Here is a 144,179-nt window from a genome sequence, read left to right as displayed (position 1 = left end):
CACGTATTATTCGGTGGACTAAATAGTGGGTTGACAAACAAAGCCAAACAGGTAGCTTGGAGTGTGTCGCCGCTGCAGTGAACGAGGTGGAGCAGCAAGACAGAACTGTGGCTGATGTGAAAAAGAAATGGTCTGACCTTAAACTGCAAGGGAAAAAAATAAATAGCCATACATAACCAGCAGGAAAATCACTTACGTCAAGTCTACACTTTGCGTAGAGATAAGAACATTTCCACGTCAAAGTAAGGTTTAATAAATAACTACTTATGCGTGGTTTTCTGCGTAAGTCATACTTAAGATCAAAATTGATCATAAGTCCGTTTTACAAATGAGGCCCCAGGACAGGACTGAGTTGTCAGGCCCCAGCCTTTACTCAAATGGGCATTGAGGGCTCAGAAGATGAAGGACCACATCTACCAGGTTGTATGCCATTTTTACAGACCCAAACATCCAACATGCACACATTGTAGGAAATGTATCCATGTTTATAATATAATGTGAGTATAATAATATAGCAATTAAAAGAAAGTGTACCATCAACATCAAGTGTGTTTGGAACATGAGCCTTTTTGCTTTGCCTTGTTATATGTTATGTGGTTACATTTTTCTAGAATGACCCGTTCACACTTCAAAAAGATTGATCGATCCCAAGATCCATTACTTTGTTCTGCCAAAATTGCATTAAAGGTGTGCAAAGGTAATGGGGTCAATGAGAAATCCATAATCTTTCTCATGCTTATTTGAATTGCGAAGATGTAATACGAGAGTGAAATATTTTCTTTTCTATTTTAAAGAATATCAGTCATCAATGGTGTTACATTAAGATATCCCAAAGTGCCATGTAGCCTACAGATATAGGATCTTAATTTGAGCCAGTTTGCAACAGCAGGAAAATAATTCAGCAGCAAAAGGAAATGTGAATTATTATGTGGATTATAATGAATGGACATATTTTGTAAGGGCTGATACATTTTTCGTTAGGGCAAATCAAGTCTGACATTTAAATGGAAATTACAAACTTTAGAAGCCTTTTTAAACTTTGAATACACTACAAGTTTGCATTTTCATGCTGGGCAGTAAAATTCTCAGTAACAAAAAAGGGATCAAATTAAGATCCTACATCTATCTGTATGTTACTGGGTCAACTTTTTAGTTGCATATCAAAGTTGTTCCATATACTATGGTTGTTGCTGGTATAATTCGTATTTTAACCACTAAAATCATACAGTTACACTCAAAAGAGGAAAAGTAAAATGCAATATTTGAGTATGAGCCAAATCTCCTGAGCTATGAAATGTGTTACACGTGCTTTGGTGTGTGAGTAACAGCTAGCATTAAAGCTCTTTCCCTCCAAGCAATAACTTTGGAATTGTAGACATAGTTGGATGTTGAATGCTCTATGAATTTCAATCATTGCTCCATCTGCAAGTACATATTTTCTACTATCTTATGTACTGTATGTCTGGAATAGAAATGTCATATGAATGGCAGTGGTATTTTGGTGTAATCAGCGTGAAGGGCTGTCCATTTTCTAAAGTTTCCATTTGAAGGTTCTTAAAGGGACTTTCACTCTAAAAGAAAAAGACAGCGCAGTAAAAAAATGCACAATTTACAATGGGGTCGTGAATCGTCTGCTATTAGCGTTTCACTGAGGAATGAGAGGGGATAGAGAAAGATGGCAATAGATGTGCAAAGTGATTCATTCATCAATGTATGTCTGTGAATGAATGTCTTCCTATACTCACAGACTGCCACACATACTTTCTACATAGTGCACCTGCTCAGTATGATTCAAGGAGTTGAGGCCAGAGGAAACCAAGGGTTGCAACATATACTGCAAAATATAGGCTACTGCAGTAGGAACAGATTTAACCAAACTCCATGACATCTCAATTGATACAACTGCTTCTTAGGCACCCTATCAACAGGTATCTGCCAAAATAAAGGAAACACTTGAGTAAATAAGGGATACAAAGTATATTGAAAGCAAGTGTTTCCTGTCAGGTGCGTCGTAGAAAGTGGACCAAGGCGCATCGGGTATCGTGCTCATCTTCTTTTATTTATATAAGTGAACACTTAAACAAAATAAATCGACGTCAACCAACAGTTCCGTAAGGACACAAGGACTATACGAAAAACAACTACCCACAAAAACCATGAAGAAAAACCCCTACTTAAATATGATCTCTAATCAGAGGCAACGAGATTCAGCTGCCTCCAATTAGAGATCAACCCAAAATACACAACATAGAAATATAAGAACTAGAATAAACACATGGAAACAGATAACATAGAACATAAACCAAAAACACCGAAACACACAAAACAAACACCCCCTGCCACGCCCTGACCAAACTACAATAACAAATAACCCCTTTTACTGGTCAGGACGTGACATTTCCACACAGGTGTGGTTCCTAAGTTAATTAAGCAATTAACATCTCATTATGCTTAGGGTCATGTATAGAAATGCCCGGTTTCCCATTATTAAGGCTACCATGGCTAGAAGAAGAGATCTCAGTGACTTTGAAAGAGGGGTCTCAAAGAAGCATTGTGAGTTTAAAGTGTAAGTGTGTGTGTGTGTGTGTGTGTGTGTGTGTGTGTGTGTGTGTGTGTGTGTGTGTGTGTACATGTGCGTGTGCACGTGTGTGTGTGCGTCTCAGTCACTAGTTCTAATCCCAATTGAACACTTATGTGAGATTCTGGACCGCCACCTGAGACAGCGTTTTACACCACCATCAACAAAACACCAAACGATGGAATGTCTCATGGAAGAATGGTGTCGCATCCCTCCAATAGAGTTCCAGACACTTGTTGAATCTATGCAAGGCACATTGAAGCTATTGTGGTGGCCCTATGTTTCGTCAGTTACCTGTACATACTGGCCAAACACACTGGAACTCAAGAGTTAAGGTATGTTACAGTTCAGCAAAAGGGATCTGCACAGGCCACACATCAGGGTGATGGGTTCGGATTTCTAACCTTTAAATATTGTTACTCATCGATTATACTAGAGACATGAGGAGTGCCATACTCTGGTTTATACACCAGAAGTTAATGGGTATCTGTAGGAAGAATGTATATTGTGGGGTCAAGGAAGGTTGGGTATGAGCCAGGGGGCTTTGGGAGGTGCTGAGTAGAGGAGAGGCAATCACATGTTGCAGTCACTGATAATGGTAGAGAGCTGTGGAGTAGTGAGAAAGGGGGTAGAGGTCAGGTCACTTTAAGGAGAAGGAACAGTTTGTTGCCCCGTATCACTTAACTTCCTGCCTAGTAATAAAGATGTAATCTTTAGAGAGAAGGAGGAGACTCCACCCAAATTTAGGTGTATATATATACTGCTCAAAAAAATAAAGGGAACACTTAAACAACACATCCTAGATCTGAATGAAAGAAATAATCTTATTAAATACTTTATTCTTTACATAGTTGAATGTGCTGACAACAAAATCACACAAAAATAATCAATGGAAATCCAATTGATCAACCCATGGAGGTCTGGATTTGGAGTCCCACTCAAAATTAAAGTGGAAAACCACAGTACAGGCTGATCCAACTTTGATGTAATGTCCTTAAAACAAGTCAAAATGAGGCTCAGTAGTGTGTGTGGCCTCCACGTGCCTGTATGACCTCCCTACAACGCCTGGGCATGCTCCTGATGAGGTGGCGGATGGTCTCCAGAGGGATCTCCTACCAGACCTGGACTAAAGCATCCGCCAACTCCTGGACAGTTTGTGGTGCAACGTGGCGTCGGTGGATGGAGCGAGACATGATGTCCCAGATGTGCTCAATTGGATTCAGGTCTGGGGAACGGGCGGGCCAGTCCATAGCATCAATGCCTTCCTCTTGCAGGAACTGCTGACACACTCCAGCCACATGAGGTCTAGCATTGTCTTGCATTAGGAGGAACCCAGGGCCAACCGCACCAGCATATGATCACACAAGGGGTCTGAGGATCTCATCTCGGTACCTAATGGCAGTCAGGCTACCTCTGGCGAGCACATGGAGGGCTGTGCGGCCCCCCAAAGAAATGCCACCCCACACCATGACTGACCCACCACCAAACCGGTTATGCTGGAGGATGTTGCAGGCAGCAGAACGTTCTCCACGGCATCTCCAGACTCTGTCACGTCTGTCACGTGCTCAGTGTGAACCTGCTTTCATCTGTGAAGAGCACAGGGCGCCAGTGGCGAATTTGACAATCTTGGTGTTCTCTGGCAAATGCCAAACGTCCTGCACGGTGTTGGGCTGTAAGCACAACCCCCACCTGTGGACGTCGGGCCCTCATACCACCCTCATGGAGTCTGTTTCTGACCGTTTGAGCAGACACATGCACATTTGTGGCCTGCTGGAGGTCATTTTGTAGGGCTCTGGCAGTGCTTCTCCTGCTCCTCCTTGCACAAAGGCGGAGGTAGCGGTCCTGCTGCTGGGTTGTTGCCCTCCTACGGCCTCCTCCACATCTCCTGATGTACTGGCCTGTCTCCTGGTAGCGCCTCCATGCTCTGGACACTACGCTGACAGACACAGCAAACCTTCTTGCCACAGCTCGCACTGATGTGCCATCCTGGATGAGCTGCACTACCTGAGCCACTTGTGTGGGTTGTAGACTCCGTCTCATGCTACCACTAGAGTGAAAGCACCGCCAGCATTCAAAAGTGACCAAAACATCAGCCAGGAAGCATAGGAACTGAGAAGTGGTCTGTGGTCCCCACCTGCAGAACCACTCCTTTATTGGGGGTGTCTTGCTAATTGCCTATAATTTCCACCTGTTGTCTATTCCATTTGCACAACAGCATGTGAAATGTATTGTCAATCAGTGTTGCTTCCTAAGTGGACAGTTTGATTTCACAGAAGTGTGATTGACTTGGAGTTACATTGTGTTGTTTAAGTGTTCCCTTTATTCTTTTGAGCAGTGTATATTTGTCTAACTTGTTCTAACTTGTTTAGCCTTTTTGAAGCTCAGCAGATAACGGGAACAAATCATTTCAGTTCAGAATTGTATGTTCCTTCATGTGTCACAGCTACAGTATGATAATAGAACAGAACCATTCTAGACATTTATGAATCATAAAAGCCGCTTTTTCCTCACTTGAAGATCAATATTGTTTTTTTCTCACTTTGCTGTCTTGGATGCAGTAATTAATTACTAAAATCAAAGGCGCGTATTTGCAACAAACACACATACATTTTTTTTTTAATGTGAGGGCTTTGAAGTTAAATGAATCAGACATCTCCATTATCCTCCACAGTGCTGTTTTTAAAATCACACACATCTCAAACAGAAACCTTACTGTAAATACTTGCTGCTGAGCAGCACACATCACATGACATTCTAGGACCTGCTAAACAGTGAAACAAACCTATCCACACTGACAATGAAGATGAATAACACGTTGTAATTTCAAAAGAATGAGCTATTCAATTTATGAACACCCAAGTCATTATACAGTCAAGAAGATTCCGTAAAAAAGCTTCAATGTTAGTATGAGCTGTGGTAAAAAAAAAATATTTAATGCTGGGTTTTTCAAGTTCTCTTTCCCTCTCTTCAGAGCTTGATATCCGAAGTACATAACCAGTAGCTTGTGCAAGTTTAATATCTCACTCTCATTAAATTCTTTAAAATCATTCAATTTTACTGAACTGAGGAAGTTTTGAAGTCATACAATGTTCCATTGAAAGGTTTAGGATAAGTAGTTTACCCTTTTGTTGGTCCACAAGGTTGTAGTAATTATATGTTTCCACCAGGGACCGTTATTATTCAAATTTGACTGCCATGAAAAATTGCTTCTAATCCACTCTTGAACTGAATGCAAAATGTAGCAGATATGAATAAGTGCTCTTCAGATCAACTATTCTCAGCTCTCCAGTGACCACCTCTCTTCCAAATACACCAGAAGGTCAACAGGAAAATAAACACGAGCTCGTATTGGAAGTCTTTTGAAATGTTTTGTTTTTGAAGAGGATGTTCAACTACAATATCTAGCTCTAGCTCTGTACCTAAAGCCAAAGCTGAACAATAAAACATGTTCTTACACTTCAGTTTTTCTGTATTTGCTGTCTAAAGGTTCATAACTCAATAGACGAGGTGGGCCATCATCCACTTATACTCTTGGTGAGTGTCATCCAGAAACTTTCTTGCTCTTAACACCTTTTCACTATGATTGAGCTCCTCTTCTTCAGTCTGCAAGTGTCCCTAAATAAATCTGAGAGTTTTTTTCACAAAGTCATCACTCTGTCTTAATGCTACAACAGAGATTATGTTTTGAGGACGTTTTAAAGCTTTCACCGTAAACATTTGTCAATGATCCCTTTTCCCTTTAAAAAAAATGTATATGTTTGATCTTTCCTTTATCAAAAGAATCCACACTATATGACCTAAAAATAAGTCAATAAAGGCTCATCAGCAAAAGGCTCAAAATGTAACTCTACTTTAAGGTAAATCTTTGTATGGTATACCCCTTAAAGGTTTTGTAAAGGGTACAAAGATTGTTGAATAGTTTCTAAACTGTTTAGCCTAATCATTGGTTTATAGATGGTTTTATGAATCAGTAACGTGCAGGACTAAAATAGCATAGTTGCATATTTGCGAGCTACATTTTGCAGAGATCTCCGCATTTAGATGAGGGAAATGAAACCATGATGCTTTACCACCAGTGATAGTTCCTTAGTCTAATCAGATTGGAAACCATTTCATAGATGGATTTGGGTGTAGTTTACAATGAAAGTTAGTCATTTGAGTTAACTTCTCACGGATATAAATGGTGTTCAATGGCACAGTGGAGTCCCCCAGCTGCCCAAGCATTTACTCCATCACAGATCTCTCCGAAACATTTCTGATTATTTGGGTGTGAATACCATCATAAACCTGTTCTTATTCCTAAGTCTCTGCTTTTTTGTCTGCACTTTCTTATTATGTAAGGATTTGCCATCTGACTAGCATTTCAAAAGGATATACAAAGACCCAACTAATTAGGAATAGATGGCTGAGTTCTAATACAATGGGGGATGAAAGAACCTTGCTAGCCAATGCCTCTGTGTACAAATCCTTTTAACCCTGAGAGCAAAAGGACATATAGCAGCATTAGTGAAGAAATGAGGTCGTAGACCCTTGGAATGGGAAACGCTGTTCATATTCAGAAGATGGGTGGTGGTGAAATAAGAAGGGTGTGTCACAATACTCCCCCAGTCACATCAATGAACACAGATTAGCTCAATGGGCTGGTGGGCACTTTGTTTGAACCTGGCATTGTAAAGCTAAGCCTTTTCTTTTTGCCTCAAAAGATGTTGGATCAGTCAATGCCTACAACCCAAGTCCCTTCAAAGTTCCACTGAGGTAGTTTGATCACCAGAAGCTGCTAGATTATACTCCCAGATTGGAAACACTATAGCACAGCAATAGCACGGCCTCTTTTCAATTTCAACAGAAATGTGTAAAATCTCCATTGCTGTCTCACACTGTAAGATGGCTGAACCCTGCCCCCCTGGAGAAAGGGATAACAGTTTTTTATTTGACTGTCAGACAATGGAAAGTATGGAAATGCTCAGTGTTGAAAATTGCTTTTTACAATGGAGACTAATTTCATCATGTCATACAACAGCTTTGTTTAAGCCATTAGCACCTGGGTCAGATGAGGTAGCCTGAAATCAATCATGCTGTATTTTAATACTGCATGCTATTTATGATGGCTGGATTTAGTTCAACTAATGGTTATAAATGAATTGCTGAATTGCTCGGGACTCCCGAGTGGTGCAGCGATCTAAGACACTGCATCTCAACGCTTGAGGTGTCACTACAGACACCCTGGTTCGAATCCAGGCTGTATCACAACTGGCCGTGATTGGGAGTCCCATAGGGCGGCGCACAATTGGCCCAGCATCGTCCGGGTTTGGCCGTCATTGTAAATAAGAATTTGTTCTGAACTGACTTGCCTAGTTAAATAAAGAATAAATAAAATAAAACTCCATTGTTCCTTAGCTGGTCACAGATCATCTCCCTAGTTTCAATTAAATTCTGCAATGGGGAAAGAGTATTAAAAGGACAGAAATAAAATGTGTTTGTCTGATACTGTAAATTGGAGATTGTTGTCCTGATTCAGCTGATTACAACCATAAGGAGAGTTGGAGTAGGGTTGCACCAAAAGTGTGAACACCCAGTAGCTCTCCAAGAGTATAATCACCTCAGGTATGTATGAATGTGGAATGTGACCCACAGGTCATCAAAGTGTGATTAGAACCCCAATGCATTATTTTGTGAGAACATCGAAGCACAGAATTTTCAAATACATTTAATACAGTATCTCGTTTTTGTTTGCAAATGTAATTCCACCTAAGCTCATTGTAGAGACACCAGCTTAATTTCAGTGCAGACTAGACAAGAATAATAATGGAAGTACTGTGGAGGAATAATCACTAGGGCTTTGCATATAGTGGATTACCACGATGGCTACACTAGTACATTGGGATATTGATAGAAAATGTATCACAATTCTCCAAGGGACTGTTTTGTTGGTGCTGGTTGAGGACAAAAGGTTATTTCTGAGGTTATCATATTAGAGTTGGATACTGTCCATCTTCGAAATGTATTTTTCTCCAAAATCTGTAGCATTTCACATTCTAATTGGAACTGTAATCAGCGTAAAGGCATGGCAAGAAAACTGTAATTGACAAAGAATGCTTGTTAGAGTGAATTTGAATAGCAAAATGTGAGTGAAGCATCATGTTATGGACATTAATCCACAGTTCGTAAACTGTTTAATTTGTGACAAAATTGCCTCCATGCTCTGTTTTGTTGTTCAGTAAATTACCTTGAGTCAGCCGTGTAATGAATTAAACCAAATAAGGGCAGCCTTAACCTTTAAAATGTATTTTTTACTACAAGGAAACTGATGAAATTTGGAAGAGATTGATTATCTACTCTGGACATGAATCATTGTTATCAACCCATGTATGAAATAGGGTGCTCAGAAATCTATTTGGGCACCGATAATTGGCAAGAAACAAATATTAGTGCAAAATGGGCAGAGAATAAACTATGAACAGCAAGCTAGAGGAAGGAGAACGAGATTTGTTGAGGAAGGAGAAGTCGTGTTGAATGCAAACTATGGCCCTTTTTCAATTGAAGATGAATGTGTTTAGTTGCAAATGCTTGTCGTGGGTGGAGAAAAACAACAAAGTGAATTGTTCAAGCACAACCCATTCACCTAGGGAACACTGTGTCCTTGCATTCCATTGTACAGTAAGGACTTTGTGAATGCACTCTGTCTACGAATCCTTTACTCACTGGTATTCAAAGGAGGATTTTGAAGTGTTCAACCCCTCAAGTGCTTTATCTGACAAAGTAGTTGAACCAGCAATGTTTAAGTTAGAATACATCTGAACTCCTCTCACTATTATAAATTCTAAATTTAACAGGTTAAAAACTGGATAGCAATTTTTGTTGTACTGTATATGGTCCATACAATATATTTATCATTTTGGGAGTGCAATTGAATTAAATGCAAATAGCACAGATGCTTCCGTTCTGCTTTCGCCTCTCAAACTGATACCGCGTCAGTCACAGATGAGTTCATCGAACAAAACAAGTCATTGTTTTGAGAAGCATACAGTTTCATTGTGCATCAAGATACAGTATAGAACACAATCATATCCATCTTATGTATTGTTTATTTGTGGAGGTGATGACCCAGTCATCACAGATGTTCCAGAGGATGGCAAATGGCTACGATGTTCCACATGAATCCACCTTGATCATTTTTTTTCTTCTTCAAAGCAAGACAACAACATCACACGACTGAATATCGGCAATAATTCTGAAAACTACACACACTTGACATGGTAAAAGGCTTCTATTCGACTGCACCAAAAAACAATATTTGCATATCATGTTTGAGTAGATGGCAGACTATCTCATTAGTTTGAACAACGCGTCATAATTCTATGATGAGACCGAGTTGATTGTAACGTTCTAATTAAACTTGTGGAGCATGACCATATAATAAATGACTTCAGTCCATTTGTCTGAGACATTGCATTAAGGTAGAGGGGGTGGAACCTGAATGCAGATGTACCTCACCGTGAGGAGGGTGAAAAACCCTGGTGATTACCACTAACTGCCTGTAGTGAAGATCGAGGACTTTCTTTCAGTGAAAGGGAGCTTTGACTCTTCACAATGAATCAATGTTGTGTGGCCCCACTCTGAAGTCCTTCCCCACATAAGTCCCTCTTTCTAACTATATCTTACATCTTTGTTGTTATCCACAAGGGTGGGCTTAGCATGATTAAATAGATGTGAACAAAATAAATGATGAAGAGGAAACAGGGTTACTGGATCTCCAAATCCTAGAGATAATATATATTGCCTCCTCTAGGCCTCTAGATACGCAGCTGCTCCAGGTTTCAAGCTGTTTTACCAAGATGGCCACTGGCAAATACCAACTGATAAGGTCTAGTCTCTTATCTCAGCTTTAGATAATACATCTGATTAACCAGAAATTTATCCAAATCCACATCTGCTACCAAGGGGCTGTTTATATGAAGGATATTCAGCTGAGGAACTAAGTGATTGAGATCACTAACATGTCTTTTCATGCCTGTAGATTTCCATGGTCAACATGGCCTAGCTGGTGTTGCGTAGCAACATCAGTCATCAAGGAGCACACAGCACAGTTGTGAACATGACCAATCCTGAATTGCAGATGTGTGTCTGGTGTTTTGTCAGTATAGATAAATAAGTGATTATTTGTTACAGTACAGTATATGTTAATATATATCTAGTGTTGTTGAGGTATTTAGTTATATTTATGAGAACAATGGTTGAAGTAGTTGTCCTAGTTGTGATTAAATATAGCACATTGGCGTTTTTCCTCCAATTTGACACAAGAGTAAGGTTTGCATCTGTTCCTTTCCATAGTCTAGAATAGTGTCTAAGGAACAAGTCAGATAGGAGTCATTTATATTCAGGTCACAGTTAGGTGGATGATGTAATAATCCAGTTATTGATTGGGAACACATCTGTAGAGGAGCCTTTATCTGTACCCAAATTGGGTGCTAGGCCTCTGATGAGTTTCACCCTAGCCAGAGCTGTGACAACCTGGTGCCAATGGGAGAGGGTTCCTTACTGCAATCCATACAGATGGTGGCTTACTTCACCCCGATGCCCCACAATGAGTTACTGGATCACCTGTGGGATAGCTTTGACCAGGGCATGGGCTCCTATTCTGGATCACAATTCCCACCTGGATCATCTATGCTAGATGTGTTGCTCCATATCTCCATCAGGTTATACACACTACAATTTCATAAAGTAATGCATCTACATTGTACAATACACTCTGTAAATCATTCCGTCTCGTCCTGGTTACAGAAAACATCTCATAAAAGTGATTTGAATTAATAGCTATTGTATACTCCTGCACATACCAACAATATTTACCCAAAGAAGAATGATGATATGAATTTATTTGTTTTTCCGAATCAAACCTTCGACTGACTTCTCATGATTTTACAAATGGAAGGGAATTTTCCACATATGATTCTTGTTCCTTATTGATAGAAACTTACTCATGCACTGTAGTAGAATTAGAAAAATCTACGGTTTTCTGCTCTGGGACTGAACGGTGCAGCCTGGGACACCAAACACTGACCCTTCTCACCCATACCTCCTCTTCAACCACTTTACTGGTACTCTGTTGTCAAGCCACATTCTGTAGAGTGCATAGGCTACATACAAAAAGCTAAGGGGCTGGTTAAGATATAGAAAAGGCAACAAAGTGCCTGAAACTTACTGGAGAGATAGGTTTAAGTGAACTATAGTTCACCATTTTTTCATGATCTGCACACATTTTTTCCATCTGCATCTACTCACTCTGCTTTTGAGCACCGATTCACAACAAACCCAAGCAACCATTTGAGTTGGCAATACTCTATAAAGACCAGAGAGAGTCCCTTTGACAGACGTGACTACGTCTTACTTGACGTGATTAGTCTTACTCTTTAACTACCATGTGATGCACCACTACTTCTTTAATGGATCAGGAGAGGATATCAGACCATTTTGATTGGATGACTGAGCGATCCGATCCTGTCTACTGCGCTGCCTGTACTCTCTCTGCACCATCACCACCACTACCTCAGGGTGTGATTAGATGTCATTGTGGATAAGAGTACTTCCTGACTGCGTCATGTGCTTGAGCACTTGAGTAAACAGTAGCGCTCTGACAGTGGGGTCTGATTTCCCCTCTCTCCATTGTCAACACATCCTCATGGTAACCTGTAGGCTGTAGTGGTCTCTCACAGACAGTGCTAGCCGATTGTTTTCTAGAAAAGTGTAAGAGTCAAAGATGACCACCATGATGGCTTTGTCCAAACGTTTAGTTTGTTGGCTAGTTGGATTATCATGCACCAACGATAGAGTGTGAGTATGAGAGGGGTAAGGATACCATTTTGATATATTCGAACAAGGACTGCATTGTTCATGAAAATGCAACACCACTGTAACAGGACAGGATAGAGATGCAGGTGTCAGACATCCACAGCTAAAGCTAAGGTTGGGTTATTTTAGTTTCACACACATAGACAGGTACAGATAATGTATCATATTGCCTGTCGTTGAACCACAAACCTTTGATATAATTGAAAAAGGAGAATGCTGTATCTGTCTTAAAGTTGAAGGAAATAATAGAACTCTTGTTTTAATTAACCTAATTATGAGTGGTAATTTTTAAACGGCCATATAGAAATTAGGTTACAATTGGGACTGTTAGCCTCCACTTTAGAGAGTCAAGTCCACAGCAGTAATATGCAAATGATGATATATAGTGGTTTAAAATAAGATGTCTTATCTTTAGGTTAAATATATATACATCACATAGGTTAATGAATACTATTCCAAGATAATCCTGCACATTTTAATCAAGAGATTCAGGTAGCCTGGGACATTGAAAATGTTCACATAAATATGCAATTGTATTTTACATGAGTCTTTAATAAATATATGAATTAATGGCCTTATTCAATAAACTCCCATTATTTGAGCCATATGATATTTAAGTGATAATGCCCGAGAAGCCGGTGTTTGGAGGATATATTTGCACAGTCTAACAACACCTGCTTCTCAGGCATAATCACTTTTATACAACGGGTTACCAACATATTCAAATAAAAAATTCCATATTTTCATAAAAAATGTTTTTTTAAATTAATTTATTCATGCTATTTCATTCTTCCAAAAGATATAGGCTTGCTGCACAAGCTGGTTGGTCGTTCGTTCTATCGGTTTGGTTGTCAGAGATGCGACCCAGTCGTTCAGTCTTTTTGCTCTGTATCTATGGATGCAACCCTGTCTTTTTTTCCCCGAAATGTTCCATTGCCACATTGGCTGGCAACATTCTTTTTCCTTGCTTACTAGCTAGCCAACGACGGCTAATTTACAGTCACATCAAACATTGCAGCTAGAATAACAGCAAAGTAGCTACATTTGCATTTGTTTAAACTGTTTTCTAGTGACATTTATTTGGATACATCCATACCAATGAGCTAATGAGGCACAATTTCACCTCATAGAAAATGTGCTCACTTGTCAGGATACTGTTGTTCAGAGGAGCTAGCCAACACAGCTACAGTAACACAATCACTTCAAACAGAAGCTGGAAAGACTGCAAACTAACTGCCCTTCATTTAGTTTAACATTTTTTCAATTGACATTTTTTTGTATGTAACCATAAAAATGATGCCAGCTGATTCATGATTTCGGCTGGCTGAGAAACGTTCAGTAAGGTTTATACAAATCTCCGCTGTTGAAAAATGAAGTGCTAGTCTAAAAGAAATGTGAGATAATGTCTAGATGCTTTTTATAGTGCAGATCAAGTTTATAAATTAGCTGGTTGGGCTGATGAGACAGTGGATTGCGCAGTGAGATGGAACAGAGTAAATAGGCATTTTAACAACATAGATTTAGCTGTTGGTAACTTGTAGAATAGACGCCGGGTGGAATGTGGTTTTAACCAATCAGCATTCAGGATTAGACCCACCTGTTGTTTAATAAGAGATAATCAGTGAGGGGCTATGCGTTCTATGGAAAATAATGAACGACGCGTTGCATTGTTTTCCAGAGAACGCATATAGCCCCGAGTTGATTATACCTTTTATACCATGGCTGTAATTGAACACATTTGCCACTAGAAATGTGTTAATTTGCCGGTAGAAATGTGCTCAACATCCACTGAAGTAGCTAGCTAGCAAGTTTACTAGATAGCTACAGTAACCAAACCATGGTAACCAAACAAACAGACTTGATAGTTTAGCTAACCAAACCATCAGTCCTAGCTTGGCATTATGAAAACAACAATGCCAATAATGTTTTCAATTTGACTTTTGCTTACAAAAGCAGCTCGTTATAGGGAAATAATGCACGCTCTAGAATGCCCTTCAAGCTAATCAGAAACAAATATTCACCAATGCCAAGGTACAATTTAAATTATCTCACATTTCAGAGCAGACTTACAAACAAAATTCTCTATTACGTTAGAGTATGTTTTTTTTTTGTATTGCCGTAATGGCATTACTTTTCTATAGCCAGGTAGAGTCTACTGTAAGGCACTGTTAAGCAAAAAGGTACAGTATGTAGGGTCTACTGTGAGGAATTAATCACAAAGTTTTTAATGAGATACAGTATGTAATGAAACTCTTGAGTTAACGCCAAAACATCTTATTGTGTACACCTGTATCATAAACTCAACAATGCCTTATTAGCTAATACACCCAAATCTAGTGAAATCAGATATAAGGAACAAGCTCCACTACATCAGCATGCACAGTGAACCTACTTATTAAGAGTTGAAAAGATATATGTTTTAATTAGCTATACCTCTAGTGAGTTAAGCCTGAGAGACAAAAAAAAAGAAGTAAAATGTTAATCAAAGTGGCAAAAGAATCCTAATTGTTTTCCTACAGGCTCTCCTGTGTAGGTACTAAAATAATTCTCTGAAGCTTTTTTTTATACTAATCTTACATACTAGGTATTAGGTTGGCCTACTTACGTGCTCCCTTGTCAATTGCTGCCACATATAATAGCTGTACCTGCTAGTTTCCGAATGTGCATGCTTACATGGAGCTGAGCAGAAAGTACTTCAAATATATGTCAGACAAACTCTCCAACACATTGCAAGACAAACTTGATAAAATAACAACATCAAGAAATACTTTTCCAACTTTCTGATGCCTCAAGTGTTCTTTTTTAGTAATACCAATATCCATGTATTCTAAAGGCCCACGGGGCAGTAATCAATAACTTTGATGGAAACAAGTGGAGATAATCAATAACTACATGCAGTGCATAGTTTGATCCCATTTTTACCTTAAAAACTAAGCTAGGCAGGTAACTGAAAGTAGCACAACAGTTAACACATTTATCCTGAATATTTAATTAGATTAGGGCAGCTGGTAGCCTAGTGATTAAGAGTGTTGGGCCAGTAACTGAAAGGTTGCTTGTTCAAATCCCTCAACTGACTAGGTGAAAAATGTATCAATGTGCCCTTGGACAAGGCACTTTAACCTAATTGGTCCTGTAAGTTGCTCTGGATAAGAGTTGCTGAAATGTACTTTGAATAGTTTGTATTTTATAAAAAGTCAGTAGGATTAAGGCAGCAATGCCGGCATGAACACTATCTGCTCTTTCAAGAGTCCCAGGTGTTTGGTATGAAACTGGGAAAGGAGACAAACTGTTGAAGCAAAATATGGATTTATTCCCATTTCCTATTTGGGTGAGGGGCATGGACCAGAAAAGCAATATGACCCTGAAGATTTGTTAGGATCCTGGTGTGAATTATGGAAGCTAAGCTATTGCTAGTTTCCTCTGACGTCCCATAAATCACCAGGCATGTCCAGCTTTTATTTTTTTTTCCTCCCACATTTTCCTGCAGTAACTTTTACAGTACACACCAAAGTTCGACATTTTGAGGTGAAGACCAATACCTGCACGTCAACTGTTGTAGACCACAAAAGTGATGGCATACTTTAAAGTCAATCTGCATGCTTAGAAGCTGAAATTGTGGTATTTTCAAAAAGGTATTATTTGATTTCATTGACATACCAAGACGAGACAATTGTTTAACAAGTGGCATAAGAAGGGACATTACTTAACTATTTTGGTTGGAGGATGCAATTACTGGTAATTTAAAAAAAATAAGCAATTAATCTTCCTGCGACCGGTGTGGTGATGTAGATTGTTTGTAGACAACTGGAACATTTTAGCCATACAGTAGCATAACCCAGCTACAGACAGAAGTGACTTTATGTAGCAGGTTGGGAGAACTAACGCCGCGGATAAGGGGAATTAACGCAGCAGATTAGGATAATTAAAGTAGCAGGTTAGGAGAATGTTGTTAAGGTTAAGAAAAGGAATAGGGTTGTCAACAACTGTTATCCCCAATGCGACAACGGCATGCATACAGTATGAAATGTCACATGCAAAAGAGGGCTAGCATAGCTGGAAGCTAACAACAGCACAGTAGGCCTAATGCTTCGATTACACCGACAGCGTCATTGCATTTTGGTACACCAGAATTACATTCCTTTCCAATGAAACGCTGCGTTTGCCTTGCAGCATTGCGTTGCAGAGGCAGTTGCAGTGCATTCGGTGTGGTGCATAAATTGGATTAAGGCTTTGACCACACCGACAGCGTCACTGTGCAAAATAGTACGCAGCATCATCTGGATATGTATGCAACAAAAGTTCAACATTCACCTTCTGCTACCATTTCTGTCAAGCCGTCTACGCATACATTTTGATGCATACGTTCGATAAATCCAGCCATTCATTGGAAATTAATGTAATTCTGGTGTACCAAAATACAATGACGCTGTTGGTGTGTTCGAACCATTAAGCATAGCAACACTGTCACAGTATCCACAGAAAATGGTGCCCCTCCTCGGCTGGGCGGCGCTCGGCGGTCGTTTTCGCCGGTCTGGCGGTCGTTTTCGCCGGTCCGGTAACCTGGAGTACATCCGGGCAGCGAGGAGACTGAATCCTCGTCAAGCCAGGTGGGCTATGTTCTTTACTAGGTTCCAGTTCACCCTTTCATACATTCCGGGGTCTCGGAACCGGAAGGCCGACGCACTGTCGCGTCTCTATGACACCGAGGAGAGGATCATCGATCCCGCTCCCATACTCCCTGCGTCCTGTCTAGTGGCGCCGGTAGTATGGGAGGTGGATGCGGACATCGAGCGGGCGGTTCAGTCAGAACCCATTCCGCCTCAATGTCCCGCGGGTCTGAGGTTCGTTCCGCTTGGTGTTCGCGATCGCCTGATCCGATGGGCCCACACTTTACCCTCCTCGGGTCATCCTGGGGTGGAACGGACAGTGCGAGGCCTGAAAGGGAAGTACTGGTGGCCCACCTTGGCTGAGGATGTAAGACACTATGTCTCTTCCTGTTCGGTGTGCGCCCAGTGCAAGGCTCCTAGGCACCTGCCTCGAGGGAAACTACAGCCCCTCCCCATTCCACAGCGACCTTGGTCTCACCTCTTGGTGGATTTCCTAACGGATCTCCCGCCATCTCAGGGGAACACGACGATCCTGGTTGTTGTGGATCCGTTCTCGAAGTCCTGCCGTCTGCTCCCGTTGCCCGGTCAGCCTACGGCCCTACAGACCACAGAGGCCCTATTCACCCATGTCTTCTGGCACTACGGGGTGCCCGAGGACATCGTATCTGATCGGGGTCCCCAGTTCACCTCCAGAGTGTGGAGGTCGTTTATGGAGAGGCTGGGGGTCTCGGTCAGCCTGACCTTGGGTTTCCACCCCGAGAGTAATGTGCAGGTAGAACGCATCAACCAGGATGTGGGCAGGTTTCTGCGGTCATATTGCCAGGACCGGCCAGGGGAGTGGTCGAGGTTCGTGCCATGGGCAGAGATGGCCCAAAACTCTCAACGCCACTCCTCCACTAACTTGTCACCTTTTCAAGTTGTATTAGGTTATCAGCCGGTCCTGGTGCCTTGGCAGCAGAGCAAGACGGAGGCTCCTGCGGTGGAGGAATGGGTACAGCGCTCTCAGGAGACCTGGAGGGCTGTCCAGGAGTGCCTGAAGTGGGCTATCGGGCGACAGAAGGAGAGCGCTGACCGCCGCCGCAGTGAGGCTCCCGTATACAATCCAGGGGATAGAGTCTGGCTCTCGACCCGGGACCTGCCCCTCCGCCTGCCCTGCCGGAAGCTGGGTCTGCGATTTGTGGGGCCGTTCAAAGTCCTGAGGAGAATAAACGAGGTGTGTTATAGGTTACAACTCCCTTCATATTATCGCATTAACCCCTCGTTTCATGTGTCTCTCCTCAGGCCGGTGGTAGCTGGTCCACTGCAGGACGCTGAGGTGCGGGAGGTCCCTCCGCCCCCCCCTGGACATCGGGGGGGCCCCGGCGTACACAGTCCGGGCCATCCTGGACTCCCGACGTCGGGTAGGGGGCCTGCAGTACCTCGTGGACTGGGAGGGGTACGGCCCGGAGGAGAGGTGCTGGGTTCCGGTGGAGGACATTTTGGATCCCACTATGCTCCAGGAGTTCCATCGTCTCCGTCCGGACCGGCGCCTCGCCCTCCGGGTCGTCCCCGAGGCCGGCGTTGGCGCGCTGCGGGAGCCGCGCGTCAGGGTAGGGGTACTGTCACAGTATCCACAGAAAATGGTGCCCCTCCTCGGCTGGGCGGCGCTCGGCGGTCGTCGTCGCCGGTCTACTAGCTGCCACCGATCTGTGTTTCTGTGTTCATTGTGTTTTGTCTGTCTAGGTCCGCACCTGTTGTCATTTCTGTCATTAGTGGGGGGGGTATTTAGTTTGTTCCTTTGGGGTTGTGTGTTGTGCGGGATTGTTTGTTTGTCAGCGGGTTTACGCTGTGGCCGTGTCTTCTCTATCGTTTTTATATAGGAGGATTTATTTTCTCGCCGGGCTGCGCCCCGTGCGTGATTTTCCCTTTGTGGATTACGTGTTTCCCTTTTGGGTATTGTGCACTCCCAGTGCCTTTTGATCACCTAGTGTTTGGGTGTGAATAAACTTCGAGCTACTGGACGATATCTCTTGCATTTGACTCTACTCCTTCCTCCTGCCCTAAGTACCCGTGACAAACACACCTTAACCTAAACGTCCCTTGTCTGAAACGAATGTTCAATAAAATATTTGAACTTACTTTGCCAATTGTCCGTGGGTCAAAATGATTATTAATCAACTGACTTCAAAACGCAGGTCTCTGTGTGTGGCAATCAAGACTTGTTTGCTCGTGACCTAAGGCACGTGTACAAGACGGAAGTGCATGCACGCGATGCATACATACTAACCAAAGCATTGCAGGTGTTTACATGGTTTTGCGCATGTACCAGGTGATAGAAATTTTAACAGCAGTATCGGCGCTCTAAAAAGTCAGGTAAATCATACTTTCCTGAAGATATTTTGTCTCAAATGTCGAGCCACTGAAGGACCAACCACACAGACAACCGGTAGAGTAAGTTTGAATGTAATTTTATTCAACAGAGAGGGTTGAAGGGCTGGCCTTTTAAAGGCAGTCAAAAATGTGATTTCCTGTTTATGATATTTCCACACTTTGAGGTCAAAATGACACTCTGAAAATTATGATAATTACATTTTAGTGTAAGAGCTTTTTTAAAAAAAAAAAAAAAGAAAACGCCTGGAATTTCTGCCTTTTCAAGTGGGCTGGAGTTTTTGGCCCACAGCATGACATCACAATCTGATCTGAGTATTCTGACTAATGAACAGTCATCTTTTGTTTTTGCATATGTATCCTCCTACTTTAAAGGGTAAGCGGGGTAGGCTCTCTAGAGTCTAGACTCTAGAGGATCCTATCCGCCAATCAGGGCTGTGCACGAAAATATATTAACATGTGTATGAACATGCCCTCACCATCAGTCTGAGCATTTCAATGGCAAAAGGAGGCTGGGGGAAATAAATGATCATACATATTTTTTGTTACTTTCAAGAAATAAACACACACATTGATTTATTATGCATATGCATAATAATATGCATGAAAAAATACAATTAAAAAGACTGCATGTGGGCTTTAATATCTTCGGAAAATTCTCAATTGGGCAAAAGTTTAAGTTATATGCAGTACAGCTACAGGTAAAAGTGGCATTACGTAGCATGTTAGGAGAACTAGCGTTTTAGGTTAGGAGAATTAACGCATCCGGTTAGGCGAATTAACGTAACAGGTTAGAAGAATTAGGAAAAGGGTTAGGGCTAGCTAAAATGCTACAGTTGTCCCCGACCCGACTCTAACTAGCCACAACCTTCCTCTCCTCGACCCCTCCATTGTGGTCTCCTACAAGACCCAGAAAATGATAAATGGTCACCATATGTAGGAGCGAGAGAAGACCATGCACACGTTTAAAAACGATACTCTACTTCCATTTTATCTTTAAAATCCGGCACAGCCAGCTACATTTCTTTTAACCACTTTACAGATATATTTTGTAAATGTGCCTGAGAAGGAGAGAATAATTTCATACAAGAGCGTTGGTTTCCACATTTTTCCTCTCCTTTGCCTCCTCTCCTCGATTACCTTCAACCTTTTTCAAAAGGAGAAGAGGACACGAGGAGTTGAGCAAAACCAATTGAGAATCTCCCTATGTCATGGCCTATGTCATTCAGAAAATGTTGTTTTAACCATAATATCTGCCCCAATATGGCCTAATTTGGGGGGGAACGGTATAGCTACATGTCATATTTATACACTTTTATCAAATATTTGCCAGCTTTCATTCTCTAGTCTGTTGTGGTTGCTTAAAGTTAAAGTCATTTGCTGCACTAGTCGGCGGCCATGTCCCCCTCCCCTCTAACTGCGAGGTATTATGTTGAAAAGTATTCTGCTGAATGTACAGAGGGGTTTCACACAAAACCATCGTGATTGTGGCACCATGTAATGGCATGGAACACCAAATCAACACAGCGAAGAAAATAATAAAGAGAGACAAAAAAAACAATCAGCTGACAGTCAGTGTTATGTTCCAAGTCTGAGGTTACTCAGCTACGGTACACTGCATAATTATCTGTGAGCAATTACACACAGACTGAGTAATTTGCCTTGGTCAGGTTTCATGTTGCTGTCATGTTGGTTGTGCATAATTTATTACTCTGATCTGCAGCCAGGGACAACTATAAAGATGAGACAAACAGGTTGCATTTGTAGTCTGTAAAACAAGGAGTCCTTCGCCGTCTTGTCTACAATCTCCACATATGACTGGATATAAATTGTAAATTATGGGACTGCACAGAGGGCTGTCCCCTGACCCCTGCAGTACAGAGTTAGAAGTTGTCTCTAATTCCCCAAACTCAGTGGTTCTTGACACATATTTGCATGTTTCAAACACACAATGACATACTGTACTGACAAAGAGGGGTGTTTTCACATTCACCTCCACTGCTTTCAATTGAGAATTTACACACGCAGAGGCACGCACGCACACCCCACAAACAACACGTGTAGCCACAAAACAAGATAATTAAATGTGTCAGTGATGGCTAATTTCCAAACTCCCTTTCTCTCCCATTCCTCCAGCCTCAGGTGGTGTTTGGGACCAACACTTAATGTCTGCAGCACCAGTGTCAGAAAGGAATTATTGATTCATGGTTCCTGAGGAAGAATCTGACACTTTTGTATGGATTCCAGAGATAAGAGACAACCCTGCAGCCTGCTGGAGTGCATCATCTCCTCCTTCTCTGGCTTGTGGAGGAGTGAGAGAGGTCAAAGCAGCCGCCCAATCCCTGAGAGAGGAATTAGAGAGGCCCTCCGGGGCCTTGAGGTTGCAGGATAATCACCTCAGTGGCTTGGCTAATGGAAAGAGAGTTCAGCTAGGGGCTCTCCTCAGCCTAGAGAGATGGGAGAGTTGGCAGACTGTTGGCAGGGCCACCCACAGACCTGTCACAGGTAACGGTGAATAAGACCAGCTGCCTACTCTGCCCTCCTCACATCCATACACTCTGACACCTGATCCATACACCTCTCTCTCATACATCAAATGAAGCTTATGGGCCCCATGGTGATATCTATATTTATCCAGAAATATACGTACATATTATGCTTAACAGTAGCTGTATCTACCTGTAATGTCAGGTAATCTTGGTATAGCATGCTGACCTGTAGTCTTTCTTCTAAACGTGTTATTTCTCAGGTCCAACAGCATTGCATCCTGAACAGATATGGGACGTTACTCTTCGGATTTAAACAGGGTTGACGTCCTGAAACACTGAGGACACACTGTCATCTGCATTTTAAAAAACAAGCGTTAATCAGTCTCTTTCGTGAAAGGCTAACACATTATCAGGATAATAAACACAAGAAAGTGATTGACATTCATCCGAGGGCCAGAAGTACACAAATTGTAATTTCATTGAAGATATTGTCGATCAGTTAACCAGGGATGCTGTCTCATGCCGCTTGTACATTTCAGATTACTCTCATGTTATCATCCACTCTGACAAGATGACTGTGGTTAAGGCTTAAAGGAAACATGACAAAAGCAATATCACCCTGATTAAATTTGCTCTGCTGCTGTCTTCATTCTGGATACAGCTTGATATGCTGGCCTTGTTTTTGCTCTAAAAAGAAAATGGGTAAAAGGTAATCTTGCACACTTAAAGGTGCAATATGCAGATATCGCTCTGCCAATAGTTTTCCTAAATTCAGTTTATGTGACAAAACAAGCAGTCATTGAGTAGAGAATCATTGTACCATCTAAACCGCTGTGAAATATTTTTTTACATAACCATAAATATTGTATTTTAAGCTGGTGTACAAAGCTAAAATAAAATGCACAAAAACAAAACTTAAGAGCGGGAAGCATAGAAATAGCGCACATTGAACAAATCTTCTTAGAGCTTCTTAGACCTGTCGTCAAAGAGAATGACAGATATTTAACTCAGGTCGTCCAAAAAGTTACATATTGTGGCTTTAAGATTATAATGCAAAGCCCAATGGCAATGATAACACTGGGGAAATATATATATCCCAAACAACCATGATATTGAAGTACACACCTTAGAGTTTATAACTACAGTAATTCCAAGGTCAAAAGGCTCACACAGTGCTTTTCTCACTCACTTTAGCAAGGTCCCTGTTAGAGTAACTGAGTGTTTCTCAGTGTGTTGCCCCTCCATCAGAGGCTGATTCCCAGACTCCCGCCAGACTCAGGTAGGGGAGCAGTAGGAGTTTGAGACTCAGCTAGGGGCGGGGTCAGGGGTTTTAGAGGAGGTTGAGTTTCTGTTTACCTCCAGTTACCTCCCAGGGGAAATTGGTTGTAAGCCTCATTCAGGTGGAAGGAAGTAACATTTTATTCCCACTCTCTTTGCCATTGTTTTGTAACACTAGATATGCAGAGGCAGTCATTTTGACTGCATATGAATTTAAAAGGGAAGTATCTCTGCCATTTTTAAAGTCATGCCCCCTCTGTCCTTGACCTTTCCTAAATAAGTATATTCAAGACACATACAGTACCAGTCAAAAGTTTGGACACACCTACTCATTCAAGGGTTTTTCTTTATTTGTACTATTTTTGTCACGTCCTGACCCTGGTATGAGGTCATTTTTCCCTAGTAGATTGGTCAGGGCGTGACAGGGGGGTGTTTCGTCTATGTGTTTTGGGTTTTCTGTTTTCTATGTGGGTTGTCTAGAGTTTCATTCTATGTTGTCATTTTCTATGTTGTGGCCAGGTATGGTTTCCAATCAGAGGCAGCTGTCTATCGTTGTCTCTGATTGGAAGCCATACTTAGGCAGCCTGTTTTTCATGGGGTTATGTGGGTGGTTGTTTCCGTTTAGTCTAGAGTACCTGACGGGACTGTTGTTGGTCGTTTTCTTGTTTTGTTGTTGAAGTGTTTTCATAAAAAAATCAAAGAATGTGCACTATACACGCTGCGCCTTGGTCTCCATTCAACGACCCCTATGACAGAACCACCCACCGTAAAAGGACCAAGCAGCGTGAAAAGAGGTACCTGGAGTCATGGACGTGGGAAGAAATCCTGGAGCCAGGCTGGGGAGTATTGTCGCCTGAAGGAGGAATTCGAAGAAGCCAAGAGGGAGCGACGGTATTATGAGGCACTGTATCCTCCAGTAGGGGAGGCAAAGAGGCAGCCCACCATTTTTTTTTTTTGGGGGGGGGGGGCATATGGGGAGTTTGGAGAGGTCAGGGGGGAGTCCTGATCTAACTTCCCGGGCATTTCGGAGAGAGCCATGGAGTAAACCGGAGCCAGTTGGGGAGTCAAGCGCGGAGCACAACGCTAGAGGTATTGGCGGAAAGGGCAAGGCGGAGCAGGCGCGCAGAGGGGCGAGCAATACAGTATGGAGTGATGTGCACTAGGGCGCCCATACGCACTCACAGTCCGGTGCGGTCGATACAAGCTCCTCAACGTTGCCATGCGAGAGTTGGCCGGCAGCCAGGAAAAAGTGCGCCGGCTCAACGTATCTGGCCTCCAGTGCGGCTCTTCGGCCCAGGATACCCTATGCCTGCTCCACGCACAGTACCCCGCATTCCCCAGCACAGCCCAGTTCGTCCTGTGCCAGCGCTCTGCCCTTGCCGGGCTAGAGTCAGCATCGAGCCAGGACAGGTTGTGCTAGCCGCAAGCACCAGACCTCCAGTAAACCTCCATGGCCCAGTACTTCCGGTGCCCGCTACGCGCACTCTCCCTCCAGTGCGCACCCATAACCCGGTATGGCCGCTGCCTGCTGTGAGCACTCGGCCCTTAGTGCTTCTCCCCAGTCCGGTGAGACCGATTCCTGCTCCACGTAAAAAGCCTCCAGTGATAATCGATGGTCCGACGCCTGTAAGGATGATCCAGGGCACTAAGCCTCTAGTGATGATCCATGGCCCGGAGCCTGTAGGGACATTCCATGGCACGCAGCCTGAAGAAGTAATCCATGGCCCAGAACCTGAGGGAAGAATCATTGGCAAGAAGCCTGGAGGGATTCTAAATGGTCCGGAGCTTGTAAGGATAAATCATGGCACGATACCTGTCGGAATAATCCATGGCTCGGCACCTGTAGTGAGAATCCAAGGTAAGAAGCCTCCAGTGATGATCCTTGGCGCGGAACCTATAGAAATGATCCATGGCATGGAGTCAGCAGCAACGGTCATTAGTCCGGAACCGATTATGACGCCTCCGGCAACGCTGTTCCGTCTGGAGCCTCCAGCAACACTTCTCAGTTCAGAGCCTTCAGCAACGCTCCCCAGCCTGGGGCCTCCAGCGACGCTCCCCAGGCCGGGACCTCCAGCAATGCTCCTCAGCCCGGGGCCTCCAGCGACGCTTCCCAGTCCAAGGCCTTCAGCGGAGGTTTGCAGCCCAGAGCCTTCAGCGGCGGTCTGCAGCCCAGTGATTCCGGTAAGGATCTACAGTCCGATTCCTCCAATAATGATCCACAGGCCTATGTAACAGAAGCGGAGGGATCTGCGGGCGGAATGGAGGTTACACCCTGAGCCAGAGTCACCTCCGTTGCTGGAGGATCGGGAGAAGAGGAAGGTTCTGGGTGGAGCACATATGCCGCCATAGACTGTTGTCACCCTCCTTGCCCTCCCTTTGTGTTTGGGGTTGTTGTTGTTGGGTTTTTTGGTTTGGGTGCAGTCGGAGTCTGCACCTTTGGGGGGGGGGGGGGTACTGTCACGTCCTGACCCTGGTATGAGGTCATTTTTCCCTAGTAGATTGGTCAGGGCGTGAGGTAACTCTGAGTCTTCCTTTCCTGTGGCAGTCCTCATGAGGGCCAGTTTCATCATAGCGCTTGATGGTTTTTGTGACTGCTCTTGAAGAAACTTTCAAAGTCCTTGACAGGATTGACTGACCTTCATGTCTTAATGTAATGATGGACTGTCATTTCTCTTTGCTTATTTGAGCTGTTCTTGCCATAATATGGACTTGGTCTTTTACCAAATAGGGTTATCTTCTGTACACCACCCCTGCCTTGTCACAACACAACTGAAATTCCACAAATGAACTTTTAACAAGGCACACCTGTTATTTGAAATGCATTCCAGGTGACTACCTCATGAAGCTGGTTGAGAGAATGCCAAGTGTGCAAATCTGTCATCAAGGCAAAGGGTGGCTAATTTGAAGAATCTCAAATATATAATATATTTTGATTTGTTTAACACTTTTTTTGGTTACTATATGATTCCATATGTGTTTTTCCCTAGTTTTGATGTCTTCACTATTATTCTACAATGTAGAAAATAGTAAAAATAATGAAAAACCCTTGAATGATTAGGTGTGTCCAAACTTTTTACTGGTACTGTAGTTCAGCGCTGGAACACGGTAATTAACTACAATGACCATAACTAGTCAAATGATTTTGTCTGACAACTATACAGCATGCTTAATAAGCAGATTAGCCTAGCTAAATAGCATGACTAAAGGAATGAAAAATAATAAGTAATCATATAAAAAATAAGTAACATAAGCACTGAAAATGTGTATTATTTCATAGTCATTTACTATTTTTTATTGATGTATACCTAATGTGGATGTATACCTAAGGAGACAATTGAATATTTTTTATGTTTTGGCATTTGAATGTTCACTATTTTTGGCTTTGGAATTATCAATAAAAAGCTCTAAAATCATTTTAATGTCATTATTTCATAATGCATTTAATGTTTAAAAATAATTATCTGAACCGAAATCACAAACCAGAAATGTTTTAATATAATCTAACCGAAACCGAACCGACCTCAAACAGTATTAATCAAAGCAAAATATAATTTCCAAGAATAACCGCTGTTCCATGTGCTCCACACATGGTAATGAAATTGCTAGTGTTCTTTGAAAAAAAAAGTGTCTTCTAATGTTACCCCAGACCTTCATAAACACAAACAAATGATTATTTGTGTTACACAGTGCTTTCAGAAAGTATTCACACCCCTTGACTTTTTACACATTTTGTTATGTTACAAAGTGGGATAAACATTTATTTAATTGTCCTTTTTTGTCATCAATCTACGAAAAATTATAACATTTGTAAAACAAATATAGAAAATATAACACTCATATATTTTGATTTAATATGTTTTCAACCTCCTGAGTTAATACATGTTAGAAACACCTTTGACAGCAATTAGTCTTTCTGGATTTGTTTCTAAGAGCTTTGCACATCTGGACATTCCAATATTTGCAGATTATTATAAAAAAAAATCTTTAAGCTCTTTCAAGTTGGTTGTTTCACATTGTTTGACAGCCATTTTCAAGTCTTGCCATATATTTTCAAGACGATTTAAGTCAAAACTGTAACTAGGCCACTCAGAGACATTCTATATTGTCTTGGTAAGCAACTCCAGTGTATATTTGGCCTTGTGTTTTAGGTTATTGTCCTACTGACACTGTCTCCCAGTGTCTGTTGGAAAGCAGACAGAACCAGGTTTTCCTCTAGGATTTTGCCTTTGCTTAGCTCTAATCCATTTATTTTTATCATAAAAAACTACCTCATCCTTGCCATTGACAAGCATACCCATAAGATGATGCATCCACCACCATGCTTGAAAATATGAAGAGTGGTACTCAGTGATGTGTTGTGCTGGATTTGCCACAAACATAACACTTTGTATTCAGGACATGAAGTTCATTTCTTTGCCAGATGTATTGCATTCTTATTTTCGTGCCTTGTAAACAGGATGCATATTTTGGAATATTTTTATTCTGTATAGGCTTCCTTCTTTTCACTCTGTCAATTATATTATTATTGTGGAGTAACCACAATGTTGTTGCTCCATCCCTAGTTTTGACCTATCGCTACCATTAAACCTTCTAGTGACCTGGTGTATTGATACACCTATTGATACACCACCCAAAGTGTAATGAATAACTTCACCATGCTCAAAGGGATATTCAGTGTCTGCTTTTTTCTACCGATAGACATCCTTCTTTACGAGGCATTGGAAAACCTCTTCGTCTTTGTGGTTGAATCTGTGTTTGAAATTCACTGCTCAACTGAGGGACCTTACATATACGTGTATGTGTAAGGTACAAATATGAGGTAGTCATTCAAAAAAACATGTTAAACACTTTAAACATTTTTTTTTTAACCCTAAACTTATTTAGGCTTGCCATAACAAAGGGGTTGAATACTTTTTGACTTAAGACATGAATACTTATTGACTCAAGACATTTCAGCTTTTCATTTTAATCAATTTGTAAACATTTCAAAAAACATAATTCCACTTTGACATTATGGGGTATTGTGTGTAGGCCAGTGACAAATAATCTAAATGTAATACATTTTAAATGTAGACTGTAACACAACAGAATGTGGAAAAAGTCAAAGGGTGTGAATACTTTCTGAAGGCACTATATATGAAATGTACTTATTAGACTGTTAGAATGTTGCTGTCAAAATGTCTCAAAGTGGGGTCCATCCAGGTCTGGCTTTTTTTTGTGTTAAAGTGCACATTGACCTTTAGCTGGGAAGCATCCCTTGGAGAGGTTGAATAAGTTCACTATGGAGCAACCCTGGGAGAGATACGTTCATCTCAGGAAATGGTCAATGTGAAAACTGACTGTTGGGTCCATACTAGTGAAAGGCTCTGTACATTAATGTGCAGTGTGTGTGTGGGCAGTGTGTGTGCATGTGTGTGCATGTTCATGGTGTCACTGGTTGTTCTGTGTCACAGTTTGCTACTGTATGTTGACCTCCGTTATTGCTCTAAGTCCTCCCAGCATCATCCAGTAGACACCGTTCAGTATCATAACATAGATCACCTCTAGGGAAAGAACAGATTGCTCTTTTGCTCTTACAGATTTATTAACATCATCAATAATTTTATAAAAAGCATTTATTTCAAAGTTTTTCGCTTCTTAGATTGAAGCACATAATAAAGCAACAGTACAATGCTCATAAAATATAAGTGTAATGCTGTAACATTTTCTTACATGTTGAAATACTGATATCTGCATGTGTACTAAAATAAGAACATTTTACAAATAGGTACCATAAATTCGACATAGAAATTAGGCATTATTCACTACGACAGGACAGATTGCTATTTTCTCAACGAGGGAGAAAAACATACGCCACAAACAAAGAAAATAAAAAATGAAAGAGAACAACAAAAAAAAATCATAGAAATCATAATAACATAATAAAAAAAAATGATTTACAAGAACCAATAGGCGCAAGTTTGATCCTCAAGAGACATATTTGCACATTGTACTGTACATACGTTATATGGACTTCAGCTTGCTTTAGGATATATTTTTCAAGTTGCAAAAAATGCACTGTGATGCAAGAAAGTCCATTACTTAAGGCGATTTTTGAGCTCACAGGTCTTTCCTTGTGATTGATCATTGGTGAAATTGGGCTGAAATGGGGGATTTTTCTCTGGATTTGTGAAAAAACACTGTCTCTGTTTTTGTTGAATCCATCTTCCTCAGGAAGAGGGAGGTGCTACAGGAGCGACCAGTCTCAGTTTGCTGTTACTGTTTTCTCATAGGTTTTTCATTGATATAAGGCAACAATTTTCTCTTCTCCTTCGTGAGCTCATTCACAGTATCAACAATTACATGTCTCTCTGTGACCCACATTCCAACCCCAAACCGTAGTAACCTACAAAATGACTAAAAAAGTGAAATACCAAGTGTTATTTGATCTCTCACCACAAACATTAAGCATGTCTTCATTTTTCATACACACCAGTACATCCCACAGAGGTGATTTTTTGTTTTTGTTTAGTTTTTCAGTTTTTTATCTTTCGCTCTCTCTCGCTCTTTTGTCTCCACCTCCTCAATACCATCTGTCCTTCCTTACCAAACATCCCCAACAGGTATCTAGTATACTGCAAGTATACTTTACACGTACAAATAACAAAGTTTACTATAAATAAAAATGCTTGTGGTATACTTATAGTAAACTTCAAGCACCACACAAAGTCAGTGGAGGGTTGGAGAAAGGGCGCAAGGAGATGGTTGGGGAAATGGGTGAACGTTAAGAGTTGTCATCAGTGGAGTCTTTGGTGCCGTAAAGGTCGGCCAGCTTCTTGAAGCGCGGGCCCCAGCTTTGGAGGTAGTCGTAGTCTAGGTCTGAATCTGTGGTCACCGACTCCAGGGAGCTGAGGGATCCAGCGATGGAGCCCCGGCCCTCATAGCCATAGATCTGGATGGAGTCATAAGGCGGGGCCGTGGGGTCGCTGTCCGCGTCGTTAATGCGGGTCTTGATGAAATCATCCACGTCCACACTGTTGGCCACGGGGCCCCCGCCAGGCCTCATCGGGTACTGGAGCTCAGGCTTGATGTCCTTACGGGGTAGGAAGCCGTTGGCACCGTCAGGGTTCTGTAGTGTAGCAATGTCGAAGGCCTCTGTGTCCTCCTCTCCACCGCCTTCATCATCATAGGTGATGATATTCTCACGGATGTCTTCCTCCTCGAAGACGATGAGTGGCTCCTTCTTCTGACGACGCAGTGCCACAAACAGCACCACGATCGCTGCCATGAGAAACATATCAAATCAGCCAATCATGCAGAACCTCTAGCTCTTACAGCTCTTTTAAATACCTTTAGCATATCAAATTCCCTAATTAGCCACGCTTTGACAGATGTGGAAAAAAAAAAATCACAGCTGCACATAATTTGGATTAAAAGTGCAAAAATATACAGTATGTTGAATTACAGGTGGTATGAATCTGTCAACATTTTTAAACAGTATTAATTGCAAGTTAAATAATCAATTGAGCCTGTGTAAATAATCAAAACGCGCACTATTAATACTCTGTCAGGCATCTGCCCATAAATACTTAAAACTATTCTGAAAACATTAAGGACAAGCACCACTCAGGATGGTATAAAATATCAAACATGAGTTAAATATTAGATCAACAACAGATTGAATGCAAGTTGATGTTTTTTTTAGTGCTGATGCTCACCCAGGAGAATGACGATACAAGCGAGTATGGCAATGAGAGCTCCGGTGCTGAGGCCTGCAGGCAGGATGTAAGGCTCCACATTGCAGGACAGGATGGTGTCCTTACTGTCACAGCTGCACACTCGGATGGTCAGCGTGTTGGTGCTGCTCATGGGAGGGATGCCGTTGTCGTTGATCTCAATGGGAAGGAAGTAGACATCCTGGGTCATCCGGCTGAAGCCCCTCCGGGTCACATATATGCTGGCTGTGCTGTCTGTGGTGAACAAGAGGGGAGCAGAAGTAGAATAAGTACAGAGAAAAGAGGGTCCTGTAAAATGTCTCCTCTTGGGGGGGGGTCTACCACTTTAAAGACGCAAAATATGTTTTATTGTGAAACAGACAAGAAATTTGAAAACTTGAGCGTGCATAATTATTCACCCCCCCATAGTCAATACTTTGTAGAGCCACCTTTTGTAGCATTTACAGCTGCAAGTCTCTTGGGGTATGTCTCTATAAGCTTGGCACATCTAGCCACTAGGATTTTTGCCCATTCTTCAAGGCAAAACTGCTTCAGCTCCTTCAAGTTGGATGGGTTACGCTGGTGTACAGCAATTTTTAAGTCATACCACAGATTCTAAATTGGATTGAGGTCTGGGCTTTGACTAGGCCATTCCAAGACACACAGGTGGATTTTATTTAAGTAATTATGTGACTTCTGAAGGTAATTGGTTGCACCAGATCTTATTTAGGGGCTTCATAGCAAAGGGGGTGAATACATATGCACGCAGCACTTTCTTTTCTTTTTTTTTTTTGAATTTTGAATTTCACTTCACCAATTTGGACTATTTTGTCTATGTTACATGTTACATGAAATCCAAATAAAAATCTATTTAAATTACAGGTTGTAATGCAACAAAATAGGAAAAACACCAAAGGGGATGAATACTTTTGCAAGGCACTGTATTCCAGGTACAGACTGTACAGACTGCTTAACACGATCATAGTTATAACCGAAGAGTTTTACTTAGCCAACGAGTTCATAAGGCAGACGTATAGCCGCGGGGAGGAAAAGCAATGAGCTGTGAATATCCAGATATTACATTATTGTAATATTGTGAACATTTATTAGCTTTTGGAAGTGCAATCAAAGCTCCAGTGGAGGTAGCTGTATTGGTTTTACTTGGGGCTGGGTGAGGGTGGAAGATGCCAAGTGCACTCTCCTGACACCGTGCAAGGTCGCACTCAGAACGGAGATGGAGTGAGTTCATTTAGGTGCTTGTGGCTTAGTCATTTTCCCTCCCTCTCTCACAGCGGTGTCCTCAGCCCGCTATAGCTTTTTCAGAAAAGCTATTGTGCATACAGAATGGAAGGGTGAATGGGCTCTATGAATCCGCCGCTATTCCTTATAGGTCGGCCTCATAGGTTATTATTGCCTTGGTAGAGTATCTCTTAAGGGTTGAAGTAGAACACAGTCTAAAGCCATGAGAACTTAAATATCCTATATGAACAAGGTAGTATGGCTGAAAGAAGCGCTTCATAAGAAGCTTCCAAGGAACATTTTCTTCTTAAAATTATACCTATTACGTGTTCTTACATCTGCAGTTATAAAAGAGTGCAAGAAAAAACGAAATAGCCCCTGCTGTCTCAGACAGACACGACAAAACTCTGAAAATCCAGAGAAAATACATTGATAAATGTAGATTGGAAAGCTGTCCATTTGAAAGGAGGCTTTGGCTCCAGATAAACCCAACAAATCAGAGTGTCTGTAATCTTTTCTGCTCATATTGTGGGCTTTTTGAAAAGACTGTTGAAAAGCACTCATTTTAACTCTCCCCCGGATTTTGTGTTAAATGCTTTACAACAAAGCTTTCTTAAGTGTCCAACGAGCTTTCTCTACCCTTAACCTTGTTCTGAACACTTCCAAAACAAAGGTCATGTGGTTTGGTAAGAAGAATGCCCCTCTTCCCACAGGTGTTATTACTACCTCTGAGGGTTTAGTGCTTGAGGTAGTCACCTCATACACGTACTTGGGAGTATGGCTAGACGGTGCACTATCCTTCTCTCAGCACATATCAAAGCTGCAGGCTAAAGCTAAATCTAGACTTAGTTTCCTCAATCGTAATCGCTCCTCTTTCACCCCAGATGCCAAACCAACCCTGATTCAGATGACCATCCTACCCATGCTAGATTACGGAGATGTTCTTTGCCATTCGGCCATCAGATTTGCCACCAATGCTCCTTATAGGACACATCACTGCACTCTATACTCCTCTGTAAACTGGTCATCTCTGTATACCCGTCGCAAGACCCACTGGTTGATGCTTATTTATAAAACCCTCTTAGGCCTCCCTCCCCCCTATCTGAGATATCTACTGCAGCCCTCATCCTCCACATACAACACCCTTTCTGTGAGTCATTCTGTTAAAGGTCCCCAAAGCACACACATCCCTGGGTCGCTCCTCTTTTCAGTTCGCTGCAGCTAGCGACTGGAACGAGCTGCTACAAACACTCAAACTGGACAGTTTTATCTCAATCTCTTCATTCAAAGGCACTCTTACTGACAGTTGTGGTGGCTTTGCGTGATGTATTGTTGTCTCTACCTTCTTGCCCTTTGTGCTGTTGTCTGTTTATACCATGTTTTGTGCTGCTACCATGTTGTGTTGCTACGATGTTGTTGTCATGTTGTTTTGCTACCATGCTCTGTTGTCATGTGTTGCTGCCTTGCTATTTTGTTGTCTTAGGTCTCGCTTTATGTAGTGTTGTGTTGTCTCTCTTGTTGTGATGTGTGTTTTGTCCTATATTTATATTGTATTTATTCTTAGTCCCAGGCCCCCGTCCCCGCTGGAGACCTTTTGCCTTTTGGTAGACCATCATTGTAAATAAGAATTTGTTCTTAACTGACTTGCCTAGTTAAATGAAGGTAAAAAAATATATATTGAAAAAATGAAAGCAGATAAAACGGGTAGAGAGCCAGCCCTCGCCATGCTGGCTGCTGTATAGTCACTGCAGCACTGCTTGGAACAGTTTGATATGACTTTATCTGGGATAAAAATAAATAAAAAATCCCATTAAACTGCAATTAACACATTCATTCCCCCTCATTCATTCTCCTCCATCACAGAAGCAGATATGCTTGGAAGTGGCTTGTGATTACGGCACGGTCGGGAAGAGTATTAAAGCAATGGCTGACGATAAAAAAAAGAGCTTAAGTTTATAGAAGAAAATATTGATGGATGCATGTCATTAAGAGAAGTGTCATGTAATTGCGTGTTCAAAGATGGCAATGCTGACTGAACTACTCACAGCAGCTGTTGAATGTCTCCATCATAGTTATTACAATAGCTTTGTCACATGGTCCTGAGCAATCTCTATGGATATAAGCAAGTCTAATCAAGCATTTTTATGGAGTCAACACTCTGTGATTAACTTTTGCTTCTCATTATCTTAAATCCGAGAGTTTATCAACAAGGTTGATGAATGCTATTCCCATGATGAGTAATTCTCCTTTGATGAGAGATGGCATCCTCTGGGGATAAATACCTCTGTGCCACATCTGTTGAAATGGAATGTAACAGGTACTCTCTCTGACCAGCTCGCCTAACCAGCCGCTCCATCACAGTGACTGGCAGACTGGAAGGGGCTTTGAGCTTAAGGACAGCTGGGATGAGTCACCAGCCAGGCAGGCCCCCAAACACGGCAGGCAGAAGGAAAGGTGCTCTCTCTCTCTCTCACCTCTCCACCCCCGGGTGATCAGACAGAGTGTGATGTAGGGATAGCTAATGGAATCCCAAGCTCCGCAAACTGATCCAACAGGCTCAGTCCCCTACATGCAGCAGTTCACCGATGTAGAGGCTAGGACGCCAGAGAGACACCAGTAGGTGATTAATAAGGGAGGAGCTCTATGGGATCTAGCTTCAAATCCAACTTCAGTCTACAAAGATCTGCTGAATCACTTCCGATGCATACACAGTGCAAAGGCCATCTGGATGTAGAGAAACCTGAGTCGATGTAAAGAAGGAAAAAGACCCAGTGGTGTGTTCTATCTCACTGGCTGGAGTACTGGAGTGCCTACTAGCCACTATAAAGACAGTAAAAGTGTCCAAACAGAAGTCGCTCTTCTCATTGATGGAAATAGAATGTTTGAGCCCACCCACCTCTGTTGTCTTTCAGGGAGAAGTTGTGGTTGTTGACAGCCTCTGGGGCGATGCTGAAGTGGAAGTACTGTCGGTGGGCCATCTCATCCTTGTCCACCGCACTGACTGTCTCTATGAGCTGAGTTGAACAACACACAGAGGAGTTAATACAGACCGCGTTCACCAAACCACTGAACATATTCAATATATTCACTATAATATAAATATATTTTTGCACATGGTGGTTACTAGTATGCATAAAGATCTGTCTTTTCTAAATGTGACTTGGGAAAAAGTACAATGTACATTGTGAATGATTAGACTTACTTTGCCAGGGGAGGCATTTTCACACACAAGGATTTCGTTCTGTGTGGCAAACTCGGGGGCGTTGTCATTCACATCTTTGACTTTGATGTTGACACGTACTTTCGTATCTTGGTGATGTCCCCCTGTGCGGAATGACAAAAATGAATCACAAACAAGTTAGTGACTCAGTGCGCATACATGGGATTTGCCTGGCTAGAAAACAAAACCAGCTCCCTCTGAAATTCACTGCAAACACAATGAGAAGGACAGCACAGTATGAACATATTTATTGTATAAGAAATGATGCAGGTTGTTGAATGCTGGGAAATGATGCTGTCAGACAAGTCTCATGCATCATATAACAGAACTGCTTGATCTCTAAAGTTCCCGACACATTTTTTGATGCATCAAATTATCCCTGATAGGAGAGATGGACATATTTGAGACAGATATACTTCAAAACCAGACATAATCATGTGGAGTAGAATCACACAGACGGAGAACAGCAACTTAAAGATGTTTATTTCTGATTTCGGGGGGGGATGTGGATGTTTTGCAGTAGTCTCTAGCTACTCATTTCACTTTTTGAAAGGCACTTTGTGGTAATCTTCTCTTAAAAACATCTTGAGGGGTGGCGACTCTAGGACCACATAAGAGCCGGGTGGGAACACAACAGTTCCTGGATCGGGAGGCATGACGTCTCTGGTATTTCCAGCTACTCTCTAATTTGAAACCCGAGGTGGATGGTGGCGTACCAATCTCAGTGGCGCTGACAGAGATGTTGTGCCAGGGTAGTGTCTCCCGGTCCAGCGGTCTGGTGGTCTTGATGATGCCATCCTCCAGGCCGACACTGAAGAATTGCTCCACGTCCGTGTAGCGTGGAATCATGTACCTGCAGTGAACAGTAATGATAAGTAAACACGTATTCAATTAGGGCCTGGTTCCTTAGATAAAACAAATGCCTAATTATTCTTGTGCTGTAGGAATGCATGTTTGCATTATTTGGAGGAATGTATTCAATGGAACAATGTTTATAGTTACAAAGAAACGGCATGTTCAATTAAATATTTGCTCCCGCAGAGCAGGAAATAATATAGACTATTTCTTTTGTTTACTGATTGAGTACGGCCCTGCACTATTTTATGTTGACGAGATGAGGCCTTTTAAACTGAAATCATCTACGTATCAACATAAAATTTGCAATTTAAAACAGAAAGGATGCATTATAACACTAGACTGGGACTGGGTTGGGTTGACAGCGGCGCTAAAAACAAACACAAATGAGTAACAGAGAGAGTGACAGAGAGTGTTCCAAGTAGTCTACCTGACAGGGTTGTTAGCCACGTCTGTATCTTTAGCGTGTACACGGCCCACCACGGTCCCATCAGGGGCATTCTCCTCTACCTCGAAGCTATAGCTAGTTTCCATGAAAGCAGGCGGCTCGTCTGCGTCCTCCACCATAACCTTAACCGTGGCTGTGTCTTTGTAGGGTCCCCAGGCGATGAAGCGGGGGTCCACGTGTGTATTGGATGCCTCTACTCTCAGGGTGTATGCCCTCTTAGTCTCAAAGTCCACAGGCTGGAAAGAAGGAGCAGAGTGGATTTAGTAATAATACATTCAAACTATATCATCATTAATATCATGGGACAAAAATGAGAAGGTTGTCTCAACGTAATTCTTTCTATAATACAATTACTGCATCATAAAAATGATTTACTGTAGCTGTACACTGCTATCTAGAACCTTAGAGGGTTCTTCGGTTGTCCCCATAGGAGAACCCTTCAAAGAACCCTTTTTGGTTGCAGGTAGAACCATTTTGGTTACAGGTAGAACCCTTTTAGGTTCTATGTAGAACCCTTTCTTTTGCAAAAGGGTTCTGCCTGGAACCAAAAAGGGTTCTACCTAGAACCAAAAATGGTTCTCCTACCGGGACAGCCGAAGAACCTATTTGGATGCCTTTTTTCTAAGGGGGTCAAATCAAATGTCAGTATGGAGTTGAGATGCTAGCTAGAGGGTGCTGTTGCAAAATAAGACAGTGGTTGTGGTCAACGTCAGCATGAGACAACACCAAGACGTTCTTTGCTCAGTCCTTGAACCTAAGATGACCCTTGTTTCAGTTTAATGCCTTATCTAAGTCATAGCCTCAATCACCACCAGTTCATTTAATTGCAAGAAAATGGAAAGACACTCCCAAATCAATTATGCACAAATATAGTTAATGGCCATTTAGTGTGAACAACCCTCATCCCTCTACACCCTGCCTCCTACTGCTTTCACACATCTGCCTGTTTTCTTATTACCCTGTCTCACTTGCACAAATTACCAAGTGAGACTTTAAAGTACCGACCGGAGTTGAGGGAGCGCCATACCAGGATGCACACACACAAACAAACACACACACTTTCTCTCTCTCTCTGCCTGTGTGGTGATTGATGTGAAGTTGTTTTCCTATCTCAGTTTTCTTTTTCCTTCAGTATTTTTTTGCATGTCTTTAATGAAGCTGTCAGTGGTAGGAACAGCCATGACCCAGTTCTCACTGACGTTGTCTCCTGAAGCTGTGGTCCCCTTGCTCTCTGTCTCACCCCCCCCCCCCCCCCTTTATCTCTCTCTCACCTCTCTTTCTCCCCCCTCTCCATTTCTTTCTGTCTCCCCCCCTGTCTCCCTATCTCTCTCTCTGTTCTTTTATTTTGGCACTTAATAATTTGCTGCTGAAACTAATCAGCGGTAGATAATATTCACAATAATGCCAGACTTCCTCTTAGCATTCAGCCTGCGCCTGGTAGCCCGTAGTTGAAACAGAATACTTGATTAAAACTCTGGCAATTCCGTCAGTAATTTCAACTTTAATTTTCAACATGCTTTGAAGAGCAAAAGGTGATGATTTCCCAAGAGGTGTATTGTGGAGGCATTATGTTATTGAGAAGAGCAGGGCTGCATCAAACTGATTGTTGTCGGCACGCTGTATTGTCCCCCCTCCCCCACCTCCACACACCACACCCAGCCTAATCAGCAGACAGAATGGTCTCATTTGGGGACCTGGGTCCTGGAATTTGAGATAGCCAAACACTGTTTGAGAATTACACCCCCCACCACCCTCTCTACTCAGCGTCAAACCATTATTTCCCCTGATTCAATTCTTCCACTTTCCCCAGATACAATTTCTATTATCCGGCGTTCAGACTTATTATTCTTGCACCTCTCTGTTATGGAAATGAGGGGGATATGCACTGAGCAGCGAAGTCTGATCCCACTTGGGTTCATGCGGCCATAGAGGAAGTTGTTTACATGCCCGTTTCCCGCATTTCAGTGGCCGCTGTCGTGGCTTACCTGATATAATCCCCAGCCATGATTAATAGAACAGCGCCCTTTTTCAGCACGTAGATGACACACTGGTACTCACAGTCCACAGAACTGCCAAAATTACCCAGCTTGCGTAAACCCTTGAGAATGCAAAGGCCTTCCTCTCTGAGTTGTGTTATTTTTGGAGAGGAGTAGAGAGGACCGTGAGTGAGATTGCTGCTGATCTCTGAGTGTGAGGGAGCCTGTGCTGTGAAAGACAGTTGAGGGATTTTAAATAATAAAGCGCCACCAGGTGGCAATGCTCCGTCTAGGCTGCTGCTGCTGCGTAGGGACTAGGGAGGGAAGCAGCGCCTCTCTCTCTCTCTCTCTCTCCCCTCTGGAGGCCCGGCTAAGCCTAACCATGGCAGGCAGGCAGCTCCAGGCGCAGTGGTGCCAGTGAGTACCTAGAGGCAGCCCAGGCATGGTGCAGTGCAAGGCTGACCTCTCCAGGTCGGTAAATGTTGGCATAATCCCAGCCCTGGAGCACAGCAGAGCTGCAGCTCCACGCTAGCAGCCGACCCACAGTCAGACTGCCTAGATGAGATTCCTCTCCCAGAGAACCAGCCATGGAAGTCAATGCTCGTAATAAGAAACTGAAGCGGTGTCATTGCAATCACAGAGTGGAACGGTGAAAAATCACTCTCTCGCCACTGCTCAGTGTGTGCTTCAGTCTCACACTTTCTTTCTCCCTCTCTTTCTCTCTCTACCAAACATAAATTGCACATAGCCAGCTTTACACGTTCAAACACGCACAGACACACACCGGTGTGTCAAGTAATGTCAAGTACTGATGCTAGCATTTTAGTTCTCAGAATGTTAGTGAAAGGGCAGTAGCAAAAAAGGCGATTCAATGCAGACGACCCTATGCACTGTCTCCCACATTCCCTTCATTCCTCCACAATGTTTATGGAATAGTAAATCGCCTTCACTCCCTTTTCACCTTTCTCAGTTTGATAACACCCTCACGGGTGTCAGTGTCGGTGGTAATCTCAAACACAGTCATCCCATCGCCCTCGATGAAACGATATGACACAAGTCCATTCTCGCCCAGATCTGGATCTTTAGCCTTCAGACGGCCCACCTCCTCACCCGAAACCTTGTCCTCTGAAACTGACATGGAGTATACACCTGTGGGCAGAAACAATAGAAACTGTTACAACTAAGAAAATATCATTCACACTTGTAGTCGATGCCTGATGCCTGGTTTGACTTACTCCGAGGTACAGAATAGCATTCACCCAACTTTTCACTACGTTCATGTAATCTCGTTTTAAATAAGCCCCTGCCTATCCTTGTCACTGTGGGAGCAGCTGTTTAATATACAGTTGAAGTCGGAAGTTTACATTACCCTTAGCCAAAGGCATTTATGCTCAGTTCCCGTCATTTATTCCTAGTAAAGATTCCCTGTCTTAGGTCAGTTAGGATCACCACTTTGTTTTAAGAATGTGAAATGTCAGAATAATAGAAGAGAGAATGATTTATTTCAGCTTTTATTTCTTTCATCACATTCTCAGTGGGTCAGAAGTTGATATACGCTCAATTAGTATTTGGTAGCATTGCCTTAAAATTGTTTAACTTGGGTCAAACGTATCAGGTAGCCTTCTACAAGCATCCCACAATAAGTTGGGTGAATTTTGGCCCATTCCTCCTGACAAAGCTGGTGTAACTGAGTCAGGTTTGTAGGCCTTGTTCGCACACGCTTTTTCAGTTCTGCCCACAAATTTTCTGTAGAATTGAGGTCAGGGCTTTGTGATGGCCACTCCAATACCTTGACTTTGTTGTCCATAAGCCATTTTACCACAACTTTGGAAGTATGCTTGGTGTCATTGTCCATTTGGAAGACCCACTTGCAACCAAACTTTAATTTCCTAACTGATGTCTTGAGATGTTGCTTCTATATATCCTCATAATCTTCTTACCTCATGATGCCATCTATTTTGTGAAGTGCACCAGTCCCTCCTGCAAGCACCCCCACAACATGATGCTGCCACCCTCGTGCTTCACGGTTGGGATGGTGTTCTTCGACTTGCAAGCCTCCCCCTTTTTCCTCCAAACATAACGATGGTCATTAGGCCAAACAGTTATATTTTTGTTTCATCAGACCAGAGGATATTTCTCAAAAAAGTACGATCTTTGTCCCATGTGCAGTTGCAATCTGACTAGTCTGGCTTTTTTATGGCGGTTTTGGAGCAGTGGCTTCTTCCTTGCTGAGCGTCCTTTCAGGTTATGTTGACATAGGACTCGTTTTACTGTGGATATAGATACTTTTGTACCGGTTTCCTCCAGCATCTTCACAAGGTCCTTTGCTGTTGTTCTGGGATTGATTTGCACTTTTTGCACCAAAGTACGTTCATCTCTAGGAGACAGAACGTGTCTCCTTCCTGAGCGGTATGACGGCTGCATGGTCCCATGGTGTTTATACTTGTGTACTATTGTTTGTACAGATGAACGTGGTACCTTCAGGCGTTTGGAAATTGCTCCCAAGGATGAACCAGACTTGTGGAGGTCTACACATTTTTTCAGAGGTCTTGGCTGATTTCTTTTTATTTTCCCATGATGTCAAGCAAAGAGGCACTGAGTTTGAAGGTGGGCCTTGAAGTACATCCACAGGTACACCTCCAATTGACTCAAATTATGTCAATTAGCCTATCAGAAGCTTCTAAAGCCATGACATCATTTTCTGGAGTTTTCCAAGCTGTTTGAAGGCACAGTCAACTTAGTGTATGTAAACTTCTGACCCACTAGAAATGTTATACAGTGAATTATAAGTGAAATAATCTGTCTGTAAACAATTGTTGGAAAAATGACTTGTGTCATGCACAAAGTAGATGTCCTAACCGACTTGCCAAAACTATAGTTTGTTAACAAGAAATTTGTGGAGTGGTTGAAAAATGAGTTTTAATGACTCCAACCTAAGTGTATGTAAACTTCCGACTTCAACTATAGCTAGATACATGCAGCGACTATACATAGCTAGGTACTAGTAAAGAGGCTCCTAGTCTTCACCCAGTAGCTCAGATTCTCACTGGTCGATTCCCTTCTCTTGCATGTCTTTAATTCTGACTCTTCCTGTATTAGGCTATAGGCTTATGTAATGTATGTTTGAAGAAATTGAAGTTGTAAAAGCCAATTATTGTTATTATATACCTTATTCTTGTAATATTTTATAATTACAGTTCAATTTTGATGACAATACCCCTGGGAGTAATGTTGTATATACTGTTATGGTTATGATAGCATGATGTAACTTGCACTTTGTGTTCAGGTTTGATTGAGACAATGTACTCCCCTAAACGTATTCTTTCAATAAAGTTTTTTAAATTAATATTATATCAGTTGTGTATGTCTTTCCTCATAAAATGTAAGACTAAATGCCATTTGTAATATATTTTGGTGCATATACAGTGAGCTCCAAAAGTATTGAGACAGGGAAAATGTTTTGTTCATAACACTTATGATTGACATTTGTTTGGTAAAAGCAGTAGGATAAATGCACATGTAGGTAGAGCCCATTCTCACTTTTTTTCCCTCCTTTTCTTTTAAGAGCTTTGTCACAGTGGACCAGTCAAAATACAAAGTGCTGGAGTACAGAGTCAAAACAACAAAAACATTTTCACTGTCCCAATACTTTTGGTGCTCACTGTATGTGTTTAAAATACTATCCAGATAAGAAAGTGTCTGGTAAAGAACATTCCATAGAATTCTAGAAAAATACCACTGTTTACTAAAAAGGCTGTAACTCATTCACTGTAAAAGGTATTACTATTCCGATTTCAGATTATCAAACCGTTACAAAATACAGAACACTAATGCTATAAGATTTTCTCTGTTTTCAATGGCAGTTGTTTGGGGAAAAAAGCATGTAAGATACATATTTTCACAGGTGTTTGTTCTTGACTGATTGCCAATTGATTGATGTGGTGCTATCACATGTCATATCAGTTGAAAGGGCTGTTTCTCAGCTTTCAAAATGTGTATCATGTTTTCATATATGGTTTGACACCAGCAAAGTATGTTCATTAATGTACACAGAGGTTATAGTCTCAGTAAATTCAGGAATTCCTAAACTCTCCTACCGATGATGCAACAATACCAATATGGCGATTTACAGTTACAGTTAGCTGGTGTTCTAAAACCTAGTGTTTCCATTCGCTTTTAATGCTGTAAAACACATTTATGGTATTTTACTGTGCATTCTACAGCGTTTTACTGTTATAATGAATTAATGGCGTGGTCCATCTTTGAAAGACATTGTGTCTTTACCTGTTCTGCATTTACACATAATTAAAGAGACAGGGAGAGCGAGAAAGAGATATAAATGGAACACAAGAGATACCTGTGGAGATTCAGCTGGCCAGCACCTGAGGGCCACAGCCCATGAGCAGACAGTGTTTTGTGTTTGTATTTGCATGTGTGTGAGTGTGTGTGTCTACAGGGGTGCATACACCTGCCCATGGCCGAGGCAGAGCAGTAGGGCCATATGCCCTCTCCGCCCTGTCTGCTCCTCCTATTGAAGTGTTCAGAGCCAAACGCTTCAGCTGCATTTAAAAATAACTCTGACATGGGAAGGAACCTTTTAAAAAAGGCCTAATCATATAAAGGGCTGCTACTTCAATCAGACTACATAAAAAAATATGGGATCTTTTCATGAGAAAGTCACTGAATCCACCCAGTCTAAAACTGGCTCTGACCATGAGAGCTGGAAATAAATATTAACATAATATCAGAGGCTGAAAAATGTGACAATACTGATGTGTATGTCATCTCAAAAAAGTATGTCATTACTTATTGAACAATGTTCCAGTTTTCATCATCTGGGAAATAGTTGACATTATTGCACGTGGTTGAGTCAGCCCACTGACTCAGTTTTCGAAGTTTCTCACCCCACCCAGGACTAGTTTACCCCAAATATGTAGCTAATTTTCCATCCAAGAGCCACTGTTAGCAGGGATACATCCGAGCCTCAGAGCTGATAGTAGGGGATAGATTGGGAGCTCTCTGGGACAAATCTTCAGGCTCTGCTCTCAAGAAGTAGGGGGAAATTGATGTGGACCATTTCTACTATATGAGACGTAAATCTGTTTAGCTCGCGGTTTAGAGCTACAAGAATTCCCCTCCATTCCCCCTCTCTGTCGAACAGAAATACTGACATTAACGCTGTTAATATTTCACAACTCTTTATCGCGCTTAAGATACTTGCTGTCATCACAGCTCCTATGAGCGCAATGAAACGGTTTAATAATTAAGTTTTAATACTCCCCCTTTAACATCTATACCCTGTAGAAACCGTGTGTTGCATGGCCTCTGGGGCCATCAGCCATCCATATTTTGAAGTGTTGAGGCTTGAGGAGCTCGGAGAGCGCTAGACTGGCTAAAAGCAGACCTGTCCCCCGTGGATGATGCTGCTCTTACCTCAGTAGAGAGGGACAGTGACGACGGGAAGAAAGACCATCTCAGGGTCTAAGTTAGCTTTAGAAAACAGAAAAAAAAGAAAAAAAAGTGAAAGACAGGACTCTTCGCTTACTCTGAGGGAACTTCGGTGGGTTGTCGTTGACGTCCGTCAAGGTGATTTTAACTTCTGTTGTCCCTGACAATCCTCCCATGTGTCCCCCCATGTCCTTTGCTTGTATGACGACATCATATTCCTGCCGAGCTTCCCTGTCCATGTTGGGCAGAGCAGTCCGGATTATCCCTGGGGACAAGAGAGGAGGAAAATGGCTTTAATTCAAGAGGGACCTGCCTGTGACCTTTCAGCAGCCTACTACTATGCAAGGCCTACTGGGAGAAGCAGGGCATGATTGGTCATCACTGATACGTGAGATCACATTGTGACAAGTGTCATCGCCATCTCATTCATCAGGCTCCTTTTCTAATATTGGGGTAATTAGTGTGATATGCGAAAGGGAAAAACAAGTGGCTTGTTTCAATAGAAACTGCCGAACACTGCTCAGAACAGCAGTGAGGAACTGTTTTTTTTAAGCCAGTTGTTTATTTAATTATTTTTCTGTGAGGAAACTGGCACTTCTCACATCACAGGAGAAAATGATGGGGATGGTTGTTCTCTGGTGATATTTAGATGAGCCTGTGCATGAAATGCAGATAAGCCAAAAACAAATTATAAATGTGAACATTGGACAGGATCCAGTGAAATATCCAGCTTTGGTTTATTAGCAGGATTTTCTCTCTCCGATCTCTCTCTCGCTCTGAGATCTCCCTGTTTGGCTGGGGGTACTTTGGTTCCCAGGATGCTTAGAGTTCAACCAGGATATTGCCTGCCTAATCTGGCCGTGAGTTAATTCTGTTTGGCAAAGGACAGGTACACTCAGACTTCGCCTTGGAGAAATCCCAAAGCACGACAGGGCTAATCCTCAACGCTCTTTACTTGGCACAGATACAAAATGTGAGAATTGACAGATTATCATAAAATACATTTAAATACATAACAGTTTTGATATAAGACATACTATATATATATATATATATATATATTGCCTTCAAAAGTATTCATCCCCCTGGCGTTTTTCCTATTTTGTTGAATTAAAACCTGTAATTTAAATAGATTTTTATTTGGATTTCATGTAATGGACATACACAAAATAGTCCAAATTGGTGAAGTGAAAAAAATAACTTGTTTCAAAAAATAAAAATAAATAAAAAAAAAACGGAAGTGCATGCATATGTATTCACCCCCTTTGCTATGAAGCCCCTAAATTGTATTTATTTTTATTTCACCTTTATTTAACCAGGTAGGCTAGTTGAGAACAAGTTCTCATTTACAACTGCGGCCTGGCCAAGAAAGCAAAGCATTTCGACACATACAATAACACAGAGTTACACATGGGATAAACAAACACAGTCAATAATAGAGTAGAAAAAGACTATATACAGTATGTACAAATGAGGAAAGATAAGGGAGGTAAGGCAATAAATAGGCCATGGTGGCGAAGTAATTACAATATACCAAATAAGATCTGGTGCAACCAATTACCTTCAGAAGTCACATAATCTGTCACATCTTTCACAATCTGTCACATGATCTCAGTATATATACACCTGTTCTGAAAGGCCCCAGAGTCTGCAACACAACTAAGCAAGGGGCACCATGGAGACCAAGGAGCTCTCCAAACAGGTCAGGAATAAAGCTGTGGAGAAGTACAGATCAGGGTTGGGTTATAAAAAAATATCAGAAATGTTGAACATCCCACAGAGCACCATTAAATCCATTATTAAAAAAATGGAAAGAATATGGCACCACAACAAACCTGCCAAGAGAGGTCGCCCACCAAAACTCATGGACCAGGCAAGGAGGGCATTAATCAGAGAGGCAACAAAGAGACCAAAGATAACCCTGAAGGAGCTGCAAAGCTCCACAGCGGAGATTGGAGTATCTGTCCATAGGACCACTTTAAGCCGTACACGCCACAGAGCTGGGCTTTATGGAAGAGTGCCAGAAAAAAGCCATTGCTTAAAGAAAAAATAAGCAAACACGTTTGGTGTTCGCCAAAAGGCATGTGGGAGACTCCCAAACATATGGAAGAAGGAACTCTGGTCAGATGAGACAAAAATGTAGCATTTTGGACATCAAGAAAAACGCTATGTCTGGCACAAACCCAACACCTCTCATCACCCCGAGAACACCATCCCAACACAAACCTAACACTACAGTGAAGCATGGTGGTGGCAGCATCATGCTGTGGGGATGTTTTTCATCAGCAGGGACTGGGGAACTGGTCAGAATTGAAGGAATGATAGATGGCGCTAAATACAGGGAAATTCCTGAGGGAAACCTGTTTCACTCTTCTAATGATTTGAGACTGGAACGGAGGTTCACCTTCCAGCAGGACAATGACCCTAAGCATACTGCTAAAGCAACACTCGAGTGCTTTAAGGGGAAACATTGGAATGTCTTGGAATGACCTAGTCAAAGCCCAGACCTCAATACAATTGAGAATCTGTGGTATGACTTAAAGATTGCTGTACACCAGCGGAACCCATCCAACTTGAAGGAGCTGGAGCAGTTTTGCCTTGAAGAATGGGCAAAAATCCCAGTGGCTAGATGTGCCAAGCTTATAGAGACATACACCAAGAGACATGCAGCTGTAATTGCTGCAAAGGGTGTCTTTACAAAGTATTAACTTTGGCGGGGTGAATAGTTATGCACGCTCAAGTTTTATGTTTTTTGTCTTATTTGTTTGTCTCACAAGAAAAAATATTTTGCATCTTCCAAGTGCTAGACATGTTGTGTAAATCAAATGATACGAACCCCCTTATTCTTCAACCTTGACTCTGCTGTTTTCCTAATTGCATTTTCAAAATCTATTTTAATTCCAGGTTGTAAGGCAACAAAATAGGAAAAATGTCAAGGGGGTGAATACTTTCGCAAGCCACTTATATATATATATATATATATATAAAATGTTATGCTATCTGGATGAATATGAAACAAGGTGGGACAGAGAGGTTGGGTACCTGTTTGTGGTTCCACTGAGAAGTAGGGCTGGCCCTGGAGAATGCTGTACACCAGTCTTGCACTATTCCCATAGGTGGGATCATCAGCATCTGTGGCTGTTACCTGCATCACTGAGGTACCTGGACAACACAAGAACAACAGGTGTTATTATTTTCAACACCATTTACCCAACATAATAATAGACCTGCAATAAGAAAATCATTATGGCATTTAGTTTGAGCTAATACTATGTTTCTAAAATGAAATTCCTGCTATATACCTGATACTGGAAGTGTTTGCCATTCTAGAAATTGCTTATTCTTAACCAAAAATGTGGTGCAGTCAGCATCCCTCCCATGGTTATAATGTCCTTAAGTGCTCATGGTTTTGGGATTCACACAAAGCCTAGCTGTTTCGCCACTATTTGAAAATAATTTGACATCACAGTGGTTTCTGAACATATTTGAAACTGGGCTGGTCTAGACTGCCGAGTCTGAGCACCATTTGGGTTGTCAGCTGGTGGAATCGCAGGGAAATAGATTGTTACTCTGTGACAGGCCAGCATTAAGGATGTTGTATTACATGGAGTGACCCCCATCCCCACACACACACACACACACACACACACACACACACACACACACACACACACACACACACACACACACACACACACACACACACACACACACACACACACACACACACACACACACACACACACACACACACACACACACAAGGAAGAGGGAAATTGCAAAGCCGCAACAACAACAGCAACGCTTCCAACATTGCCTCCCCCGGTCAGATTACAGTAATTTTGAATAATGCATGGGAAACAAGCTGTTCACTAGCAAACAGTCTGAGGAAGGGAGAATTAGACAGAGGGTAGAGAATCCTTCACGGTCCATTCCCCAGGCAGACTCACCGACGTTGGACATTTCAGGCACCCTGGCATAGTATGGCCCATGTAGGAACTCAGGTGGGTTGTCATTGATGTCCTGGACCTTGACTATGAACTCCGACGGAGGCTCCAGAGGCTTGTTGGTGGCCCTGTCCACAGCCTGAGCTGTGAGGGTGTACTGGGCCTGCTCTTCCCTGTCCAGGGTCTTGGTGGCATGGATGTTGCCCGTCTTGTCATCAATGACAAAAATGGTGCCTGCACCCTCCCCTGAGAGAATGTACTTGCAATTGCCATCTCCAGCGTCAACGTCTGAGTGGAGCTGGAAACAAATTGAAAGAAAAATGTCAGCAAAATGACTTTGGAAAAAAAAATTAAAAACCATTTTAAAAATACTACCTTACAACATGTAGTGTGATCACTAGGAGGAACATGGATAATGAGAAGCACATTCAGCCCAGGCAATCATGTAAATGTGATTACATTTAAATGCATAGCTTAGAGAAAACTGCCTTGAAACCAATATGGTTCAACATAGAGAATCAATCTATATTTACTCTGATGATAAACATTAGGTGCAACACAGCAACATTACAATTAGTGGTCTGTCACATTATCAGATAGTTAAGTCACTTAGTTGATTGGTTAATTTCTGCAATTCAAAACACGCAAAACTATATTCCCACAAACGCATATATGAATGGTATTTTAATTTATTTTGCAATATCTACCAACTTTTCATTATATTCTATGAAATATTGTTCAAAGAAACCTGTCCTGCATGCATGTTGTTTTTGTTGCTGATTGATATCCCAATTCAATAATACCAAGGTATCATCTCTGTCACTGTCGGAATTAGAGGCAAATGTAGGTCCCCATTTGTAATCGTCATTTCTGTGGACCCCTAAAATCGCCTGTTTCCCAGATGTCAACGTCTTTGGAGGATGCTTTGATATTAAAAAGGAAATCCAATGTATAACCTTTAATCAAGTGGGCCACTGATTGCTTTGTGTAACAAATTGAGGATATTGCAAGGTCTCCACTGGTAACGAAAACCCCTTGTGACTTTAATTCAGTGGTCAACAGATAGAGAGGGGGAAAGAATGGGAGAGAAAAGAGAGGCGAGGTGGGAAGATGATGATGATGAAGAATTTAAAACAATGACCTTACCCTGCCCACTAAAACTGGGTCTGGCCCTGTGTACTCCTCAATGACAAAGAACTGGTTCCAAACCCAGCCTCTCTTGGAGCGGTGTAGGACCTGTCCCTCCTTGCCTGTCCTCTCCCGGTGCCTGTGTAGGGAGAGGCGGCGGTGGTGGCTGTGCTCCAGGGGTGCCGAGGCGGCCACAGCGCTGCACAGCATGGCGCCCAGGCACATCAGGAACACCTGCAGTCCCAGTCCCTCCCACATCCTGCTGCCTGCTGCCTGCCGACCAATGCTACTCCGCCTTCCTTTGGGCCTTGCTGCACGTGTGCCTGTGTCCCCTGAGAGGCACAATCCAGAGATAATCCTGGGAAAACCTTCCTCTGAGGTCCTTCCTGGATGGTGGCTTCACTCCACTCACTCGCTAGCCTGGGGACTTGGACCCTAAACCTCACCGGATCCTTTGGTTTTGCTTTATGCAGTTACTCATCACAATCCCCTTCTTCTTCTCTCTCTTCCTCCTTCTTCTCCTCCCAACGTAGGCCCTGAAATGAAACAAAAATACACAGTCAGTCACAGGGGACAAAACAGTTCTGTACAAGAGTAGTTATCGTCAGCCCACACTCCAACCAAAGTTTTAATTGACTCCTCTCTAAATCTCGACATTTTAATTCATTTTGTGCCTCTGTATCTTGCTCTAATTAAGTGACAGAGGTTGTAAACTCATTTGCTCTTATTTAATTAGACATCAAGCCACTGGTGTTCTCAAATTGAAGTGTTGCCTATGTTTTGTCCCTTGTAGTATTACATTAGGTGAGTAGAGCAAAAGTGAAATTGTCTCCTTCAAAATTCTAATTTGGTACAAAATGCATCACTTCATTTTCATTCACTGACCATGCACTGATGGTCAACAAAGCGACAACGGAGCTAAAAACAGAATCGTCTAATAGTCGATTTGCACAGTCATAACTGCAAACAAAGCAGGCTTTATCACATGCCAATAGGTTATGTTACACATCCGACAATTAACCAGATGCGGTGTTGTTGTCAGTCCCATGATTGGCTTTCATCACTTCCTGCTTGACTGCTCATGGATGGACAGAGGAACAAATGGACCTGCGGGAGATTTTCCTATCCACTGAGCCACTAAGAACCTTCAGCCTAATCACTTCAGCAACGATGCTAGCTGGGAGCCCAACCACAACAATAATGCTTTAACACACTGCTTAAAGCTGCCTCTCACTGGAACCGGTTAAACACACGGTCCAGCGGGGAAGAGAGAGAGGGAGAGAAGAGAAAAAAATAGAACAAATCTCCAGCTTGTGTGGCAGAGCTCATAAATAAAGTCCAAATAAAGCGCATCCACCAGTGATGTAGGGAAATGGGCACCCTAACTCAGTTGGACTTCTCCACTGTCAGCCCCCATAATGAACGCCTGATAACGCTTCATGCTTTCCAGTGTCTCGGTTGTAAATTGGCAGCTACTCCGGAAAAAGAAGACATTTTATGCTTTTTTTCTCCGTTATTGACTGGCCACCAAAATGTCAGCCAACTGTGTGTGTAGGAGTGGTTTTATTGCCTCCGAAGCCCCATCATCTCAAGGGGAGTGTTTCCCATTTAAATGCCTCGGGAATCACAGGCATTCATCCGTCTTGGCTAAGACGTAGTCTGGTCCAAAGTAAGTAGTCTGGTCCAAAGTCAGTCATTGACGGCAAGTGATTCAACAGCGATGCAACATGTCTCATCTGTTACTGTAATACAGTGATTGCGAGTCATGTATTAAGTATTCCAGTGGATGGCTAGGAAGCTAAATGTTTCAATGCAGCACTACTGTGGAATGGTGAGAGAGACATCGGAGGATTTGTTAACATGGAAAAATACACTGAATATACCAAACATCAGGAACACCTTCCTAATATTGAGTTGCACACTCCCCATCCCTCTTCTGCCCTCAGAACAGCCTAATTTCGTCAGGGCATGGACTCTACAAGGTGTCAAAAGCATTTCACAGGGATGCCGGCCATGTCGACTTCAATGCTTCCCACAGTTGTGTCAAGTTGGCTGGATGTCCTTTTGGTGGTGGACCATTCTTGATACAAATGGGAAACTGTTGAGCGAGAAAAACCCAGCAGCGTTCCAGTTCTTGACACAAACCGGGGCGCCTGGCACATACCTTTTGTTTCACCCATTCATCTTCTGAACATTATACATACACAATCCATGTCTCAGTTGTCTCAAGGCTTACAAATACTTGTTTTACCTGTCTCCTCCTCTTCATCTACATTGATTGAAGTGGATTTAAGAAGTGACATCAATAAGGGATCATTGCGTTCACCTGGTTAGTCTATGTCATGGAAAGAGCTGGCGTTCTTAATGTTTGTATCCTCAGTGTATTTCAACACTCTATAGCACCTTGTAAATATTGCAATGGGGCAGATAGGCCATAGCTGCAGACACTAATATATGCAGGTTTACTGTCATGGGTCTTGCCCTAGAGGCAGAACTAAGCGATTGCCGCAAGATGGACAAGCTGCAAAGTGAAAATTGGCTATATTGTAAACATTTATGAAAACAAAAAATGTGCTTTTTGATCGTAATTTAAGGTTAGCAGTGTGGTTAAGGTTAGGGTTAAGTGTACCGAATGCGCTGAGAGTCGGGAAGCAAGTACAGGGAGTGAGTGTTTTAATAAATAAACACAAACAATAAACACGAAACACAAACAATAAACACGAAACACAAACAATAAACACGAAACACAAACAACACATCGACATGAAACAGAGTCCATAACACCTGAGGAAAGAACCAAGGGGAGTGACAGATATAGTGAAGATAATCAAGGAGGTGATGGAGTCCAGGTGAGTGTCATGAGGCGCAGGTGCGCTTGACGATGGTGACAGGTGTGCGGGATAATCAGCAGCCTGATGACCTAGAGGCCGGAGAGGGAGTTTACGTGACATTAAGGTTAGGTTTATCAGATGTTATGACTTTGTGGCTGTGCCAGCTAGTGACCACTCTGCAGAGCTGCCTCCAGAACAAGTTTCATGAGGAAAAACGCTAACAATATAAGTGGAAGTGTATCATGTTCCTCTTGAATAAATTAATAATGGTTACATTTCATGTTACTTAATGAGGGGTAAGATAATGCCACAGCTGCTTGTAAGTAAAAAATTGTTACTGAGACTTGGAGAAAATAATTATCGGATAAAGGGGAAAAAAATAGCTTGTGCTTCAGAAGAAACGAAATTGCCAGCTACAAATATCCTTGGGCTTAATTGAAGTGTGTGACTCCAGCTCTATTTTCACTGTTCTAGCCCAGCCATGGACAGTGGTGGAGAGGGGATGTCTGAGGAGAAATGGAGTGACCTGACAGTGAGGGACAATTAAAACAATCCCTCTAGTCTTTCTCCAAGTCTCCGCTATTCTAAAAGCAGCCAGTAACTTCACACTATCACAGCCATGAAAAGTGAAGAACGGGAGAGAGGCACCGGGCAGATAAATCCTCCCTCTCTTTCAGCGCAGTCTTTTTGACACCAAGCCAGTGTCTTCAATATCTCATTGTGGTGCTGTAACAGCACATGTGTCACTGCTCTGCCAATATTACTATTTTAAATGGAACACAGGGTCAAAGTGGAAGAATTGAGTTAGTCCCATGCTGATGTTTAATATTGAGTACCAACACATCCATAGACTCTAAAAGGCATATGATCCCACACCATTTGATTGAGGGGAACCCCAAAAAGCACTTATCAGCTCAGTGGGGCTCTTAAAAAATTAAACTCTAACCACTAAGCATAGTCCTCAAAGGAAATATCACTAAGCAGTGCATACAAATCAAATCAAATGTAATTGGTTCTTTCAATGCAGGGCCTCATTAGGGTTATGATGAGAACCTAAATGATGTCCTAAATAAATAACGCATTTCAGCCACTGAAGGTGCATGTTGGGGTTGAGATTTGGTTTTTATAGCTGGGAGATGTGTTCTTCCTTGTACAATTATTATAATTTTTTTTTTAAGTGGGGAGTGCAATTGCTCCCCAATGGTTATTGGAGCTATCGTTTAAAAAAATATCGGAAGCCGAAAAAAACAAACATTTAAAACAGCAGACAGAGCATGGAACTGTGCTCAAGTCTGAACCTCCCCGTGCAGAGGGGTTCAGCTTACCTATCATCAACATTGTACAAGAAAAGCAGTGTAAACGCTCCCTCTCTCCCTCTCTCTCGTATTCTCTAGTGCCAGTTTAATTCTGTAAAGTCCGGTCGCACGTACAAGATGGAGTCGGTCAAAAGCAATAAAGGTGATTCATGTCTGAGCAGATGTGATATATGCCCCTGTCTTCCACAACCCTGGAGGCTCCACCCGTCTGTTTTCACAAGTGTTTATGACCGTATGGTGTGTGTGTGTGGGTGCACAAAGTATGTCTATTGTGTGCACATGTACTGATTTGTGTGAATAGCGTGTGCAAACAGCTTATTTATTGGGTGTTGTTGTTATACAATGAGTAGCCTATGTTGTCTGGGCATGTTTATTTAGTTATTTTATTTATCCTTTATTTAACTAGGCAAGTCAGTTAAGAACACATTATTATTTACAATGATGGCCTACCAACAGGCAAAAGGACTCCTACGGGGACGGGGGCTGGGAGTAAAAATAAAAATATAGGACAAAACACACATCATGACAAGAGACACATATGGTGGCAAAACTTGCAGTAATAAAGTTTATCCAGTGTATCTATGCATTGAACTAAAGTCATACGACATACTGATGAGACTTGCTCCCTCTGCTAGAACACTTCCCCTTTGTCTGCATGACTGACCCTTGGTTTTGGACTAACAGACAAAGTGCTGTTATTCCATATTTAGCAGTAGACTGAACTAAGCTGTAACAGACGAGCAGGACAAATGGGTTGGGTTTCTTTTAGAAACAGTGTCGAGACAATGAGCATTGAGAAATGGCGCGACATATCTTGACAAAACCTCACCACAGGCCAACCTCAGTTTCTCAGTTCCATAGTCCTTTAAGGTCACCAACCAGTACGTCCTCACGGCTATTGTTCTGTTTGTTTGTCACACCACCCAAAATGGAGGCTGTACTTTTCTTATATAAACTGAGACCCAACTCTTCTTCATTGGGCTCTTAACATTGCACTTTATGTGATCCCCTCCATATTCCAATTCTTATCTAATAAAGAGAAGTTGTTTATTGAATGTCAGTCTCTCTCATTTGGTTGGAATTTCCATGGCAGACACCACAACACTACATAAAGAGAGACCTAAGACAACAACATAGCAAGGCAGCAACACATGACACCACAGCATGGTAGCAACACAACATGGCAGCAGCACAAAATATGCTACAAACAGTATTATACACAGACAACAGCACAAAGGCAAGAAGGTAGAGACAACGATACATCCCACAGAGCAGCTACAACTGTCAGTAAGAGTGTCCGTGATTGAGTCTGAATGAAGAGACGGAGAAAAAAACTGTCCAGTTGGGAGTGTTTTTTGCAATAGAGAGAGAGAGAGAGAGACAGAGAGAGAGAAAGAGAGCGAGAGAGACAGAGAGAGTGACAGAGAAAGAAAGAGAAAAAAGAAAGAGTGAGGGATAGAGCGAAAGAGAGAAATACAGAGAGAGAGGGAGGAGAGAAAGAAGAGAGAGAAAGCGAGGGAGAAAGAGCGAGGTAGAGACTACAGTCTAGCGTTACAAATGGGGTTGCTGAGAGGGATGCAGCAGCTTTGGAATTAATTCTCCATGTGCTGCCTGCATCCTGGCCTTCCCATTTCGTGACCAGCTTTGATGCACTTACTGGAGCAGTGGAGGAGGGTTTAGTGCTTGGTTGACTGTGCAGCTTGAGGGGATGTAAAAGAGTGGAGGTATTTCTGCTCTAAGAATGGCATGTGTGACATACATTCGCACTGCTTGAATGCAATATTGAATGATTTCTCCGTATAATGACCTAATCTACATGGAATAAAATAATTACAATTACAACAATAACAAAGATCATTAAATATATAGCTGAATGTATTTTCATTCAAGTTCCAATAAATTGTACCTCTAAAAAGCAGGCTATGCCTCCTTTCAAGATACAAGCATGATACTGTACAGGTTATGCCGATAAGACCATGTTTTCACTCAACACAAAGTGGCCATATTATCATGGCAGATTGCTAGACAGACCATATCATAATGAAAATAAACCACCCTTCTAAGCCCTCCACATGTTCTGTAATACGCCACTTTCATGGAAAAACCAGGCGCACTGCAGTCTGTATATTACACCATAGGTGCCGAATGTTTTCCTTTAACAATGCTGTATTTTGGAGCATGACCCCTGTATCCACCTGAGTGGTGTTTCTATTCCTAGGAATTGGGCTTTCTCTGAATTTTACCCCTTGCACACGTATAAATCTTTGTTTGGATAAAAAAAAATAGAGAAATAACACCAACGTCGCCACCTCATTCTTACAGTGGTGAAAGAAGCCGATCAGGGTCAAGTGATCAGGACTGTAGTCTTGTGTAGTCCTCATAATTCCACCATGCTGCTTCTCACTCTGACAGGTAATTGCTCCAACACTACTACCACAGAGGACTCTGAGATCAGGAGGTTCTCTGCTCTTCTCTCATTCGTTTTAGAGAGAGACATTTCTTTGTTTGTTTTAAAGCAAGCTTTCTGCAATTCTACCCATTTTGCCATGGAGTGTAGAGAACATTTTGCCAAAACCTATGCCATGTTAATAATAGCTGAGTGAGAGTGACTAACAAAATCAATGGAGGTCCCCTGTCAGGGCCCCTGGGAACCTGCCCTGCATGCCCGAGCCCTATTCGGAACATGATAACTACAAGTTTAGTTAGATGGCTAGACTAACTTACCAAGCTAAAAATTGTTAGCTGACATGCTAATTTAGTGACTGTCAGTGACTGACATAACAAGAGAAAAACTGCTGAAGCGCCATCACATTTCGAAAAAGTGCCCCTTTTGGGTTCAACAGTAAGTTGAGACGCCGACTGAGTCCCTAGCGGCCGGCGGCCCCTAAACGACCACTTGTGTCGCATATACCTGGGGCCGGCCCTGCTGACAAGTTTATTAACATTGTTCAGGGACTTTGAAAATACTGTCCTGTGTTCACCTTTTGTATACGATACGGCTTCTGTAAATCAATGCCTCACAACAAAGACCTGCTAGTATATCTGCAAAGATATAGCATGCATGGCCTTGACAGACTTAACTCTTTAAAAGAAGACATAAGAGAGGATAAACAACTGGGAATAAAAACGATTTTCTACTCAATACGACTGCATGGAAAGAGGCTTTGAAGCCGCACTGCAAGGAGGAAAAGTGGTCTTTGGTTTCTGGTTACTGTGGGCTGCTTCCTGTGGCTTTTAAAAGCGACAAAATAGAGAAAAGAAACAAACGATTGTGCTCCCAGGGCGTAACCTGACTCTTAATTGCCATTCAATTACACAGACTAATCGGTATAGGTGTTTCACAAACAAAATACCCCAGTCTGGCTTTCTGCACTTCAGAGCCAAAGAGGTCATTAGTATTCTAACAGGTGAGTGATGCACCCGTTTTTCCCCCCCTCTGAGCAGACAGAGTCATGAATAATATGCTAATGCCATCATCTACAATGTGCCACCATAGCTACAGGTGAAGGAAGAGTGCATGTACAGAAGATACTGTTACTGCTGCTACAGCCTTTGCATGCTGTTGTTCATGTTGCTGCCGATGCCGTTGCTCAGAGGGATGTCAAGAGCCATAGAAAACGACTGACTCCACGGATAGCAGCCAGTAATTTGCACTATGAGAGTAAGGGAAAGCAACCAAAAAAGGATGCAGAGGATGCAGCTGAGCTTGAAGCGATGGTAGGAGTCTCGCTACCGAGACGGCTGGCTGTGGGATGGAGATGGAAATGGCAGAGGAGGTATGTATCACAGAGGAGCTGCACTCAAAGTGATGATATTTCAGCTCAGCCCTAGGCTTCTTTCCTCTCTGGTGTGCTCAGGAAGGCAGTGCATGCCCTTGGAGTTGAAAGGTTTATGACTGAGTATCATTTTACTGTGGCAAACAAGGCTCAGCACTCAGGTTAAGTTACCTTGACATATCTGAAGGTTAGAAGCCCTGCACAAGTCAACCACAGTGCCTCTGCTGCATACCTGGCTACAGGAGTGTGGGTGGGAAGGGTTTTGATAGGGCAGCGTGAAGGTAGGATGCACCTGTCACTCAAACTGTAAGGAAAGCAAGATGGAGAGTAAGAGAAGGACAAGAAGCTACAGCTGAAACTGTACAGTGCATACACAGCCTGAACAAAGGGCAGTCACAGACAAACCACAAAGGGAAGGATAAGGTTCAGCGAGACAAACATGATTGTTCCACTTCACATCAGCTTCTGACTATGTGTGTTCGTGTGTGTTGCGTGTATCTGGTGGAGTAGGGGGTATCGGATCTCTCTTAACCCACTACAAAAAAGTAAGCCGGAATTATGAACTACAAGTACCCACATCAGCTTGTTCATAGACTAGTAATCCGTATCACTAAGCATCCTCACTCAGAGGACATGAGTACACTGTATTATGTATATGAACACATACAGTATTAATAATAGGCCTATCTAGGAATTTCTAAAGGTAAGTTAGTCATACCAGTATCCCAAACCTCTGTAATTTATTAAATGTATCTTCAACTTAAAAATAATAAAGCAGAGAAAGACTATCTTTGCAAATGACTAAAATTGTAAGATGCAAACAGAAGTTCATTAACATTTACTACAGTCAGTAAAACTGAATTAATGTTGCAATTGTGCAACAATAGCATTAACCAAAGAGTTTGTATCATCTAGAAAATGCTGAAGAACTATTAAGCTCAAAAATATAATTTCTAAACAGCTGAGAATAGAATTAAAGAAACAAAAAAGAAGCAAGTCTTTTGAATCGGAAATAGCAAAATAGACTGTAATTGCAAGCACCAATCTGAAATCTTTCCACTGAATGTGAAACCAAATGGCATGTACTCAAAACCTTTACAAGGGATCTCTACTACTGACAACCAGCAGACGTCAGGAGGCAATGTATGCTATAGTGGTGCCTCCAATTAGTAAGAACCAGGGTTTCTCTTTTTGTGTCACATCCATAACATAATAATTATGTCTTCGGTTATTATGCAAGTCTAATTGCTATGCAACATTGCTGTGTATCCAAGAATGTTAATGAAAAAGAAGAACAAAAAATAATTGAAGACTGCATCTGCATCTCTTCAGCTATTCAATCACCCACAAGACACTTTAACCATAATTAAAATGTGTGAGGTTTATAAAAAATCCAGTCTTTTCCCTCTCGTCTAGCAACGAGATGCTAGTATTTTAGTCACAAAAAGAGGAATTGCCAGCATAATGTATTTTTACAGCTACACTCAAACTGTGGAACAGTCGGTTTCCAAAGCCCCAAACTCCCCAGCCTTCTCCTATTCCTGGAAATGACGGAGTAGCTGGAGTTTCAGACGGCCCAGTCCAGCCAGCCAGCCTGATCTAGGGAGCAGGAAACTGCAGTGTCTGGAATTGATTTGAGGCAAAGGGAAAAGGGATAGGGGACAGGAGACAAACAGCCCCAGATCCCAACCATTATGGGTGGAGAATGACACACTAGGAGGAAGGAGCAAAGTGAGGCACTGCAATAGAGTGTCTGTGGGTTTTGTTAGTTAATTCTGTGTTGAAATGCCCAGAAGGAAAATGGAGACCAAAAATACAGAGTGTATGCACAGAAGGGAAAAAAATACCAAAATATTTTTGAAGGGAGACGACCTTTTCACCAGACAGGCTGTATGAACAGACTTTACTTTAAAAAATTGTCATACTTGAACTTCACTAATCAGATTTTTTTTTTTTTAAGATTATCTTCTGTGCAATGTATTCCCTTGCTGAACAAATTGATTGACAGCTTTCCTGTTTTGATTTTCTATAATGATAGAAAAGCTCATCTCGCATTAAAGAGGTAATCCGCATTTGAAACAATAACAAAGCTTCTCCCCACCACTTTTTTTCGGGAAAAAGCTGAGGGACGGGGGCTTGAAAATTGTAACCACTCAAATGTATTGACAGAGCTATGGATGCAAGGACTGACCATCCATGATATCAAAAGTATAGTTTTAATGTCATAGCGGGCATAATAAGTCATTTTAGCCATTGCTAAAAGGAAGTAACTCGTCAGTGGTAATGGATCTGCCAGGTTGAATAATGATATAGAAGATAGTCTACACTGTGGGTTATGTATCAGCAGATTGTATCAGTAAAATCCATAGAGAATCTTACAAACCATCTAGCTACCACTGGCTGGTAATCTGCCTTTGCAACAGCGAAAAAAGAAAAAAAAATAAGAAAAAAAAAACATTACTAAACTCACAATTTCATAGCCACTGAACTGATTTCTTTCATGGGCAAGAGCAGCAGACCTGAAACCGTCTCCATGGTTGTTAAACAAACACAGAAGACGTCAAGGTGATGAGCGAGAGAGAGAAAGGAAGAGAGAGAGAGAGAGAGAGAGCAAAGTGAACAAGATGAGCAAAGAGAAATCAAAGGGAAAGCACACAGAATGTCAGGGACCACTTCAGTGCTTCACAGTTCCCCTTATCGATGATGAAGACAACGATGTCAATTCACAGAAAGAGATTTCAAATTGAATGCATACCACTAGTTTCCAGATCAGAGCTCAGTTGACCCATAAAATACACTGACCTTGTTGGCTTTTTACATCAGCAGGTGTCACAACCCACTGGACACAAACTGGTTGAATCAATGTTGTTTCCAAGTCATTTCAATCAAAACAAATCTTTGTGAGGATGTTGAATTAATGTGAAAAACTGATCGAATTTGAAAAAAGTCATCAACAGGAGGAATTTCGTTTTTTGTCACCCAACTTTTTACCTAAATCGAATGACATGCTGATTTCACATTGAATTCATGTTAGTTGACTACTTAACCAAATGTAAATCCAAACTAGACGTTGAACTAAAGTCTGTGCCCAGTGGGAAAGTGCTTTACAGACACCCAGCCTAAAATCCCAAAGAGCAAGCAATGTAGATGCCGAAGCAAAGTGTCTAGGAAAAACTCCCTAGAAGGCGAGAACCTAGGAAGAAACGTAGATAGGAGCCAGTCCTCTTCTGGCTGTACCGGGTGGTCATTTAAGAGTACATTATGGATGGGATTCTTCATGTCATCAATATGAAGAAAAATGTATTCTTGACGGGTGTTCACAAATATTCACAAACAACATGAATTTTGGCGTCAAATGTGTAGGCTATTTACCGGATGTTATACCATTACAAACCCATAAAAATTAGGGCGGGGAATTGCCAGGGACCTCAGAATATGATATAATCAGGTGCCGATACAATATGTATTGCGATTCTCACAATTCTATATGAATTGCAATTCGATACCGCAATTTTATTGCGATTTAACCTGTCTGAGCTAGGGGGCAGTATTTTCACGGCCGGATGAAAAACGTACCCTATTTAAACAGGTTACTACTCTGGCCCAGAAACTATAATATGCATATTATTAGTAGATTTGGATATAAAACACTCTGAAGTTTCTAAAACTGTTTGAATGGTGTCTGTGAGTATAACAGAACTCATATGGCAGGCAAAAACCTAAGAGAAAAATCCAAGCAGGAAGTGAAAAGTCAGAATTGTAATTCTTCTTTTGATTCTCTATCGAAGCAACAGTGTCTGTGGGGTGACGTTGCACTTCCTATTGGCTGTCTAAATCCTTCAGAAAGTGGTTTGAGCATTTTCCTGTCACTGGGCAGATAATAGGAGCTCAGTCACTAAGTGGTCTGCCTGGCAACAAAGGGATTGGATATGCGCAGTCACACGAGCACGGTGTTCCTTCTTTTTCTTCTTGAATGAATATGCTATTGTCCGGTTGGAATATTATCGCAATTTTATGTTAAAAATACCATAAAGATTGATTTTAAACAGCGTTTGACATGCTTCTAAGTACGGTAATGGAACATTTTGACTTTTCGTCTCTCATTCTGCGCTCGCGCGTTATGCCTTTGGATAAGTGATCTGTACGCACGAACAAAACGGAGGTATTTGCACATAAATATGGATTATTTTGAACAAAATACAACATTTCTTGTGGAAGTAGCAGTCCTGGGAGTGCATTCTGACGAAGATCAGCAAAGGTAAGAGAATATTTCTAATACTAATTCTGAGTTTAGGTTGCCCCGAACTTGGCGGGTGTCTGAATAGCTCACCGTGATGGCTGAGCTATGTACTCAGAATATTTAAAAATGTTCTCCGTAAAGCTATTTTAAAATCTGACACAGCGGTTGCATCCAGGGGTAGTCTATCTATAATTCTTAAAATAATTGTTATATATTTTGTCAACGTTTATGATGAGTATTTTTGTAAATTGATGTGCACATTCACCGGACGTTTTGGTGGGAATACATTTTCTGAACATCACGCGCCAATGTAAAATGCTGTTTTTGGATATAACTTTATCGAACAAAACATACATGTATTGTGTAACATAATGTCCTAGGAGTGTCATCTGATGAAGATCGTCAAAGGTGTGCTTCATTTAGCTGTGTTTTGGGTTTTATTGACACATGTCCTTGCTTGGAAAATGGCTGTGTGATTATTTTTGTCTATGTACTCTCCTAACCTAATCTAATGTTTTGCTTTCACTGTAAAGCCTTTTTGAAATCGGACAATGTGGCTAGATTAACGAGAAGTTTATCTTTAAAATGGTGTAAAATAGTTGTATGTTTGAGAAAGTTGAATTATGACATTTTGTTGTTTTTGAATTTGCCGCCCTGATATTTCACTGTCCCGCAGGTGCTAGCGTCCCACCTAGCCCATAGAAGTTAATGTTACAAACATATTGCTCACTACATGTCTGCTGTAGAGAGACGAGAGAGCATGAGAAAACGAGTTTTGATCAGTCGGGTAAATAAACGTGCTGGCTCGCTACTTAAAAAGAAGATGGAGAACACGCCAGAGTTTTGGCGCATGTACAGCCGACTAGCTTTAGCTAACTCTACCTTTTTCTCATTTTACAAATCGATACTTGGAGTCAAATATTGACATAATATCATATTCAAATAATATTGCGATATGTTACTGTATCGATTTGTCACCCCCAATGCACAACCACACCTGTCTAAACAGAGATAGGACTGTTCAAGTCCTACTACAACCGTACACCGCTGACTAAACTGACCATATCCGCCTTAAGAAACATTAGTAAGGCAACAACAGTTGATAGGCTTAGTCCTTTCTTCTGATTCAGTGAAAGTGATTAAAAATGAGCAAAGCAAGAGGATAATAACTCTTAGACACAACAGAGTGGCCAACAGGGGAAATAAACAAGGGAAGGAAGATAGAAGACAGGAAATGTGATCCCACTTGTTATCAATCTTACCGGGTCTTGGCGGTTCAGCCCAGCCACCATTAATTAGCTATATACTTCACGTCTGGGACTGATATGTCTATTTGTGAATAAAAACCCCATAGATCATCTATTCCACAGACGCATGTTAATGAGTCACATTCCAAAGTCAATTATATCCAACTCAAGCCGGTGGGAGTCACCAGTGAGGAAATTACCCATCACCCTCTCCTCTCATAGCACATGATTGTAGGGACTAATTGGAGAGAAAATGAAAGATGGTGTGTTGTGACCTGTCTCTAAAGCTCCTGTGAAGATTGAGCACCGGCAGGAAATCTGCTCATTTAAAATGAGATATTGACAGAGATGTTCAACTCCATCAAGGTCCTCAAAAGATAATTGTGTCAGTTCAGAGCAGTGGAATGAAAAGGGGGTATTTAAACCATAACACATAGACCAATAATGGATGAGGGCTTCTCATCATCTCAGGATCAGCACAATGTGCTGGGCCTAAATCAACAAACATGCTCAGCTTTTGAATACGACACAGGGAGGAAAAGGGAATACTGTATATAACACAGTACAGTGTGCTACAAAAATCCAAAGCATGAATGGACACATTGATAACACAAAAATGACGATGATCTGTATGCACCCTTAAACCCTGTCTCTAAAGGAGTTGGCCATGGTTAAAAAAAAATCCCATGTGACAGCAGTGACCTTTGGCAGTGACCTTTGGCAGTATTGTGAGGTGGAAGGTGATATAGCGTTATCATCAGGTCTGTCTCCCAGAGCTTCAGAGTTCTAGGCTAGGTATTCTCTGGGTTTAATCCAACATTTAATGCAGCATTACTGCATCTGTATCTTGGCCATGGCTTTATCCTTTTCCCTTTATATAAAGTGCTATTTTTTTCTGCAGGGAAAGGAAGGAGGGGGAAAAACATGCCTACACACAATCTGCCATTTCAGGTACCGCACAAAGGAGACAAATAATAAATGTAGCCCTGGCTCGCTTTGACCGGAGCTGTCTAGGCTCTGATGCACAGGGCTATGCTTTATCCCATAAATTGCAGAAATTAATAAATTATTAATATGACAGATATCAAAGGAAGAAGGGAAATCCTCTTTTTCATTCTTGCAAGTAGAGAATTTAGATTGTTAATCCTCCAGGGCTTACATTTGTTTTCTGTATCTCTGAGTTTGATTCCTTTGTGATTTATAAACCACGGTAATCCCACAGGAAGTGAGTTCATCTTTTTTTCCCCGTTGCACTGGGACAGCATCAATATTGCTTTGAGCTGTGTCACTGGAGCCTGGCAAACATTTGTGGGACATTTGGGTTTGATTTGGGCACCCAGACACAATTCCAATTTTTCCAGGTGGCCTTGATGCCCAGTCGATCAGAGTATCGAGGCATAATTTCACCGTCTGACCTCGCTGTCAGGTTTGGATGTAGATGATGGATTGTTGCAAGTATTGCAATGCCCTACGTGCCAAGAAATACAGAAACTCAGAATGAATTGTAGCACTTCAAGAAAAAAGAGATAAAGAAGTAATAGAAAAATAGTGGTTATATCATGTCACTCAATGTTTAGCTAATTCAATTCATTTGCACAGTGAAATAAATATCTGGCTGCTACTTTAAACTGTACCATTATTGATTTGTCACTTTTCCACCCTACATTTGTTCAAACCTCCTGGTAACAATCAATAGTGTTAGTGGGTATAAAACACGAAATCCTCCACAAACAAGGAGATGGATTTAGCAACGCCAGTCAGAACCAGGTCTTCAGACAGAGGGAGGCTGTTTATCTACTTATAGTGACAAACTAAAAACTAAAAGAAAATCAGTCTTCTACCATGGCAACAAGACAATACATCTAGTCATTGTGTAGCGGGGCTATGGGTAAACCGGTAATCTGCAGCTGAAAACCCTGACGCTAAGCGCTTTTGTCCCTGTCTGGGATGTGCACAGAGCTGATGCTCCACCCTTCAGTTAAATGTGTCTGCGAAGAATAGAAATAATCTGCATATTCAAAGGAGTTAAGGCTGTAATAAAAGCCCCTATATCGCTGATGGATCTGGCTTTAGGACAGGGGTCAGGGTATAGAGCTAAGAGGGGAGGCCTTCTGCTGGAGATGTTGACATCCTACTGCCTTGCCTTGTAGTTCAAACAGCCGCCATGCTGGCTGTCTTTTTCTCACATTGCAGGACTTTTCTAGGATTAGAGACTCGGGTACTCTCGACATAAGGTCACCCAGGGACACAATCATAATAACCACATCTCATTTAGATACATATTTCTAAATCATACATTATTTTAAGTAAATATATAAAGAAATATATAATATATGTGTTTCTCAAATTAGTGTCGCTCACAGAAGGGGGTGGGCGGCAATGTCTCCTCTGATTCTATTCAGTGTGGAAAAAGTGACTTTGAATAATTCTATACAGCTATCTGAGTAGTGGGTGTCACAGACAATTTACACGCTTTTTGATTTCATAACACCAAGGGATGTTATAAAGCAGAGTTTCCACATATTTCCACATAATACAAGTCAGTTATAATCAAACAATGTTTATTCTGTGGCTGACATGCTTTCTATTTATCGATGTAGCATGGATTCCATATGACAAGAGAATCACATCACATCAGTCAACCAACCCCATGAAGTGGTCATGATGTCCATAACAAATCTGGAAAGTTAATAAGTGGACCCTCAAACATGGTACAGCACTGCAGAGAATCCACCATTTTTTTTTTTAATAAGGTCAAATCACTCACTCTTTTTTAGAGATGGGCATTTCCATGTAAAAAGCCTAATGAGGACTAACATGTAAAGTTCACAGGAGCATATACAATTTGGTTTCAAATGAAAGCTAAGAGTCTATTTTTTATTTTTTATTAAGGTATATATACTCTGAACAAAAATATAAACGCAACAAGTGTTGGTCCCATGTTTCATGAGCAAAAATAAAATATCACTGAAATTGTTATTTTATTTATCTCAAATGTTCTGCACAAATTAGTTTACATCCCTGTTAGTGAACATTTCTCCTTTGCCAAGATAATCTATCCACCTGACAGGTGTGGCATATCAAAAAGCTGATTAAACAGCATGATCATTACACAGGTGCACCTTGTGCTGGGGCCAATAAAAGGCCACTCTAAAATGTGCAGTTTTGTCACACAACACAATGCCACAGATGACTCATGTTTTGAGGGAGCGCACAATTGGCACGCTGACTGCAGGAATATCCACCAGAGCTGTTGCCAGAGAATTGAATGTTAATTTCTCTACCATAAGCCGCCTCCAACGTCGTTTTAGAGAATTTAGCAGTACGTCCAACCACCCTCACAACTGCAGACCACGTGTATTTTGTTGTGTGGGTGAGCAGTTTGCTGATGTCAATGTTGTGAACAGAGTGCCCCATGGTCGCGGTAGGGTTATGGTATTGGCAGGCATAAGCTACGGACAACGAACACAATTGCATTTTATCGACGGCAATTCGAATGCACAGCGATACCGTAACGAGGTCATGAGGCCCATTGTCGTGCCATTCAATCAATCACATTTATTTATAAAGCCCTTTTTACATCAGCCGATATCACAAAGTGCTGTACAGAAGCCCAGCCTAAAACCCCAAACAGCAAGCAATGCAGATGTAGAAGCATCTGCCGCCATCACCTCATGTTTCAGCATGACAATGCACGGCCCCATGTCGCAAGGATCTGTACACAATTTCTTAAAGCTGAAAAGGTCCCAGTCTATGATTTATTAAGTGATTAAAACATGTCATTCTGTTACCAAAAAAACTGTAACAGAATGACTGCAACTAAATTGGCTACAATGGGAATTCATAGTAGTCACAAACCACAGTTGGGTCAGCTGCTACTGCCCTCCCTTCCAGTGGCATACTGTTATGTTCAGCTTATAAATGATTTATTTATCTTTCTGTCACGTGGTGGTCAAAGTAAAAGTGTGAAAACAGTCTGGACAACCAGTCCCTCTCTCTGTGGTCTTGTTTAGGGGTGGAGCTATGAATAATACCCAAACATGCAAGGAGGATATACAGTACAAATGTTCTACCTTTGTGTACCTTTCAGGATGCATCACCATGAAGATAATGACATTCATAATTGTGCATTTCTGTATAGTACAGATCAGGGACCCATGATGAAATTATCTTACCGTCATTCTGTTACCGGGTGTTAATCCACTTCACTTACTGTAGTTCGATAACTCAAGGTATCATATCATAGCTGACACCCCATTCTTTCAGCAGACATCTTTGAAACTTAATTTGGAGTAGCTACTTAAGAAAACATAGTCACATACAAAACTGATGAAGATTTTACCGTCATGTTGCCAAACTTTACATCTGCACTGTTCGAGTAAATCTATTTTTGTAAAATGTTCTATGGAAATTATAAAAAATAGTTATTGTGCATAGAGCTGTATGCTTTTTTAAACTATGCAATCAATGGGTTTTGTTTGGCATACTTTTAAAATGAAAAAGCAGAGCCTCAGCGTCATTCTGTTACCATTGAAATCCTCTAGGTTTTGATTCTCCGTAATGAGTTATCATGAACTGCTTCTCTCTAAAATACACAAAATTAAGCTGTTTAATAAAAGTTGTCATGTGATTGAGTGTACAGTAACTGAATGCTCCAACAGTCTACATTACATTATATCAGGTTGAATACCAGAAAGTCTTGTTTATACATTCGTACATATCATTTTATTAGTCAGATTAAAACATCTCTCCTTCACATACTTGCCTTTTTTCACTGTAATTTTGTAAAACTGGCATACTATTTATGTAAGAGACAGCAGTGAGGGAGGAATTCTTATTGTACATACTGTACCAATGAAATACATTGCATTAAGCTGCAAGGCCATATGGAAAGGATTTGTATGTCTTTTGTTTTTCTTCACAAGGAACTGTTACACAACACTGACTTCACCCTACAGCAATCATAATTTCTTGCTCTGTCTTTTAAAACGTTGCAGAGTCAGACTATTTCCACACAATGACACACAGAACTATCAAATCCATAATGGGTTTCATTTCCCCCCTTGATGACAACATCATCAGCCTTACAGACAACATCAATCAGATACCGTAAAATCTCTTAGGCGTACTGTAGTATGTCCATAGACGTTCACTCTCATCAAATCAAATCAAAGTTGATTTGTCACGTGCGCCGAATAGAACAGGTGTAGACCTTACAGTGAAATGCTTACTTACAGGCTCTGACCAATAGTGCTTAAAAGGTATTAGGTGACAGATACCGTAAAATCTCTTAGGCGTACTGTAGTATGTCCATAGACGTTCACTCTCATCAAATCAAATCAAAGTTGATTTGTCACGTGCGCCGAATACAACAGGTGTAGACCTTACAGTGAAATGCTTACTTACAGGCTCTGACCAATAGTGCAAAAAAGGTATTAGGTGAACAATAGGTAAGTAAAGAAATAAAACAACTGTAAAAAAGACAGGCTATATACAGTAGCGAGGCTATAAAAGTAGCGAGGCTACATACAGACACCGGTTAGTCAGGCTGATTGAGGTAGTATGTACATGTAGATACGGTTAAAGTGACTATGCATACACGATGAGCAGAGAGTAGCAGTAGAGGAAGAGAAGGGTTGGCGGGTGGTGGGTGGCGGGACACAATGCAGATAGCCCGGTTAGCCAATGTGCGGGAGCACTGGTTGGTCGGCCCAATTGAGGTAGTATGTACATGAATGTATAGTTAAAGTGACTATGCATATATGATAAACAGAGAGTAGCAGCAGCGTAAAAGAGGGGTTGAGGGGTTGGGGGGGAGGCACACAATGCAAATAGTCCGGGTAGCCATTTGATTACCTGTTCAGGAGTCTTATGGCTTGGGGGTAAAAACTGTTGAGAAGTCTTTTTGTCCTAGACTTGGCACTCCGGTACCGCTTGCCATGCGCTAGTAGAGAGAACAGTCTAAGACTGGGGTGGCTGGAGTCTTTGACAATTTTTAGGGCCTTCCTCTGACACCGCCTGGTGTAGAGGTCCTAGATGGCAGGCAGCTTAGCCCCAGTGATGTACTGGGCTGTACGCATTACCCTCTGTAGTGCCTTGCGGTCAGAGGCCGAGCAATTGCCGTACCAGGCAGTGATGCAGCCAGTCAGGATGCTCTCGATGTTGCAGCTGTGGAACCATTTGAGGATCTCAGGACCCATGCCAAATCTTTTTTGTTTCCTGAGGGGGAATAGGCTTTGTCGTGCCCTCTTCACGACTGTCTTGGTGTGTTTGGACCATTCTGGTTTGTTGTTGATGTGGACACCAAGGAACTTTAAGTTCTCAACCTGCTCCACTACAGCCCTGTCGATGAGAATGGGGGTGTGCTCGGTCCTCCTTTTCCTGTAGTCCACAATCATCTCCTTAGTCTTGGTCACGTTGAGGGATAGGTTGTTATTCTGGCACCACCCGGCCAGGTCTCTGACCTCCTCCCTATAGGCTATCTCGTCGTTGTCGGTGATCAGGCCTACCACTGTTGTGTCGTCTGCAAACTTAATGATGGTGTTGGAGTCGTGCCTGGCCATGCAGTCGTGGGTGAACAGGGAGTACAGGAGGGGACTGAGCACGCACCCCTGGGGAGCTCCAGTGTTGAGGATCAGTGTGGCAGATGTGTTGCTACCTACCCTCACCACCTGGGGGCGGCCTGTCAGGAAGTCCAGGATCCAGTTGCAGAGGGAGGTGTTTAGAGACCACAGAAAAGCTTCCACATTGAAATGCAGTACAATTCTATCAGCTAAGCACCTCCATCTGAGGAACTTTTTTTTTTTAAATGGAAAAGTTATCTTTCACATCTCAGTCATTCTTTGAGACCCTGCGAAGACAATTATCTGCCTACAAGCACTGGTACCAATTCTTCAAGCTCTGTCAAGTTGGTTGTTGATAGACAGCCATTTTCAAGTCTTGCCATATATTTTCAAGCAGATTTAAGTCAAAACTGTAACTAGGCCACTCAGGAACATTGGATGTCATCTTGGTAAGCAACTCCAGTGTATATTTAGCCTTGTGTTTTAGGTTATTGTCCTGCTGAAAGGTGAATTTGTCTCCCAGTGTCTGTTGGAAAGCGGACTGAATCAGGTATTACTCTAGGATTTTTTTTCTGTGCTTAGTTCTATTCCATTTATTTTTGTCCTAAAAAACTCCCTTGTCCTTGCCCATAACATGATGCAGCCACCACAATGCTTGAAAATATGAAGAGCGCTACTCAGTAATGTGTTGTCTTGGATTTGCCCCAAACATAACGATTCGTATTCAAGACATAAAATTAAGTTACCACATTTTTTGCAGTTTTGCTTTAGTGCCTCATTGCAAACAGGCATGCATGATTTGGAATATTTGTATTCTGTACAGGCTTCCTTCTTTTCACTGTCAATTAGGTTAGTATTGTGGCGTAACTACAATGTTGCTGATCCATCCTCAGTTTTCTCCTATCACATCCGTTAAAGTCTGTAATTACAGAGATGAGGTAGTATTAAAAAAAAATATGTTAAACACTATTACTACACACAGAGTGAGTCCATGAAACATAATGTGACTTGTTAAGCATGTTTTTACTCATGAACTTATTTAGGCTTGCCATAAGAAAGGGGTTGAATACTTTTTGACTAGCGTTTCCTTTTTAATGAATTTGTACCAATTTCGAAAAACAGAATTCCACTTTGACATTACGGGGTATTGTGTGTACCATTTTAAATTCAGGCTGTAACACAACAAAACGGGGAAAAAGTCAAGGGGTGTGAATACTTTCATCACGATGATCAGCACATCATCATGCTGATCCTCTTCAACATAAGAATACTATTGCTAGTGAATCTCTGGTATCTGATTCACTCTGACAACACAAAGCCACGACAGATGTTCATGGATGGTGTGGTATAGGCTCCTTTAGAAAAACATTCACACAACACAGTGAAAGTAGGTGTATGTCTCTATATGATTGTGCCACTGAGACCTCCTGAGTTCAACTCATCCTGGTCTGTGATTCTACACATCCTCTACTGTGAGATAGGGATTACTGGAAAACTAGCAGTCTATAAGGCTGACAGAGCAATTATTATAAGAAGGAACAAGATATTCTTAAAATAAGGTTTGTTTTTGGTCAGATCTGTTATAGGTGACTGCTACTGTAGAACATAGGAGAGGGCACACAAATTAAATTGAGAGCTATGTCCCTAGAATTATGTTGTAACAGCAGCATCTTTTCAGGCCTTGGTATTCAACCTAAACTCTGATACTGTGAGAACAGGAGCAGTGCTTGTGGACCCAACCTATACTCTACTCTGCTCTTACCAATGATGCATGGCTACATGAGCAGTTCAATGAGAGGGCGTTCAGGCAGAAGCAGAGCATAAGCAGCTAGAATTATACCAGCTTTCGGGAGGATTTTGCAGGCCACAGCTGTGTGGAATTGACAGGTGGCAACGATGCCAATGTTTCGAAGTCAATTACACACACACGACCAACATAGCTGAACAGGGCCAAAATGACACAAAAAAATGCCAGTAAGACTGAGTTCATCTGTTCTGCAAGTCTAATTAAGATGACTGTGTCAAACAATGCCAGGCAGAGCTGCATGAAGGACACAACTTCCTCCTGGGTATTTACCCCAGATAACCGATTCCCACTTCCTCTACATTTGATGTTAGTCATTCTAGTCACACACACACACACACACACACACACACACACACACACACACACACACACACACACACACACACACACACACACACACACATATATATCACCACTGAGCATATCTGGACACATTCCTGGATTACTCACATATAAATCATAGGCTATTCTGAAATGTCCCCCAACTTATCACATTTTTCACAATATCATATTCAAAGCACTTCCTTTGGTAAAACCATTGTAAGAGAAGCTCATAGAAAAGACTAATGATGTCTTGTTGAACATAAGCAGATATTTTGCAACTTATTGCTTTGTCAAACTCATTCCGTGGAGGGCCTAGTGTCTGCTGCTTTTTGGGTTTTCCTTTCAATTAAGACCTGGACAACCAGGTGAGGGGAGTTCCCTACTAATTAGTGACCTTAATTCATCAAGTACGATAGGAGAAGTGAAAACCCGCAGACACTCAGCCTTATGTGCATTGAGTTTGACACGCGTTTTACAAGAACACCTGCCCACATGATGTGTTCTGCAAGCAAAATGTAAATTTAGACATAAAATATAGATATATAGAAAAATAACAGATTGCCAAAGTCAATATAAATGCAAAGTAACACAAAAATAACCACCTTAAAGAAACACTGCAAACCTGCTGCAATCCCCTGGAGATGTGTGCATGGCGACGTCACTGACAGCTCTGTATGGGCTTGATTTCCCCCCCCCACTTCAAATGAAACGTGGGAGAACAAACTGAATGAATAAGTACCACAAACAACACATGCCACCATACACAGCAAGTGCAAAAGGTAATTGAACGGAATCAGAGGAAATCTCCTCAGAAGAGACTAGCATTATCCATGACACATGGATTTAGTGAACCAAGGACAACAACCCAAATTCTTCTAACTAGCCATCTGACAGGACTACCGAGTAGAGGAGGGCCAGAGGGTTTGTCCAATGCGGAATCAAAAATAAACGACAGTTTACATACATAGAGGGAAAGGGAGATGAATCACCTAGCCTTTAGCATCACCCCGGCAGCTTTTCATTTTGCATTTTGTATGAATTATACAATAGGAGTACACCCTCGTAATGAGTTTCGGTGCCATTTATTCGACCTTCCCCATTCCTTATCAAAGATACTCCGAATTTTTCCATGGTTGAAGAGAAGATTAGCTAGCCAAGGTGAGTGAGTCTGTGTGTGTAATGACAGCAGAAGAGCCAGAGTGGAATTGCACAGCTTATACATTTGGAGTAGAGAGAGGTTGGAGTGGGAGTAGGGGACATAAAGTAGGCCTGGACAGTTAAGGGACAAACACGCTCATTCCCCGAGCCTGAATCTTTTCCCCTGAATGTTGATATTCAGAGCAGTGCTCACCTCTTGTGAATGATGTTTATGGATAAGCTGTTGAATATGTATTTGCCAGATTATGAGCTTTTGCCACCAAACGGCCGTCCTTTATTTATCCAGATAGAGGTCGCTGACCTCCTCTGCTGACGCTCACCCTACTTGTGCCCAAATTAAATCCCTCCACTTTGCCTCCTTGACTGGTGATTCATTCTGAAGGAGATGCTGCCACCGCATCGTATTACCTGTGTAGAAAACCTGCAATTGAGGGAAATTCAATATGCTTTTAACGTACATTTAGCCTCAGCAGCATGGGTGTCCGATTCAAAATCTATGTTTCAGCCAGGAGGAAAAAATAAACATCAAATAATTGAAGTCCGTCTTTCAGTTTATAAACCATACTATTTTATTTCACAACTCAAAGCAAGTGATTTAGTCTCTCACCAGTGCTGACTAATAGGACTTGCAATGCCATATATTAGATTGCATCAATCTATCTCCATACATCTTCAAACTGCATAGGAGTAGAGTATATGCTGTGAAAATGATCAAATGCTATTTAAACATTGGTATTTGTTCGTTTATGATACTGCAGCTCTCTCAGTGGAGGAGATTCATTCTGATAAAAATAGCATCGAATTGAATAGCCATGCAATACATAATAGATAATTAGTGTAGTGGAGGACGTTTGAAGAACTCGCCCTATTTAAGATAAAGCAACTGCATTTAATGAGATAAGCCCTTGGGTAATCTGCCATACTCTAAAATCCTCAACTTCGCCTTACACCATTTCAATAGTCAATATGCACTCGCATGATTTGAATGAATATTTCCACCATTCTCTCCACTTGTAAGGAGCCTGTTTCTAATGCCAGGCTGGAACTATCAGTCCTAAAGGATAAGGCATCTTCCTCTTCTAATGATAAGGAAGTGCAATTTCTCTTCTTTGCTTTTTTTGTTGTCATTGGTAAGTAACCTATAGTATCTCTTTTTTATTTCCTGGAGTATTCAAAAGAGCTGGGCCACTGAATGGTTATCTTGATAAGAGTAAGCTCTGAGCTAGCCGCGCTGAGACAGCCTCCAATGAATATCAAGTGACATGAGTCAGAGTGGGAGAAGCTCCGGAAAATAAATGCTCTTCTATTAGAGTCGCCTTCTCCATTTAAACAGCCATTACTTCACAGCACACTGGCCAGAGGTGAGGTGGGAGGTGCTGACATACACCCGCTGTCGCTTGCCAAATTAAAAGAGGCTCAGGCCTACTTTGGTGAATACTAAACGTAGCTTGGCTCACTCTCTATGCCACTGATTCATTCCCTCCGATTGGACGTTCACAATTTGCCCGCACAGTGAAAACTCCCCGCAAACTTTGTTACATGGGTGGGAGAAATCGATAACCTTGAATCATTTGATAAATAAGCCTTTGGCAGGGGCTTATTTACAGGTGTTAAGAGTCATTGGTGCGGACGAACTTGGCTGCAGCAGTGGCAAGGATGCTAAAGGACTCTCTCCTCCAACCACCCCTCCCTCCCCCCCACCTCCCTCTCTCCCTCTGTGCCAGCCTCTACGCTGCATAATCGGACCCAGTTGGGGCCCATTCATCAATGCTGGCTGCTCTCCTCCCCTCACACACGCCCACTCACTGAGGGGACCAGGAGATGCAGGTTTCCCACTGTATGCTCCACTCTGCCACTAATGACTAAATCTGTCATTTTCAACGTTATGAGGGTTTCTGTGAGTTCTGCCTACAACTCCATCATGGCTGATTAGTTTCCGGTGAGCTAGATCCAGTGTGAAATAAGCTCCTCGCTTTCAGACTCGACCTCCCTCACTCTCTGTCCCCTCTCTCTTCCTTTTCAGTCTCAATAACTCGCTCACACATATTCTCCCTCTCTCTCTCTCTCACTCTTTCACCATGGCCCTTGATTATTGCACAGACTACAATGTGAAATAATTCATACCATAATGAAAATGGTTTGAGCCAGCCAGCTCGACTCCTCACTATTTAAATAATGCATCATTCAATCATTTCCATTCAACGTGCCCTGCTCTACAGCTTCAGATGCTTAATGGTTGCATATTAACTTTTTCTTGCAACACAATAGGATAAGTTAAATTGGATAACTTTTGAAGTAAACACAATTCATTACCTATCTGGAAAATGTCATAATTGCTTCAGTAAGGGGACAAGTTTGTATTATTACTAGTACAAAATATATGCCAGCTGTGTATACCCTCATTAACAGTTGAACTTCATTATTTACCTACATGTAAATAATGGCAACACTTACGCAAATGAGGGATACAAATTATATCCACACAGGTGTGGTTCCTGAGTTAATTAAGCAATTAACATCCCATCACGATTAGGGTCATGTATAAAAATGCTGGGCAGGCCATTATTTTGGCTACCATGGCTATGCCCCAATAGGATAATAACGCCGCATCCACAGGGCACGAGTGAATGGTTTGATGAGCATGAAAATGATGTAAACCATATGCCATACGCCACTAGATCTCAACCCAAATTAACACTTATGGGAGATTCTGAAGCGGCGCCTGAGACTGCGTTTTCCACCACCATCAACAAAACACCAAATAATGGAATTTCTTGTGGAAGAATGGTGTTGCTTTAAAACACTTTATGTCAGCGTTTCCCTTTTGACAGTTACTGTACCTGTAAATTATGGGTCTGATTCCGACCCGAGTTAAGCGGGCATAAATGGAACATACCGTAATCCCCTTTTTATGCACTTTTGTTTCTATGCGAATTCTATTCACCTGCTATTAGTTTTGATCGTGTGGAGATCCAATAACTTAAGGTGTGGCAGAGGTGTGTTTACAGATACGCTGTATTCTGACCTTGACTTAATTTCCTAATAATTCCACCACCTCTACGTGCAAGGAAACCATGAATAAGGTCGCGCGAACCTACCAGTTCCAAGTGGGGAAAAAAAGAGCTATCAATATAACTGAAGCCTATCAATATATCAACTTCCCATAGTAAACGTAATGAAATTCCATTATTCAGAATTTAAATTGTATAGCCTTTTGCCAATTGACTATTAGTTCCCTTCAGTTGGTATAGCCTACATAATCATTCCATTTAATTACATTGTTTTGTTTACCTTCATTTGCTTCCTCTGAAAACGATGTCACAGCCATGTGGTTGTTACAGAGGATCATTAGTAACATTTGATCATGTAAAAAAAAAAAATACACGTATGCTAATTAAATCGTTATGGAGCGGATCGCAGACCAAGCCGTAACAGTTTGAACCCGACACATGGCGCAATACTTGGCTGTGTCATCACACAGTTCCAGGGTTAGTGCAGGCAATAGACAAGGGTATATCCTACTATTGTACACTATTCTCCCTAATTATAATTATATGAACACTAATCTTCTAACATCACAATGGGTTAAATAATGAAATGTGGCAATGTTCAGAATTATCAAACCACCGTTTTCTTTCTTTCGTGCATAAAGGCACTCCAAACCTGCTTTTTATGATTCATAAATACTTTCCTAACCCTAAATAATCTATAAAATCAGAGTATTTTCAAATATACCAATAGGTGCTGAAACGGAGACGAATATTTAGATGGCTTTCTTTCATTGATCCCTAATATTCTGAAACTGTTCTCTCGATATATTCTTGTGAGTCTGTCGACAAAATTCAAACTGAAGTGTACACAATATTTAAAGGGATGGCTTAAAATAAATGTACTGAAAACCCTATTGAATGAAAACTCCATGAGAAAATCTGCAAGAGGAAGTGTTTTAAGTGGTTGAATTACATTTATTCAGTGCGTGCAAGGGAACCATGCCTGCAAAGCCTGTTACGCACCTTCATAAGTTAAGTCTGAATACCAACTACTGAGAAGTGCGGAGGATAGGTTTGCGTAAGAAAGGCATAATTTCCTAAGTCTGAATGAATGCCCTATATGCTTAGGCATGTGTGAACAAAAATGTGACCCGATTCAGGAAACTAGGCATATTACTTTATTAAAATGCGTTTTGTGGCAGAAACGCCTTCTCGAATATGTGAACTTTCATTTGCCTTAATATCAAACTTGTATGCCATCTGTAAATATGAATACATTTAAATGGTTAAATTACAAGCCTAGTTGGTTTAGCTAAATAATCGTAGCCATGATTGGCTGAGATAATGAGTGGGCTGGACATGCCGAGAGATGAGTTTGGATTGGTCTGCCATATAGCATGCATCTGTCTATTGGAGCTGATCAGTATGTCTAGGTAATCGTGTAAACGCAGCTTTACATTTTTTTTATTGTGTAGTAAAACTGCATAAAGCTAATGTCAAGTTAAAGTGTACTGTTAGCTAGCTAACGTTAGCTGGCTGGCTCGCTAGCTAACGTTATGTGTATGCTCTCCACTTTCTGAAGGACCTAGTTAAGGAGATGGAGAAAACACCAGTCTGGATTACATCAAATTTAGGGCAACCATGAATGGCATCAGACAGGAGACGCGTCCAACCATGATGTACAGTGGCTTGCGAAAGTATTCACCCCCTTTGGCATTTTTCCTATTTTGTTGCCTTACAACCTGGAATTAAAATTGGATTTTTGGGGGTTTGTATTTTTTAATTTATTTTTCATTTCACCTTTATTTAAAGCAGGTAAGCTAGTTGAGAACAAGTTCTCATTTACAACTGCGACCTGGCCAAGATAAAGCAATGTGTGACACAAACAACAACACAGAGATACGCATGGAATAAACAAGCATACAGTCAATAACACAATAGAAATCAAGAAAGTCTATATACAATGGCGTGAGGAGGTAAGGCAATAAATAGGCCATAGTAGCGAAGTAATTGCAGTTTAGCAAATTAACACTGGAGTGATAGATGAGCAGATGATGATGTGCAAGTAGAAATACTGGTGTGCAAAAGAGCAAAAAAGTAAATAAAAACAATATGGGGATGAGGTAGGTAGATTGGGTGGGCTATTTACAGATGGGCTATGAACAGCTGCAGCGATTGGTTAGCTGCTCAGATTACTGATGTTTAAAGTTAGTGAGGGAAATATAAGTCTCCAGCTTCAGCGATTTTTGCAATTCGTTCCAGTCATTGGCAGCAGAGAACTGGAAGGAAACGCGGCCAAAGGAGGTGTTGGCTTTGGGGACGACCCGTGAGATATACCTGCTGGAGCGCGTGCTATGGGTGGGTGTTGTTATCGTGACCAGTGAGCTGAGATAAGGCGGAGCTTTACCTAGCATAGACTTATAGATTACCTGGAGCCAGTGGGTCTGGCGACGAATATGTAGCGAGGGTCAGCCGACTACAGCATACAGGTCGCAGTGGTGGGTGGTATAAGGGGCTTTGGTGACAAAACGGATGGCACTGTGATAGACTGCATCCAGTTTGCTGAGTAGAGTATTGGAAGCTATTTTGTAAATGACATCGCCAAAGTCGAGGATCGGTAGGATAGTCAGTTTTACGAGGATATGTTTGGCGGTGTGAGTGAAGGAGGCTTTGTTGTGAAATAGGAAGCCGATTCTAGATTTTATTTTGGATTGGAGATGTTTAATATGAGTCTGGAAGGAGAGTTTACAGTCTAGCCAGACACCTAGGTATTTGTAGTTGTCCACATATTCTAAGTCAGAACCATCCAGAGTAGTGATGCTAGTCAGGCGGGCGGGTGCGGGCAGCAAACGGTTGAAAAGTATGCATTTGGTTTTACTAGCATTTAAGAGCAGTTGGAGGCCACGGAAGGAGTGTCGTATGGCATTGAAGCTCGGCTTTTTTAATTTGGCTTTCGAAGACTTTAGAAAGGCAGGGGAGGATGGATATAGGTCTATAACAGTTTGGGTCTAGAGTGTCACCCCCTTCGAAGAGGGGGATGACTGCGGCAGCTTTCCAATCTTTAGGGATCTCGGACGATATGAAAGAGAGGTTGAACAGACTGGTAATAGGGGTTGCAACAATGGCGGTGGATAATTTTAGAAAGAGAGGGTCCAGATTGTCTAGCCCAGCTTATTTGTACGGGTCCAGGTTTTGCAGCTCTTTCAGAAGATCTGCTATCTGGATTTGGGTGAAGGAGAAGCTTGGGGAGCTTAGGGAGGCTTGGGCAAGTAACTAAGGGTGGTGAGGAGCTGTTGGCCGGGGTTGGGGAAGCCAGGAGGAAAGCATGCCAGCCGTAGAGAAATACTTATTGAAATTCTGGATTTATCGGTGGTGACAGTGTTACCTAGCCTCAGTGCAGTGGGCAGCTGGGAGAAGGTGCTCTTACTCTCCATTGACTTTACAGTGTCCCAAAACGTTTTGGAGTTAGAGCTACAGGATGCAAATTTATGTTTGAAAAAGCTAGCCTTTGCTTTCCTGACTGTATTGGTTCCTTATTTCCCTGAAAAGTTGCATATCGCGGGGACTATTCGATGCTAGTGCAGTCCGCCACAGGATGTTTTTGAGCTGGTCAAGGGCAGTCAGGTCTGGAGTGAACCATAGGCTATATGTGTTCTTAGTTCTACATTTTTTTTAAAGGGTCATGCTTATTTAAGATGGTGAGGAAATTACTTTTAAAGAACGACCAGGCACCCTCGACTGACGGGATGAAGTCAATATCCTTCCAGGATATATCCTCCCAGGTTGATTAGAAAGGCCTGCTCGTGGAAGTGTTTTATGGAGCGTTTGACAGTGATGAGAGGTGGTCGTTTGACCCATAGCAGATGGAGGCAATGAGGCAGTGATCGCTGAGATCCTGATAGAAAACAGCAGAGGTGTATTTGGAGGGGAAGTTGGTCAGGATAATATCTATGAGGGTGCCCATGTTTACGGATTTAGGGTTGTACCTGGTGGGTTCCTTGATAATTTGTGTGAGATTGAGGGCATCTAGCTTAGATTGTAGGACTGCTGGGGTGTTAAGCATATCCCAGTTTAGGTCACCTAGCAGAACGAACTCTGAAGATAGATGGGGTGCAATCATTTCACATATGGTGTCCAGGGCAAAGCTGGGATCTGAGGGGGGTCTATAACAGGCGGCAACAGTGAGAGACTTATTTCTGGAGAGATTCATTTTTAAAATTAGAAGCTCGAACTGTTTGGGCATAGACCTGGAAAGTATGACAGAACTCTGATCTCTGCAGTAGATTGCAACTCCTCCCCCTTTCGCAGTTCTATCTTGACGGAAAATGTTGTAGTTGGGGATGGTAATCTCAGAATTTTTGGTGGCCTTCCTTAGCCAGGATTCAGACACGGCAAGGACATCAGGGTTGGCGGAGTGTACTAAAGCAGTGAGTAAAACAAACTTAGGGAGGAGGCTTCTGATGTTAACATGCATGAAACCAAGCCTTTTCGGTTACAGAAGTCAACAAACCAGAGTGCCTGGGGACACGCAGGGCCTGGGTTAACCTCCACATCACCCGAGGAACAGAGGAGGAGTAGGATGAGGGTATGGCTAAAGGCTATCAAAACTGGTAATCTAGTGCGTTGGGGACAGAGAATAAAAGGAGCAGATTTATGGGCGTGGTAGAATAGATTCAGGGCATAATGTACAGACGGGTGGTCGGGTGCGGGTACAGTGGAGGTAAACCCAGGCACTGAGTGATGATAAGAGAGTGTTGCATCTCTGGACGGGCTAGTTATGCTGGGTGAGGTCATCACATGTGTGGGAGGTGGGACAAAGGAGGTATCTGAGGCATGTTGAGTGGGACTAGGGGCTCCGCAGTAAACTAAGACAATAATAACTATCCTAAACAACAGTGTGCAAGGCATATTGACATTTGAGAGAGACATAAAGCGAGGTATGAAGCAATCACAGGTGTTGATTGGGAGAGCTAGCTAAGGCAACAATGGGTACGACAACAACAGCTAATCAGCTAAGACAACAACAACAGGTAAAATGGCGATGAATGGGCAGAGAGGGTCGGTTAACCTGTTGGGTCTAGGGGGCAGCATTTGCACGTCTGGATAAAAAAAATGTACCCGATTTAATCTGGTTACTAATCCTACCCAGTAACTAGAATATGCATATACTTATTATATATGGATAGAAAACACTCTAAAGTTTCCAAAACTGTTTGAATGGTGTCTGTGAGTATAACAGAACTCATTTGGCAGGCAAAACCCTGAGACATTTTCTGACAGGAAGTGGATACCTGATGTGTTGTATTGACTTTAAACCTATCCCATTGAAAAACACAGGGGTTTAGGAATATTTTGGCACTTCCTATTGCTTCCACTAGATGTCACCAGCCTTTACAAAGTGTTTTGAGTCTTCTGGAGGGAGATCTGACCGAACAAGAGCCATGGAACGGTGATGTCCCATTAGACACCTGGCGCGCTACTTCATGTTGGGTACCCTCGTTCCAATACGTTATAAAAGAGTATGCATTCGTCCACCTTGAATATTATTCATGTTCTGGTTAAAAAAGGCCCTAATGATTTATGCTATACAACGTTTGACATGTTTGAACGAACGGAAATATATTTTTTCCCCTCGTTCATGACGAGAAGTCCGGCTGGCTTACATCATGTGCTAACGAGACGGAGATTTTTGGACATAAATGATGAGCTTTTTTGAACAAAACTACATTCGTTATGGACCTGTGATACCTGGAAGTGACATCTGATGAAGAGAATCAAAGGTAATGGATTATTTACATAGTATTTTCGATTTTAGATCTCCCCAACATGACGTCTAGTCTGTATCGCAACGCGTATTTTTCTGGGCGCAGTGCTCAGATTATTGCAAAGTGTGATTTCCCAGTAAGGTTATTTTTAAATCTGGCAAGTTGATTGCGTTCAAGAGATGTAAATCTATAATTCTTTAAATGACAATATAATATTTTACCAATGTTTTCTAATTTTAATTATTTAATTTCTGACGCTGACTTGACTGCCGGTTATTGGAGGGAAACGATTTCCTCAACATCAATGCCATAGTAAAACGCTGTTTTTGTATATAAATATGAACTTGATAGAACTAAAAATGCATGCATTGTCTAACATAATGTCCTAGGAGTGTCATCTGATGGAGATTGTAAAAGGTTAGTGCATCATTTTAGCTGGTTTTATGGTTTTGGTGACCCTGTCTTTGACTTGACAAAACATTACACACAACTCTTGTAAATGTACTGTCCTAACATACTCTAAATTTATGCTTTCGCCGTAAAACCTTTTTGAAATCGTAAAACGTGGTTAGATTAAGGAGATGTTTATCTTTCAAATGGTGTAACATAGTTGTATTTTTGAAAAATTTGAATTTTGACATTTATTTGGATTCAAATTTGCCGCTCTTGAAATGCACCTGCTGTTGATGGAGTGCACCACGGGTGGCACGCTAGCGTCCCACCTAGCCCCAAGAGGTTAACTACACACGACCTGAGTTGGGGCCGACAGATAAACGAAAAATAAACAGAATGGAGTACCGTGATTAATGAACAATCCAGTAGGCATCAGCTATGTAGCCAAGTTATCATAGGGTCCAGTGAATAGCAATAGATGGAACAGGGAAGCCGCGGGGTAGTCGTTACTACGCTAGCACGCGGGAGACACAGTGTTTAAAGTTAGCAGGCCGGGGTAAGTAGAAGCGTCTGCTCCGACGTCCGGCGAAGGCCGGTTGAGGGCACAGCGGATGGAGTAAAGTCGGCAGACCAGTCGTGGTGGTACGGCAGGGCGCCGTGTCGACAAAGGGTCCACACCAGATGGCGAAAGAGGAAACTGTTGTAGTTGTAGTAATTTAGTTTTCTAGCCGGGAGATGCGCCTGGCTCGCAGCTAACTGGTGCTAGCTTCGGGCTGGTGCACTAGCCACTATAGCCACTCGGTAGCAGCGATGAACCGATGCACCGGTCCAGAAGTTACGGCAAGGATCAGGCGGAGTGGTGGATTCTAACCGTGTTGGGGTAGAGTTCATCATTTGATTTACACAACATGCCTACTACTTCGAAGATGCAACATATTTTGGGGGGTGAAACACACAAGAAATAAGACAAAAAAAACTGAAAACTTGAGCGTGCATGACTATTCACCCCCCCCCCCCCCTCCCCCCACACACCCTTCAAAAGTCTATACTTTGTAAAGACACCTTTTGCAGCAATTACAGCTGCAAGTCTCCTGGGGTATGTCTCTATAAGCTTGGCACATCTAGCCACTGGGATTTTTGCCCATTCTTCAAGGCAAAACTGCTCCAGCTCCTTCAAGTTGGATGGGTTCCGCTGGTCTACAGCAATCTTTAAGTCATACCACAGATTCTCAATTGGACTGAGGTCTGGGCTTTGACTAGGCTATTCCAAGACATTTAAATGTTTCCCCTTAAACCACTCGAGTGTTGCTTTAGCAGTATGCTTAGAGTCATTGTACTGCTGGAAGTTGAACCTCCGTCCCAGTCCAAAATCTCTGGAAGACTGAAACAGGATTCCCTCAAGAATTTCCCTGTATTTAGCGCCATCGACCATTCCTTCAATTCTGACCAGTTTCCCAGTCCCTGCTGATGAAAAACATCCACACAGCATGATGCTGCCACCACCATGCTTCCCTGTGGGGATGGTGTTCTCGGGTGATGAGAGGTGTTGGTTTTGTGCCAGACATAGCGTTTTCCTTGATGTCCAAAAAGCTCAATTTTAGTCTCATCTGACCAGAGTACCTTCTTCCACATGGTTGGGGAGTCCCCCACATGCCTTTTGGCAAACACCAAACGTGTTTGCTTATTTTTTCTTTAAGCAATGGCTTTTTTCTGGCCACTCTTATGTAAAGCCCAGCTCTGTGGAGTGTATGGCTTGGTCCTATGGACAGACATTCCAATCTCTGCTGTGAAGCTTTGCAGCTCCTTCAGGGTTATCTTTGGTCTCTTTGTTACCTCTCTGATTAATGCCCACCTTGCCTGGTCCGTGAGTTTTGGTAGGTGGCCCTCTCTTGGCAGGTTTGTTGTGGTGCCATATTCTTTCCATTCTTTAATAATGGATTTAATAGTGATCCGTGGGATGTTCAATGTTTCTGATATTTTTTTATAACCCAACCCTGATCTGTACTTCTCCACAACTTTGTCCCTAACCTGTTTGGAGAGCTCCTTGGTCTTCATGGTGCTGCTTGCTTGGTGGTTCCCCTTGCTTAGTGGTGTTGCAGACTCTGGGGCCTTTCAGAGCAGGTGTATATATTCTGGTGATGAGTCACAAATGTGAATGGAATTATAGGACCTCTATGGGCACAGAAACAGATTATAAATGTTTATAAGAGATGTTTGCACCCAGACAGCACAGAGCCGCTCTCACCATGTTTAATCTAACAATAATTAATTAGAGAAAAAAACACTCCATTTGTTTCAATGCAATTCCACTTCCTAACCACTTGGAATCAATGTAAAGTCTGACCTTAAAATAAGGGTCAAGACAATCAATTTTGCAGTTATCTTAGACCTAAGATACACACAGTCTCTGACTCTCTCTCACACACACACACGCACGCACGCACGCGCACACACACACACACACACGCGCACGCACACACACACAATGTGGTGCCCTGTCTGCATAGCAATACTGGAAAGTCCCAGTCTCAACCATACTCCCACAGTGACTAAACTTTCCATCCAGTATTTTTTTCCCCTCAATCTTTGTTTTTTCAAGTCAATCCCTAGACTTCGAGAACTGCCACTGGCCAGTCATAATCTGTTATTGTTTCCCTTAAACCATGTGCGATTATTATTCAAAACATTTATTCTAAATTAACTATTCAGGCTGATTTGACATTGGGCGCTATGATGGAGCTACACTATAAATGGTTTATGTCATAGGTTTTGTCAAGTTCCTTACTCTTGCAGCTCCACTTTGTCATTTAAAAGCCATTTCAGAATAAGGTGCGTCAGGGGGGCTGACCGGCTAAGGTTGCTACATTCTGAACACTGACGCTCGGGGAAAATGGGCGTTGAGCGGCACTGGTCAACTTTATTTGACACATTATCAAAGCAGGGGCTCGCAAAACCCAGATACCAACTGAACCTCAGCAAGTCTCACTGGATGCATGTATGCTTGTCTATCAGCTAAGTTAGAGTAAGATGAAGTATATGCATTTTTACAATGGCTCTTTTGAAAAACACCTGTGAATATCCTGCCAGACAGAATTGAAAGGTGCAGTAGAAAAAATGAGGTCAGTTTAGTATCAATGTCATATCTGTGCAAATCCATTCAGAAATCTCAGTCAAGGCTGAGCAGCTTCACTTTCTAATGGCTTCGGCAGACATGCACATTCCTGTCTGACCCTCGATCTCTCTGTCTCTGTCTCTCCCTCTTCCTCCCATCTCTCTTTCTTCCTTTACCTCAGTCTTTCACCCTCCTGCACAGGCCCCCAGGTGCTGCTTTGCTTGCAGAGCGAAGGCTGGTGATAAATGGCCACATCTGCCTGTCTTTACTGCCAAGTGCAGCTCCAGCTTCAGTCCCTAATGTAGCCACACACAGTATCAGAGGTCCACTTATCAACCCATACAAACACCCAGGAGACTCAACTAAATCCCCAAAACTAAGATCTCAAATTCTAGTCAGGCATGTAATTGCTCATATTAAGTGCCAGTGGTAGTCCAAGTGCTGTACTGTTTAGTGGCTTGTGAATGGGAAGAGGAAGTCAATCTGTATGCTCACCTCAGCATAACCCCTGATCATTTACACCCACATTTTTCATGGATTTAAAAATATATAACCATCAGTATGAGCTACTATACACCTGGCATATTTATGGGCCTAACAGGTGAGCCTTTACATTTTTTATCGAATTGTGTCTGACTCTGCCCTTTAGCTATTTCTATGGCAACCTGCCAAACCCTGAGCAGGAGATGGGAGCAGATAAAGGCACCAAGGACAAGGGTACAAGAAACGTCAGCGTTTCCGCCAAACACAAATCTAACTGTGAGGCATGCAAGCGCCCCCTCTTTCAAAGCCGCATTGGCAAATAGTTTTTTTAATGCTTTATTCAAGTGGATGTGCTGAGACCAAGGCTGCTGCACCTCTCTCGAAAGAACAGAAGACACTGGCTGTGTCTGAATATCCAGACTAGTGTGCTACATACTTAAATTGTATTCTATGTACTCATTGTCGCATACTTTTTAGCACGTACTGTTTTAGTAAAAAGCATGCAGTACGCCACAGCCGCAACTCATTTCAAATTCGATAAAATTCTCTAAACTCTGAATAGAATAGGAATGGAGTTATAGGCCTACTCAGGCTGGTTATAGGCAGAGTATCACATTCGACCTATACCATGGCCCATATAGCCAATCTATCCTATTTAAAAAGGACAGAAGACAGAAACAGATCATTAGGTTCCACTTCAACATACAATATTCATCCATGAAATCAAAGCACTGTAACATAAGTACCAGTCAAAAGTTTGGACACACCGACTCATTCAAGGGTTTTTCCTTATCTTTACTATTTTCTACGTTGTAGAATAAGACATCAAAACTACGAAATTACACATATGGAATCATGTAGTTATCAAAAAAGTATTAAACAAATTAGATTCTTAGATTCTTCAAAGGAGCCACTCTTTGGGCTCCTGAGTGGCGCAGCGGTCTAAGGCACTGCATCTCAGTGCACGAGGCGTCACTACAGTCCCTAGTTCGAATTCAGGCTGTATCACATCTGGCCGTGATTGGGAGTCCCATAGGCCGGGATAGGCTCTCATTGTAAATAAGAATTTGTTCTTAACTGGCTTGCTTGGTTAAATAAAGGTTACACATTGCCTAAGATGAAGTCTACGGTGTATTGCATAGTCATCACTTAGGAAGCCATTGAATAAACCAGAGCTCTGCTGTAACTAAGGAGAGTAGTTCAAATGGAAGCAGCTGTCAGGCCTGCAATAATACATCTGGTCTTCAAAAGAAAAGTAGGTTTCCTCCTAGTGTAAAGTAAATAAAAGGTGAATGGTTTGATTGTTGGGAAAGGAGGGCTAAGTACTAACGGGAATGAGCATTTTGGGCAGCACATGAAAAATACTACCGTTTTACACTATAGAAAATAGAAAATGGGGCTTGTTGGCTCCCTTGTGTGTATTGGTGGGAGTGTCAGGGGTGACAGGTTTTAATATGGTATGGGGCCTGGTGTTCTGGTAGAAGAGACATGCCTTCCCATCTCCCACTCCTGTCCTCCATTACGATCAGGCCCTCATTTCTACACCCATCTGAGTGTCATGTTAATGACAGCCCTGCTGGAGATTACAGCCCCCATGTCCTTGCGGGAGTGACAAGCATCGTTCAGCCCACAGTCGTTTCCATTGAGCAGGTCATGACATACCTGGTCCTCCACTGGTTGTGCTGCTCATACTCAACTGCCTCAATTAGAATGGGAAAAAATATATTTCCTTGAAGGGATATTTCAGGATTTTGGCAATGAAGCCCTTTAACTACAGTACCAGTCAAAAGTATGGACACACCTACTCATTCCAGAGTTATTCTTTATTTCTTCTATTTTCTACATTGTAGAATAACAGTGAAGATATCAAATATGGGATAACACATATGGAATCATGTAGTAACCAAAAAAGTGTTAAACAAATCAATATATATTTTATATTTGAGATTCTTCACAGTAGCCACCTTTTGCCTTGATGACAGCTTGGCACACTAACAGGTGTGCCTTGTTAAAAGTTAATTTGTGGAATTTCTTTCCTTCTTAATGTATTTGAGCCAATCAGTTGTGTTGTGACAAGGTAGGGGTGGTATACAGAAGATAGCCCTATTTGGTAAAAGACCAAGTCTATATTATGGCAAGAACAGCTCAAATAAGCAAAGAGAAATGACAGTCCATCATTACTTTAAGACATGAAGGTCAGTCACAGAACATTTCAAGAACTTTGAAAGTGCAGTCGCAAAAACCATCAAGCGCTATGATGAATCTGGCTATCAGAACCAGAATTACCTCTGCTGCAGACGATAAGTTCATTACAGTTAACAGCCTCTGAAATTGCAGCCCAAATGTCTGTTACAGAGTTCAAGTAACTTTTCAAAACAGAGTTCAAGCAACTGTTCAAAAGAGACTGCGTGAATCAGGCCTTCGTGGTTTAATTGCTGCAAAGAAACCACTACTAAAGGACACCAATAAGAAGAAGAGACATGCTTGGGCCAAGAAACACGAGCAATGGGACATTAGACCGGTTGAAATCTGTCCTTTGGTCTGATGAGTCCAAATGTGAGATTTTTGATTCCAACCGCCGTGTCTTTGTGAAACGCAGAGTAGGTGAACGGATGATCTCCGCATGTGTGGTTCCCACCGTAAAGCATGCAGGAGGATGTGTGATGGTGTGGGGTGCTTTGGCAGTGACACAATCTTTGATTTATTTAGAATTCAAGGCACAATTAAGCAGCATGGCTACCACAGAATTCTGCAGCGATACGCCATCCCATGTTTGTGCTTGGTGGGACCGTCATTTGTTTTTCAACAGGAAAATGACCCAACACACCTCCAGGCTGTGTAAGGGCTATTTGACCAAGAAGGAGAGTGATGGAGTGTTACATCAGATGACCTGGCCTCCACAGTCACCCGACTTCAACCAAATTGAGATGGTTTGGGATAAGTTGGACTGCAGAGTGAAGGAAAATCAGCTAACAAGTGCTCAGCATATGTGGGAACTCCTTCAAGACTGTTGGAAATGCATGTGCAAAGCTGTCATCAAGACAAAGGGTGGCTACTTTGAACAATCTAAAATCAAATATATATTTTGATTTATTTAACACTTTTTTGCTTACTACATGATTCCATGTGTGTTATTTCATAGTTTTGATGTCTTCATTATTAATCTACATTGTAGAAAATAGTAAAAATAAAGAAAAACCCTTGAATAAGTAAGACGAATTCGTGGATACCATGTTTTATGTTTCTGTGTGCAGTTTGAAGGAAGTTGCTAACTAGTGTTAGCGCAATGACTGGAAGTCTATGGTAACTCCAAGCATGCTGGTAGATACCATAGACTTCCAGGCATTGAGCTAATGCTAGTTAGCATTGTCTTGCAAAACTACCTCTAACTTCCTTCATACTGGATGCAGAGATATCCATGAGTTCATCTGACTCTGGGGAAGTAGACGGCCAAAATCCCAAAGTATCCCTTTAATGGACACCTACACCTGGGCCACCCACAATGGCAGCCACTTAACCCATGTAGTAATCATTTCTGCCCTGCTGTAAAACTCATCCCAAGAAACAAAGGCCATGGAAAGATTGCCAAACTGCTTTCAATTACCTACAATTTAATCTCAAGACTTTAAATTATTCTCAGAAGAAAAGTTTTAAAGTAACAGTTATAAAGATATCCGTAGATATGAGGGAGTTAAAAGAGGTAGGAAATTAGCTGAAACTTGGCCTCATACCAATCAGTGGGGTCTAAAATACTTTAATGCACTTTCCAAACACACAGAATGAGAAATAACCCAGAGGGGCCTCCAGTCACGGAAAAGCCATCTCATTGGAGGCTGACAAACAGCCCTGGGACAGAAATCAAAATGGCTTCCCTGCAGACACAGTGGAGGAGCTGGTGGGGTCTAATAGGTGCCAATTCCAGAGTGGTGAATGGGTTCACTGATGCAAAGCTACCCTGACAGTTTGAAACAACCCAAGTGAACAATACATAATAGATGCAAGAGGAAAACTTTCTTTCTTTCTTTTCTCTCTTTTTTCCCTCTTTCAGTTTTAGCATTGTCTGCCATATTACCCATGGAGTCAAATTGAAAGTGACAACATACTTCAAACTCTTTCAGACAGTGCTGAGTGTGCTGCTGTCCAGGGGAAGAGTGTAGTCAGTATTGACCAGTCCCCTTTCCAGCGTCCTGAATCAAGGGGTCTGGCTCAGGAGAAGAGAAGGAGGGCCTCAAACCTTCATTGTTGCGAGCTGATAAAGAGATTAGGGCACTGTGAAAAGAAGCAGGACTGAATATCCCAGCATCTGAGATGCCTGTATGAAAGGGCCATTGTGGCCCTGGTACACATCCTGCCTTCCCTTAACACTTGACAACCAAAACAGTGGACAAGAGAATTCCTGTGTCAGACAAAACACTCCTTTTCCGCACCAAAGGTTTATCAGCCTCATTTACAAATGTATGCCTTTGTGACCAAATAATTCCCCATTAGCAAAGCTACTAGAAGCAGAACTAAATCAATTATTCACAGATTCGCTGGTCTTAATGGTTAAAAAAAAGAAATAAAACCATCTTCAAGACCACATGACTGAGTGCAGAAAAATACGCTGATCAAAAAGTGCCACAGCATCAGTATGAAAACATGTGGTGGCAAGGTTTTTTCCTCTAGCCTTTGTGTTTGACTGGTTTGTGTGGTTAGAATCTGCACGTCAAAAGTAGAGAAAGCATTTGAGTGGGCCACCAGATGTTCCATTGCAATGGGATTCACATGCATACAGCCTCTTCCCCCTTCCCTATTGATTCCCATACAATTTCCCCTGGAGGAAATTAGAACTTCAGATGTGCAAAATTAAATAAACAAATGTAATCAATGATACTCCATTTCCTATTATAATGACAAATAAAATAAAAAATGAGAAACGGGAGAAAATCATTTGTATACCTATACAATTTTAATGCATCCAGGATGGAAGCGAAGACCACATTATACCACAGTACATAGCCTGCATCCTTCTTCCACAAGAAGTAAACAAACTACTGATGATCATCCGCGGGGGGGGGGATTTTTGTTTCATAATTCATACGAGACAGATTTCGTTCCATGGATAATTCTGAAGCTCAGAAGATCGCTGGAACAAAGCTGTGAATGCCTAAAGACCACATAAAGGTTTTCAATGAGTCAACAGACAATGAGTGCATCTGGTCTCCTTGTTTCACCCCAGTATGTTAAGGCGTATAATGCCCTAACAGCTGCTACAGTATGTGCTGACTCCACTTCCCCTTACATGTGTGGTAACTTTCCGATGAATTCAAAAACCTTTGACTCACCAACTCCCTTTCCTCTGAAATACATGCTCACTCTTGGAACATATGCAGCTAGTCCAAGGTTTACTTAATAGTTGTTTTATATCAGTAACACTATATTACATTCTCCAGACAATTCCTAATTGGCCTCTGGATAGAGCCTTTTATTTCAACTTGTAGAGCTGATCCCTTTGTGTAACCTTCTGCTGACATTGTGACCCCTTCTGAGGCAGAGGGTGACCAAAGGACTGAGACAACTGGGAGCAGATCCTGCTTATTCACGCTCCATGGAATTGTCTGAATGCAGGATTGAAAGTATTAGTATACATTTCCAAAGCTTTTAAGACCGCATATATCCCAGTTATAGCATGGAGGCCTTAGGGCTCTGTTTTGTCTTACTGTCCTCCAGCTGTGACTGATAAGATGACACCTGGTCAAAGTGATCTTGGATTCCCCAAGGAAGACAGGCCTACATCACACAGACACATTAAATCCAGTATTTTTTTTGTGAAAGGTGCTGAGAGGAGAGCCTGGCTGACTGGCGGGGTGCTAACAGACTGATGAGGGATAATACCAAGTGAAGGAGCCTCAGCTCAGACAGAAGAGGCTGATAGGACTGCTGCTGAGCTCTGAGAGGAGGGGGAGGCCTGAGATGAAGAGTGAAGGAAAAGCAGCCAACAAGTGCTCAGCGTGTGTGGGAACTCCTTCAAGACTGTTGGAAAAGCATTCCAGGTGAAGCTGGATGATAGAATGCCAAGAGTGTCCAAAGCTGTCATCAGGACAAATGGTGGCTACTTTGAAGAATATAAAATATATTTTGATTTGTTTAACACTTTTTGGTTACTACATGATTCCATATTTGTTATTTCATAGCTTTGATGTCTTCACTATTATTCTACAATGTAGAAAAGAGTAACAAATTAAGAAAAACCCTTGAATGGGTAGGTGTGTCCAAACTTTTGACTGGTTCTGTACTTCCCTAGAGTAAGATGAACCATTTTTATGCAGTTTGAAGGAAGTTGCTAACTAGTGCAATGACTGGAAGTCTATGGTAACTCCAAGCATGCTAGTAGATACCATAGACTTCCAGTCAGTGTGCTAATGCTAAACTACAGTACCTCTAACTTCCTTCATACTGGATGCAGAGAAATAAAAATGGTATCCTGGAGTTTATTTGACTCTGGGGAAGTAGACGGCCAAAATCCCAAAGTATCCCTTTAATAGACACCTACCCCTGGGCCACCCACAATGCCCTGCTGCAAAACTCATCCCAAGAAACAAAGACCATGGAAAAATTGCCAAACTGCTTTCAATTACCTACAATATAATCTCAAGACTTTACATTATTCTCAGAAGAAAAGTTTTAAACTAACAGTTATAAAGAAATCTCTAGAATTCTGACTGAAGTTTGCAGAGAGGTAGAGGTAGTAGGTGGACAACACTAAGAAAGGCCAGGCAGCCTGAGATAAATAGGGAGAAGTTTCACAATCCTTTATTTCAGATAGTGTGACATTTACAGTCCCTACTCTGAGGGGAGAAGAAGCCGGACACAGCTTTTGGCCTTCACTTTATTATAAGCAGCACCTCCACAATATACACTCACCGGAAAATGTATTAGGTACACCACCCCATTCACGAAAATTGATCTCTCCTACTGACAGTGAGTCACGTGGCCGTGGCTTGCTATACAGTATAAAGCAGGCAGACAGGCATCGAGGCATTCAGTTACTCTTCGATTGAAAATTGGAATGGGCAAAACGAGTGACCTAAGTGACTTTGAGAGTGGTATGATTGTCGGTGCCAGGCGTGCTGGATCCAGTATCTCAGAAACAAGCGCCCTCCTGGGTTTTTCATGCAAGACAGTGTCTAGGTTTTACAAATAATGGTGCGACAAACTAAAAACATCCAGTCAGCGGCAGTCCAGTGGGCGAAAACAGCTCATTGATGAGAGAGGTCGTAGAGGAATGGCAAGAATCGTGCAAGCGGGCTACAAACAGACAAATAACAGCACAGTACAACAGTGGTATGCAGAAGGGCATCTCGAAACGCACAACTCGTCGGTCCTTGTCACGGATGGACTATTGCAGCTGACGACCACACCACGTTCCACTCCTATCAGCTTTAAAACAAGAAGAAGAGGCTCCAGTGGGCACTCAATCACCAACACTGGGCAATTGAGGAGTGGAAAAACATTGCCTGGAACATGACAGTGAGTTCAGTTTACTTGAGTGGGCTGCGCAGGACCCAGACCTCAATCCAATAGAGCATCTTTGGGATGAGATGGAACGGGCTGTTTGCAGCATGAATGTACCGCCATCAAATCTGCAGCAACTGCGTGATGCCATCACGTCAGCATGGACCAACATCCCTGCGGAACGTTTCTGACACCTTGTGGAATGCCAGTTCTGGAGGCAAAGGGTGGTCCGACCCGGTACAATGGGTGTACCTAATAAACAGACACAATGAAGAAAATAAGGACAGTGAAAATGAAAAGGCCTATTGAAATATGTGTTGCCTCTTACAGTCTCGATCTATCAACCTTCCAATCCAATTTCATACGTTGTATTGCATTTCCAATGTTACTATCAAAACCCTGCTTTCCCCAGAAAAACACATTATCAATCCTAGCTACAGTACCTCCCATGGAGTAGCCCAAAAAGTTGGTGAAAATAAGACCCTTTTCAAAGTGTCTTCAGACAGTATGGGAGGACTTTTCCAAATATAAGCCAGCATCTCATTCAAAATTACATACAAATGAATGCAAAAGAACCAGACACTGTGAAACACTGTTATTTCCACCTGCCATTCTCTGTTACTTTGCTAAATTCAGCTAATTTCACAGGCTGCTGAAGCAACTGATACACATTCAAAGATGGAATATGCATCCGTGATTCACATGGTCTCTTTTCACATCTACAGATACAACTTTCAAATAGCTACATATCAACATAAATTTGAACAACAAGCAGGTTGTGATTCTCAGTTCGGTTTCATTCATTCTTTCATAATCCTCCAAGACTTATAATTAGACCATATAACGATGAGTGCACATCTCTGTAAAGTTTAATTGCCCTGAATCTCACACCGCCAATAGGCACAGCAACTGATAAAAGGAAGAAAGCTAGAGTAAGCATTAGCTTATTATGCAAATGTGTCACCATATGCCAGCAAATAATGAATGAACCCGGTGCACTTAGCACTCTGATTGCAGACTACGGGTGATTTATAAATCAAAAATATGTTATCTTAGCATTAGAGCACCGGGGAGGATGGGCTGCACAGTTAGCGACTGTGTGTTCCATCTTAGTGGTTCCTCTAAACAGAAACACTTTCCTCCTTTGTGCACTTTTTGTTTAGGTGCTTTCTGTAGTTGACTGGGATGGTGTGGGGGGCAACCAACAATTAGGGTTATTGCAGATGTAGAGTGGGTGTAACGGAGCCTGTCATTGCTAATCCATTCCTCCTCCACCCCTTACAAGGCTAAAAAGGAAAGTAAGTGTTGAGGTTGACTACAAGGTGCACCTCCGAGATCCTTAAGATTATTGTTTTCAACCAGGGGTCTGCATTTATACTTCGGTCTTAGGTCAATGCAACAGTGTTTTCTGTATATTTTTAGCTGTCAGCAATTCCAGAGTAAACCAACACCGTAATGACATACTGCATAGCTGTGCTGAATGAATGGAATCCTCTGTGTAATAGTATCTTATTAAAAATGTCAAAAGCACCATTGTTCAGCGAGCTCATTTATTTGGTCCTTCCCTCGCTCCCCTTAGTGCCCTTGCTTATTTAACCTACAGTACAATGGCATTAGATGTCAAGTGCAAAGTCCTATCACAATTATGCATGACACGTCTGCTAATTAATTGGAGCAACAGTGCAGAAAAGCACCATGCAGTGACTGTCAGTTGTCAGTGAAAAACAAACAGACTATACCCAACAAACAGCATATACACTTTTATAATCTTTGAAATGGAAAAGCTATGCTAGTCCCCTCTGCTCTCAGGAAAGTAGGGCTAAGAAGGTATCCTAAGGCCTGGGAGAGAACTCAGCCATATTACCATACAGTATATTGAAGCTAAATCCCTTATGGACTGTGTTCTATTTTTAAAGGTCAGCTTGTCCATGGCTCTTATCAAAGCAGTTTCTTTCGATTATGCCATGAGAAAATTGATTTAGGAATCAAGTTTGAACTGAAAATACAGGACCTATTGCATACATTCATACCTTAGATTTTTTATTCATGGAAAGTGGTGGGATGCAAGCATAATATATCAGATAATATTGTCAATGTCTTGTGTCTTTTTCTTGGAAGACAAAAAATGATGGTAGTGACTTCAGACTTCAGTACATTCTCAAAGTATTCAGACTCTTTCCCTTTTTCCAGATTTTTGTTAAGTTACAGCCTATTCTAAAATTGATTAAATAAAAAATTCCTCATCAATCTGCACACAATACCCCATAATGAAAAAGGCTTTTAGATTTTTTTGCACATGAAAAAAATTATACAGAAGTATTCAGCCCCTTTGCTATGAGACTCGAAATTGAGATCAGGTGCATCCTGTTTCCATTGATCATCCTTGAGATGTTTCTACAACTTGATTGGAGTCAACTATTTGTAAATTCAATTGATTGGACATGATTTGGAAAGGCACACACATGTCTATATAAGGTCCCACAGTTGACAGTGCATGTAAGAGCAAAAACCAAGCCATGAGGTCGAAGGAATTGTCCATAGAGCTCCGAGACAAGATTGTGTCGAGACCCAGATCTGGGGAAGGGTACCAAAACATTTCTGCAGTATTGAAGGACCCCAAGAACACAGTGGACTCCATCATTCTTAAATGTAAGAAGTTTGGAACCACCAAGACTCTTCCAAGAGCTGGCCACCCTCCCAAACTGAGTAATTGGGGCATGGTCACTCTGATAGAGCTCCAGAGTTCCAGAGATGGGAGAACCTTCCAGAGATGGGAGAACCTTCCAGAAATACAACCATCTCTGCAGCACTACACCAATCAGGCCTATACGGTAGAGTGGCCAGACGGAAGCCACTCCTCAGTAAAAGGCACATGACAGTGGAGTTGCAAAGTTAAGCCCGGGAATTTGGGGAATTTTACTTACATTCATCAAAAAAGTTAGCTTATAACAGTGAACCTTTTTTGTGGGATACACATAAGGCAATTCTGGTCTTGTGGCATATTTTGGTTAAACTATCCCCAATTCAATGGATTGCAACCCTCTGCATGCACAGTGCATTCTTCCATCACATGTGCAGTGCACTCTTCCAGCTGATTCTCTAGATCTTGCACACTAATGAGATGCTATTGAGCACACACTACTACACTGTCTGAGCCAAGGACTACATGCTTTCTGGTAAGTTTTGATTACAATACTGGGTGGGGTGAATATATTTTATAGGACATACATGATTTTTTGTTAACTAGTAAATAGTAGCCTACAGCAAAGTGCATTTAAATCATTTCTAACTTGATAACAATTTCTGCTACTTAGTTTTTGCTACCATGTGGGTTTTAGCTTGTTTGAGCCTGCTAACTGAGGAGTGTTAATTCACCTGTTTCCATTCATGTTTCATTTTAAAACTTTTATCTTACAAATGAGTTGTTTAATCTAAATGCTTAACTATTTATCTGTACATGGAAATGTATTTGTTGATGATTCTTTACTCATTTTTTCTCATCTTTACTGGAAAATGCCACGGGCGCTATCTGATCTGTGGAGACATTTCACTGCAGCTAATGTAGAAGGAAAAGCTGTGTACATTTGCAAATACTGTGCCAAATCATATGTGAAGAATGCAACAAAGATGCAGAATCATCTGACCAAGTGCATAAAGTTCCTCAGTGCTCACAACAAGCAACCTCTGACAAAAGTCCCTCTACTTCTATTAGAGGTGAAAATGATGAATCAGACACCTAATCAATAGCAACAGGTCATAGTCCTCCTGGAATCAGAAGTTTTTTTGACTCAATGGAGGAACGTAGTCAGAGAAATGCTGATGAATGTCTTGCTTGAGCTGTGTATGCAACTGGTTTACCTCTGATGCTCACAGGCAATGTGTATTGGAAGAGATTTCTGAATGTTCTTCACCCAACATACACCCCTCCAACCAGACATGGTTTATCTACTAATTTGCTGGATGCAGAGTTCAACAGAGTTCAAGTAAAGGTCAAGCAAATCATAGAGAAAGCAGAATGTATTGCAATCATCTCTGATGGGTGGTCAAATGTTCGTGCGCAAGGAATAATTAACTACATCTCCACCCCTCAACCAATATTCTACAAGAGCACAGACACAAGGGACAACAGACACACCGCAGATGACATTGCAGATGATCTGAAGGCAATCATCAATGACCTTGGACCACTGAAGGTATTTGCACTGGTGACAGACAATGCTGTGAACATGAAGGCTGCTTGGTCTAAGTAGAGGAGTCCTACCCTCACATCACACCCATTGGCTGTGCTGCTCATGCATTGAATCTGCTCCTCAAGGACATCATGGCACTGAAAACAATGGATAAACTCTAGAAGAGAGCCAAGGAAATGGTATAGGTATGTGAATGGTCATCAAGTTATAGCAGCAATCTACCTCACCAAGCAAAGTGAGAAGAATAAGAGCACCACATTGAAGCTGCCCAGCAACACCGGTTGGGGTGGTGTTGTCATCATGTTTGACAGTCTCCTGGAGGGGAAGGAGTCTCTCCAAGAAATGGCCATATCACAGTCTGCCAATATGGACAGCCCCATCAAGAGGATCCTCCTGGATTATGTATTTTGGGAGAGAGTGGTAAGCAGCCTGAAACTACTGAAACCTATAGCAGTAGCCATTGTACGGATTGAGGGAGACAAAGCCATCCTGTCTGATGTTCAGACTCTGCTTGAAGATGTAAGAGAATAAATCCGTACTGCCCGGGCCACTTCACTGTTGCGCCAAGCAGAGAAAACTGCAGTTCTGAAATACATCAAAAAGTGTGAAGACTTCTGCCTGAAGCCCATACACGCCGCAGCGTGCATGTTGGACCCAAAGTATGCTGGCAGGAGCATCCTGTCTGGTGCAGAGATCAACAAGGCCTATGGTGTCATCACTACCGTGTCTCGCCACCTTGGCCTGGATGAGGCCAAGGTTCTTGGCAGTCTGGCGAAGTACACTTCCAAGCAAGGGCTTTGGGATGGAGATATGGCAGTCATGCAGTCATGCATACATATTTCATCAGCCACCTGGTGGAAGGGACTTTGTGGATCTGAGGCTCTTTCCCCTGTTGCCTCCATCATCCTCCAAATCCCACCAACATCAGCCGCCTCAGAGTGCAACTGGTCCTTGTTTGGGAACACACAGCACACCAAAGCACGCAACAGGCTGACCAATACAATGGTTGTAAAGATTGGTGGACATCCATGGCAAATTTGAGGCTTTTTGAGCCTGACAACGAGCCATCCTCAACAAAGTTGGAAAGTGACAGTGATGAGGCCTCGGACTCTGATGTTCAAGAGGTGGACATTGAGGAGGTCCAGGGAGAAGACATGGAAGCCTGAGAGGAAGACCAGACCAAAGCTTTAGTTTCTAGACTATCATTTTACAGATGTATGTTGAAAACGTTTTTGGGAGATGCGATCGATCATTGGGGATCATTCAATATTCCCTTTCTTTTGTTGTTCAGTGAAATCATTCCATGTGAAGAGTCAACTCATTTCATTACAGTACAACTAAAAAATATATTTTTTTATTCCTATTGGAAGTATTTAATCATTTGCAATTATGTCTACTTTTGATAAGGTAAAAGGTTTATGTTTCTGTCTCCATATGATATGGTAAATATATCCAATGCAAAAAACATCTACATTTAAATGGTATTAATATTAATTTGCAAATATTTCTGTTAATTCCCATATATTCCCGTTAATTCCCACAGAAAGTTTCCACCTCTGAATATTCCCCAAATTGTGCAACCCTACATGACAGCCCACTTGGAGTTTGCTAAATGGCACTTAAAGGACTTTTAGAGAAAAAAGAATCTCTGGTCTGATGAAACCAAGATTGAACTCCTTGGCCTGAATGCCAAACACACAGCCAAGACAATGCAAGAGTGGCTTCGTGACAAGTCTGTGTTTGTCACATGCGCCGAATACAACAGGTGTGGAACTTATAGTGAAATGCTTACTTACAAGCCCTTAACCAACAATGCAGTTTTAAGAAAAATACCAAAAAAACCTAAGAAATAAAAGTAACAAATAATTAAATAGCAGCAGTAAAATAACAATAGTGAGGGTATATTTACAGGGGGTACCGGGGCACCGGTTAGACAAGGTAATTGAGGTAATATATACATGTAGGTCGAGTTATTAAAGTGACTATGCATAGATAATGACAGAGTTATTAGTAAGGGGGGGGGGGGGCAATGCAAATAGTCTGGGGTAGCCATTTGATTAGATGTTCAGGAGTCTTATGGCTGTAGAAGCTGTTTAGAAACCTCTTGGATCTAGACTTGGCGCTCTGGTACCACTTGCCGTGTGGTAGCAGAGAGAACAGTCTATGACTAGGGTGGCTGGAGTCTTTGACAATTTTTAGGGCTTTCCTCTGACAACGCCTGGTATAGAGGTCATGGATGGCAGGAAGCTTGGCCCCGGTGATGTACTGGGCCATACGCACTAACCTCTGTAGCGCCTTGCCGTCGGAGGTCAAGCAGTTTCCATACCAGGCAATTATCATACCTGTCAGGATGCTCTCGATGGTGCAGCTGTAGAACATTTTGAGGATCTGAGGACCCATGCCAAATATTTTCAGTCTCCTGAGGGGGAATAGGTTTTTTCATGCCCTCTTCACGACTGTCTTGGTGTGCTTGGGCCCTGTTAGTTTGTTGGTGATGTGGACACCAACCTGCTCTACTACAGCCCCGTCGATGAGAATGGAGGTGTGCTCGTTCCTAATTTTTCTGGAGTCCACAATCATCTCCTTTGTCTTGATCACGTTGAGGGAGAGGTTGTGGTACTTGCACCACACGCTCAGGTCTCTGACCTCCTCCCTATAGGCTGTCTCATCATTGTCGGTGATCAGGCCTACCACTGTTGTGTCATCTGCAAACTTAATGATGGTGTTGGAGTCGTGCCTGGCCGTGCAGTCATGAGTGAACAGGGAGGACAGGAGGGGACTGAGCACGCACCCCTGAAGGGCCCCCATGTTGAGGAGCAGCGTGGCGGATGTGTTGTTACCTACCCTTACCACCTGGGGGCGGCCCGTCAGGAAGTCCAGCATCCATTTGCAGAGGGAGGTGTTTAGACCCTGGGTCCTTAGCTTTGTGATGAGCGTTGAGGGCACTATGGTGTGGAACGCTGAGCTGTAGTCAATGAATAGTATTCTCACATACGTAGGTGTTCCTTTTGTCCAGGTGTGGAGTGCAATAGAGATTGCATCATCTGTGGATCTGTTGGGGCGGTATGCAAATTGGAGTGGATCTAGGGTTTCTGGGATAATGTGAGCCATGAGCAGCCTTTCAAAGCACTTCATGGCTACAGACGTGCGTGCTACAGGTCTGTAGTCATTTAGGCAGGTTACCTTAGTGTTCTGCTTGAAACATGTTGGTATTACAGACTCAGACAGGGAGAAGTTGAAAATGTCAGTGAAGACACTTGCCAGTTGGTCAGCGCACGCTCACAGTACACGTCCTGGTAATCCATCTGGCCCTGCAGCCTTTTGAATGTTGACCTGTTTATAGGTCTTACTCACATCGGCTGCGGAGAGTGTGAACACACAGTCGTCCGGAACAGCTGATGCTCTCATGCATGTTTCAGTGTTACTTGCCTCGAAGCAAGCATAGAAGTAATTTTGCTCGTCTGGTAGGCTCGTGCCACTGGGCAGCTCTCGGCTGTACTACCCTTTGTAGTCTGTAATAGTTTGCAAGCCCTGCCACATCCGAGGAGCATCCGAGCCGGTGTAGTACGATTCGATCTTAGTCCTGTATTGACGCTTTGCCTGTTTGATGGTTCGTCAAAGGGCATAGTGGGATTTCTTATAAGCTTCCGGGTTAGCTTCCGGGTTAGAGTCCCGCTCCTTGAAAGCGGCAGCTCTACCCTTTAGCTCAGTGTGGATGTTGCCTGCTGTGCAGCGACGTTACCCATCCAAGATACTCAGAGCAAATGTACGGTACAAAACTTGCCATTCTCAATAAAATATGGAATTGTATAATTTTGTGTGACTTTTACCCCCTTTTCCCAAGTGCATGTGATCCAAAAATGTATACACACAGAAGTTATGAGGGGAAATTTGTCAGAACATCATGACAAGCATCCAGCTTAAAGAAAAGCAATATCATAATGCGCCATTTGATCAAAGTGTGAATTGTACATCAGAGAAAGACTATGCATGCTGCTGCCAGACATCAAATCCAGTTCAGCCAACATGCCCCCTCCAGGAAACAGGAAGGTTAATAAAGGCATTAGAATGTTCCTGAGAGGCCTGTTTTAATGAGTGGATAATTCAGACTGCAACACTGGTACGGTAAATGAGGCCCTACCTAAATCAACCCCATAATCAGTTAAGCTTACATGCAGCATTTGGCATGTTGGCCTTCAGTATGTTAAGCTTGTGCTTTTGACACGCATATGGACACAGTTTGAGCATGTGTCCACATATCCACACTCACATAGATGCTGATGCTCATATCATACACAAAGCTTGTGCACAGCTTCAGAGTTGATCACCAGCAATAAGGTATGACATATTCCCGTGCACTTTCAAAGCTACCCTTCTATACACAATTTCTAGAGAGTATTATAAACTGGGTGGTTTAAGCCCTGAATTCTGATTGACTGGTATGACAAAAAGTTTAGTTTTACTGCTCTAATTACGTTAGTTGTAAATTATCTAATTACGGACTTAAAAGGTATCACTAGTCACTTTAAATAATGCCACTTTAATAATGTTTACATAGAGGTATCACTTGTCATTTTAAATAATGCCACTTTAATAATGTTTACAAATCCTACATTACCCATCTCATATGTAAATACTATATTCTACACCATCTACTGCATCTTGCCTATGCCGCACGCCATCGCTCATCCATATATTTATTTGTACATATTCTTATTCATCCTTTTACATCTGTGTGTACTTGTGTATATAAGTTAGTTGTTGTGAATTTGTTAAATTACTTGTTAGATTTTACTGCGTAGTCGGAACTAGAAGCACAAGCATTTAGCTACACCCGCATTAACATCTGCTAACCATGTGTATGTGACCAATAAAATTTGATTTGATTTGGTAACCAGTTTATAATAGTAATAAAGCTCCTCGGGGGTTTGTGATATACAATATACCACGGCTAAGGGCTGTGTCCAGGCACTCCGCGTTCTCTCGTGCAGAAGAACAGCGCTTAGCCGTGGTATATTGGCCATATACCACACCTCCTCGGGCCTTATTGCTTAATTAGAACTCCTCCAGTATGTTAATCAGAAGCGTTGCATTAAAATACAATGTTAGAAAGCAAAACATATTTCTACACAAGTTACTGTCATGAAAAGGCACCCCAAGGAGAAGGTGGCTATATGGCCTCCATGTTGACACCCTTGAAATAGACATTGACTCACACATAGCCTTGCACTTAAGGGTGAAGATAGGAACTAAATACTTGATATGGCCTTACGAAGAGTCCTTTCAGATTACAATGTTGTACACTAAAGGTGGCATGGAAGGAACATGGTGTTCTGGTCTTGTAGTAAGTATCTTTACACACTCAGGGTCAAGTCTACCAACCCAAGTGCTCTTGTATAAAGGTGTCGTTTTCACACTGAAGAATAGGCATGTAATTTACTTGGACATTCCAACATGTGTTATGACTGTCTTATTCAGCAACACAACAAGTATGTACATAAGTAGAAATAAGTCATGTTAATATCGCTTGAAAATGAAATCATTATCAACAATGCTCTTGAGGGTAAGTGGCAGTGTTCTGTGTGACCACAGTGATTTACCCAGCAATATGCGGAGTGCAACAACAAGGACAGCTTTGAATAAACTTAGCCACGGTCCTACTTTCATCAGAGTCAAGCAATATTAGTACTGCATAATTCTGTAACTATTCATTCAATCTCTAATTTGTCCACCCACTATCAATGCTGTAATTAGTTAAAGAAAATAGATATAAACACTATTCAAGATTATTTTTGTCCAGAATGTTTCATTAAATGAGACTTGGTGGTTATTCTATTACTTGACTATTTCTATCTTAATTCGTCCTCAAAGTCACCGCAAATATCCATCTAAAAAAAAGGACACGGCTAATGTTCAACCAGCAATGCTGTAATACCTTGCTTTCATATCCCATTGCTTGTGCGATAGATGGCGTGGGCATATCATGACTGCCTGAAAGTCACGTCGCCTGACCTTAATATCTGTCACATGACCTGAATGACATGTGTAAAACATAAACACACTGGGAATGAAAAGAAGCCTAGTAGTAACCAAGCAGTAGACACCGAATATCTACTGTCTTAGATTGTGAAATGGTGGGGTACCCTAATCTAGGTCCCACGACATGAGGACAATGATTCAAACCAATCTGTCACCCTACTAGCTGCTGATGGAAGGACACAGACGTCCCATATTAGCATACTATTGAACAGTAACAGGGAAGCAGGGTTAAGAAGTGCCACATATTCAGATAACTTGATGTCTTAATTAGGCTGCCATGCAGGAGGTCTAAGGTCTAGGTTGACATCCACTAATAATTATCCAGGTACTGTGTGTTTAAAAATGGTCATAATGTCATGTCAAGTAATTTGTAGACTACCTTATGATTAGAATCCATACTAAAGGATACATGGCCAAACAAGACTTTGTGCTTTACTGCCAAAATATATTACAATATTAAAATATATTTTCAGCTCAAGTTCGGCAAACTGAGAGCCGACTATTTCTATTTAGCTAATGGCTGTGCATGGAGTCTACATTTTAAAAAGGGCAAACTTTTGAGTCTTTCCTTTTTTTTTTTTCGTAGAAAAATAACTAATTGAAAAGCTCCAGTTGGCAGTCAAAATAACATATGCCTTTATTTGTTGAAAATGATGGAGTTTCTTCCTCTATCGACCCACAGTAATGTGGAATTGGAATAGCACAGCATGGAGCAGAGCAGGAAACCGGTGCCTCATTTTTCTCCCCTCCCCAGAACTCCAAGGTGGTAACGTGACACCGAAGGTAACAGAAGCCACTGACTAGAAAGATGTTAATCCTGACAAAGTGCCACAGCATTAGCCAGAGCCTCTGTTAGATTGAATTCACCATCCCCTGGGACCATGGGCAACACCGGCAATGGCGCTCCATCTTTTTGAGTGCCCCTCAGAGACTAGTGCCAAGGTACTGTAAGCAAACCCGGCCAGCTGTCCACAGAACAACAGCACCCTCTATTGATTCCTTGAAAACATTTATTTTCTTCCTCTGGAGGTTTCAAGACCTGTAGTTATAGAGGTCTATTCAGTTTTGTCATTCAACTATTTAAGTCTGGTCAGTCAGAAACTAAACCGATCATTCAGAGAATTCAACAGTTAACAGGTAGGCTAACTATGATTCTGAAATGTATTTATTTATTTTATTTTTTCTCAAAACTGATTTTCAAATGTTTTAGTGAATTTGAAATAGAATAGAATAAGGCTATAGAATAAGCGATGAAGCAATCTATGCGATTCTTTGATCTATGTATATCTCAACTATTTTCAGCAGTCATGTCACACACCATCGCCTCTGAGTTGTGATTGGAGCTAAGCCTCCTCTGATGTGACTCACTCACTTCTGGTTGTGCTGCTCAAAAGATTTCACCATCAAGCATTATTACACTTTCATTTTAATTAATTCATTATTGTTTCATCAAATGAAGCATTGGGAATTTATTTGAAGGGTAATATCACCATTAAATACAATTCATTAAATTAAAAACCCTATGATGCGCATTCTTTCTTTTCAACGCCTTGTTAGGGCGTAACACAGATGAATAATATCTGTAAAAGCATGTTCAATAAGGAGAACGTTAAATTAGTATGGTTCCTACAAGAGCACTTGAAGGGAAGCAGGGCAGACATTTCGCTGAGCAACAGTGCGGTGGGAGTAGAGGGGTAGCGGGTGGAGGGGAGATTATTTTCATCTTGAAAGCAGCAATCTTGAGCTGTGGACATGAATACTGATGGTCCTGTGAATACACACAGCCGATGCAATGGGCCAGCTACAAACGCTGTTTTCTTTAGGCTACCTTCTCCCTATGAATAAAACATATTGAAAACATTTTTAGAATGCCTGTGAATTCTGAAATTCACATTTCACATGAATTGCTGAGTAGTTTAGTCTAATAAGATCAATGCAACAAAAAACGTGCTCTAGGCTATATCGCCTTGGTTAGAGACGCAACAAGGGGAAAATTGTTTTTGCCCCATTCAGTTTGTATTCAGTTGTAAATGATACACCAACCTGTTATCACTGTAAAACTGTGACTCAGAAGTAGGCTAAACTAAAGATTCAAACGACTGCTATCAACTGGCAATAAATACAAAAAAATATACACAATTTAAGAAATTAAACTGACTTCAAAATATAATATAATAAATTACGAAAAACAAAAACCGTATTATGAATGCAGGCAGGAGAGAAAGTGGAATGTCGTCCCGCATTACAATGAATAGAATATACATTCTACTTGGCTATCCATCCAATTCAGGTTAATTAGCTATTTAACTACAAGCTCTTGATAGGAAATGTATCCCCGTATACCCTACACTTCCAGACAAAGTTACCGTGTACGCTATTCGTCACAAAAACCTGAAAATGGATCGGTGGGGCGCAAATATGTAGTACAGCCTACCGGTGTCAAACTAGCCGTGAATAGTCAATGTGTCATTGGACCGACAGGTTTCCGATTAGAAACGGAGGATATATGAAAAAGTGAACGACATGAGATAATTCGATATAGGCTATGTTTACAGTCCTGATGAGAATCAAAATACCCCCCAAAATAAGTCGCCTATAACCCTAATTTACTGCCTTTAAAGTGCCGGACATACAATGGACACAGTCCACTCAGCTCACGTATTAAATGTATCAAAAATGTCGCATCTGAGGGGTAGGTTTTATCATTTGGAAAAGCAATTTCGGTCCAATCGCAGGACTATCACAATTTCCAGTTGAAATGACTCCAGAAATTGCACAACACAACTGTACTAAAATACATGGATAGGACAAAAACTATGGGCTAAATCCCTTACCTTGCTTGGAGTGAAACCAGACTCAATGTTGTCAGTCCAATGCTTGTGCCATCAGCAGCTCCAGACTATGACCACTTCTTTATGGCTATGAACATCCAACTCGACCCGTCCTTGCGTTATCACTCCTGGTCCAAGCGCCTCTCCTCCAGTGAGTTCCGCTGGATAAGAGAAATGCCGTGGACCGTTTGTGAAGACAGTGGAACTAGACGCCTAGGGAGAGTATAGTATCAAGTGAAAAGGAATAAAACCGTAGCATCCCCAACGAACAATCCGGTGCAGCCGCTTAGGAACGCACGTCCTCTCCAGCTTTCTAGTGAAACGAAATGAAGCTCGCAGATCTTAGTAGCAATGCAAGCAGGATGTCTTGCCGAGGGCGCCTAAATTGATTCACCCCCTTTTCCACTTACTTGCGATACCAGATGGAAGCAGTTTCGCATCTGTCGCACGTTTCCAGACCCAAACAGTGCAAGAGAACAGCGCGAATGGTTACACTAGGTTTAGAAATCTTCCTCCAATCAAAACAGGCGGATGGAAGTAAAGCCCTCCCTGGGAACCGAGGACACTCAAGGGAGATGGAGACAAAACTCATCTTAAAAATAAATCAAATGAAAATAAAAACTTTCCGGATGAATAAAGTGAAATTGTTACAATGCAAAACAGTTTTGCTTCCATTTACAGGTTAGCTTCCCTTCCTTATTACCCCTACTAACCAGCCTACTGTACTACGGCCTATGTTGCAATGGTTGAGCCAATGTTTAATTAGGCTGTAGGGAAATACATTTTTTTTTAAGGAAAACCTACAGCTATAGCTTATGGAAGCACATAACATTACGTTGCTATTAGTTAATAACACTGTAAACAGATAACACTTTAGTATTAGCTTTATAACTGCATAGAAACATTGGGAGCTGTGGTAAAGTAGCTAACATGGTGTCTCACGGCCAAGGGAGGTGGCATGTAGGCGCTGGACCTGAAGTCTTTCAGGTGAAGTCAGGTGTTTTATTTAAAGCCAGGTGATCTGTGTTTAGCAGTCAAATTGAATACACACAAATGGATCCAGAAAATATTTTTTTCAAATTAGCTGTCTACCTCCTAACTCTAACCCTAAGGTCTGAAACAGACTGTCATAAATAGGCTACCAGTTGGCAACCCTTGTACCTGGATTCGGTCAAACCGACTCACTTCTCCAGAGAGGTGATGTTACATGTATCTCTCTAAAGGCAAATCAAAACAAATTGTATTTGTCATATGCTTCGGAGACAACAGGTGTAGACTAACAGTGAAATGCTGGGTCCTTTTACAACAATGCAGAGTTAAAGGTAAGATTAAAAAAAAAGAAAATACCATTTTGAAATAGGGACACGAAAGATATCACAGTAGACCTATTAAACTCATAAACATGGCATGACATTCCTAGATGAATCAGCATAGAACAAATTGTGCATACCTCAAAGCAGAAATAATAAAGAGCTCATACATTTATATTCTCAGAATAACAAACAGGGACAAATTAAACCCCTGCTGGAAACATTGTAACAACTGGTATAAACGTTGGTAAAGTGAGTAATATATTACTTTTAATTACTGCAAAATATATAATAATTAGCGGACCATGTACACTAAGTGCTAACTATGTTTCATAAACCGAATGCTTGTCTGAAAGTTGGCCAAGGTCTAGGCTACCACCAAAACAAGGTGAATGAATCTGTGCATATCTCCAACCACAATAGGCCTATGACTGAAAGTGGTTAGAATGACTTTAATAGTGTTGCTGTTGCAAATAGCTACTGGCATAGCTGTGGGAAGTAGAGGTGCTGAGGGTTGTGCAGCAACCCCTGAAAAATTAAAAATAAATACATATTAATACTAAGTGACTTTCAACGTGGCACCATCATAGGATGCCACCTTTCCAACAAGTCAGTTCGTCAAATGCATGCCATGTTAGAGCTGCCCTGGTCAACTGTAAGTGCTGTTATTGTGAAGTGGAAACGTCTAGGAGCAACAATGGCTCAGCCGTGAAGTGATATGCCACACAAGCTCACAGAACGGGACCGGCGAGTGCTGAAGATCGTCTGTCCTCAGTTGCAACCCTCAACGGATTTGGATTTCCATGGCTGAGCAGCCACACACAAGCCTAAGATCACCATGTGCAATGCCAAGTGTCGGCTGGAACGGTATAAAGCTCGCCGTCATTGGACTCTGGGGCAGTGGAAACTCGTTCTCTGGAGTGATGAATCACGCTTCACCATCTGGCAGTCCGACAGAGGAATCTGGGTTTGCCAGAATGCATAGTGCCAACTGTAAAGTTTGTTAGAGGAGGAATAATGGTCTGGGGCAGTTTTTCATAGTATGGCCCCTTAGTTCCAGTGAAGGGAAATCTTAAAGCTACAGCATACAATGACATTCTAGGATGATTCTGTTCTTCCAACATTGAGGCAACAGTTTGGGGAAGGCCCTAATCTGTTTCAGCTTGACAATGCCCCCTTGGACAAAGCGAGGTACGTACAGAAATGGTTTGTCGAGATCGGTGTGAAAGAACTTGACTGGCCTGCACAGAGCAAGTGTCCACATACTTATATATATGTATATGTATATATATATATATATATATATATATATAAGTATGTGGACACTATATATATATATATTTGTAATATATTAGTATGTGGACACTTGCTTGACGAACATCTCATTCCAAAGTCATGGGCATTAATATGGAGTTGATCCCCCCTGTGCAGCAACGCTCCTCATCCAACCTGACCGAGCTTGAGAGGATCTGCAGAGAAGAATAGGATAAACTCCTCAAGTACAGGTGTGCCAAGCTTGTAGCGTCATACCCAAGAAGACTTGAGGCTGTAATTGCTGTCAAAGGTTCTTCAACAAAGTACTGAGTAAAAGTTCTGAATACTTATGTAAATGTGATATTTCTAAAAAACTGTTTTTACTTTGTCATTATGTATTGTGTGTAGATTGGTGAGGAAACAAAACAATGTCATCAATTTTAGAGTAAGGATGTAACGTAATAAAATGTGAAAAAGGTAAGGGGTCTGCATACTTTCTGAATGCACCGTACAAATAGGATATGTTTCTTCATTTGTAGTATTTGGTTGTGATTTCCATCTATCCACGTTGAGATTAGCACAGCAGGGCTGTCGGCAAACGTGTGGGGAGCTTGCATTTGTCTCAACACCTCGGTGTAATAAAAATATTGACATAAAAGCGTTGAAATGAGGCACAAAGTATAGTTCTTTAGTCTGACTTTCGTCATGACTTGTCAACTCGTGTAGCCTACTGATTACAACCACAGCTGCAGGTAGCCTAAAGAAGCCTATGCACTCTGATCCCCTCTGGCCAGGGGAAACAAGGCGGTAACGTCATGCATTTATAGGTTAAGCTATGTATTCATAGCCTAAAATAGGCCAATTTATTTGTGTTAAGCGAAAATGTGAATGTGATATAATTTGATATACAGTACCAGTCAAAAGTTTGGACACACCAACTCATTCCAAGGTTTTTCTTTATTTTTACTATTTTCTACATTGTAGAATAATAGTGAAGACATCAAAACTATGAAATAACACATATGCAATCATGTAGCAACCAAAAAAGTGTTAAACAAATCAAAATATATTTTATGTTTGATATTCTTGAAATGATCCACCCTTTGCCTTGATGACAGCTTTGCAAACTCTTGGCATTCTCTCAACCAGCTTCATCCAGGCTGTATCACATCCGGCCGTGATTGGGAGTCCCATAGGGTGGCGCACAATTGGCCCAGTGTCGTCCGGTTTTGGCCGGGGTTGGCAGTCATTGTAAAAAATTAATTTGTTCTTAACTGACTTGCCTAGTTAAATAAAGGTTACAGTTGTCACCTGGAATGCATTTCAATTAACATGTGTGCCTTGTTAAAAGTTAATTTGTGGAATTTCTTTCCTTCTTAATGCGTTTGAGCCAATCAGTTGTGTTGTGACAAGGTATGGGTGGTATACAGAAGATAGCCCTATTGGGTAAAAGACCAAGTCCATATTATGGTAAGAACAGCTCAAATAAGCAAATGAAATTGATTTCACCTTTATTTAACCAGGTAGGCTAGTTGAGAACAAGTTCTCATTTACAACTGTGACCTGGCCAAGAATAAAGCAAAGCAGTTCGACACATACAACAACACAGAGTTACACATGGGATAAACAAACATACAGTCAATAATACAGTAGAAAAAAGTCTATATACAGTGTGTGCAAATGAGGTAAGCTTAGGGAGGTAAGGCAATAAATAGGCCATGGTGACGAAGTAATTACAATATACCAATTAAACACTGGAGTGAATGATGTGCAGAAGATGAATGTGCAAGTAGAGATACTGGGGTGCAAAGGAGCAAGATAAATAAATAAATACAGTATGGGGATGAGGTAGTTGAATGGGCTATTTACAGATGGGCTATGTACAGTTGCAGTGATCTGTGAGCTGCTCTGACAGCTGGTGCATAAAGCTAGTGAGGGAGATATGATTCTCCAGCTTCAGTGATTTTTGCAGTTCATTCCAGTCATTAGCAGCAGAGAACTGGAAGGAAAGGCGGCCAAAGAGGTATTGGCTTTGGGGGTGACTAGTGAGATATACCTGCTGGTGCGCGTGCTATGGGTGGGTGCTGCTATGGTGACTAGTGAGCTGAGATAAGGCGGTGCTTTACCTAGCAGAGACTTGTAGATGACCTGGAGCCAGTGGGTTTGGCGACGAGTATGAAACGAGGGCCAGCCAACGAGAGCGAACAGGTAACAATGGTGGGTAGTATATGGGGCTTTGGTGACAAAACGGATGGCACTGTGATAGACTGCATCCAATTTGTTGAGTAGAGTCTTAGAGGCTATTTTTTAAATGACATCGCCGAAGTCGAGGATCGGTAGGATGTTCAGTTTTACGAGGGTATGTTTGGCAGCATGAGTGAAGGATGCTTTGCTGTGAAATAGGAAGCCGATTCTAGATTTAATTTTGGATTGGAGATGCTTAATGTGAGTCTGGAAGGAGAGTTTACAGTCTAACCAGACACCTAGGTATTTGTAGTTGTCCACATATTCTAAGTCAGAACCATCCAGAGTAGTGATGCTAGTCGGGCGGGCGAGTTGTATGGCATTGAAGCTCGTCTGGAGGTTAGTTAACACAGTGTCCAAAGAAGGGCCAGAAGTATACAGAATTGTGTCGTCTGCGTAGAGGTGGATCAGAGAATCACCAGCAGCAAGAGCAACATCATTGATGTATACAGAGAAGAGTCGGCCCGAGAATTTAACCCTGTGGCACCCCCATAGAGACTCCCAGAGGTCCAGACAACAGGCCCTCCGATTTGACACACTGAACTCTATCAGAGAAGTAGTTGGTGAACCAGGCGAGGCAGTCATTTGAGAAACCAAGGCTGTTTAGTCTGTCGATAAGAATGTGGTGATTGACAGAGTTGAAAGCCTTGGCCTGGTCGATGAATACGGCTGCACAGTGATGTCTCTTATCGATGGCGGTTATGATATCGTTTAGGACCTTGAGCGTGGTTGAGGTGCACCCATGACCAGCTCCGAAACCAGATTGCATAGCGGAGAAGGTACGGTGAAAATCGAAATGGTCGGTAATCCGTTTTTTAACTTGGCTTTCGAAGACCTTAGAAAGGCAGGATAGGATAGATATAGGTCTGTAGCAGTTTGGGTCTAGAGTGTCTCTCACTTTGAAGAGGGGGATGATCGCGGCACCTTTCCAATCTTTGGGAATCTCAGACGATACGGAAGAGAGGTTGAACAGGCTAGTAATAGGGGTTGCAACAATTTTGGCAGATCATTTTAGAAAGAGAGGGTCCAGATTGTCTAGCCCAGCTGATTTGTAGGGGTCCAGATTTTGCAGCTCTTTCAGAACATCAGCTATCTGAATTTGGCTGAAGGAGAAATGGGGGAGGCTTGGGCGAGTTGCTGTGGGGGGTGCCGGGCAGTTGCCCGGGGTAGGGGTAGCCAGGTGGAAAGCATGGCCAGCCGTAGAAAAATGTTTATTGAAATTCTCAATTATAGTGGATTTATCAGTGGTGACAGTGTTTCCTAGCCTCAGTGCAGTGGGCAGCTGGGAGGAGGTGCTCTTATTCTCCATGGACTTTACAGTGTCCCAGAACATTTTTCAGTTTGTGCTACAGGATGCAAATTTCAGTTTGAAAAAGCTAGCCATAGCTTTCCTAACTGCCTATGTATATTGGTTCCTAACTTCCCTGAAAAGTTGCATATCACGGGGCTATTTGATGCTAATGCAGTACGCCACAGGATGTTTTTGTGCTGGTCAAGGGCAGTCAGGTCTGGAGTGAACCAAGGGCTATATCTGTTCCTGGTTCAACATTTTTTGAATGGAGCATGCTTATTTAAGACGGTGAGGAAGGCACTTTTAAAGAATAACCAGGCATCCTCTACTGACGGGATGAGGTCAGTATCATTCCAGGATACCGCAGCCAGGTCGATTAGAAAGGCCTGCCCGCTGACGTGTTTTAGGGAGCATTTGACAGTGATGAGGGGTAGTTGTTTGACCGCAAACCCATTACGGATGCAGGCAATGAGGCAGTGATTGCTGAGATCTTGGTTGAAAACAGCAGAGGTGTATTTGGAGGGCAATTTGGTTAGGATGATATCTATGAGGGTGCCCGTGTTTTTTCGGATTTGGGGTTATACCTGGTAGATTCATTGATAATTTGTGTGAGATTGAGGGCATCAAGCTTAGATTGTAGGATGGCTGGGGTGTTAAGCATGTCCCAGTTTAGGTCACCTAGCATCACAAGCTCTGAAGATAGATGGGGGGCAATCAATTCACATATGGTGTCCAGGGCACAGCTGGGGGCAGAGGGTGGTCTATAGCAAGCGGCAACGTTGAGAGACTTGTTTCTGGAAAGATGGATTTTTAAAAGTAGAAGCTTGAGTTGTTTGGGTACAGACCTGGATAGTAAGACAGAACTCTGCAGGCTATCTCTGCAGTAGATTGCAACTCTTCCCCCTTTGGCAGTTCTATCTTGGCGGAAAATGTTACAGTTAGGGATGGAAATTTCAGGGTTTTTGGTGTTTTTCCTAAGCCAGGATTCAGACACGGCTAAGCCGTCTGGGTTGGCAGAGGGTGCTAAAGCAGTGAATAAAACAAACTTAGGGAGGAGGCTTCTAATGTTAACATGCATGAAACCAAACGTATTTTAAGATATGAAGGTCAGTCAATACGAAACATTTCAAGAACTTTGAAAGTTTCTTCAAGAGCAGTCGCAAAAACCATCAAGCGCTATGATGAAACTGGCTCTCATGAGAACCACCACAGGAAAGGAAGACCCAGACTCTGCTGCAGAGGATAAGTTCATTAGAATTATCAGCCTCAGAAATTGCAGCCCAAATAAATTCTTCACAGAGTTCAAGTAACAGACACATCTAAGCATCAACTGTTCAGAGGAGACTTTGTGAATCAGGCCTTCGTGGTCGAATTGTTGCAAAGAAACCACTACCAAAGGACACCAATAAGAAGAAGAGACTTGCTTGGGCCAAGAAACACGAGCAATGGACATTAGACAGGAGGAAATCTGTCCCTGGTCTGATGAGTCCAAATTTGCGATTATTGGTTCCAACCGCCGTGTCTTTGTGAGACGCAGAGTAGGGGAACGGATGATCTCTGCATGTGTGGTTCCCACCATGAACCATAGATGACTGAAGTGGATTTAGCAAGTGAAATCAATAAGGGATCATACATTTCACCTGGATTCACCTGATCAGTCTATATCATGGAAGAGCAGGTGTTCTTAACGTTTTGTACAATTTAGTGTAACCCCCACTTGAGTTTTGCATTGGGAAAAAACGACGCTATCTGCGAGTTTGTACAAACATGTTGATCATGTCTTTTGTGTACAACATGTAAAAAAGATGCATGTAGCCTAACTCACCTCCTGAAAAAAAAACCATGAAATCAAGCTTATGCTTAATGACCTGATGAGGCATAGAATGCAGTATTTGGAACATGTCGATCAAGTCATTTGTGTACAACATGAAGATTGTAGGCTACAGCAGACAAAGGCGTTCATCGCTGATCAAGAAATCTCTGTATTTTTTTGCCATGGAAAATCAGGTTTCCAGATAATCCAGAACTGTAGCCACTCCATTTAAAAAAAAACGTATGACCTGATTAGAAAAAATCTGGTCCAATCATAGCCCACATAACACGGTTTTACAGCTGATTTTTTTTACTTTCTCATACCCTACAACTAGGATCTGGAGTTTTACCTGGTTAGTTTAGCCTACCAGATCAGGAAAAACTCTGGGCCCCCATTGGTGGCTGAAATGGACTTCCCCCGGAACAAATATATTTTCTGCATGCATATATTGACCAGTCATGTAAAGCAAAGACTCAGATTTTTTTTTTCTACATTGGACATACAATGTAATAAACATAGCCTAATCAAACAATGTGTTTGATTATCAGTCTTCCATTTTCTCTGATTACAAATTAAACAGTGGCCCCTCCACTCTGGGCGGTGAAAGCTCATTTTCAGCCACAGAGTCCTATTCCTATCCTACAGCAAGGAATATCAAACATGATCCTTCCTGCATTGGCCATTTGGCTGGGAATATAGTGAACGATCAATTCCGTCAGATTATTAGTCCGTCTAATAATTGAATTTGGCTGTCGCTGGGGTAATGGATTCACTGTTCACACAGCCGCATTTAGCAGGCTAAAGCAGGGAGAGGGAAGGAAAAACAGATACCATGTCTGAGGTGACACTGGTGGATGGCATAGCAATCAGCAAGTGTGGCAGGTTTTAATCAATTCTCTAAAAGCACAAATTAGTCATTGGGTGAGAACAACACCTTCCTTCTCTCCTGTTATTGGCTGTGATGTGAACCACCATTTTGTTTCTCTTTTGAGTCTGGTGGGAACTGGGCCAGTGATCTAAGTAAAATAATACACATCAGACATTGCTCTATATATAGAACCAATTATAATTTCAACAAATAAGGTATGGGGCAAATAACTTTGCACTAACACATATGCTGTATGACAAAACACGTCCTATATTTTCAGTCATACATTGATACATTAGTATAATTACTTGAAGAGTAGTGATTGGCTTATGTAGGCTAACCATCTTTGTGACTCCCAGAGATCAGGAATCAAATGTCGAACCAAATCGGGCCTACAATCCGAATTCTGAAGAATATAGCTACGTATTACGGCAATGAATATACCTTCTGAAGAATATAGCTACACCATGTGGCCTTTTGTACGATGTAAATATGGTGTTTAGTTTTGTCTGGTCCTATTTAAAAGTCTCCACCCTAAAAGATTGATTTCTGCTGCAAAATCTGAGGCATATGCAGGCAGCGCACGGAGCATGTTAAAGATGATGATTCAAATGTTTTGATGCTGTGGGAGTTCAGATTAAACAAAAACAGAGCAGCTCCCATCACGGAGAGCAAGATATGTGACACCTTATCAGTCAGTGGGCGTTGGAGAACGGTCTGTTTCTCCTCGCAGAGAGAGAGAGAGAGAGAGAGTAAGAGAGAGTAAGAGAGAGAGAGAGAGAGAGAGAGAGAGAGAGAGAGAGAGTGGTGATGGACAAGTCAGGCAACCCCACTGTGCTTAGAGACAGTAAAAACACAAACTGTACTGCATCATTGACCTAATCACACCAGGACGTAATTGCTAAAGAAAAAAGAGGTATTTCACAGGCAGAGTAGAGTAGGCAAAGAAGATGAGCAGAATGTGGTTTATTAAAAAGCCAACCAATATGACTTTCTTCTCACATGAATTTGTAACTAAGGCCATTTGAGTTTTTCCTGGTTAGGTCACATGGCCAGAAAAAAAACTGTTGTTCTTGGTTATAACCGCTTTGTTCATTTTGAAGTTATTAAACAATTATTCACAGAGCAATGCCTCTCCACGGGAACACCAATAAACTCTGAAACAATTTCTCTGTGAAGGAGTGTACAATATACAGGGTATATGAATAATTAAATGCAAACATTATTAGCAGGGCTTATCATGCTGGTGTCTATGATGTTCTTTTTCTGATAATGTCAGCTTTTTTTTATCAAACTTGGGCTAATTAGTGTCTGAGTTGTTAAAGAGACACAGTGTTTGACAAATGTATCAGGACAGGCTCTTCTTAGATATTGTCATTGGAAGAAAGACATTGCATTTCTGAATGTTTATTTTGACCTTTATTTAACTAGACAAGTCAGTTAAGAACAAATTCTTATTTACAATGACGGCTTACTGGGGAACAGTGGGTTAACTGCCTTGTTCAGGGGTAGAACGACAGATTTTTACCTTGTCAGCTCGGGGATTCAATCTTGCAACCTTTCGGTTACTAGTCCAACGCTCTAACCACTAGGCTACCCTGCCAAGGAATACTTTAATTCAAGTTAATGCTAGCGTCCTTAAAATAAAAAGTAGACTCCTTTTGTATTCAAAGAAGTCCACATACACAAAAAATATTTGATTTAATCTGATGTTTCATTTAGTATAACTATTGACACTCGTTGAAAGAAGAATCATGTTTGATCGTAATGACTAGGGCAGCATCAATGTTAAACTTGATTAAAAAGAAACTATTGGTTGTAAGAGTGCCTTTGTCTCTTGTTCTCGCTTCTCTTTATTCTTATAGGTGACATATCCTAAATTTGAATGGGGATACTCAGTGGTGCCAGGGACAGTTGGCGTGATAAGGCAGCGGCGATGGATGGTCTGGCTGGCGGTGCAATGCTGGGGAGCAGGGGAGCCATTGGCACGTACAGCGGATGTAATTGAATCAACGTGGGCCTGTGCCGCGCCAGCTAATGGAAAGGAAACAAGCTGCTGGGCAGAAATGAGAATCTCACAGACCAAACAGAGGGTGTGGGCCAGGCGGGCGGCGGGGGCTGCTGCGTTGGTGATATCCAGTACATAGGATAGAGCCTTGCAGGGATCTGCCTGCTGGATCAGGGGCAGGACCATTAGATGGACCTTTTAGAGGGAAACTAATTCCAGTCCATCTCCCATCTATCTACTATCTCCTCCTCCTGTTGACATGTGTGGCCTGCTAATCTGATCTCCTGTGGTGTGATAGCCCAAACATAACCTCCATCTATTGACAAAGGATGGATGGTCACTGAAATACATGCAGCACTGTATTTGTTATTTATTACGACTTGGCTCATATGATATGCACACTGTAAAAAAGTTGGATATGTCAGTAAGCTGTCTATCTATACTGCAGTCTTGTGTATTAACACATGCAGACTATTATAAAACCAGAATCATTTGCATTCTCACCTCTCTCTGAAACCCATGATAAGAGACAAACATTCCCCCACTTCAGTAAACAAAGTTCTGAAGCATCTCCACACAAGGGACAAACAAAGCTACACACATGATTTGTTTAAGTCAGTGACAGATCTTATTTAGGTTGATGGAATCCAGACCTAGATGTGCAGCTTAAACACAACAAAACCATACGGAAAGCTGTTCCAGCCCTCTCCCACCAAGAGTTTTATCACTATTTCCCAAGGTCACATTCATTAATTCCCATATTTATTCATATCTCCACAGATGCCTGATATGTGGTGGTGGGCTTCCTGCCACAAAATGGACTCAGTCGCAGTTACATCACCCAGGAGTCTGTTACACTATATAGTGGATGAGGTCAGTTCCCCCTTGGCAAAGTGCTATATAAATCCTGGTTGTTTAAAATGTGCTACTTTAGTAGTTATGTAAGAAGTGACTAAAGTAGCTTTCAGTCGTTGATATGCTAAGTAAAACAAAGAAATGATCATTCATACATTTTTCAATGTATTACAACCTTGGAAAATCATTTTCTCACTCTGCTGGAAGCCATCTCAATCAGCCCAAACATCACCTGAGCCATACCTGTCAATAACTGGCCCTGTGTTTCGACAGAGAGGCAGAGGCATTATCCTGCCCAGTTGGGGACCCTGGACTGGACCACATTAGGCCCTGGCGTTGCCCCTCACCCTACCCCATCCATCACACTCACAATAATGTGCCACAGATATTGCGACAAGAACAAATCCTACTCCAGGCCGACAACAGCCTTTTTCTTTCTCTTTCATATCCAATGTGGCCAAGTAATCTGACACACCCATCATGACCTCTGCAGCTCTGTTTAATACAAACCTCAATGGAGACAGTGTCCAAGCCCCATGCATCATTAAGGTCTCTATAAATATTTACACTGCGATTTCTCAAGACTTTTCACAATGGATTCCCTACAGCGTTGAAATGGTCTCTTGTTTAGGGATTTGAAGGGGTTTTATGGGGTATGACCATAGTTTCCTTTTTCTTTATTTTACTGCCTTTAGTTATTCTTAGTTAACCATAACAGATCCTTGTCTGTTGGTTGAGTACACTGAAATCCCAACCCAGTGGACTGTCTCCTGACAGCTGGCTTACTCTGAAGCCTGTCTTTGCTGCCAACAAGGGGCCAGAGCGTCTCACCAGCAACAATACATGGCCTCCATGGCAAAGCATCGTGCCACATTGGATTAATACCAGCTAAAGAGTTAATCATTAGACTGGTTTTTTTTTTACCCAGAAATTGCTTTTTAGACACCTGTGCTCCAGGCCCCCTGGAATGAACGCGACTCCCGAGTGGTGCAGCGGTCTAAGGCACTGCATCTCAGTGCAAGAGGCGATGCTACAGTCCCTGATTTGAATCCAGGCTGAATCAAATCCAGCCGTGATTGGGAGTCCCATAGGCCGGCGCACAATTGACCCAGTGTCGTCCGGGGTATGCCGTCATTGTAAATAAGAATTTGTTCTTAACTGACTTACCTAGTCAAATAAAGGATAAATCAAAAATGAATTTACACTCATCTAATGACTCAGAATTCTGTATCAGTTTTGCAGAATAATCTGAACTCTCTTCATATCAAATTAAGCAAGGCTATTCAGAGAATCTTTCCACTTTACCTCTACACTATTTTTTTTATTTTTTTTGCATAAGGAATTTATAAGAGGTGTTTGTGCTGTAATGTGAAATGATATTAAGAGTAGATAATGGTTTAGGGTGATTTGAGACATGAGACATGAGCCTATGCAACAACAATGCTGGATTTGCACATATCACTTCTCTTTGGTGTGATAGGGACGAGGTGGGGATGGAAGCTTTCAAATGTCAAGCCCAAAGAGATGAAATAGCTCATGAACAGGGACCACACTCCACTCTGCACTGCATATGTTAATATAGATGTAGTAGGATTTCGTGGACCAGAAACAAACAAAAAAAGGAATTCATTCCAGATAACATTTGCTTGGAAATAAATATGCAATTTATTGTTATGCATTAAATATTTCCTTCACTTATCAAGAATGCTGGAATAGATAACAAATACATATACAAACTGTTTAACCCTTCCTATTAGCTACAAGGGAATAAAACTACAAAATAATTCAAAAGAACTGCAACAGATTTCGAAATGCGGACAATTGCCAAACTCACTGTATTTCAGTGCACATAAGCAGGACAATCATTTAATAATTCATAGATGAATATCATTGCCTGGGAGCTATGAGCCAGATACAGGAAGTTTGTTTCGCTGGGTCGTACTAAAATAATTTGAGGAACCCTATTTGATAACAAACGTTATTTTGCTTTTATTTGTAAGCACATTTTGAGGGATAGCCATTTCATGGATTAGACTTGAGAAACAGTCTCCAAGAAGTGTTAGTCATATCCCTCTGTCTCCCCAACCAACCCCTTTAGTCACTGACTACGTTTGAAAGGACTGATGTTCTATATTTAGGGTTAGTGTGCGTAAAGATTTTTTTATGTGCATCATTCAAACAGAGAAGGAAATCTCATATATTTTATCCCATTGCTCCTTCTCAGCTCTCCTTTGTGATATTTGTAACACCTGCATAATGCTCTTAACTTCCACTGCCGGCGGCATTAGTGGAAAAATAATTCCACTGAGCTATGCTTTTAATGGTGGCAGCTTAAGACATACAGTGCCTTCAGAATGAATTCAGACCCCTTGACTTTTTCCACATTTTGTTAGGTTACAGCCTTATTCTAAAATACAATACCCCATGATGACAAAGCAAAAACAGGATTTTCGAAATTTTAGAAAAACGGAAATATCACATTTACATAAGTATTCAGATGTTTTACTCAGTACTGTGTTGAAGCACCTTAGGCAGCAACTACAGCCTCGAGTCTTCTTGGGTATGACACTACAAGCTTGTCACACCTGTATTCGGCGAGTTTCCCCATTTTTCTCTGCAAATCCTCTCAAGCTCTGTCAGGTTGGATGGGGAGCGTTGCTGCACAGCTATTTTCAGGTCTCTCCAGAGATGTTCGATCGGGTTCAAGTCCGGGCTCTGGCTGGGCCACTCAAAGACATTCAGAGACTTGTCCCGAAAGCCACTCCAGCATTGTCTTGGCTGTGTGCTTAGGGTCGTTGTCCTGTTGGAAGGTGAACCTTCACTCCAGTCTGAGGTCCTGAGCGCACTGGAGCAGATTTTCATCAAGGATGTCTCTGTACTTTGTTCCGTTCATCTTTGCCTCAGTCCTGACTAGTCTCTCAGTCCCTGCCGCTGAAAAACATCACCACAGCTGCCACCACCATGCTTCACCATAAGGATGGTGCCAGGTTCCCTCCAGAAGTGAGGCTTGGCATTCAAACCAAAGAGTTCAATCTTGGTTTCATCAGACCAGAGAATCTTGTTTCTCGCGGTCTGAGAGTCTTTAGGTGCCTTTTGGCAAACTCCAAGCAGGCTGTCATTTGCCTTTTACTGAGGAGTGGCTTCCATCTGTCCACTCTACCATAAAGGCCTGATTGGTAGAGTGCTGCAGAGATGGTTGTCCTTCTGGAAGGTTCTCCCATCTCCACAGAGGAACTCTAGAGCTCTGTCAGAGTGACCATCGGATTCTTGGTCACCTCCCTGATCAAGGCCCTTCTCTCCCAATTGCTCAGTTTGGCCGGGCGGCCATCTCTAGGAAGAGTCTTTGTGGTTCCAAACTTCTTCCATTTAAGAATGATGGAGGCCACTGTGTTCTTGGGGACTTTCAATGCTGCAGACATTTTTTGGTACCATTTCCAGATATGTGCCTCGACACATTCCTGTCTTGAAGCTCTATGGACAATTCCTTTGACCTCATGGCTTGGTTTTTGCTATGACATACACTGTCAACTGTTGGACCTATGTACAGTTGAAGTCAGAAGTTTACATACACTTAGGTTGGAGTCATTAAAACTCATTTTCAACCATTCCACAAATGTCTTGTTAACAAAGTATAGTTTTGGCAATTTGTTAGGACATCTACTTTGTGCATGACACAAGTAATTTTTCCAACAATTGTTTACAGACAGATTATTTCACTCATATTTCAATGTTTCACAATTACAGTGGGTCAAAAGTTTACATACACTAAGTTGACTGTGCCTTTAAACAGCTTGGAAAATTCCAGAAAATTATGTTATGGCTTTAGAATCTTCTGATAGGCTAATTGACATTATTTGAGTCAATTGGAGGTGTACCTGTGGATGTATTTCAAGGCCTACCTTCAAACTCAGTGCCTCTTTGCTTGACATCATGGGAAAATCAAAAGTAATCAGCCAAGACCTCTGAAAAGAAATTGTAGACCTCCACAAGTCTGGTTCATCCTTGGGAGTAATTTTCAAATGCCTGAAGGTACCACGTTCATCTGTACAATCAATTGTACGCAAGTATAAACAGAATGGGACCACGCAGCCATCATACCGCTCAGGAAGGAGATGCGTTCTGTCTCCTAAAGATGAATGTACTTTGGTGTGAAAAGTGCAAATCAATCCCAGAACAATGGCAAAGGACCTTGTGAAGATGCTGGAGGAAACAGGTACAAAAGTATCTATATCCACAGTAAAGCGAGTCTATATCGACATAACCTGAAAGGCCACTCAGCATGGAAGAAGCCACGGCTCCAAAACCGCCATAACAAAGCCAGACTTCGGTTTGCAACTGAACATGGGGACAAAGATTGTACTTTTTGGAGCAATGTCCTCTGGTCTGATGGAACAACAATAGAACTGTTTGGCTATAATGACAATTGTTATGTTTGGAGGATAAGGGGGAGTCTTGCAAGCCAAAGAACACCATCCCAACTGTGAAGCACGGGGGTGGCAGCATCATGTTGTGGGGGTGTTTTGCTGCAGGACGGACTGGTGCACTTCACAAAATAGATGGCATCATGAGGGAGGAAAATTATGTGGATATATGGAAGCAACATCTCAAGACATCAGTCAGGAAGTTAAAGCTTGGTCGCAAATGGGTCTTCCAAATGGACAATGACCCCAAGCATACTTCCAAAGTTGTGGTAAAATGGCTTAAGGACAACAAAGTCAAGGTATTGGAGTAGCCGTCACAAAGCCCTGACCTCAATCCCATAGAAAATTTGTGGGCAGAACTGAAAAAGTGTGTGCGAGCAAGGAGGCCTACAAACCTGACTCATTTACACCAGCTCTGTCAGGAGGAATGGGCCAAAATTCACCCAACTTATTGTGGGAGGCTTGTGGAAGGCTACCCGAAAGGTTTGACAATTTAAAGGCATTGCTACCAAATACTAATTGAGTGTATGTAAACTTCTGACCCACTGGGAATGTAATGAAATAAATAAAAGCTGAAATAAATCATTCTCTCTAATATTATTCTGACATTTCACATTCTTAAAATAAAGTGGTGATCCTAACTGACCTAATACAAGGAATTTTGACAAAATGTGAAAAACTGAGTTGAAATGTATTTGGCTAAGGTGTATGTAAACTTCCGACTTCAACTGTAAATTATGTAAATATATATATTTATTTTAATACATTTTCAAAAATGTCTAAAAACCTGTTTTCATTTTGTCATTATGGTGTATTGTGTGTAAATGATTGAATATTTTATTTATTTAATTAATCCATTTTATAATAAGGCTTTAACCTAACTAAATGTGAAAAAGTCAAGAGGTTTGAATTCTTTCCAAAGGCACTGTATGGTAGAAATAAATGCCATGCACCAGCAAAATGGCATATGTGGAGTGAAACAGACTGGAAATTCTAACAGTGTATCAAAGCTTCAACTGTGTAATTGTTCACTGGTGTGTGTGACTGTTCATGTGTCATGAGAATACTGTAGTTGTTTCATCTGTGCTCGAGTTGGTTGTGTTTATGTTGCTGCCAAGTTTGTTGTTTGATCATTGTGCATTTTTTGAAAGAGCATCTTGATCTCTTCTGGTCACCTGCTTCCCTAATCACTCAATCACCATAATTAGGGGTCAAAGACTCAGAAGTCGGCTTTTGATTGCTCACAGGCAATTATTGCTACAACAGATGTGTGTAAGTGGGGCTTTGAATTGTGCATGGCTTTCCACTAGAAAATGTGCATTAAGATTCTAAACCAGGGATGGGCAACTTTGATGGGGGTGGGGGCCACCAAAAATCATGCGAGGGCTGCAGCATCTTGCACACCCACATCCATACCCACACATGCAGTCAAAGTCGGCCCTAGCCTAAGCGAAATGTTGTTGCCGTAGGGTGGAGAGAAATGTTTTCAGTTTTCAATATAATATCTGAGTGACAAACAAAATCAATGGGTCCCGCCCAGTGGGTAATTGGACCATGATTACTACAAGTTAAGATAGCTGGCCGCTAGACTAATTGACCAATCCCCCAAAAATTGCTGACATGGGCTAATTGAGTGACTGTCAGTGACTGACATAACAAGAGGAAAACTGCTGATACACAACCAAATTTCAAAATTGCACCTTGTGTATTCTACGATTCTGAGATCCAAATTTGGAAATTGATCCGCAAGGCCTACAAAAGGGGGTCATTTGGCCCGCAGCCCGCTAGTTGCCCATCCCTGTTCTAAACAAACCCAAACAATGTCAATGTTGCCAATGATTACAAATTATAAGTCTGAATATGCCAAACATGCTATATGGCAACTTATATCTAGAAAACTCTGGCAAGTCGTGTGATATAATATAGGTTCTACAGTATTTCACATCTTGCAGCAGTGAGTAAGACAGCCACTTTGTCCTCCTGGCTTGTAGCTACAGCACAAAAAGGAAGTCTCTGAAGAGCCCTTTCAAACATAAATATGGTTCAACCCCTTTCAATATGTCCAATGGCAGGTCCAGAGATACACAGTGCCCCAGGGACTGTGGTCATCTGAGTGGAGAGAAGACACTAATGTCACAGATGTCTGCCTGTTTGTTTGAGAGGCACGTTGACTCTAATGGCATTGCAGAGAGAAAGGGCTCCGTCTCCACTGTGCTCTCTGGAGGGCTTCTATCAACCTTCACCGCCGGGGAAGGGTCAAGTAGATGATTTTTTCACACAGAAGATCATACCAGAGACAGAGAGGAAGAGCTCAGAGATTTTCTGGTCGTAGATTGTGTGTCACATTTGAGAACCTTTTGCATTTCACTCCAAGGGGGTTTGGGTTTAGGTATTAACCACATATGTGCCTCAAATGTTTTGCTACCCTGAGGCTGCAGTTTAGTTTTCCTTTAATCAGGTTCCAAAACAAAACAATTGGATATGTGAATTACTTTCAAGGACACTCAAATCAGTCCAATCTATCAATGTCTCAGGATCTTGTTAACTGGCCTTTGTGTTTAATTCTGTTTTACTGGATTGACAGGTGACTTGAGATGCACATGGTTAAGTGACACAAAAACAACTTTTTCAGGCTCCTGCAATTCATGCATGCAGCAAGTATTCTGAACACTACCCTTATAACAAAGGTATACAAGCAATTTTAAGAAAGTAGATGTAGAAAAATAACTGCTCTTTTTTTTAAAGAATTATTGTGCAACTGTTGACAGGACATCCAATGAGGGGAGACAGAAATGGGCTACACCAGTGGAGAGGGAGGAGTTCTGATCCTGAAATCTGCTGACTAAGCACTTTTCAATCCCCCAAACTGTCATGACTATATAGCAGAAAACCTTAAACGCAGAGCTGTTTACAATACACACAGACTTATTTAGCCTGCTGTCTGTACACACTGGCATGAATGACATTCTCACTGTGTCAACAAGGCTGAAGACAGCATCAGTACATATAACAATTATGATGATTCCTACCATCTGGGTTTAGGTGAAGCAGCAGATTTTCAATCAGAGTTGCTGCCTGGTCCAAATATTAAAGCCTGGTTTGCCTGGGGCCCTATCCTGTAGGAACAAATCTGATCATAGGGTCTATCTTCTGGGAGATACCACAGCTACAAACACGAAGCTCTGAAGTCCAATTCACTTATCCATGACTCTCTGGTCTTAATCAAAGTCAAATGATCCTTTTCCATTTGCCCCCCTCTTCTGCTATGCTTTGGTAAATGGACGTCTCTGTCATAATTCTGACTGTCTACACACCAGGCATAGGGATCTTGTTAGTGGGGCAGGAACTGAGGGATTCTTGCTATTATAAGGACATTGTATTTAGGGATAGAACAGAGAAACGGATAGCATTACAAACAACTGCTACTATTGCAACCTGATAGTCTACTACAGTATGGCCACCATCTTGTTGTGGCTACCATTACATTGACTTTTACTACAACTACCACCACAAGTGTTCCTGCTACAACCACCAGTATAACCACCATCTTCGAGATTGATGTGACACAGACGCCTTCTTTATAATGACATTTTGAAATCAATTCGAAATCTAAACGGACGCTACGCTGGCAGGTGAGGATGTCATCCAATCCCAAAGCATGAGAGGGTTAGAGAGTGAGTCATATTTCATATTGGCTATGCCTAAGAGACAATATAAATTGCTAAGCTATGTCTCAGACAGCAGGACACCAGTCTAGGAGATTGGTATCAGACGGGAAGGTTGACATGTTGCATTTCCAGTGGACATTTACAAGACAGTCTAAACAAATTGTGCATAAGGTTGGCCTTCTATTTCATGTATGAGACAAGGCTATTGACGGGAGTATTTATTTTTGTTCCTCCTCCAGCCCCCTAACTAAGCCTCCCTCATTCTTATTTAAGAGGAAAAGGCAAAACACCACTTGTGGCCCACAGCACTTTGAAGTGAATGGATGGCTCATAACAAATGAGAGAATGTCAGTGTGGGAAATAGGCTGGCAGAGATGATTAGTGTTCTACTACAGTCTGGTAAGGTTTGACCTTTCAGCGCTACCATAATAATTCCCTGCCCAAGTCGTAGTGAGTGAAGATAGCTAGTTGAGAACAAAACAATACAATATACAATACACACAAATCACAGTAGATAACACGCAGTTATGTTGTTTAGGTAGGGAAATATTCCCATTCAAGGACTGGACATCAGAAGACACTGTTAGGTATATCAAACGTATGGTACACCAGTATACATGTTTGTTTCACAGTGTCCACTTTATGAATAAGGATAACCCATGTGATAATTAGAGGATTAATTAATTTGAGATTCTGATTGTAGTCTGTATTGTACTTGGATTAGGCCTATTTGTCAAATCCACAACCAAGGTAAGCAATTGTATAGTAACATGGATAGAGAGGTGGTTTTAGGCCAAGAATCATCAACTAGATTTTTTTCTTGAAAGGATGATCGGGGGGCCGGAACATAATTACAAATACTTTGTAGACCGCAAATTGACTGCAAGAAACCCAAACAGACTATAACAAACAGACTATAACATAATTGAATATCTTGCTTACATTTGTATACGATCACGTTTCTCTCTGTTACGCCTGTGCATTCTTGGGAACAGATTTCCTAAATTTAAATCACTTGGAGCCAATTTCCTGGTGTCTTTCACAGTATGTCCAACAATGAAAATGCAAAAAAAAATAAAGAGAATTTGCTCAGAAAACCACCTGTGTGCCACAATCGGCCCGCAACCCTGTTTTTAGTGCATGCAAAGTATGCTAGTATGCAAAGTATGCTTGTATGCGGAAACAAACAGAAACATGTCCGTTATCATGGTGGCTCTGATAAACACTGGCCCCTTGCCAGCATCAATTCACTGAGCCTGGTAACGTGGGCTCTGGTATTACTCATTTGTCACCTCGCGGCCAGCTGCGAGTGCTGGGAAAACAGAGATTCTTCTGTGACACAAACAGCAGTACACTCAGTGGAAGACGGACGCTGCATGCTTCGGCCTTTGCCAGAGTTAATTGCTTTAAATTATTAAATTGCATCCGACGCCGACGAAGGCACAGAGCACTTCTCTAGTGTGCGCTTGCTGGGCACACAGCTGCAAAGGAGATGTCATGTGCATGCGTGGCCCCCATTCACATTCAAAGACCGACCACACTCTTCATTACACTATGAAGTGGCTTAATGTGAGTGGGCAGCATGGCTGATCTGGTTAAATCCCACAGTAAGAACAAGCATCACTAAAACATGTGAAGGTCTGTCAAAATACATTCAAGCCATCATAAGTCTTAGGTTAGTAATTTGCTTGGCTCATGTGTTTGTCCTTGATGCTCTCTCTCATAGATTACATTTCACATATCTCAAACCCATTTGTGTGAAGGAACATGTATTGCATCGTCCGATACCACAAACTACTAGGGATGTCTAGGGATAAAAGGATGCAAGATGCAGCATCTCTCAACAACGTTTGCAATGTTTTCACCCTGCAACCTAGAGGCACAATAATGTATTCTTATGAGAATGTCATATTACTTAAACACTCAGGTCTTTCAGGGCAGACACACACACACACACACACACACACACACACACACACACACACACACACACACACACACACACACACACACACACACACACACACACACACACACACACAAAGAGCACTTAAGAAACTCTTCAAATGTAATATCTGGATCTAAAGCCCTCTTTCACTCTCAAACACAGAGGTCTTTAGTGGGATAAAGGCACAGGCGCTTTATAATAACAATTGTATGTACAGTATTGTAAGCACATTTAAAATGTATGTGTGGTATTTTTTCCAGCAGTATAAATACTGTAAGCGAAAAAGGGAAATGTTTTATCACTCGTCCCATTATGTGAGTATGCTAGGAGATACAAACCGAGTCATACATGATTAATTGGATGGGTTTGGGACTGAGTGTTGGGGTTGTGTTGGCCCGTTGTGTATGATGACTTCCTCTGTTCTCGGAACATCAGACGGCCTCCTTTGATGCTTTAATGCCATGGAAGCTGGAGTCTTCCCCTGACAGGCTTTCAGGACACAGCGAAAACAGCTCCAGATAGGCAGCATCTCCAAACTAGCATGGAAACTGGTGGGAAGAAAAATAGAGGGGAAGAGAGTTAGGCTGGGTTGGAGTGGTGAGCTGAGGTGATCCAGATGGTAGCTATAACAGTGATATGACTGTGATATGACTGTTGATTAGTAAAACCTTTATCAGAAGTTTAAAGAAATACTTGGCCTCCTTGCACAGATTTCACATTCTGTTGCCTTAGAGCCTGTTATTTTGATGCATTCAAGGAGAATTTTATTTCACAGCTTCTGGCAATTGCACATTTGACGGCTGAATCAGAGGTAGTGTAGAGTACAGCCAGCCTTTCAGGCTGCCCATTTCAGTGCTGCTCCCTTGCATTTAAGAGTCTGTTATGCAGCAGTTCACCAAGGCCCTAACTTTCAGGAATAGCACTGCTTGTTGGTTGTCACATCTCTCCTCGTCTCCTCATCTGTTTTTTTTCTTTCTAGGCAGCTGAGTGGAAGGGGGAGGTGGGGTGTCCTCCGATGAGACCACAGGTGCCCTGTCCAGTGTGAAGTCCCCACCTCTTCACCAGGAAAAAGCTTTTTGCGACCTGTCACCAGATATGTCACAGCTTTCCTATTCCACATTTTGTATTTGTTGTTAAAAGAAACAACTCTCCCACTATCGACCATCAACATGTCATGGCTGATGGGAGTTCTCCCCCTGTCTCTCCATAATATCATTGAACATATATTTACTCAAGTGACATGATGGATGTAATATATACTGTGTTGTACTTTGTACATGTGTACCGGAGGTAGGCCTACTTTTTTCTACGTCATATTATCGGTATAGAAATCCATACAGAGCCAATGAATAACTCAACTAGCAGGAGACTGAATGATAACTGTCAGCTTAAGTTGAGTATTTTGGGTTGATATGGCTTTCCTGGAGTCTTGTATAGGGAGTGCCACTGTCTGCCAACATGATGAAACGGGTTACAGACAGGAAACAGGAAGCCAAAGACATATCCAACAGAAGCCTGACAATCCTACAACAAGTTATTCGTCACTCACCAGGGACTATTTGTCATGCGTCTGAAAGCGAGAGGATACCTCTGGATAAGCTACGGTGGCACATCATCAATTTGAGTAAAATAAATAGTGACAGTCAGGTATATCCAGAAAGTCACTTGAAAAAGTCTGATCTGATTCTGTCAAGCTGGAGCACTTACCCTCAGAGTGGGGTTAGCACCAGCTGATCTCCTTCCTAGCTGCTGAAGACAATGATGATTTTCTCACTCCTCTAAAGACTCCTCTAATAGATAAACAACTGTAAATTCCCAACGGGACGCAGAATTATTCGGATCGTTGTCTCTGTCTTTGCCACACAGTTAAAAGAAGAGCCATATTCATTCAACACATGAACTAAACAGGAAGAATATTTCGAAACCAAACAGACCGAAAGGTTTTGAATGTAGGAACAACAAAACTGCTTTTTTTTCTCACATTTGACAATTACAAGCTAGTTGGTCAATGATCACCCTCCCCCAAGCACACATACATACACACATACAGTGGCTTGCGAAAGTATTCACCCCCATTGGCATTTTTCCTATTTTGTTGCCTTACAAACTGGAATTAAAATGGGGTTTTTGGGGGTTTGTATAATTTCATTTACACAACATGCCTCCACTTTGAAGATGCAAAATATGGTTAATTGTGAAACAAACAAGAAATAAGACAAAAAAAAACAGAAAACTTGAGCATGCGTAACTATTCACCCCCAACCCCCCACCCCCAAAGTCAATACTTTATAGAGCCACCTTTTGCTGCAATTTAAGCTGCTAGTCTCTTGGGGTATGTCTCTATAAGCTTGGCACATCTAGCCACTGGGATTTTGGCCATTCTTCAAGGCAAAACTGCTCCAGCTCCTTCAAGTTGGATGGGTTCCGCTGGTCTACAGCAATCTTTAAGTCACACCACAGATTCTAGGCCATTCCAAGACATTTAAATGTTTCACTTAACCACTCAAGTGTTGCTTTCACAGTATTCTTAGTCTCATTGTCCTGCTGGAAGGTGAACCTCAGTCCTAGTCTCAAATTTCTGGAAGACTGAAACAGGTTTCCCTCAAGAATTTCCCTGTATTTAGCACCATCCATCATTCCTTCAATTCTGACCAGGTACCCAGTCCCTGCCAATGAAAAATATCCCCACAGCATGATGCTGCCACCACCATGCTTCACTGGTGGTATTCTTGGGGTGATGAGAGGTGTTGGGTTTGCGCCATACGTAGCATTTTCCTTGATGGTCAAAAAGCTCAATTTTAGTCTCATCTGACCAGAGTACCTTCTTCCATATGTCTGGGGAGACTCCCACATGCCTTTTGGTGAACACTAAATGTGTTTGCTTATTTTTTTCTTTAAGCAATGGCTTTTTTTTCTGTCCACTCTTCTGTAAAGCCCAGCTCTGTGGCGTAGACGGCTTAAAGTGGTCCTATGGACAGATACTCCAATCTCCGCTGTGGAGATTTGCAGCTCCTTCAGGGTTATCTTTGGTCTCTTTGTTGCCTCTCTGATTAATGCCCTCTGCCTGGTCCATGAGTTTTGGTGGGCGGTCCTCTCTTGACAGGTTTGTTGTGGTGCCATATTCTATCCATTTTTTAATAATGTATTTAATAGTGCTCCGTGGGATGTTTCTGATATTTGTTTTATAACCCAACCCTGATCTGTACTTCTCCACAACTTTGTCCCTGCCCTGTTTGGAGTGTTCCTTGGTCTTCATGGTGCCCCTTGCTTAGCGGTGTTGCAGACTCTGGGGCCTTTCAGAACAGGTGTATATATACTGAGATCATGTGACAGATCATGTGACACTTAGATTGCACACAGGTGGACTTTATTTAACTAATTATGTGTAATTCTTTTCATTTCACTTCACCAATTTTGACTATTTTGAGTATGTCCATTACATGAAATCCAATGAAAAATCTATTTAAATTACAGGGTGTAATGCAATAAAATAGGAAAAACGTCAAGGGGGATGAATACTTTTGCAAGGCACTGTACACACACAGAGAGAGAGAGAGAGACAGAGAGACACACAAACACATAGCCTATCATGTCCTCTAAACATCTCTCTCTACAGAATTTTTCATCTTTATCGCCATCTGTGTCTGACAGATTTTGAGGCAACACTGTGAGCTCATTCACAACCAAACCTGTTAATTAGAAACAATCATGTTTAGTTACTTTATTCCAGATGCATTACTCAAGCTTTCAGAAATCAAATTTTAAGTCAAAGGTGTATAGTGTTATGAATATGATGGTTGATAATAAAGTGTTCTCCATTGAAATCTCCAGGAGACTCGCATCAGATGAATTTTGATCATAATGGATTAATAAAGAATGTTTTGGTCTGGTCGATATGCACTATATATTTACAAAAGTATATGGCCCTCCCTGGGGTGGCAGGGTAGCCAAGTGGTTAGAGCGTTGGGCTAGTTACTGAAAGGTTGCAAGTTCAAATACCTGAGCTGACAAGGTACAAATCTGATGTTCTTCCCCCTAGGCTGTCATTGAAAATAAGAATTTGTTCTTAACTGACTTGTCTAGTTAAATAAATGTAAAAACATTTTTTGGGTGGATTTGGCTGTTTCAGCCACACCTGTTGCTGACAGGTGTATAAAATCAAGCACAAAGCCATGCAATCTCCATAGAAAAACATTGGCAGTAAAATGGCCTTACTGAAGAGCTCAGTGACTTTCAATGTGGCACTGTCATATCATGCCACCTTTCCAACAAGTCAGTTTGTCAAATTTCTGCCCTGCTAGAGCTGCCCTGGCATAGCATGTAAAAAAAAAAATATCATCCTCAGTTGCAACACTCACTCCCTTTTTCAGGACCCTGTCTTTCAAAGATAATTTGTAAAAATCCAAATAACTTCACAGATCTTCATTGTAAAGGGTTTAAACACTGTTCCCCATGCTTGTTCAATGAACCATAAACAATTAATGAACAATCACCTGTGGAATGGTCGTTAAGACACTAACAGCTTACAAACAGTAGGCAATTAAGGTCAAAGTTATGAACCTAGGACACAAAAGAGGTCTTTCTACTGACTCTGAAAAACACCAAAAGAAAGAGGCATGAGGACTGCAGATGTGGCCAGGGAAATAAATTGCAATGTCTGTACTGTGAGATGCCTAAGACAGCGCTACAGGGAGACAGGATGGACAGCTGATCATCCTCGCTGTGGCAGACCACGTGTAACAACACCTGCACAGGATCGATACATCCGAACATCACACCTGCTGGACAGGTACAGGATGGTAACAACAACTGCCCGAGTTACACCAGGAACACAATCCCTCCATCAGTGCTCAGACTGAGATAGGATGAGAGAGGCTGGACTGAGGGCTTGTAGGCCTGTTGTAAGGCAGGTCCTCACCAGACATCACCGGCATCAACGTCTCCTATGGGCACAAACCCACCAACGCTGGATCAGACAGGACTGGCAAAAATTGCTCTTCACTGACGAGTCGCAGTTTTGTCTCAACAAGGGTGATGGTCGGATTCACGTTTATCGTCAAAGGAATGAGCATTACACCGAGGCCTGTACTCTGGAGCGGGATCGGTTTGTACGTGGATGGTATTTCATGATCTGGGGCGGTGTGTCACAGCATCATCGGACTGAGCTTGTTGTCATTGCAGGCCATCTCAACGCTCTGCATTACAGGGAAGACATCCTCCTCCCTCATGCGGTACCCTTCCTGCAGGCTCATCCTGACATGAACCTCCAGCATGACAATGCCACCAGCCATACTACTCGTTCTGTGCGTGATTTCCTGCAAGACAGGAATATCAGTGTTCTGCCATGGCCAGCGAGAGCCTGGATCTCAATCCCATTGAGCACGTCTGGGACCTGTTGGATCGGAGGGTGAGGGCTAGGGCCATTCCCCACAGAAATGTCCAGGAATTTGCAGGTGCCTTGGTGGAAGAGTTGGGTAACATCTCACAGCAAGAACTGGCAAATCTGTTGCAGTCCATGAGGAGGAGATGCACTGCAGTACTTAATGCAGCTGGTGGCCACACCAGATACTGACTGTTACTTTTGATTTTGACACCCCTTTGTTCAGGGACACATTATTCAATTTCTGTTAGTCACATGTCTGTGCGAATTGTTCAGTTTATGTCTCAGTTGTTGAATCTTCTTATGTTCATACAAATATTTACAAATGTTAAGTTTGCTGAAAATAAATGCAGTTGACAGTGAGAGGACGTTTATTTTTTTTCTGAGTTTAGTTCCAAACTGCCTCCAACATTAGCACAAGAACTGTTCGTCGGGAATTTCATAAATTGGTTTCCATGGCCGAGCAGCCGCACACAAGCCTAAGACCACAATGCGCAATGCCAAGCGTCAGCTGGAGTGGTGTAAAGCTCGCTGCCATTGGACACTGGAGCAGTGGAAACGTGTTCTCTGGAGTGATGAATCAAACTTCACCATCTGGCAGTCCTACAGACAAATCTGGGTTTGGCGGATACCAGGAGAATTTTACCTGCCCCAATGCATAGTGCCAACTGTAAAGTTTAGTGTGAGGAGGAATAATGGTCTGGGGCTGTTTTTCAAGTCAAATTCAAATCAAATTTTATTGGTCACATACACGTGATTAGCAGATGTTATTGCGGGTGTAGTAAAATGCTTGTGCTTCTAGCTCCGACAGTGCGGTAATATTTAACAAGTAATATCTAACACATTACATAACATATACCCAATACACCCAAATCAAAGTAGGAATGAAGTTTAAGACTATATACATATGGACGAGCGATGTTAGAGCGGAACAGACTAAGATACAGTAGATTAGTATAGAATACAGTATATACATTTGAGATGAGTAATGAGATATGTAAACATTATTAAGTGAAAAAAATACCTTAGAATAGTATAGAAAACAGGATATACATATGAGATGAGTAATGCAAGATATGTAAACATTATTTATTGACTAAGATAACGTAGAATAGTATAGAATAGAGTATAAACATATGAGATGAGTAATGCCAGATATGTAAACATTATTAAAGTTACTAGTGTTCCATTCCTTAAAGTGAACAGTGATTTATTTTCTATGCATATAGGCAGCAACCTCTAATGTGCTAGTGTTAACAGTCTGTTTGCCCCCGGTAATGCATTGGGCAGACCGCACCACCCTCTGGAGAGCCTTGCGGTTGCAGTTGCAGTAACAGGCAGTGATACAGGCCAAAAGGATGCTTTCAATTATCCATCTGTAAAAGTTTGTGAGGGTTTTCGGTGACAAGCCAAATTTCTTTAGCCTCCTGAGGTTGAAGAGGATCTGTTGCGCCTTCTTCACCACACTGTCTGTGTGGGTGGTCCATTTCAGTTTGTCCGTGATGTGTACACCAAGGAACTGGAAGCTTTCCATCTTCTCAACTGCGGTCCCATCGATGTAGATAGGGGGTTGCACCCTCTGCTGTTTCCTGAAGTCCACCATCATCTCCTTTGTTTTGTTGATGTTGAGTGAGAGGTTGTTTTCCAGGCACCACACTCCCAGAGCCCCCACCTCCTCCATGTAGGCTGTCTCGTCATCGTTGGTAATCAAGCCTACTATTGTTGTGTCATCTGCAAACATGATGATTGAGTTGGAGGCGTGCTTGACCACACAGTCATGGGTGAGCAGGGAGTACAGAAGGGGGCTGAGCACGCACCCTTGTGGGATTCGCATTGAGGATCAGCGGAGTGGAGGTGATGTTTCCTACCTTCACCACCTGGGGGCAGCCCATCAGGAAGTCCAAGACCCAGGGCCTCGAGCTTCATGATGAGCTTGGAGGGTGTTAGCATATGTTGAATGCTGAGGTATAGTCAATAAACAGCATTGTTACATAGGTATTCCTCCAGTCCAGATGGGATAGGGCAGTGTGCAATGTGATGGCGATTGCATCATCTGTGGATCTATTGGACGGTAAGCAAATTGAGGTTGGTCGAGGGGAGCAGATAAGGTAGAGGGGATATGATCCTTGACTAGTCTCTCAAAGCACTTCATGATGACAGAAGTGAGTGCTACGGGAGATAGTCATTAAGTTCAGTTACCTTTACCTTCTTGGGTACAGGAACAATGGTGGCCATCTTGAAGCATGTGTGGACAGCAGACTGGGATAGGGAGAGATTGAATACACCAGCCAGCTGGTCTGTGCATGCTCTGAGGACGTAGCTAGGGATACCGTTTGGGTTGACACGTTTAAATGTTTTACTCTCATCGGCCATGGAGAGGGAGAGCCCACATTCCTTGGTAACGGGTCCCGTTGGTGGCACTGTGTTATCCTCAAAGCGTGCAAAGAATGGGCTTAGCCTGTCCGGAAGGAAGACATCGGTCTCGGTGACGTGGCTGGTTTTCCTTTTGTAGTCCGTGATTGTCTGTAGTCCCTGCCACATACGTCTCGTGTCTGAGCCGTTGGTATTGCGACTCCAAACATTTTTCGTCCTCAGTTGCAACACTCACTACTTAGTTCCAAACTGCTTCTGGAAGCAATGTCAGCACAAGAACTGTTCGTCGGGAGCATCATAAAATGGGTTTCCATGGCTGAGCAGCTGCACATGGTTAGGGCTAGACCCCTTTGTTCCAGTGAAGGGAAATCTTAACGCTACTGCATACAATGACATTCTAGACGATTCTTTGCTCCCAATTTTGTGACAACAGTTTGGGGAAGGCCCTTTCCTGTTTCAGCATGACAATGCCCCGTGCACAAAGCGAGGTCCATACAGAAATTGTTTGTTGAGATCGGTGTGGAAGAACGTGACTGGTCTGCACAGAGCCCTGACCTCAACCCTATCGATCACCTTTGGGATGAATTGGAACGCTGACAGCAAGCCAGGCCTAATAGCCTTCCCAGAAGAGTGGAGGCTGTTATAACAGCAAAGGGGGGACCAACTCCATATTAATGCCCATGATTTTGGAATTAAATGTTCGACAAGCAGGTGTCCGCATACTTTTGGTCATGTAATGTATCTTGTGATTACTGTTATCTTTAAAAAGTAATCTCACCATTCTACCAATACCATAATCCATCAGTGATCAGAAGTACCAATTCTCCTTTTAAATGTATATGTCCTCTTCCCACTCCTCACCCTACCAATGGGGCCTTGTGGCTGAGTAATCTTAGGCTCATCTATCGATTTCAGTTCTCCAATGTATAGGGAACCAGTGGGTTGACCATGGGTCACAGTTTTGATTCACTATGTCTGGTATTGAAACCTAGGCGCTGGTGTCCTATATGAATTACATCTATAGGGAACCATCAACCATGTTTGAAGCCTTTTCTGCTGAGGCTAAGAAAACACTCCGTAATCTCATCTGCTATTGTCTACCTTTGCAAAGGTCTCAGGCTTTGCGTTTGAAACCTGTGCATAAGGATATTTAATAATTTATAGTCTGGGCACTGTTACTGCCCTATGTAACACAGCACACCTACTTGTGCATTCAAAGAGTCTCTTTCAAAAGAAGATCAGGGTGCTAACACCACTAGCCATCACACCCGCTCTGCCCTTCGTGGTGGGTGCATGACCATGGGTGAGGGGTGTAGGGTAAGTGATGAGAGGCAGACAGAGATGTCATGATGCACAGCAGCAGGCTAGCAGGCCAGGGGGGGCCAGGGGTAGAGCAGAGCAGAGTAGCATATCCCTCCTGGGCTCAGGGGATCAGCAGCAGGGGACAGGAGATAAATGGAGAGGCGCCCAGGTGGAACTACCGCAAGGTGATCAATGGCCATGCTCGAAAGATTCACCAGTGATGCCAAGGCAATCATGACGGGAATACTAAGAGCCTGAGACAAAGACAACGTTTAGAAGTTAAACATATTTACCTACTGTGTTTGTCACGTACCGTGCCACATGTTCATGTCTCACTGTCATGTAAGAAAACAGCAAAATGAGCTTTGGGTAATTGCATAGGGAAAAACTGTATTGAAATGACATGACGGTAGTGTAAGTAAAGTTTATGACCCATAAGAAGTGATATAATAGTTATTACTTATGTAATAGGTAGGTGATATGTTATACATGTCCATCTTACATGTCCTTAATCAAACACGTATCAGAAGAACAGTATTTAACTGACGTTGTTGTTGCAGTAAGTTATTGTCCAGTGTCATTTTTTTTCTCACTTGAGGTTGAGTGTTTTAGATAGGAACACACTTGAGTATAGGAATGGTCTTGACCATGCAAACCTAACACCCTGACGTCCCATGGGCTCTATTGCCATTTGCCTTTAATCTTAACTGAAATAAAATATACATAATCTATAGCCCCAGAGCAAGAAGGGATAGAAAAAGAGGGATGAAGGTCTATGCACTTGGGAACTTAAGCAGTTTTGAAACACAATGATGTAGAGCCATTTGCTTTTACCTGCAGGGGCTGGCTGGCTATCGTCGACGGTCGAAATTGTAGCTACTGCAGGATGTCCACATATATTTTTTGTAAGACAGAAGAATCCAAGGCAAGATACTAGTTTACAAATGTGTTATTGTCAAGAGTGAAATTGTGATTTTGTAGGTGGTGGAAATGTGTCCAAAACGGATTGTTTTGCCATGGTCATTTAACAGCAATCTGTTTAATTCCCTCTGTAACGTATGCTGCCTAACAGCATCTTCCTCATTTGAAATGGGATCCTTTTTATGAGGCTGTCAAGCTTCTGAGGGAGGACCTTGCCACGCAATTTCAACAATTAGTGTGCCATGATTGAAATACGTTTCATCATGTAGCCAGGCCTTTGGCAAAGAGAGAGAGAGGAACAAGCTCTAGGGGCATAAAAATCAAAACAAGCGTATAATCGGAAGATGTCTACCAAGGGAAGGCTTCCTTTCAACTGCCCCATGCTGCTCCTTCTGCAGCCTTGTCCACGTATGGCTGTGCCTACTTGGAAAAATAAACAGAGATAGAAGGAGGTGGACTCATTCTGCACTCATCTTCTCTTGTTGGTCTTCCACTTTGAAAGCAAATATCACTTTTAAAGGATCAGATTTAATGGACCACAGGCTCCCTCGTGTCCAGATAGGAAGAGGAATCGTCTTGCCATTTTATTCTGGCGTATAAAAAATGCATGGTGAAATCTGATAGGAAGCATATGTCACGTATACAGCGTTGAATTAATAATCTGTTTGTAGACCACTCACAAAAGTCAATGGCTATGCGAGAATTTTTTTTTTTATAGTATTTGAAATGTAGTATGTTTTAAATGCCAAGATATCGCACTCATTTCAGGTTTTCATCAAGTAGAATTCGCTATAGCCTAATGAGGAAGAGATTAATCTTTCGAGAAGCTTGTGTGTTTGGACGCACTGTACCAAAATGAATGAATGGGGGGAATCAACTTAATTGTGCATTATATGACGCATTCTCAGTAGGATGGACCTAGTATGCTGACATTTGTTGGTTACTGCTTTCGTTTTTACTATACACTACTTTCTAAATAGTATGTAGTACGATAAGTACACAGTATGCAGTTTAATACTGTAAGTAAGTAGTATGCAAGCCAGATTTTGGACACGGCCAATAAGATAACATACTCATCTCATATGTATATACTGTACTCCATACCATCTATTACATCTTGCCTATGCCGTTCGGCCATCACTCATTTATATATTGTTATGTACATATTCGTATTCATTCCTTTACACTTGTGTGTACAAGGTAGTTGTTGTGGAATTGGTAGATTACTTGTTAGATATTACTGCATGGTCGGAACTAGAAGCACAAGCATTTCGCTACACTTGCATTAACACCTGCTAACCATGTGTATGTGACAAATAAATTTGATTTGATTTACAACATTCATCATTGACCATTGTTCAACACAGTAGTCATTGTATTCTGAGTAGATTCGTTGGTTTTCAATAGAATATGAATGGCTCCTTTTTTATTCAGTTGTTATTCAATGCCATGCTGTGTAATGACTCAACAATAACCTGCAAGAGAAATCGTTGCGATGTATGGTACAATCTTTATTCATTTTCTTTCTTAGTTGCGTGTTGAAAATACAATCTACACAAATCAAATCAAATGTTATAAGTCACATGCGCCGAATACAACAGGTGTAGACCTTACAGTGAAATGCTTACCCTAACCAACAATGCAGTTAAAAAAAATCTGAAAAGTAAATAAAAGTAACACGTTATTAAAGAGCAGCAGTAAAATAACAGTAGCGAGAATATATACAGGGGGGTACCGGTACAGAGTCAATGTGTGGGGGCACCGGTTAGTCGAGGTAATATGTACATGTAGGTAGAGTTATTAAAGTGACTATGCATACTTGATAACAACAGAGAGTAGCAGCGATGTAAAAGGGGGGGGGGAGCAATGCAAATAGTCTGGGTGGCTATTTGATTAGATGTTTAGGAGTCTTATGGTTTGGGGGTAGAAGCTGTTTAGAAGCCTCTTGGACCTAGACTTGGCACTCCGGTACCACTTGCCGTGCAGTAGTAGAAAGAACAGTCTATGACTAGGGAGGCTGGAGTCTTCGACAATTGTTAGGGCCTTCCTCTGACAACGCCTGGTATAGAGGTCCTGGATGGCAGGAAGCTTGACCCTCTGTAGTGCCTCGGAGGCCAAGCAGTTGCCATACCAGTCAGTGATGCAACCAGTCAGGATGCTCTCGATGGTGCAGCTGTAGAACCTTATGAGGACCCATGCCAAATATTTTCAGTCTCCTGGGGGGGAATAGGTTTTGTCGTGCCCTCTTCACGACTGTCTTGGTGTGCTTGGACAACGTTAGTTTGTTAGTGATGTGGACAACAAGGAACTTGAAGCTCTCTACCTGCTCCACTACAGCCCTGTTGATGAGAATGGAGGCGTGCTCGTTCCTCTTTTTCCTGTAGGCAACAATCATCTCCTTTGTCTTGATCACGTTGAGGGAGAAGTTGTTGTCCTGGTACCACACACCATCTACCCTTACCACCTGGGGGCTGCCCATCAGGAAGTCCAGGATCCATTTGCAGAGGGAGGTGTTTAGTCCCAGGGTCCTTAACTTATTGATGAGCTTTGAGGGCACAATGGTGTTTCTGGTTACTACATGATTCCATATGTGTTATTTCATAGTTTTGATGTGTTCACTATTATTACACAATGTATAAAATTGTAAAAAATTAAGAAAAACCCTTGAATGAGTAGGTGTTCTAAAACTTTTGACCTGTACTGTATGTACATACTGTCACTGTGGGAATGACATCATTGATGCATTTATTGATGAAGCCAATGACTGATGTGGTGTACTCCTCAATGCCATCGGAGGAATCCCGGAACATATTCCAGTCTGTGCTAGCAAAACAGTCCTGTAGCTTAGCATCTGCTCAATCTGACCACATTTTTATTGATCGAGTCACTGGCGCTTCCTGCTTTAATTTTTGCTTCTAAGAAGGAATCTGGAGGATAGAATTATGGTCAGATTTGCCAAATGGAAGGCGAGGGAGATCTTTGTATGCATCTCTGTGTGTGGAGTAAAGGTGGTCCAGAGTTTTTTTCTCCTCTGGTTGCACATTTCAAATAAAATCAAATCACATTTTATTGGTCACGTACACATGTTTAGTAGATGTTAATGCAAGTGTAGCAAAATGCTTGTGCTTCTAGTTCCGACAGTGCAGTAATATCTAAAAAGTAATCTAACAATTCCCCAACAACTACCTAATACACACATTTCGAAAGGGGTGAATGAGAATATGTACATACAAGTATATGGATGAGCGCGGGCCGAGCGGCATAGGCAAGGTGCAATAGATGGTATAAAATACAGTATATACATGTGCTATGAGTAATTTAAGATATGTAATCATTATTAACGCGGCATTATATAAAGTGGCATTGTTTAAAGGGACTAGTGATCCATTTATTAATGTGGCCATTGATTGGGTCTCAATGTAGGCAGCAGCCTCTCTGAGTTAGTGATTGCTGTTTAGCAGTCTGATGGCCTTGATATAGAAGCTGTTTTTCAATCTCTCGGGCCCAGCTTTAATGCACTTGTACTGACCTCGCCTTCTGGATGGTAGCGGTGTGAACAGGCAGTGGTTGTTGGTGGTTGTTGTCCTTGATGATCTTTTTGGCCTTCCTGTGACATCGGGTGCTGTAGGTGTCCTGGAGGGCAGGTAGTTTGCCCCCGGTGATGCATTGTGCAGACCACACCACCCTCTGGAGAGCCTTGTGGTTGCGGGCGGTGCAGTTGCCGTACCAGGCTGTGATACAGCCCGACAGGATGCTCTCGATTGCGCATCTGTAAAAGTTTGTCAGAGTTTTCAGTAACAAGCCACATTTTTTAGCCTCGGAGGTTGGGCTGTATCATTGTCTATGAGGGTGGACCATTTCAATTTGTCTGTGATGTGTACGCCAAGGAACTGGAAACTTTCCACCTTCTCCACTGCTGTCCCTTCGATGTGGATAGGGGGGTGCTCCCTCGGCTGTTTCCTGAAGTCCATGATCACCTCCTTTGTTTTGTTGCCATTGAGTGAGAGGTTGTTGTCCTGAAACCACACTCCGACTGCCCTCACCTCCTCCCTGTAGGCTTTCTTGTCGTTGTTGGTAATCAAGCCCACTGCTGTTGTGTCATATGCAAACTTGATGATTGGGTTGGAGTTGTGCATGGCCACGCAGTCATGGTGAACAGAGAGTACAGGAGAGGGCTAAGCATGCACCTTTGTGGAGCCCTAATGTTGAGGGTCAGCGAAGTGGAGGTGTTGATTCCTACCTTCACCACCTGGGGGCGGCCCTTCAGAAAGTCCAGGACCCAATTGGTCTTAATGCCAGCATCAGTCTGTGCTGGTATGTAGACAGCTACGAAAAATACAGATGAAAACTCTCTAGGTAGATAGTGTGGTCTGCAGCTTATCATGAGATACTCTACCTCAGGTGAGCAAAACCTCGAGACTTCCTTAGATACCCTGCACTAGCTGTTATTTACAAAAATACATAGTCCGCTGCCCTTTGTCTTACCAGACGCCGCTGTTCAATCCTGCCGATGCAGCGTATAACCAGCCAGCTGTATGTTGATAATGTCGTCGTTCAGCCACGACTCCGTGAAGCATAAGATATTACAGTTTGAATGTCCCATTGGTAGTTTAATCTTCTGCGTGGGCCATAGATTTTATTTTCCAAAGATTGCACATTTGCTAGCAGAATGGAAGGAAGTGGGGTTTATTCCATCGCCTGCGAGTTCTCAGAAGACAGCCCACCCTCTGGCCCCTTTTCCCGCCTTCTCTTCAGGCAAATGACGGGGATCTGGGCCTGTTCCCTGGAAAGCAGTATATCATTCACGTCGGACTCGTGGGACTCGTTAAAGTAAAAAAAGGATTCTGCCAGTCCGTGGTTAGTAATCGCAGTTCTGATGTCCAGAAGTTATTTTCGGTCATAAGAGACGGTAGCAGCAACATTATGTATAAAATATGTTCAAACATTTGTTACAAACAACGCAAAGAAACAAACAAAAACACAATTGGTTAGAAATACGTAAAACGTCAGCCTTGTTCTCCGGCACCATCTTGTCCTTCTAATCAGCAGATTTTGCATGGGTGGACTTTTGGTTTACCTGATGACATCACCAGGCTGTATAAGTTAATAGACTAATAACAAAGAGAGTTCCAAACCTAACTGCCAATAAACAGCTAGTTTTCAGGTTACATATCCCTCCCATTGGGCCCCTTCACTCTGGTGATTAACTATGGTTAATGCACTTCTTTGATTCTTTTTGACCATTTTAATAGAAAAATATTACAGTCAGTTACTTAATTGTTACCCACAAATGATTTGATATTGAGATAAAAACAACTGCACTGGGCCATTAAGACATACCACAGAAAATAAGCTTAAAAGTTAGTTCCCTTTCTAGACAAATGCATATTTCAGAATTAATCACTGGGAAAAGTGTTTTCTACCTGTACTCAGTTACATAACTTTGAGGTGAAATAATAGCAAGTTTGTCCATGCACTCTCACAGACCCAACTTGGGGAAATATATTTATTGTTGTTCAGAAGTCACATAAATCCACCGTCTTGAATAATTCACCACAGTGGAGCAGTGATTTAATACACCCTTTCTAGCTTTAAGTGTTATCTCTGTGACCAACTGAGTTTGAAAGAGTCACTCTGCGCTTAGAATATCAAAAGAGTGTATAGGTGATCACAACGAACAGTGGCCTTATAAATAACCAGCTAACTTTGACGTGACAATTAAGTTTAGGTCTGGATGTTCCCTTGCCTGACATGACCTACATCAATTTATCAATGCAGAGATTTCATAATCAAGTAACTAGTTAACTCAGTGTTGCCACTTGCCAGTGTTGAACAACTTGCCCCTATAATAGTGGGTCACTCAGACAAAGCAGAAAAAGTCATGATAAATAATAAAGGCAATTCCTTAGAGGTGCTATCTTGTGCACTTTCATTATTTACATACAGCAATTTAGTCAAAAAGAGGCACAATGTGTGAACAACCAAAGTGGACAAAAGTGTTTTCCAGGGATGGACAATTTGCTCTTCGTTAAAGGGCCTAACCCAGCCTCAAAGTTGAGCTGGAGCGCTTGCCGACATACAGTACTTTGTCATTGTAGGAACTTCTATCTTTGGAACTTAAAGTGTTTTTTTTTTTATCAATGACCTTTCTACCTTTTACTCACTGATTCCTGCTTGCGCTGTGGTAATCACCTGTACTTTCAATAGAAAGAATGTCCTGGTCTGTAGTTTTCAAAGAGCATGTTGGATAAACTGTATGACAGTATGAAGATTGACCTTTGTGATGTGATTGATGATGTATAAATGCAACATGGACAGACACATGAGTCAAAGATGCTGAAAGTGATTGTATGCTAATATAATCTAGTTGGGTCTGCCTTGAATACTGCCTGCAGCCTCTAAAAATGTGAGATTGGCACAGACCAGTGAATCATCATCCACTATAATTGAATCAAGTGGCCCGCTTCATGAGTTCTATTTAGGGCAGCCAGTTGGAGACACAGGCCATGTTATCCAATCAGAACACTTGAAAGGCTCATTTTTTCACACTTGGCTGCGTGAAGTTGTCTCCCAGAACCCAAACCCTACTCGTGTTTTTCCTCTAGATCCTGTATCTTGCCATGTTGCATTAACCCCAGCAACTAATGTATTCTCTGAGTACAGATGTGGAAAAACTATTCAATTGTCATACTTGAGTGAAAATAAAGATTAATTACATCTAGATGTTCCGATAGCGGAACGCCTCACCAATATCCAATGGTAGCGCCTGGCGCGAAATACGAAAAACCTTAAAAATGCTATAATTTCAATTTCTCAAACATATGACTATTTTACACCA

General features: G+C 42.0%; 1 protein-coding gene across 1 annotated transcript; it reads right to left on the bottom strand.

Annotated features, from left to right (window-relative positions):
- Positions 1–28,768: 28,768 nt before the first annotated feature.
- On the bottom strand, positions 28,769–106,162 carry LOC106561988 (cadherin-11). The gene is made up of 12 exons (XM_014126497.3): positions 105,689–106,162; positions 49,145–49,662; positions 48,002–48,296; positions 47,094–47,213; positions 44,149–44,316; positions 39,565–39,752; positions 36,610–36,863; positions 36,041–36,177; positions 35,307–35,428; positions 35,001–35,118; positions 30,869–31,120; positions 28,769–30,431 (listed from the first exon to the last, which is right to left on the bottom strand). Exons 2-12 carry the CDS (start codon positions 49,382–49,384, stop codon positions 29,935–29,937), a joined length of 2,391 nt encoding a protein of 796 aa, XP_013981972.1. The 5' UTR covers positions 49,385–49,662; positions 105,689–106,162; the 3' UTR covers positions 28,769–29,934.
- Positions 106,163–144,179: the final 38,017 nt, after the last annotated feature.

The sequence above is a fragment of the Salmo salar genome, chromosome 11, assembly GCF_965601325.2.
Source record: "Salmo salar chromosome 11, fSalSal1, whole genome shotgun sequence".
Taxonomy (NCBI): Eukaryota; Metazoa; Chordata; class Actinopteri; order Salmoniformes; family Salmonidae; genus Salmo; species Salmo salar.
Note: the sequence above shows the minus strand (reverse complement) of the source record. Positions and strands in the feature narration are given on the sequence as shown.

What these genes read in the sequence shown, in the direction of transcription:
- LOC106561988 (XM_014126497.3), bottom strand. Translation starts at nt 49,384, where the DNA reads ATGTGGGAGGGACTGGGACTGCAGGTGTTCCTGATGTGCCTGGGCGCC. An exon ending in TGTCAGCGCCACTGAGATTG is followed by an intron (nt 35,429 to 36,040) that starts GTACGCCACCAT and finishes CATTCCGCACAG; the next exon opens with GGGGACATCACCAAGATACG. An exon ending in TTGTATCGTCATTCTCCTGG is followed by an intron (nt 30,432 to 30,868) that starts GTGAGCATCAGC and finishes TTCTCATGGCAG; the next exon opens with CGATCGTGGTGCTGTTTGTG.